This window comes from Trachypithecus francoisi, unplaced genomic scaffold (assembly GCF_009764315.1).
Source record: "Trachypithecus francoisi isolate TF-2019V2 unplaced genomic scaffold, Tfra_2.0 Lachesis_group1, whole genome shotgun sequence".
Lineage (NCBI taxonomy): Eukaryota > Metazoa > Chordata > Mammalia > Primates > Cercopithecidae > Trachypithecus > Trachypithecus francoisi.
The window spans coordinates 129820419-129964597 of record NW_022681454.1 but is presented as its reverse complement, the minus strand read 5'-3'; the positions used below and the strand labels follow the sequence as shown (position 1 = coordinate 129964597).

The window sequence follows — 144179 nt, the reverse complement described above, 5'->3', positions numbered from 1 at the left end:
TGTACTGAGTATCATTATATAAACACGTTCCTTTTAAATGTCCTAGGCATTCATGGTAACTATAGAACAGAAAGATTGTTTTAATTTGTTGCCCTACCTCAGTAACCTGATGTATTCACTGAGAGCAGTCTTCCATGCGGGGAAAATCAGTGGAAGTTTTTACTATACAAGTTCAAATTATAAGGAAAATGAGTCCCACGATGATTCTCCTCATGCTTCAGCCATGCATAGACCAGTCAGCTTCTGGGTGAGACTGGAACAGGACTTGTCATCTTCCTCAGAGTCACTTTGCAGGGATTGTCCAGGCTCGGTTTTGCCTCCCAGGTTTCATCAGCTGCAGGTTTCACACGGCTGTGGTGAATCCAGGCTGGGATTCCTTCTACCTTTATAGCCGTGGCGGTGGTCAGGATGACGGTCTGAGGTCCTTTCCACCATGGCCACAAAGGGGCTACGTTGCAGTCTTTGATCCACAAGTGATCACCTGGAGAGAAAGGGTGAATTGGGGAGAATAAGCTGATGGGACACTTCTCATTTACCCAAGTTGAGATTGTTTGTGTAATTTTTCATAAAGCCTGTAGCTGTCGCTGTAATTCAATTTCACCTAACTCTCGGGGAGTGCCTGGAAGCTCCCATAGTATAGGAGGAGGCCTACGATACAGTATTTCATAAGGGTAGTATCCTGTTTTCTTAGAAGGAGTGCATCTAATTTTAAACAATACCATAGGAAGAGCCTATATCCTCTTTAATCCAGTTTTCTGACATACTTTCCCTAAATTATTTTTGACAGTCTGATTCATTCACTCCACCTTTCCAGAACTCTGAGCTTGGTAGGCAGCATGTAGCTTCCAAGTGATTCCTAAGGCCTTTGCTGTCTTCTGTACCAAGTCAGCCACAAACGCCAGCCCGTTATCTGAGCCAATTCGTACGGGCAGTCCAAACCTAGGAATAAGATCTCGGAGAAGCACACAGGTCACCTCGTAGGCCTTTTCAGTTCATGTTGCATAAGCCTCCACCCACCCAGAGTAAGTACACACAAGAACTAGCAAATACTTGTTAACTCCACATTTCAGCATTTCTTTGAAACTCACCTGAAGATCCTCAAAAGGAGATGCTCCATAAGCTTGCATTCCGGGTGGAACAGAGGGGCCTTGCCTCGCATTGTACTGTCAGCAAGTAACGCACCGTTGTGCTACTGCTTTGGCAAGGGCTGGCAAGTGTGAGACATAGAAGTACCAGCCTAACAATTTTTCAAGTGACTCTTGACCTAGATGAGTGGTTTCATGCACGGCCAATATGACTGTGGCTCCTAGCAACTGCGGCACAGCTACCCTCCCATCTGGCAGTCTGATCCATTCTCCTTTTATTACTTGCCCCTCTTCTATGTGGAAGAAGTCTTTTTCTTCCTCAGAATAGGTAGGTACCAGGTCAGGTGTTTGAGGGAGTAAGGGGCTACTACCGATGCCTGGTAAGGGGTAGATGCTGCTTTTCGAGCTCCTGAATCAGCTCAAGAGTATCCTAAGGCCACTGAGGTGGAGGCTCACTGGTGTCCCCTGCAGTGCATGACTGCCACCCTCTAAGGTTTCCACACTGCCTCTAATAATTGTAGAATTTCTTGTTGATATTTTATGTCCTTTCCCCCAGAGTTTAACAGACCCCTTTCCTTATATAATGCTCCATGCACTTGGAGGGTTAGAAAGGCATACCGAGAGTCAGTGTAGATGTTTACAGTCTTACCTTCAATGAGTTCTAGAGCCTGAGTTAAAGCAATGAGCTCAGCCTTCTGGGCTGAAGTGCCCTGTGGCAACGGTTTGGCTTCAATGACAGAATCCAAAGTTACCACCGCATAGCCTGTACTTCTTTCTCCTTGTGGGTTGATGAAGCTGCTTCCTTCCATGTATAACTCCAAGTCTACTGATGCCCATGGCTGGTCCCGAAGGTCAGGTCTGCTCAATAGACTGAATCCAACACCTCTACACAGTTATGCTCGACCAGGCTTTCTGATACTGGGAGCAGGGTGGCGGGATTTAGGGTGTTACAGACTTCAATAGTTATTCGGGGATTTTCACCTAGCAAGCTTTAGTACTTGGTTAATCTAGCATTTGTTAGCCAATGATGTCCTTTGGTATTCATCAAAGTTACCACAGCATGGGGGGCCTTTATATTCAGGTTTTGCCCAAGGGTTCGTTTATCTGCTCCTTGTGCTAACAGGGCTGTTGCTGCCAGGGCCCTTTGACATGGTGGCTAGGCTTTGGAAACCCCATCTAGTTGTTCTGAGAGATAGGCCACTGACCTTGACCAGGGCCCCACACTCTGGGTTAAAACTCCAACTGCCATTTTTTCTCTTTCTGACACATGGAGTGTAAAGGGCTTTGTCAAATCTGGTTGTCCTTGGACTGGGGCCAACATAAGTTTTTTCTTTAACTTACAAAAGGCTTGCTGTTGTAGAGACCCCCATTCAAAAGTCTCCCGGTCTCCCCCCCTTTGTAATTCCGTACAAAGGTTTGTCTAGTACTGCAAAGTTTGGAATACATAATCTGCAAAACCCCACAGCCCCTAGGAATTCCCTTACTTACCTTCTGATTTTACGTTCCGGGAGGCTGCAGATGACCTGCTTTCTTTCTGACCCCAGGCTGTGCTCCCTTTTCCGAAGAGTGAATCCCAGGTAGCGTACCTGCTGTCTGCAGATCTGAGCTTTCTTCTTGGACACCTTATACCCAGAGTCCTCCAGGTGCCGAAGCAGGGCATCTGTCCCTTTTGAGCACCTGTCTGCCGTGGCGTGTCCTAGCAGAAGTTCATCCACGTACAGGAGCAAGACGCAGCCTACGTCTTTAGCAGGAAACTTTTGCAGGTCTCCAGCCAGGGCCTCTCCGAAGATAGTAGGGTAGTTCTTGAATGCTTGAGGAAGCCAAGTCCAAGGGTACTGAGTAGTGACACCTGACTCTGCATCTTCCCACTGAAAGGCAAACAGCTTCTGGCTCTCAGGAGCTATTCTGATGCTAAAGAAGACATCTTTTAAGTCCATACAGGTAAACCAGCTGTCCTCAGCTGGCAGCAGCCCTAACAATGTGTAAGGGTTAGGAACTGTTGGGTGCAGAGTCACTGTAGCTTGGTTGACCAAGTGCAAGTCCTGTACTAGTCGGTAGTCCTTGGTCCCTGGCTTAGGGGCAGGCAGGTGGGGGGTGTTCCATGGAGACTGGCAGGGAACTATAATCCCATAGGCTTTCAAGCATCTGAGATGAACCTGAATTCTTTTGAGAGCTTCTCTGGGAACCGGATACTGCTTTTGTCTAATTGGTTGAGCCTCAGGCTTAACTTCTATGAGTACGGAGGCTTTGTTGACCGTCAGTCCGGGAGGATTATCCTCTGTCCATACTTGGGGCCATTGCTTAGCTAGAGCTGGTTTTATCTTTTGACCTGGCTTGGTTAGAAAAAGTCTCCATTCTTCTTCCTGGGGGACCATAAGGGCCATGATAACTCCTGTTCCTGGTAACTTTAGCTGTAAAAAGTCCTGTTTTGTAAAGGAGATGGTGGCTCTCAGCTTGCTAAACAAGTCTCTTCCCAGCAAGGGCAAGGGACAGTCAGTCATGTACAAAAACTGGTGAACTATCTCATGTCCCCCCACTGAGCAGGTCTATGGTAGACAGAAAGCCTTCTTATTGGAAACTCCTGTTGCTCCGATTATATCAATGGTTTTCTTCAATAAGGGGGCGACCGAGGTGGTCACTACTGAATGTTCAGCACCAGTATCCACAAGAAATTTAATGTCCTTGCTCGCAATTGTAATCCTGACCGTGAGCTCCTTGGGGGCACTTAAGCCTGGTCCCCTTCAGTCCAATAGCCCTTCAGCTGGATTGAACAAAGCTCCCTCATCTTTATCTGAGGTCTTTTGTTCCAAACCACCTTGCTTTCCCTTCAGTTGGGGACACTTATTTTTCCAATGTCCTATTTCCTTACAATAGGCACATTGGTTATATTGCAAGCATGGACGATTAGACTGGGTATTCTTCCCTGAACCCCCCTTTCCCTCTCCTTTTGGGGGAATTTCCTTAATGGCAGCTGCCGGTAAGTCAGCGTTTCGCCTAGCCTGGCGTTTGCCTTCCTTACGGCTTTCTCTGTGGCTTGTTGCATCTCTATTCACAAACACTTGATTGGCTATTTTCAGGAACTGTGAGGTATTCATACCTGCAAACCCAACCTGTTTCTGGAACTTTTTCCTGATATCATCCGCGCTTTGACTAACTAAGGCCATGTTAATCATGCGCTGATTTTCAGGGCTATCTGGATCAAAAGGAGTGTACATACGGTAAGCCTCATACAGTCTTTTCATAGAATTGTGCTGGACTCTCCTCTTTTCCTTGAATGACTTCAGAGACCTTATTTACATTTGTAGCCTTTTGATCCCCTTTCTTTAGACCTTCTATTAATGCCTCATGGTACCATCTTAGCCTCTCCATGTCTGGTCCCTTGTTTAGGTCCCACTGGGGATCTGTTCCTGGCAGTTGAATTCTTATGTATTCTTTGGGGTTTTGGTAATTGACTGGGATGTGCTCCTCTAACCACTTAGTAGCTGCCTAGAGCACCCTTCGCTTTCATCTGTATTAAAGAGGTACATGAGCAGCTGGTGGCAATCAGCCCAACTAGGGTTATGAGTCTGTATAATAGTTTGGAGCAAGTCAATTAAAGCTTGAGACTTTTCAGTATAAGAAGGAGTATTATTTTTCCAATTGAGGAGGTCAGCAAAGGTGAAAGGTTGATACACAAAGGCACGCCTTTCCATCGTGCGTCCATCCTCATCTACCCTGGCATATCATTGCTCTCTCAGGGGAATTTGGATTCCAGTCTTGGGCTGTAAGCGAGCTGCCAAGGGAGGAGTTTCTCTCACGGTTTCACTTCCTCTCTTATCTACGCTAGGTGGTCTAGGAGTGTGGTCATCTGGTGGAGATGGAGGTGCTGTGGGCCCAGGGGTGGGGAGTCCTTCCTCCTGATAAGAAGGGGATACTGCTGGTACCAGTTCCTGCCATGATTCTTCTGGTGTTAGGTCGGACAGGACTTTTGGTGCTGACTTCCCTCAGCGGGTGGAGCGAGGACCTTCCTTAACTAACTGTCTCTTTGCTACTAGTACTGCTGCTGCCTGTCCTCTTAACCACTGTGGGGGTCCACAACTAGCTGTAACCAATAATCTACATATGGAAACCAATCTGGGTACCCTGACTTACAGGTTACCCTGTGCCATACCTTCGAGACAAGGGACCTGTCCAGGCTTCCTTCTAATGCTGGCCAGTCTATCTCACACAAAGTTCTAAGTTTTCCTGGTGTCATGGTGACTCCACAGTCTCCCTTAAATCCCTTTTTGAAATTTTTCAACATAGTTCCTAGTGAATTGGGCTTATTTTGTGCCTGACCCATGTTTCCTCCAGACAAAACACCACACTCACACCACATGCACACCACAAAACAAAGAATGAGTAAAAAGGGCACAACCACACTTTTAGAGTTTATGCCAAACCAGAATCATAACCAAAATCAGAGTATCAAGAAATCTAAGCGAGGTCAAAACCAAAACCAAAGTATCAAGCAATCCAAGTCAAGTCAAAAACAAAAACTAAAGTGCTGGTACAGGCACACCGTGGGTGATCAGGCCACGCTTCCACTCAAATAGAGCAGGCAAGTTCCCAACACACATCCTGTCAAGCAATTTAAACCAAGTCAAAACCAAAACCAAAACCAAAGTGCCGATAAAGACATGCTGTGGGTGATCAGGCCATGCTTCGACTCAAATGGAGTGGGCAAGTTCTCAAAACTAGTCTTACCAAGTGTCAGATGTTCAGACTCCAAGTATCAGTTCCTTCTCAGTATTCAGCCATTGCCTTGATCCTCCACAGAGACCTGCCACACACTGCTATGGCCAGGCATCCCACCAGGGCAAATGCCTATCCAGGAGCACTCTCGGGATCCATGTCACTAGGGCTGGGTGGAGTCCCCTGCAGGGATGTTCCACAGGGCAGACTTAAGCTTCCTAAGGAGCTGCCTCGATCATCCCTCAATCACCTCATTTCCTGTCAGGGAACCAAGAAATGTAGCAGGACGCGTGGCAGACAAAACTCCTCAGACACCGAGTTAAATAAGGAAGGGGTTTATTCAGCCGGGGGTATCAGCAAGACTCCTGTCTCAAGAGCCAAGTCCCCCTGAGTGAGCAATTCCTCTCCCTTTTGAGGGCTCACAACTCTAAGGGGATGCCTGTGAGGGGGTCGTGATTGATTGAGCAAGCAGCGGGTACATGACTGGCGGCTGCATGCACCGGTAATTAGATCAGAACAAAACAAGACAGGGATGTTCACAGTGCATTTCTATACAATGTCTGTAAACTATAGATAGCATCACCGATTAGGTCAGGGGTTGATCTTTAACTACCAGGCCCAGGGTGAGGCGCTGAGCTGTCTGCTTGTGGATTTCTTTTCTGCATGTTAGTTTTTACTTCTTTCTTTGGAGGCAGAAATTGGGCATAAGACGATATGAGGGGTGGTCTCCTCCCTTATTTCAATCTGAACTTTTTAAAAATAAAAACAATTGTGGAGAATTAAGGTGGATTTCCTACAAAAGAATGAAAATAGCAGCAGGAAGCCATAATGAAGTTAAATATTTTCAGAAAATTAGAAGAAAATAGGTGCCCATCAATAATTTTATGGCCAACTAAATTATTCAATAGAGTGAAAAAAATACTTTACAAAGAACCAACATGGAGAACACATATCCAAATTAGGTATTCCTAAAATAAAGTTTTCTAAAGCTGCAGGATTTTTTGAAATACATAAATACATATTTCAGATACCAAAAATACTGAATCACATATTCAGTATTTTTGGTATCTGAAATACACAAATAAATAGATACCAAAAATTTGAATCAGTATATTGTAGTAGTAGAAAGATATATGGGTATTTAAGACAATTGTCAGCATTTCAAAATGCAATCAGGGTTAAGAAGGGTTAGGATTAGGAAAATCCCAGATTTACATTCTAAGAATGAAGAAATAATAATATTTAAATCCAGGTTGTCAGCTCTAATATATATTTTTTATATTCCCAAGTGTTTATTTCTTCATCTCAATTAGATTGCAAATTTCTTAAAACAGAAGTCCTTTTTGTGTGAGACCAGGTTGGTCGGGGAGACCCTAACCCAGTGGCACTGGAGGAATGAAAGACACATACACAGAATTATAGAGGTGTGAAATGGGAAATCAGGGGTCTCACAGCTTTCAGAGCTGAGAGCCCCGAACAGAGATTTACCCACATATTTATTAACAGCAAACGAGTCATTAGCATTGTTTCTATAGCTATTAAATTAACTAAAAGTATCTATGGGAAATGAAGGAATGGGCCAAATTAACTGCAGCAGGAACGCACCCTTAAGACACAGTTCACTCATGCTAATTCTTTATGGTTGTAGAATGCCTTTAAGGTGTTGGTTTTCTGCCCTGGGTGGGCCATGTGTTCCTTGCCCTCATTCCCATAAACCCACTACCTTCCAGCTCAGGCGTTAGTGCCATTATGAACATGTTACAGTGCTGCAGAGATTTTATTTATGGCCAGCTTGGGGGCCAGTTTATGGCCAGACTTTGCGGGGTTTACTCCCAACGTTTTTACACTTGATCTTAGCCAAAAGGCCGAAAAGCGATACTCCCAACATTTTTGTTTTGGTCTTTTGTTCTTTTTAACTTCTTGAGCAGTAGCATAGTGGTTATTTCTCCTTAAAAGTGATTCTGATATTGAGATGTAATTGCCTGTTAGGTGGTGCATTTAATTTAGTTGTATTCTTTCTGGCCATTATATTATTTTACTTGAAAATTTAGAAATTCTCTAAACAAATATATAATTTAAAAATATTAATGCAAGAATAACGGTTTCATGTACTTGTTCAAAGTTTTCACTCCAGTGAAATAGGCTTGTTTGACCACTCAAAAATTGTAAATACAGAACATTTTATGGGTCAATTCACAACCTGTGACCTATACAGTGTTTCTCTTTTGTTAACAATCAAGTTTATTATGAGGTAGCCACCTCATAATGCAGTGATTGAAAGTTTGTACAACAGCGTGTTTAAATATTGGCTTTGCTAGATATCTTGATTCTGTCCCAGAATCACACTTTACCTGAATTTTCCCATTTATAAATATAAAAAATAATAGTAATGTGATAATATATGAATAAATTTATATAACTGAAAGTGTCTAGATTTTAGTAAGTAATCAATGAATGCTATCAATTAATATCATGGAAAATTCTTTGATAGAAAATCATCTATGTCTTTCAAGAATTCCTATATTTGAATTTGCTTTTAATTTTCTTTATTTTTATTTAAATTTTTTCAGATTTAATTTAAAGTTTACAGGTTAATTTACGTTTATGTTTCAAGAGACCTATTTTGCCATTTGAAGTTATAAATTAGATTATTCTGCTTCAAAAAATCAAAAAAATGTTAACATAAAAGACAAAATATTAATAACTAAGTAATTGTACTATTGGTTAATTTTGCAATTAAGTTCAGATTATTTCTTTGTAAAATTTGTATAGAATTAAATTCTCCCACTTTTGAAGTTTTTTTCAACATACTTCAAATAATGAAAAATGTATGCATGAAGTAAAGTTTTTAAAATGGCATTCTATAGTTTCCTTTTTAATCTAGATTTTTTGAACCTTTTTCAAACTAGGCTAACAAACTGACCTTAAGAAATAATGCAGAAAAAAGTTATTTTAGATGAAAGATAATGCCTCAAAACTTGCCCACTTCTGACCATTAAAAGATTTTGATCACTTCTCTACTCATGTTTGATGATGAAGGTGAAAAAACACTAATTAGACTTTTTTAAACTTGCTTAATCTTTTTCTTGTCTATATCTCAGGGAATGTGTTTGATCTGAAGAAGTGATTTAGAATAAATTTCAGTGAGTACAAGCGGAATTTTAAAAAGGTAATGAATTTAACATCTGATGAATTCGAAATTTTATGTAGTTTTGTATAATATCAATTTGGCAATCTCAAACAAAGAAATCTGTCAAGGTAATGTGTATATATTAAGTATCTTAGCAATTTCAGTGTCATTTATATACATATTTTATTAATACATAAAGTTATTGAGTTTAATAGTGAAAACTACATAAAATATTTAAAACATCTTAAGTGACAAATTATTTAAAAATATTTTCATTGTAGCATTTTCAGTTCTACAATGTTTAAATGAAAGTTATAAAAATTTACAAAACATTGCATAATTAAATAGGAAACTTCAATTTCTGTAAGCCTTATATTATATGTATTATAATACAAATTGCTTGTAGCTTCCACAGGTCAAATGGGAAATGTTTTACATAGTAAAATCTCAGATGAATTATTCCATATTGCTATAAGTTATAATGTAGTAGAAACTTTTTCAGATAGTACTCAAATTGTAAACATTTTGTTTGTTGTAAAAAGCCAGAGCATTCTATATACTCTTATCCTCCTAACTAGATAGAACACAAATTAGATAGAACAGACTGCTTAGATGCATAAAACAAAAGGTAAAATTCTTCTTAACATATGACAAAGAACAGCAACTGGCTTTTCCTATGTTAAAAAGTAAAGTTTAGAAAAAATACATTTTACAGAGTTTAACTGAGCAAAGAACAATTTGCCGATTAGGCAGCCTACAGAACCAAAATAGGTTCAGAGTAACTTCAAGGCTGCCACATGGTCAGGTAACATTTAAGACAGAAAAAGAAAAGTGAAAGTAAGGTACAGAAAACAGGAAAATTGGTTACAGCTCAGCATTTGCCTTATCTGAATACAGTTTCAGCAGTCAGCTGGCTGTGATTGGCAAACACTCAGCCACTATGGTTGGTTGAGATTCAGCTATTTCTTACAAAAGTAGGCTACAGTCTGTTTACACATCAGTTAGGCTACAGGTCACTATGTACCAATAAACCTTCAAACCAAACTTAAAATATGTAAAAAGGCAGCTTTAGAGCAAACTTAATTAATCATCTATCATGAAAAGAGGAGAAAAACATTGAGAAAAGAAAATAGATCAGAGCAGCGTGAGCTATATTTGGTATGTAAAATTTTTCAGGCCGAGAAAGACATGAGTACCTGACTTCGGCTGTCTAACCTCTACTCACAACTATGCCCAATGGCAATTGTTTAAAAGCATTTTTTTCCTTTTTTTTTTTTTTTTTTTTCCCCTCTCCAGTAGGAATGAGACTAGCTGCCTCATTCATTATCTTCATGTTCCTGGAATTTGTAATACACAACAATGTACAGCCAATGAATAGCTTATGTTATTTTAACATGAAATTTTGGTAAACAATTTAGAAACTGCCTCTTCTTTTTTCTTTTAAAAACCATTTGTAACTGTTGTTAATCAACATATATGTTCAGGTCACCATGAATCTGTGCTCTGGTGTTGCAGTCCTCAAACTTGGACCAAATACTATTTATATTTATTAATTCTGTCTCAGCTTCTTCCTTTATGTTGACGACATGAATTAATACAGATATTTATAAGAGTGGAGAGTGAGAATCTATAGATATACTTTGAAGGTCTATATAAAAGTATGAATTATAAACAAACAAAAATTAGAAATTAGCTACAACTCATCTATCAGAGGTGCCCAAGAGCATTGGTCACTGAATAATGAGAAAACCAGAGTAGAGCGATGAAGAGACACACAAAGAAGAATAATGGGCTTGATTTCTCCTGTTCTATTGCTACTTTTATAAAGGTGTGTAAAATTTGATACATCATATTTGTTTGGCTTATCTATGATTTTACTGATTTAGTCAATGGCAATCATTATAGCAAACCCAAGTAAGTTCTTATTTGCGTTGGATCATGTTCTAAAGTACTTCTTTTTGTATTCACAGCGAGGTCGATACTGTTGTGACTCAGAAAGGAAGACTGGCACTTCAACATGCTGAGAGGCCTTGGAAGCTTTCTTAGAATTCAGGTACCTCTAATTTTGTCTGGTGTCCCCCAACTCCCAAGTGCAGGGAGGGGTTTTCTTTTTGATTTTTACATCTTACCAACAAATCTCTCCAAAAGAAACACAATTGTTTCTCTTCTTCGTGAAATCTTATGATCTATGTCAGAAAAGAGGACTGGAACGCAAATGCATCTGGAGAGACTTTCTCACAAAATAATACTTGCCACTTGGACTCATTCAATAAAGAGAATAACTTATAAGTGAATTCTGTCCATTTATTCCCTTTAATAATTATTGGTTGCTCCTCGAGAGAACGCTCTCCTGTCCCCATACCCACACACATTATGAAAAAGACTTCTGTATTCCACTGGGGTACTGGGTAATTATTCTTCTGTGATTCCTTCATGCTATACACGTTAAAATAAAATGTTGTATACCTTTTCTCCTATTAATCTGCTTTTCTCTAGTTGATTTTCAATGGACCTTCAGAAGGTGATGGAGAAATTTTTCGTTGGCTCCTACAATATTATTATTAGCACTTTTTTTATATATGAGGAAATTGAGGCACAATATGATTAAGTGACTTGTTGAAGGTCACAGAAATAATTAATAATGCTATCTCTTTCAAAATAGATCCCAATCATAAACATTTTTTCATCAAAAAAAGAGCCCTAGTTTAAGGGTTAAGATTGTTAAAGGAAAATATCTTGGGTCCCTTCAAGCTGGGAACTGCTCAGGGCAAACCTGCCTCCATTCTATTCAGTCATCCCTCTGTTCACAGAGATAGATGCACAGCCATCTGTCTCTCACCTACCTGTGACCTGGAAGCCCCTGGTAGAGAGGGCATAGGTGGTTGGCAGGGGTGGGGGGGTAGGGAGGAGGTGGTGGGGGTTGGGGGGGACTTGCTTTAAGGTGTCTCCACCTTTCTGGATGGAACTAATGCACTTCTTGCATATATTGATTAATGTTTTGTGTCTCCCTAAAATGTGTAAAACCAAGCTGTGCCCCAACTACCTTGGGCACATGTCATCAGGATTCCTGAGGCTGTGTCATGGGTGCGCTCCCTCAACCTTGGCAAAATAAACTTTCTAAGTTAACTGAGACCTGTCTCAGATTTTCTGGGTTCACACTGTGGTAACTACGAGGGGGGGATTTTGAGTGGCGATACCCCTGACTTTCATGAATATCCTATCAAGGCTTGGTACCAGCATGAGCTAACTTTATGGCTCAAACCAATAGGACAGTTTGCTGTGGTCTGAGAGCAACCCCTCCAGAGAATCCATGACCTCCAAAAATTTGGTTGAGATCAAAAGTTTATTTTGCTGTACAACTCCTCTTTTTGAGGGAGTTTTACTTGCTTCCAACAGGAAGGCAGATTTTCCTGTTTCCATGTTGTTGGAAGACAGGAAACTCCTTTATGGAGTTTGAGCTTTCTTCCAACAGGGAAGATTAGGTTTTTTGTTTTTTGATTGTTTGTTTGTTTGTTTTTTCCTTCTAGGATGGTAGAGAGCAGTCTACAGCCTTAGACTCATCACCAGGTAAGAAACTGGTTTGGGATTCTGTCTTGCAGATTGCTTTTAAACGACTAAAGTTAGCATTTAACAACCAGCTGGTGTTAGTTTCGACTTACACTTAGAGCTCTCAGAAATCGTGTAATTTGTGTGTTCATTGTTAGTTTTGCTTAACTGTTTTCTTGTTTGTTTCTGTCTTGGTCAAATCCAAAGGGGAACCTTAAATTATGGGGAACAAGGCCTCTGAAGTGGGAGGAAAACAGCTAGCAAAAGAAAAAAAAAAAAAAACAGATTTTTATTTTTAACTGCTTAAGGGACTTTATTTACATAATAAGGGTACCTTTACGCTAGGCAGACCAAACTGAAAGAGCAATGGCTGTACTTCTGAAATAGAAGCATTTTGTCCTAGCTGAAATATGGTAAAAAGATTTTCAAAAAAAAATTTGTAAGGAGCTCAATGGTTAAAAACCAACTTAATTAAAAGGCTAACATCCAAGATATATGAGTGTATGTGTGCAAGTTTGTATTGGATAGGACTTCATGTTTGTGTTTGTTTTTCTCTCCTAATATCTTTTTCTTTTTTTGAGCAAATGTTTTATTTATCTTTTTTCTTTTTCTTAGTTGACTGAATTCTGTTTTCACCTGATTTTTTTTCTTTTTTTTTTTTTAATAGCTATTGCAACAGAGGCTACTCTGTTTTTTTAAGAAAGAGTGAGGCTGAGTATGGTGGCTCATGCCTGTCATCCCAACACTTTGGGACACCGAGGTAGGTGGATCATGAGGTCAGGAGTTCAAGACCAGCCTGGACAACATGGTGAAACCTCATCTCTACTGAAAATACAAAAATTCGCTAGGTATGGTGATGCATCCCTGTAATCTCAGCTACTCGGTAGGCTGAGGCAGGAGAATTGTTTGAACCAGGACCCAGGAGGCGAAGTTGCAGTGAGCTGAGGTTGTGCCACAGCACTCCAGCCTGGGCTATAGAACAAGACCCCATCACACACACAAAAATAAAGTGCAGTTCAATTTTGTGTATACTTTGGCTCAAAGAAAAATAAAAGCATCTCTCTCTAGCACCACCAGATTTTCTTCTCTCTGTACCTTATGATGCAAATTTTGCTATTTGATTTTCACCTCAGTTGTTTCCTTTAAAGTGCAAATGTAAGGCTATTTAGCTGACAACTGCCTAGGATTGTGAAAGAGGATATCAAGAATCTGAAAGTCTAAGAAAGAAAACAAAAAAGTACGGTGTGCGTTTCTTTATAAACCTATAAAATATACTTCTATGGTCATGCCTAATATACATTTACGTGTATTTATATGTTCTGTACAAAATGTTTCACTAATAAAAATATATACAAGAGATATAATTAATTGGCTTAAAGAAACATAAAAGCCCTTAAATCAGCTACTATATAAGAAATGACTAGTCAAATGGTTTTTCAAGTTTATGTAACTTAAGTAAAATCTTTAATAAATAAGCTAGCTTTAAAATTATTGGTAAAATAATATTAAAAGTGTCTTAAGGAATTATCAGCATACATTTGTGTTGCATTTATTAATCAAGCAAATTTTATACTCATCTCTGCCAAATACTAAAATGGGTCAAAATTCGGCATAAGAGAAATGAAACTATAAACCTAGCCCAAATCAGAATGATCTTTGTTTGTGTAATTTTTAACAAATTAGACATTTATATGAGTTTAATGAAAATAGCTGCATCTTGAATTTAGTAAGATTACCTTAACTTCTAATCCTGAGGCTTTAGGCAGTTTGGTCCAAGGCAATAATGAAGTTTGTTTTGGGAAAGGACTCTTTGTTTCAAAGCTAAACTCTAAGTTCCTCTCAAAGTTACTTTGGCCTATGCCCAGGAATGAACAAGGACAGTTTGAAGGTTAAGAGCAAGATGGAGTCGGTTAGGTCCAATCTTTGTTCACTGTCTCAGTTATAATTTTGCAATGGTAGTTTCATAGCTTTAAATCATGACTATCACAGTTTTCATAAATAATCTAGGTAAACAATTAAAATGAAATAATTAGCTAAGTATAATGGGATAAATACTTGTAGTCAAACTGATCTTAATTTAGAATATATGGCTATATTAAATTAAATGATAGATATTTCATTATTTGGGTATTTTCCAGTAAATAGATACTGTAGGGAAACATTCTTGCTAAAAAAGAAAAGAAAAAAAAAGTGTCCTTTTTAAAAAAGCAGTGAACAAGTTTTGTGTAATTCAAAGTTTATTTAAAGGTTATGTACAAAACAAGGTAAAAGGAACCAGGAGTAAAAAAAAAATATATATATATATATATGTAAAGAAACTTATAAAAATGAAGAGGGTTTTTTTTTTTTTAGGTAAAACGTTTAAAGATAAATAATTTCATTTAAGAAATAATCTTCTGTGGTAAATTTAGTCCTAAAATAAAATAACTGGTTGTTTAAAAAGGAGGGATGTTCAGAAAAACCAAAAAGTCTGAACATGGGATGAATAGTCGGTGTAAGTCACAATAAGAAGATTTATATATATATATATATATATATATTTTAAATTATGTAGTTAAATTGTCATATTATTATGAAGTTTTGATTTGCTTAAGGAAAACAAAAGTGAGATACATTTTTTTTTAATTAAGGCTATTACATCCATGTATCTTCCTGTATGTGCTTTTAAAGTCCTTATAACCCTGAGTTACAGCGCTTTAACTCCTAAATCTAAAAAGGACACCAAGTCCTGCTAAATCTTAAACACTGACAGCAATTAAAGCCTCATCTTCAGGCCCTGCAGAAGATGCCAATCAAAATAAACTGCATTCCTGAGACACAGGGCAAAATAATTAAAGCTATTCAATTCCTCAAGGCCCAGTGACTGTCATGGAAGAGGTGGACATGTAAGATTACAAGGGATGATTTTGAAAAATAAAATATATTCAGTTTATCTATAAATTAATCATTAGTGTCAAAGGCACACTGATGCAAAACCAGTATATGGCCCCCTGCATCAGATTAACAAGGTTTTCTTGAAGCATTAACCAGCTCCTTAATAAAGGTTATAAAAGGCTTATGGAAGTTGTATTTTATAATCAAGATTAAATTTTATAGATCACAAAATTTTGGAAAAGAAAAATAATTTGCTTCTTGCTGTTTTTATTAGGGCTTCTTGTCTAGAAAATTAAATCTCCTCTCTCAAAGAATAAAGGTCTTCATTTTTTTTTTTTTTTTAAATCCTCCAGTTATCACTTTGGTTAAATAAATGACTTTCCAATGACCTGTAATCCTATTTTGTCACACCAAGAGTCTTAAAGGTTTTATATTTGGTGAACTTCCCAAAATTAAAGTATAAATTATGTCTTTTTCTAACCTAATTAAACCTTTAAGACATTAGATTTCCTAAATTCCAAAAATCACATTTGTTGGCTTATTTGGTATAAAAATTTTACAGGAAGCATTTGTCAAATATGATATGGTGTTTGGTTTTCTTTAGGCTGTATATGTATGAATATGTTATTGGTATGTCTTCCAAAATTATGAGAAACCCCTGTAATTCTGGTATAACAGTGTACATTATCAGTAGTAATCATAATTGTTATGTTAAAATTATTGTGTGCCACAGAGGTAACAAATTTCCTTGTCAATTGTGTCTTTGAACTATGGCTGCCTTAAAACGCTTTTTTAATCCATGGATAGTTGTTGTCTTATTTTGGGCCTCTTTGGAAGGTGGTTTTATAATTGGCTATAAAACTCCAGTAGGCGCTCTGAAATGCAGGTTTCTGATAACTTTGGAGATAGTGACATCAGAATAGAGGAAAAACTTTCAGGACTCACGGAGAGCTAAAATGTTCATGAGTATCAAGCAGAATGGGAATTAACTTCATGGAGGGAACCAATCTTTTTGACTTTTGCTTAAAATGTTTTCTGATCTTTTGTTTTGTTTTTCAGAATCTTAAAACTTGTCTTTTGAGCTATTGACAGCTTTTAATAATTTAGTATACTTATGAATAAAATTTGGAGCATATTTGTTTCTTTCTACCTTTGGAATTTGGAAACTATTTGTGACTATTGTTAACTTATGGCAATACAGTTATTTGCATAGGTGTAATTAGAATATGTTTTCATTTGTAACAGGACACAATTGGAGAAATTATTTTACCAAGGCTTTGACTGGAATGGTGTGCTTTCCTTTAAGGAATAAACTTGACTTATGGAGTCAATAAAGCCCTTTTGAAAAACTGGCATCATATTTTATGTACACAGTCCATGTGCAGGGTTTCTGACCTGTGGTAAGTAAAGAATGTTACTTTCTGACAGGCACAGAAGCCCCCAGGTTCATCTTGGAACCTCAAGAGGAGAGGAAATTCACCCAGCTCATAGGTATTTGATGGCACAAAGTCATGGCTGGGCTTGGCTTTAAAAAGTCTTGTCTGAGATTCATTCTATGGAACAAAGTTCCATCAAGTCAATTTAAAGCTTATGTAAAAAATAATTATTATTGTGTGCTGTATACAAACAATTAGGCCAAGTATAGTAAGCAAACCAGTCCTACCATGATTTGTCTTTAGTAAAATGAGAAACTTGAGAGAGAAAAAAAAATATGTTTTAAATGATTGTATGCCTATTGTTAGATTCTAGTCTTGCCTAATGTTATTTTTCAGTGTTTTTATTTTCTACCATTTGGACCAAATTCTATTTTTTCTAGGCTACGACTTTTCAAAATAATGTTTTTAATTTTTTCCTTCTTTTTTTCCATTTTTCCTAATTTGAAGTCACTGAAAACTAAGGTGTACTTTCATGAAACCCTGCGAACTGAAGCCAGACAACTTACATTTCAGAAGAAAATAACAGTAACTCATTTACATACATAAACCACTTTCATACCTGCCTACTAATGTATGGACTTCAGAATAATTGGGACTATATTAATTTTTCCAGGATTGTTCATTTGTTGTTGTTTTTTCTCCCTTTCTCCCCTCTATTTTCTCTTCACAGGACATGAAACCTCACAATCTGCTAAAAATGAGCTTTTGGGACCTACTCATCTAGAAATAAACCATCCTGGCCATGAGAGATCAGATGAAACCTGAGGCCAGAGACTTATTTTTTTGTAAAATGCTTTCTACAACAGATTTAAAAAAGAAAAGGGGGAAAAGTGAAAGGAAAATATCTTGGGCCCCTTCAAGCTGGAAACCACTCACGGCAATTCTCCCTTGGATTCTATTCAACATGCTCTTGTCTATTCTATTCTATTCTATTCTATTCTACTCTATTCTATTCCCTCTGCTCACAGAGATAGATGTATATTCTGATTGGGTTTGCTTTAAGTTGTTTCTGCTTTTCTGGACAGAAATAATGGACTTCTTACATATATTGATTGATATTTCATGTCTCCCTAAAATGTACAAAACCAAACTGTGCCCCGATGACCTTGGGCACATATCATCAGGATTTCCTGAGGCTGCCATGGGTACATCCTCAACTTTGTCAAAATAAACTTGTAAATTAACTGAGACCTGTCTCCTATTTTCCGGGTTCACAAGATTACTTCCTAGCTCTTATAGTTGTGGCCTTCTTTTTCATTGTTTCCAGAATTATATATTGATGTTTAACAATACCTGATTGAGTTATTAATCTCTTGTGAATTTATTTTAGTTGTTCAGCTGTTCTTTTTTGTGGATTTTTTAAAGTTATTTAAAATATTCCAATTATACTAAAGATCTATCAGCAACTTTTTAATAGGAATGTCCAAAAGTTGGAGTTCTAGAGAAGTGGAGATAAGAAGGAATTTTGATCAATGTGCAAGTGTTACTTAAAAAAAAAATTAAGTTGAACAGAAACGTAAGCCACCTTAAGTGTTATACCAATTTATCAAAGACAGTACACTAGATACAGGCCTGATTTTGCACTTATATCTGCATGAGAAAAAAATGAAAATTTAAGTTGCTATAGTCTCATGAAAGCATCTTTTGAAACTTAACACTTGATAGTTGGTAAAAGAAAGAAATGTGATCTTTAGCAGGAAAAGAAAGGACTCATTAGCTATCAGTATTTTGTTTCACTTGATGTTACCATTTAAAATAAGTTAATAAGTCAGTATTCTAATTATAATATGACTGTCACAAAAATGAATTACTTTACCAAGGCAATCAAATTATTACGGAAATTGTACTGGATGTGAATAAAAGGCCTATGCTTAGAGTCTTGCCTTCCATTTTATAGTTCTATGGCCTTGGGCAAGATACTTTAAGCTCTCTGATCTTCAGTTTCTGCACTTTTAAAGTGAAGATACTAAAATAGCTTATATTTCATAAAGATAAACTAGGTAAAATTACCAAGGCTAAAACATATTGATATTTGTTAAGCCTAAATTCTTTGAAGAATCCTTTGACTAAATTAAAACTGAAAAGCTTAAAATAATTAGATTAATAAAGTCCAGCCATATAAAAGGTGAAAGCAGAACAGCCTGCTAGAATTACTATTTAATTAATATTACTGTTAAATTAATTTACATTCATATAACATATAATTTATAATTTATATTTACATGTATTAGAAATGTAATGTATTTATCAAGACAATTATATATACCATTAATTAATTATTATATGATAACTGATCTGATATTTAAATGGAAGTTAAGGGTGTGATAACAGTATCCACACTATTTTCATAGTGGTCATTTGCCCTCTATCTAAATGAGAAAAAATATTTTGATGAACATTTAAAAATATCTGAATATTTTTCTGAATTAAAAATATTTTTCAGGTTGGGCCAACTGTCTAAGTTATTCACTATCATCATTTACACAATGTAACAGAAGCCTTATCAAACCCAGATAGTTCCCTTTTTTACATTAACATGTACATTTATTGTCTGCCGCATCTGGATATGAAAAGTGAAGAGAAACTAAAATATTATTTCCATCTAACTAACAAGGCTCATGTAAAACTGGTAAAAAATGTAAGAATACCTTTTTGTTCCTTGTATAGTATTATCTACAGCAACCAATAAATTATAGTGCATATCTAATTAAACTCTAAATATGAACAAATCAAAGTATATATGTTTGTGATGAATTACTTTTGTTTTTATCACAATTTACCACTTTAATATTAAAATATAAGACTTATCCTTTATTTTTGTTTATGTGCAAGATGCTAAAAAATAATCAAGTTATGGATTTCAATACTTAACCTGTGTATCACCAGTCCTAAAGGGCCATAAGTATGTGGAATGTAGCAGCTGGGAACAGGTTGAAGGTGTCTATTTTTCAAATACTTTATGCTAAAAGATATTTGTTGTGGAGACTCATTGTAATGCTATCTGCAGGGTCTAGACCTAAGAAAACTCCTTCTAAGGAGGGTATATTTTATTATGAGTTTCTTTGTAACTTAATATGTAAATTCTCTTGATTATGACCCAATGGTATCATTTTATATTAAATTACATGTCAAAAGTGTCTGATTTGTAAATGTATTTAAATGTGTATATATTAACACAAATTGAAGCATAACATTGACTTTTAAATTATTTATTACAGAGTTCTTTAATGATCAAATATTCAGTATTTTATATTACACACAACATATGATATTCAATATTCTAGATGGACTAGGTTAAAAGTAAATATGAAATCTAATATTTCATTATTTGCCATTAAAATATTACTGGAACCATGTTTGTATTCTCAAGAGCAGTTCATATCAAGTGTTGGCAATTTATATTTTCTCTCTTTCCTGTTCCGTAATAATTTTAGTACTGCTTCCATAGTTGATTCAGTAGTCAACACGAGTTTATAAAAAAAATTTTTTTTTCACCAAATTAATTTAACTTTTGTTTTGGGTAGCATTTCCAGTTATAATTGGGAGGAATTTTTGGATGTAGTAGATATAGGTTTTTAGAAATAAAACACATACAGGCTAGCAATTTATCAAGATTCTTTAGATATTCTGGTATTACATAGAAAGTTTGATTCATTGCCTTGTGCTCATTCACTTATGTGGCCTTTTTTTTTCTTTTCTTTTCTTTTTTCTTTTTTTGAGATGAGTCTTGCTCTGTGGCCCAGGCTGGAATGCAGTGGTGCAATCTCGGCTCACTGCAACCTCCGCCTCCTGAGTTCCAAGGATTCTTCTGCCTCAGGTTCACGAGTAGCTGGGATTATAGGCACACGCCACCACACTTGGCTATTTTTTTACTTTTAGTAGAGACAGGGTTTCACCATGTTGGCCAAGCTGGTCTCGAACTTCTGACCTCGTGATCCACTCACCCCAGCCTCCCAAAGTGCTGGGATTACAGGCGTCAGCCACCTGCGCCCGGCCCAGCCTTTTCAACTACAATAATCTATGACCAGATCCTGTTTTCAAGGCTATTTGTTAGTTTTTTCTGTGCTATGAAAAGACCTTCAGTGGTTATGTTACTTGATCAATGGTATGACTTCAGTGTGGCTGATTAGCTTTGTGATTCCTGTTTTCCCTCTCATGTTCCAGTGTGTTTTGTTTTCTATTACTTAACAAACACTAATAATAGACACTGAATTTTGAACTTAACTCTCGAATTAAGCCAAAATAAACTGAACATATATAATACACACACACACACACCACACACACACACACACACACACATAGGTTGAAATCTTTGTTAAGAATACTATTGACCTCTTCTATCCTGTCTTGGCCTAGACCTTGGACATTAGGTATTCTAGGTATGTCTATGCAGACTCTCCCATGATGCTTACTTATCTCTATGCTCTATACAATGTTACTCTTCTGTCTAAATCTTATTAAATGTTTGCTGTCACATTCTCATATACACTTTATTTACTGTACTATTTTACCTTCAGTTCTCCTTATGACAGAGAAAGGCACTGTAACTTAAGTATATATTTTGGATTCATTGGTGTTTTTATTGTTAATTCCTAATACAATTATTAATTTCTATTAATTTTACCTCTAAAATTTCTTCCTATGCTCTTTTATTTTCTCAATGTCTGTGGCTACTATTCTGTTCTGACCACTGTAACACTTACAAACTGGTGAGACAACAAAATCCTTCAAACTGGTGTCCTTGGACCTAATAGCCCACACCAGCCACTCAATTCATCCTTTATCTATCCTTTACCCGGTAGCCAAAGTAATTATCAAGTAATTATCAAAGTAATTATCAGCAAGTCTGACCATATCATTCTCTTGTTTAAACCCTTAAATTGTTCTAAGTCAAAATTTCTTAACATGATTTACAAGTTTTTTGTGATCAAGATTCAGTGTAGCATTCTAAGTACATTTCTGAATTATTTTTATTACCATTAATAGGTGCTATGTTCATGATGTTCTAGCACATCTCATTAAGTTAGAGAATGGTATTTTCTTCTCTGGAAATATTTTCCCACCATGCTCACCTTTTTTTGCTTTATGTGCACTAGTTATTCATCAGTTTTCTTTTCCTGGGGTCTCCTTTTCTGACATCAAGTACACATAATTTGGACGCTTTCATGTATGAATGTATGCAATCTTAAAACCAAGTACTTACCCTATAAGAGAACATGGCTTGGTTTACAATTTCGTACTAACTTGTCTTCTTCTAGTAGAGCCCTAAAAACAGAGAGAACACACAATAAACATTTGTGGGAGGCAAGAAGGGACAGGAAAAAGGGAAAAAGAGTGGAAAGGAGAAAGGAAAAAAAAATGGCTAAAACAAGATGAAAAGTAAGAAAGTATTATTTTGATCAAAGAAGAAATATATTGCTTAGTTATTCACCTATGTTTCATTTGTAAAAATTAAATCATCTCTAATAACAATAATACTACCTTTACTATAATGAACATTATCATCTATCCTAATGTATCACACTAGGAATGATCACCAATGACAATTTTCCATATTGATAATCAGACAGGCCTTTACTTTTCTTTCCTTCTATTGTTAGTTCTTAAAATGATTATGTGTTAAACTAGACAGAATTCATTGGAAGGAGAAAAACATACTGCAGGTGACAAAATTACAATTATAATAGAAAACAGTCTGTTTGATATTTTTTTCTCAGTAACACTACAACTTTTAGCATTTTAAAAACTTTGCCATTTTGCATGCCATAATCAGGTATTTAATTGAACAGAACTGACAAAATGTTAAAACAGTTAATATGCTTGCTCATTTGTTCAATACTTTTTACTAATTTGATGAGATTCATATGTAAGTTAGTAATTTACTCTGCTGCATGATTCATTATAACAGAACACTATTTAATTTGAAACTCTCAGAAAGAAAGTGATGATACTCTATATAAGCAAGTAAAATTATCTTGCTAATATAAAATTTAGAAGTTAGACTAATAATATAAGAATGAAAGTATGGGAAAGCTACAGCTAGAAAATATTAAGATGGGGTATTACATAAAAGGAGAAATAAAGTTTTCAGCAAGATTATTATTTTAATTTGTTTTCAAATTGCAGGTTCTAGGTCAGATATTTAAGGTGAAAAATTCTTTATTCACATAATAAATATTGAATTATTTATTTATTTATTTTTTGAGATAATCTCATTCTGTCGCTAGGGCTGAAGTGCAGTGGCACAATCTCAGCTCACTGCAACTTCCCTCTCCTGGGTTCAATCGATTATCCTGCCTCAGCCTCCTAAGTAGCTGGGACTACAGGTACCCGCCTGTATGCCCAGTTAATTTTTTGTATTTTTAGTAGAGTTTCACCATTTTGGCCAGGCTGGTCTCAAACTCCTGACCTTGTGATTCGCCTGCCTCAGCCTCCCAAAGTGCTGGGATTACAGACATGAGCCACCACGCCCAGCCTGAATTTTTGTGAAGCTAAAAAATACTTGAGATCATTGCTCAGTAATTCTTTGTGACTAAAGGATAAATTTAATTTGAAAATAAAAACAGTAATATAAATCTCACAAAATAACATGCTAGTGAAACTGTTATTTGAACATCATAGGTCAGGTGCAGTGGCTTATGCCTATAATACCAGCACACTGAGAGTCCGAAACAGGTGGATTGCTTGAACCCAGGAGTTTAAGACCAGCCTAGGGAGCATACTAAGTCTTTGTCTCTACAAAAAAAAAAAAAAAAAATAGCTGAACGTGGTGGTTGGAACCTGTAGTTCTAGCTTTGCTGGAGGCTAAGGCAAATCCTTAAGCTAAGACAGATCCTTAAGCCCAGCGGTTGACATTGCAGTGAGCCATGATCACACCACTGCACCCCAGTCTGGGTGACAAAGTGAGACCCCGTCTCAAAAAAAGAAAAGAGAAAAAGAAAAATAATTATTATGAGTACTGTAGGAATATTGATATAAATTCCAGAAAATTGAGATGTAATTGTGAAAACGTATTCAATTACAAATTAGATAAACCTAACTAGAAAAATTCTTAGGCCAAAAAGGAAATTTCACTGAACCATCTCTCTTCCCTATCCCCATTCTCTTTCCCTCCATCCTTTCCTCTCTCCATCCATCACTCTGACCATCTTTCTTTCTCTTTCTCATTTCTCTGTCCCTCACCCATTTCATTTTTCCTTTCACTGCACTCCTTTGTCTGTCATTTCTGTATGATCCTTCTTTTATATGTAGACCGGATAAGTTTCTTTAAAACAACAATGGCCAGGACTACCAAAAGCTCTAGTTCCTCGTATCTTCACTATTAAAAAGGAAGCACAGGTCAGTAGCCTGGGAATGGGTGTTGATTTGCCCACTTTGAGTCAGATGTCTGTGTCTGGCCTAAGCATAGCTTAGATTAAGTTCTTATTTCCAAGACAGAGGGTTCTAAGTAGGTAAAATTTCCCATTTGAACCAAATGGTTGGGAGAATTTTCCAGATATGAGAGATGCTGGTTTTATCAGAAAAACTATATATGGCATTTCTTCAGGTTTTCAGAACTATATAAAAACTGAAAGAGCAAAGGAGAGACCTGAGGTAAAATGTATTTACTATTTAAGGGGCTATTTAAACATTAGGTAGTCAGACTTGAATTAGAGCAGTAATAGTGGACAATAGCAATCCATGGAATAACACAGATAAACCTATGACATTTTTCTGAAGCTTTCTTTTTTTTTTTTTTTTGAGATGGAGTCTCGCTGTGTCACCCAGGCTGGAGTGCAGTGGTACGATCTCAGCTGTAATCTCTGCCTCCCAGTTCAAGCCATTCTCCTGCCTCAGTCTCCTAAGTAACTGGGACTACAGGCGCATGCCACCACGCCTGGCTAATTTTTAGTATTTTTAGTAGACATGGGGTTTCACCGTGTTAGCCAGGATGGTCTTGATCTCCTGACCTTGTGATCTACCCACCTCGGCCTCCCAAAGTGTTGGGATTACAGGCATGAGCTACCATGCCTGGCCTCTGAAGCATATTTTCTTAAGTTGCATAACAATGTCAATGTATCAAGGAATAAACCAAGGTGTTTTTTTGTTTGTTTGTTTGTTTTATCTGTGAAGTGATCTAAAATTAACTAGAATTAGTCAATACATCCATTTAAAGCTTTTCATAAAAGCTACATCCTTCTCTCTCTACTTTCTGAGCTCTCTTTGCCTGACAGCAAACTATTATACTTTGGCAAATTTGTCTTCTGATATTCATCAAGAAGCCGCACACAATCAAACAGCAGAAGACCATGCCTATTCCTGTTCTAGGTAAGATGAAAGCAAATAAAAAGACTTGCAAATGGCATGAAGCCTCACAAATCCATTTCTGGTTTGGGATCCAGCCTAGAGTGGAGTAATGGATATTTTAGCTCCTGGTTTGCCTGCTTCCACCTCAAAAGTTTGTTTATTCTTCATGATTCATGATAATATCAATATTCTCCTAGTGCCTAAATTTTGTATCCACAGATTTATTCCCTTTTTCATTTCCATTCAATTAGCCAGTACTATCAGTACTTAAAACGTTTTGGGTTCTGTAAATTTCTAGATATTGCACTTACATTTTCTTATTTAATTTTTCTTTATCTTTACAATAGTTCTGTCAGTTATTTTTATTCTTATGTTTGAATAGAAAAAAAAGGAAGTAAAGTAGGGAACAAAGGTTAAAGAAATTACAAAGGGTCAAATAAGTAATAAATAGGTGTGGGTTTCAGTCACAGGTATGGCTGACACTATTACCCATGTTCTTTCCACGTCACCTACTGCAGCATTCAGTTTCTTAAATACATTGCTGGTGTCTGCTGCTCTGCTTTAATTCAATTTCTATTACCTAATCTTTAGCTACTCCATTAAGTATGTATTGTACCTCAGGTCTTTCCCTACTTCAGTACATTCATCAGATCCCAGCTTTAAATTTTTCTACTATTTTACCTCTTACATATTTTAATGTCTAATTCAAGTTTCTGAAGTATCCTCTAGTACCATAGAATACATATTTTAAAGAGAATATATATCCTAATTTATTTAAAAATGCCAACTTGTTTTGAATTTGTTGTTCTTGTTTGTTTGTTTTGAGACAGGGTCTCATTCTATCACCTAGGCTGGATGGAGTCCAGCAGTGTGATCTGCAACCTCCGCTTCGCTGGTTCCAGCAATTCTCCCATCTCAGCCTCCTGAGTAGCTAGGACTACAGGCATGCACCACCACACTTGGCTACATTTTTTTTCTATTTTTTGGTCGAGACAGAGTTTCACCTTGTTGCCCTGGCTAGTCTTGAACTCCTGAGCTTAAGCAATATGCTTATCTCAGCGTCCCAAGTCCTGGGATTACAGGCTTGAGACACTGTGCTTGGCCTTTTTTTTTTTTTTTCATATGCATGATAATTTGTCTTTTGTCCATCCTTATACTTTCCACTGGGGTTTTAGATTATTTCTTGGCAAAATTATGTGTGTTTGTTCAGAATTTGTAATTTCAACAGTAAGTAAATCATTAGAAACTAGAGTTATAGCACAATGAAAAAATAACACAAAGAAAAGTGCAGGCACTTTTTCTTAGCCACATGAAGCTGAGTTTGTAATTAATATTATTAGCACAAATTAAAACTTAATCTGATTTAACTATAAGTAATTTTATAATGGGATTAAAAATATTATCAATCATTTTAATTTCATAGTTAGATTTTTACTATATGCAAGCTTTCTTCAGTGATTTTTTTTAATTGCAAAGAATGAGATAAATTAATGTAATCATGGGAAGGAAAAGGTTATGATGGCAGAGGGAATGTTTGTACCAGATGCAAAGAGAAAGTAAAATAGAATGATTCCATTCCTAGAAGTAAAGGGAGAAAAATGGAGGTGATAGTTGAAGATAATTGACATAATCAAACAAATATGTTCTAGCTCTTATTCTCCATGACGAAATCTTAGCAATTCCAACATTACACAATTTGGATGGAAATTCTAGAGATTGTGCCCTGATCAACTACAGAATTCTGGGAGATGACGATGAAAGAGAAATTCTTAAATCAAGTCAGATGAACAAAAGCAAACTAAAAATGGCAGCATGACATAGCAGGCTGAAAGAGGATCAGAGGTGAAATAATCCTCAAATTTCCAACATGCTTCAAGGCTGAGTTGAGATCCACAGGACCTTCATGCAAGGGAAGAAATGACCTTGTCATAGAGGATAATGAATGGATAACCTGAGCCAGGCTTCAGGTGGAGTACCTGACTAAAACTGAGAAAGAGTCTATAAAGTCTATATAATTCAAACTGGGTTCAGCAGAAAGAAGCACTAGGCATTCACCCAACAAAATAATGGAAACTTTTATCAGTGGTCATTTGACAGGTATAAGTGCAAGCAATTTAGAAATTACTCAAGTCAACAGTCTTGCAATGAAGTTCAATTCAATCAAGGACCAAGAGAAAAATCTCTGTGTTATGTTATGGAGTCTCTGCCTCCATAACCAGGAGTCACAGGAACTTCTCCTCACACTCAAAGTCCTTTTTGAGACAGAAAGAGGGATAAGGAGGTGGCTATAAGGAGGCTGGTTAAAATGGAGGAAAGCTGTCTGAAACAATAACTGATCAAAATACCTTAACTAATGAGTTTAAGAGTCCCTTTGCTGTAATAACCAGGTGGGAGAGAGATTCCTGAGAGTAGATTTAGAGAAAGTAGGAAATGTGAAAAGTCATCCATTTCCTTTCAATATAAGTAAAGAGTAGTACATGTTTAATCCTGGTGCAGTTTAAATCATATTTGCAGATGGTAAGTATTTGAAACACTTTTTTTCAAAGCTTTTAATCCCTAATTAGAGGGGAAAATGTGGATGTTGGCAGGGAATAGTATATGTCTTCATCAATATCTATTTTCTTCTACTTCTTTAGAAATAAAATATAAGTGTTTTAGCTAATCACATAGTCATTCAAAATGAATACTACAATCCCCAGAAACCCTTTTACCACTAGAAGTGACAAAGTTCTGGACAGTTAAGCATGTACATTTTTAAGTGCCATCTGCTGTAAAAAAAATCTTTATAAAATGTCTTAATTTTTTTTTTTTAAGATTAGAAAATATCTTTAACTTGCAGTTACTAGGAAACACAGATATAATCAGTTACCACCTGGCTCTAATAGACTCTTTGGATTTTTCTAAGTAATTTTATTAATAATGTACTAGAGTAATCATAAAGGGCATAGTCAAAACCAATTTTATTAGAAATTTTAATTAAAAATAAACTTTTTTGTTTCACATAAACTTTGAAATACAAGTATCATAAAAGCTAAAAGGAGACTGTCATTCTTCTTTATACCAAAAAAGAGTGGCCTAAATTATTTTAGAAATATATTGTATGGTAAAGTCTACCATATCGTCAACTGGGTGAGAATATTTTGCATCTTTTCCTTTACTAAGAAATATGTATTTCACAAGTTGATTCTTGAGTTTAAGAAAATTAGCTAAGATATAATAATGATAGTCATTGTTTGACATTCTATATACTCAATAAATTTCACCATCATTGTTATATTCTAGAGCAGTGCTATGTAATACAATTACATGATCCATATATGTAATTTTAGAATTTCTAACAGCTATATTGAAAATGTTAAAGTAGGTAAAATTAATTTTAATCATATATTCTATTTAATCCAGTATATCAAAAATATATTAATGGTGGATGTTTCAACATGAAATCAGTATAAATCATGAGATAGCTTACAGTCTTTTTTTGTTTTGTTTTATACTGAGTTTTCAAAATACAGTGTGTAGTATACACTTATATTACATATTTCTGGTGCTCAATAACTAGATGTGGCTACTATTAGTGGCTACCATATTAGATAGTGTAGCTGTATTTATATGTCTCTTTGCATTTATTTTTTAATGATTGTAAAAAGTCTAACCTTACCAATATTTGTCTCTTTCTCATGATAGGTGGCAAATTTAAAAATTCTACTCAATGAAAGCTGAAGTCAGACTTTAAAGATAGACTTTCTTTATACCTTCTTGAAATAATTATCTAATGCTTGGAGCATTTCAATAAGAAATATGAAGAATTCAAATGTTATAGCATTTTTTGATAGCTCCGTGGTCTTTTGTATACTTTGAAATGTTTGATGAGTAGTGCAATAACTCTTAAGATGATAGCAAAAAGTGTAAAGACATTGCAAAATTAAGACATGAACCCATAAGGTATCTGAGATTTATAACATTTAGTGGACTCATACAAATACAGTTAAGATACAATGAGTCTTATTCTGTTACTTTAAAACAAAGGTACATTTTTTCTGTTTTCTTTGGAAGAACTCTAAGATAGTTTTAAAATATTAATTACTGTAAAAAGTTAGAAATCTTCAAAACTATACTCAAAAACCAAAATTAAGTACAACGCACTCTAACAGTATAATGAGAGTTTAAGGTATACGGTGCATGCCACTTGATATTGTATCTTTGTCTAGTCCTCTATTCAGCTGCCTGGAATGTGATATAAATACAGAAGATTTTACTGTCATCTCAGACCACAGAGCACAAAGTGCACACACTCAGGAATATTATAATATTATAATATTGAAATATTAGAATATTATTACTAGAATATTAGAACATTATTAGAATGTTATTAAATATTAGAATATGGATTATTAGAATGTTATTAATATTAGAATATTAGAATGTTGACCTGGAAAAACCTTTAACGGAAACAAAAGCTGCCTCCTGTCTTTTGAACATGGGAGATGTTATTTGGGGGTTGCTCTCCATGCAGCCCTCTTACAGAATTGTGTGCCAATGAGGATCATGCCCTTTTTTTTTGTTTGCTTGTTTGTTTTTTGAGATGAAATCTTGCTCTGTGGCCAGGTTGGAGTGCAATGGTGCAATCTCAGCTCACTGCAACCTCCATCTCCCAGGTTCAAGTGATTTTCCTGCCTCAGCTTCCCAAATAACTGGGATTACAGGTGCCCGCCACCATGTCCAGCTAATTTTTTTTTTTTTTTTTTTTTTTTTGTATTTTTAGCAGAGATGGAGTTTCACCATGTTGGCCAGGCTGGTCTTGACATCCTGACCTCAGGTGATCCACCTGCCTTGACCTCCCAAAATGCTGGGATTACAGGCATGAACCACTGTGCCCAGCCAAGATTATGCCCACTTTTTAACGTCATTTCCACCATTCCCACACACAGAGAGACTTTCATACAGAACAATCATAAAGTCAATACTAAGTAACACTGCCAAGAAAACCCCACACTAATGTATCTTATTTATTAAAAACATACTTTACCTATCTTTATTTTCTTCATTTTTCCTGTTTGTGCTTGTTTAATGAATGCCTGGACAATTCAAGTGTTACTCAAGGTTTCTTTCAGTTTTAAGACTACATTGATGTTAAAATGATGAGAACTAGTGAATTATAATTACCATGTAAAATGAAACTTACTGTAAAAATAATGGCAAATTGTTGAATAGGTGAAAACTCTGCCAGTAGGTTTATTACCATCTCCAAAATAGTACTAGCTCCTTAAATAGAACTATAGTTGTTACAATATGATTTTTATCCTTTGGGCTTTTTATTGCTTTCTTAAGTCTGGGCACTGTATTATATCCATATTTGTTTCATGACTGAATATGAATAAAACATGAGAAACTAAGTTATATGTTCAGATACTACAAAACTGGCTTGACCTCTCTGTAAATATCATCAAATCTAGCAGGAAAACACATTTTCTTTATTTCCAAACTAGAAGGTGGTTTCTTTAGAAGTAAATTACATGCATTTGATAATATGGGTATAGGAAACTACAAAGAAGAAAAAGAGTATGTAGGTCAGGGTAATGATCCTTTGCTTATCACAAGCTGACCAAAATCTATAAATGTTAAAATACTTTTTAGGTTATTTTCTCTGCACAAATTTCAAGTGTTTGAAAAATTGGCACAGAAATGCTATTTTTCACTATTATTTTCTAAACACAGCCCGATTTTCCTTTTGGTGTTAACACTTGTAAGAAAATATGTAAACATCAGGCTTATGACTGCAGGGGCTTAGAGGAAGATAATTAGAAATATTAAATCTAAAAAATAGAAAAGATTTTGTAGATGGAACAAAAACGTGAAATGAACTTTTTTAAAAAAAGAAAAAATAATCATAAGCAACATGTGCTTTTCTTCAACAAAACTTACTTTTTGGTCTTAGCAACTTTTAGAATGAAATGGGATTACAGGTGAAATTTACAAATGGGTTAAGATTTTCAAGTTTTCTTATTTTGACTATTTATATCTAATACCTGAACAATACTTGCAACTAGGATTGCTTTTACTTTAAAAACAAATCTACCTTTACAGCGACTCTACATGTAGTTTGAATTAATTTATTGGAAATTAAAAGCATGGCAACAAACACAGGGAAGACAATAACTGCATTCTGAGTTCTGTTCTGACCTTTATCTTTCAAAACAGTAACTCTCCAAAATTGCTAAAAGGTTAACTAATCTCTTAAAAGGTCACCTGTCTTTAAACTAGCTGCAGTATATAAATGCTTTTCTGCTATCCTGGAGCAATTCATCAATAACTCATTAAAATAACACTGTTTATTTCTTGAAGTTTTTACTTTCTTGAAAGGCTATTTCCTCTTGGTCAATATAACATTTAATGTTATGTCATAATTTACAGAAATATAGTTATATAAAACTATGTAGTGCTGTTCAGTTAATTAAAACTATTTTTGAGTATGTAGTCTATGCCAGTCATAGTTCCAGTTGCTAGAAAAGAAAGCTAAGCAATACAGAGTCATAGATCAGAAAAAATGTTTGTTGTAAAATGTGTTTATGTATAGTAAGTATGGTGTACGTCAGCATGTAATATTTAAGTCAATACAATGGCCAATAAACCCTTTGAAAGATGATGAATTTATTTCAATATTGTTGAAATTAATTCAAACATTTTCAAAACTTTTTTTCTAACTCATTTGAGAGCCAACGGCACTTTAAAAAAATACCCTAAAGGTTAAATATAAATTAATGCAAAAATCTGTCCTTGAATGTACAATTGGATTATTTTCATGTGATCAAATACCATTACAAGTTTAATGCGTTGAACAAGGTGACTATGATAGGTGATTATGGTAGGTAAAAGGGGGTGCCTATTTGCAGACAAGAACAGAATTCTAAAGTAATAACACAGAATTGCTTCTATATTCTGCAATTGGTTTGAGAGGATGTTTATTTTTGTTACTCTGAAGGAAATATTCGTTGTATAATCTTTGATTATTGTTTAAAACAAATCTCACTAAAGCCCACCAAAATGTCTTAATCATTATCCAATCATTAATTGAGGCCCAGTATTTCATTCTATTCAGAATAACAATGATATGCTTTATGAAGACAGGCCTTTCTGTGAAATAAATAACAATCTGTCCAACCATTTCGATGAACAATTGCAGTTTTTAATAAAAGTACTAACAATTTATCAATCCATTTTGCTTAAAAGAGTTCTCATTTTGGACATTTATTAAATTTACATAATTTTTAAAACTGGCTTTTTGACAGAAAAATCTGAGTTTTAGCAAGCATAAAAGAGTATGAAACAGAATATGCATCAATAAATACCAGAGTATTCATCATATGTAGAATCAAGAATTGTTTTATGAATCGTGTTTTAATTTTGTTTTTATGTATGTATATATATATATATATATATATATATATATATAAATGCAATGTAAATTGCATTTCTTGCAAGAGTTTCTTTCAAAAGACTTGAAAGACACTGAATTAGAACCTAAAGTGTGACAGCCTGGAAACATCAATACAATATAATGTCTGATTTTCACAAATACACATTAATTTCACATCTCTTATTTTTCTTCCTGAAAGCTTCAGCATTCATTGAATGGGGATATAAATATTCATGTCTATTTGAAGAAAGAACACAGAGTTTTATCGGAGTTACAGGAAAAAATAGAAAAGCAAATGGATATTATTTAAGGCCATCTACCTATATTGGCATTCAAAATATAAAAGCCCATTTATTATAACACACAACTTACATATATCCATGAGATAAACTTAAATAATACAGTTTACTTGGAAAAGAATTTGCAATTGTAGCTATGTTACCTTTCTAATAAATTTATTTTAAATAAAATTGTATATATCATAATATATGCCTTTAAAAATATTATATTAATTCAGTTTCTAATTCATTGAGGGAAATGGAGGTGACAGTTTTTGACACTAATGTTGTTATTGTTGCATTTTAACTATCCAAATGAAATCCTGTAAAGCTGACTGATTCCTTATTTTTGAATTGGCATACTTCCCTAGGGTTGAGTCTTAGTATACTCCTGTGTTTCTACTGAAAATTAAATAGATACTACTCTGTTCCTATCTTAGTATACATTTGTCAAGAAGTCAGATTTTATTCATTTATACTGACATCTACCATACACTCAATTGTTGTCCAAGAGAGTAAGTATGCACTTGTGCATATGAAGCATGTTACATGCATTAAAAGACTGTGTAAAACATATTCATATAGTTTTAAGGATTACAATAATATAAACATCTCTCTATCCATCTTAGAGATTAGAAAGTGCGTATTTTCAGAATTGTCCACCCTCACGAGCAACAAATGAAAGGTAATAACTTGTGTGAATGTTGGGTTCATTAGTCCCTTACTTTCTTTACAGGTATATGAGTCATTTATGATTCCTACATACCAGCCATCTCATTATGGACATTTTAAATTTTATATAAACAGAAACATTTGTGGATCTGAAGAAGGTAGCTTTTTGAAGTCTATAGCTGAGAACTCCAGCATGTACCCATGAAGACAATACCCAATATGGGGTAAGGAACCACTCCCCCAAATCAACGGAAACAATATCTGTGTATCACACTGGAGTGAGATAGCTTCTGTTCTCACTAGCTACCTGAATGCATAGCAATAGAAACTACCAAAAATGAAAAACACATGGAAAAAAAATGCATTTATACTAGTGAAGTATAGAATCTGTTCAAGTGACCTAATATGCATACAATAGTATTCTTCAGTGGATATGGAAAAGAATGTGGAAGAAAAAATGATTGAAGAAGCAACGGCCAAAGGTTTTCAAAATTTGATTAAAACTATGCAGCCACAGATCCAAGAAATTCAACACATTTCAAATATAAAAAACACAAAAATAGGCACATCAAAATCAAATTGGTTAAAAACAGCTGTAAAAAGCAAATCTTAAATCAGAGCAAAGAGTACATTATATTCAGAGAAAATGTAAAAGTAATGTCAGGCTTTTTTGGAGGAAGCAAGGCATCCTAAACCACAATGGAATTGCATATTTCAAAAACAAAAGGACAGAAAAGATATATTAAACATATAAAAGATAAAAAAATAGATCAGTAAAGATGAGAACTTCAAGAAATGTTAATAAAAGTTCTCCCAGTAGGACATAAATTATACTATAGTTCTGTCACATCTTGTGAGTGAGATGCTGTCATTGTTCGCCCATTGTTCTTTTTAAGGACATTGTATAGTGCAGAAGCTTGGAAGACTGAGTTGATGTTTCTGTCTAGAGTCAAGAGCAGGTTTTCTCATAGCCTTGGAAGATAAGGATAATGTCTCCCTGTAGAGCAAATGGCAAATGTATTTGCTGCCCAATATAACAGAAAGTGTGCCCTATGGAAGAAAGCAAAGTCATGCTTACTGCCTATTATAAAAGACTCAAATTCCCTATGGTAAGACTTCCTTTCCTGTAATGCAACCCAGGTATTTTCTTGCCCTCTTCATGTTGCCCTGTGGAAATGAGGGCTTCAGAAATTGATACAAAATGATGATACTCTTGCTACTGCTATTGCTTCTGGTAATGAACTCTTTTGTCTCTGACCCAATAACACAATAACTTCTGTCAATAACAATGAAACTCTGTCAGACTAATTGCTTAGCATGAAAATAAGGTAAAACTAAACTCTTCACTCTTCCTGATGCTTGAACATGTGCATTGATCATTTCTTATTTCCTTAATACAGATTGGAATGCACATACTTAACAGTTGGTCAAACACTCACACTGGTTTCTTTGCCTGTAGAGTAAGAGATACTATAATAAAAATGACCAATTGAAATTCCTTAAACTGAGCATCTTACACTTTGGCAATGATAGTATACTTCTGCCTTCCAAGTACATTTCATATAAGATTGCATCTCAACATGTTCACTTCCAACATGTGGACTCTGAGCTCTCCTCACAAGACTAGATTTCTGTAATAGACTCCTAAAACTGATGCTCCTGATTCCACTCTTATAATCAATAAAGAAACAATTCTGGTTAAAAAATAATAATAACCACTGTAGTCATTCTAAGTAGGAAATACTTTAATATAAGGCTTATATTTGATGGCAAATTATTAAAAAGGCTGAAGAAGCAAGTATTAGCTTGTGCTTCCGAGGCACACTCCCAGAATAATATACAGTCCTCAGAAATGTAACCGCTATCACTGCAGTCATGACTGTAGCTATGACTTTCAGGGTCTAGAATTATCACTGCCTACAGAAGACTCTGACACCAGCGAGCTGGTGAATAGGCACAGTTCTGACTTGAGGCTATGGTATCCGTTCAAGCGGTTGCCTATGATGATATTGTTTCTTGAAACTCAGGAGACCTCAGGTTTAGAATCTTTATCAAAAGATCTAAAACTTTGTCAGATATTGGTTAAAATCGAGGAGCCACAGGAGGTAGTGTTCCTTTGACTTCCTTCAATGTAAAGTGTCTAAATGATAGAACTTTATTTGCACCCGGAATCTTAATTGAAAAGGAGGCTGGAAAAATAGACTTAGCTTTCCAACGCTAGAAAAGAGAAGATGTAATAATGTTTTGAGGAAAGAAATTCAAATTTCTACTACAACATCTCTATAAGGTTTTTCCCATTCAGCTACTTTAGTGATATCATTTTGTTACATAAAACGTAAAGCCTTACCATTGTATATAGAATAAACCATAAAAATCTTACTATGGCTCAAAGTTTACTCCATAATCTAATTCCTTTTTTATCCCATCTCCTGCTTTTCCCCTTCTCTTCATTACACTTCATCCACACTGATCATCTTTCTTTTCTGCCAATACTAGGATTTTTCTCTTTAGACTTAGAGAAATTGTCCCCGGAAATCTTCACTAGACTTTTGTATGGTGAATGAATTATATAATGTTTTAGCTTCAGTGACAATCCCTATTAGAAGATTTCCTTTGACACTCCAATATTAAGCAATAACAAAAATTTCACATGTGGATTCATAACTTTTCTCACTTCTAGTACTTTTTCTTGCATAACATTTTTATTGTAATTTTAGTTATAATTGCTTTAATTTTTTATTAACAGCGCCTGTTAATGGTTAGGTTGAAGTCTTATTTATGTCTATTATATAAACATATCTTCATTATTTTGAAACTTGTTTTTCTCTTGAATTTTCTGGTCTATTTTCTATTTTTAAAAAATTAAATTAGAGGTATTTATTTATTCTTTTGTTTTTCATTTATTTTCATATTCTGTCTTTGGGGATATTTTATTTCTGTCTCACAGAGAGTACTGTTTAGAATTTCTAATCATTGTCTGCTTTTTTTCAGTACTGGTGATAACTCATTGTTTGAATTATTTTTACTTTTAGTTAAATGTGATTATTACTTTTCAACGGGCCTAGTCTTATTCTTTGTATTTTTCTTTTTATTCATTATCACAGATACATATATCCATCTGTTTGCAAAGCACAGAGCCTTACTGTTGTATGTAGAATAAATCCCAAAATTCTTTATGGCTTAAAGTTTACTCCACATCTAATTCCTTTCTTACCCTATCTCCTACTTTTTCCCTTCTCTTCATTACACTTCGTCCACACTGACCTTCTTTCTTTTCTCACAACAGATGGATACATCTATTTTGTTTTCATTCTTCATTCATTTCTAAATATTCTTTCTGGACATTTAATTGTGAAAATGACAAGTTCATATAAATTTTGAAACCTAGTTTCTAGTTCCTGTTCATCTGTACTATAGAAGAATACTTTTCAACCTCTTTTTGAACTGCAAACCCCTTCCAAATCAATATATAATCACATGAAAACTCTAAGGTATTATTTAAAAGAATCTTTAGTATAAAATGTATTTTAGTTAAACTTTTTATTAAAAAATGCATTATAAAGTTAGTTTTGATACAGTATTTAATAATATTGATAATATATGACTATGATTTTATATTTACTAGGAACAGATTCTTATTAATTTAATTTATTATAAATATATGGATTTATTGCTAAAACTCTTTATCTTTTAAATGGAGTGTTTAGCCCATTTACATTCAGGATTAGTTTTGATATGTGAGATTTTGACCCTGTCATCATGTTGTTAACTAGCTGTTCTAGAAACATGATTATGTAGCTTCTTCATAGTGCCTGGGGGCTATATGCGTAAATGTGTTTTTTGGGACAGTAGGTGTCATTCTTTTGATTTCATGTTTAGCACTCACCTAACAACCTCTTGTATGACTGCACTGCTTGAAACAAATTCCCTCAGTCTTCGCATATCTGAGAAGGATTTTATCTCTCCTTCACTTATGAAGCTTAGTTTAATGGCATATAAAATTCTTGGTTGGCATGCGTTTTCTTAAAGATGCTGAAAATAAGTCCTCCAACTCTTCTGGCTTGTAGAGTTTCTTCTGAGAGGTCTTCTGCTAACCTATTGAGTTCCTTCTGTAAGCAACTTGACCCATCTTTTTAGCTGCCTTTAATTTTTTTTTCTTTTTTGTTAACCTTGATGAATCTGATGAGTATGTGCCTTGGAGATTGTTGTCTTGTATAGTATCTTGCCAGGATTCTGTATATCTGTATATTCCTTAAATTTGAATGTCAACCTCTCTAGCAATATTAGGGAAATTTTTGTGGACAATATCCTTAAATATATTTTCCAAGTTGTTTATTCTCTCTCTTTCTCTCTCAGGAATGCCAATTAGTCATGGATTTTGTCTCTTTACATAATCCTATATTTCTCAGAGGTTTTGTTCATTTTTATTAATTATTTTTTCTTTAGTCTGACTGAGCTGATTTGCAGAACCAGTCTTTTAGCTCTGAGATTCTTTCCTCAGCTTGATCAATTCCAATGTTAATACTTCCAATTGTATTATGAAATTCTTGTAGTGAATTTTTCAGTTCTAGAAATTCAGTTGGGCTCTTTATTTAAATGGTTATTTCATCTTTTTGTTCTTGTATCATTTTACCAGGTTTCTTATGTTGGATCACAACTTCCTCCTAGACCTTGATGGGCTTCTTTGCCATACAGATTCTGAATTCTATGTCTGTCACTTCAGACATTTCAGACTGATTGAGAACTGTTGCTGGAGAGCTAGTGAACTTGTTTGAAAGTAGGAGACACTCTGGCTTTTTAAATTTCCAGAGTTGTTGCACTGATTCTTTCTCATCTGGGAGGGTTGGTGTTCTTGTAACTGTGGTATAACTTCAGTATAGCCAATTGTCTTCATTTCTAGATATTTTCACAGGGCCAGGGCTCTGGACAGGGTCTTTATGGTTGAATTCTTGCCTTTGATTTCACAGGGAGGTATATTAGAATAATACTTTTGGTGTTATAGTTTAGGCTACAATTCAGTAAATGGTGCAGTTGTGTTCTGCAGTGCAAGGGGCAGAAAAATGTCCCCTCTTACCTGGCCCACTCCTGGACTTTCAGGCAATGCCATCTTATCACTGGCCCTGCACCCACATTTATTTTGTTAGTGGTTCCAGGCTGTGGGGTTCCCTAGGCAGAGGCCATGGCAGGGACATAGACCCACACCATTTCCAGGACTGCCCTGGGGAGGAAGGAACATCCCACTCCCACTCCAGCCCACAAACCCACACATCTCACCTGGATTATTGCTGTGAGAGTGTGGGCTTCTTTCCTGCTCAAGTGCTGGCCATAGATCTCAGATTGGCCCTCCTAAGTTATATGTTTCAGTGCTGGGGGCCCAGAATCAGCTGGCAGCTCCATCCTTTGAACCCTCTGAGTCAGATTCTGAGTGTGACTTGGTATCTGAAGTGCTCCCAGGCTGCCAGGAACATAATCAGGTGGATCAAAGCACCCAGACTAGGCAGCAGAGGCTGCACTGTGCATATGGTCTTGTAAGGAGGTCATACAAGTGCCATGGGAGGGACTGCAAAACGGATTTGCCCTAGTCCCATGGGTAAGTCGGTGCCACATTCTCTTTGCCTGGCGGTCAGCTGGGACTAGAGATTATTAGAGGGAGATGGGGAGCCCTGGGTAATGGAAGTTTATGGCCACATTCCATCAGAGCTACACCATGCAGAAAGACCCCTGGTTCCACACCAGCTGAAACCCTGTCTCAGTCTACTCTCTGGGCAGATCCCTCTGTCAGCTCAAATGTCCATGGAAGACATGGGACCACCTTCAGCCAGGATTCCAGAGGTTTTCAGAGAAGGTGGGCAGTCCCACACTCCTTTTATTCACCCATTTCCCAGGAGCCATTTGGGGCCAGGAGCTAGCCCCTGCATTTGGATATCCCACATAGGGTTCCCAGCCTCCTCCTTCCTCAGCCTCAGTGTCTACATCACATCTCCATTCACTATTGGTGTCTTCTCTCCGAAGATCTGTTCAAATTAACGTTTGTTTACTCAAAACCTTTGTCTATCTCCATGGAAGTGACACTTCCGGGCCGTGTCTAGTCACCAAAAAAAAAAAAAAAAAAAAAAACCTAAACCCACTTTAAACATAATGACACACACTAGATTAACCAAAAATTCTGACAACACCAAGTGTTTGCAAAGATATGAAGTAATCCTCATACAGTGCTGGTGGAAAATTTTGTCAGTGTCTACTCAAGCTGGGTTTCTGTCATACAGTATATTATTGTCATAAGGAGAGCACAAGGGACTGCAATTCCAAATTGACTATCGATTGTCAGCATCTCTGTTAAGGAAAATTCAAAACCTGTCAAACTTGGAGCATTCGGGGCTGTGATACTTGGAGATATATTCCAATATTAAGAAATTTGGCCTTAACAAGAAGTATAAGGAAAGTAATACGGATCAAAGCCAAACCTACTACGTTCCACCAAGGTTAGACATTTTGTGTAAACTGCTTGTTCTACAAGGGGCATCACTTCAATTGCGAGCTATGTAAATGGCATACTCCAGACCTATGAAGTACACTCTCTGATGATTTTAAGTGACGGTCCTTTCCATGAGCAGATAACTAAATGAACTAAGGACTGGATATAAAGAATCATGCAAAAATTCATTTGTGTTCACCTAAAACTAACAGTTCAAAGAAAATAGAGAAGATGTCTGTAAGTATACCTTTGTAAAATATTTTCAGCAGACAATAACAATAACTAATAAGACCTTGACCATAAGTACTAGTCAATGTTATGAGTGAAAGATCAACTATTTTTGTGCACCCTGCTAGATTTAATTATTAAAATAATCATCTAAGCAATCATAATGCAAAATGAGAGATTTCTTTTCAAATAGATTATACATTCAAAATATATAATATGTAAAAGAAAATAAAATCGGAAGCAGCCAACTTGAAAGAACGTTGACATTTCTGTCTAACTTTATGTTAGGTAAAATAAAGCAATGAAGTATTTTGTTGGTATATAGCAATTATGAACAATTGGTGCTAATCACAGTAAATTGGATAGAAAGTGATAATAACTACAATATTAATAGATAAGTTTTCCCCCTGTAGTATGATATGTCAAAATGTTGACTGTACAATAGATTATATGAAAAAGAAGTGCATTTTCCCTCACAGTATTTGTGAAGCAGTCTGTGTTAACACATTTTCCCACTGAAGTATTTTGTAAATAAATAAAAGACTTTTCAAAATGAAATTATATTAAAGCCATGCTTCATTAGGAAATCTAGTATACACATGTAAATTAGCTTTGTAAAGTATTCCATTGGTTCTGAAACTAGATTCACTGCCTAGTGAAAATATAGATAATACAGAGAGCACATTTATTCTTAAAAGTTACCACCACATGCAATCTATCAAAACACTGTAGCAGTAATGTGTTATGTGACACCCATTAATGTCTCGTCATGTAGAAGCTTATTTTTGAAGAGCTTCTAATCTCTTTCATAATCCACCTATGGGGCACAGAAAACTTTACTCTTATACTAACCACTACTAGTTAAAATTCCCAAGCTTAACGAAAATGCCCATCATCAGTATAGTAAATTTTTGAAAAGAAAGGAACTGATTGTCAACTTTGTGGCCATATCTTAATAGGAGACAAAGTATGAAATAATTTTAACAACTGGAAATTTACCTATTAACTCTCAAGTCTGCGTTTTTTCTTACTCGTAGTATTAATTATTCTGGCACAAAAAATGCCATATGAAATACATTTGGAGAAAGTTATAAATCAAATATTGAATGAAGTAATAAAGAATTTATATCACTTTGCAAAAGAAAAGACATAGATAATGACCTATTATGAAAGACATTAAGCAGTCTTTTCTATAAGCCCTGAAAAAATCGAACTGAACATGGAATCATCTTCCATTATTTCATCCATATATTTCTTGGGTACTCAACTTCTATGAAGAGGAAAAAGTAAGAATTTCCCAAAGATGTAATGTTTGTAAATTGATTTATTTGTCTAATATTTATTTGAAGAAAAGTTATTAATTACCTTCTGTATTAATCAGAATACAGTTGGTGGCAAAGAATAGAACACCATCACAAATTAGTTAATGATAAAATGATAATTTATTTCACCTGAATTCTAAAATTCAAATAAATAATAACATCAGATTTCTTTCTCTTTCATTGGTTCAGTTTTGCTTACCTTCCATTTTTGTCTCATTCTCATTTCTTTCTCTGCAGATAGCCTGTGTCTACTTGCTTGGAAAGAAGGAATTCCAGCAGCTTCAAACTTAATATTCTTGTTAGGTAAAACCCAAAAAAGGGAAAGTAAATACTACCTACTTACAGTTCAGAAAATTCTGGGCGATGGGACACTTTGGACTATATGCCTATACTCCAGGTGTGGTTCAATGAGCAATAACCACAACAGGACCACAAGCACTGGTTACCTATTCAGCCAACACGTTCCTAGATTTACGTTGTACTCTCAACTGGTTGGCTAGCCTTCCTTGTTTACGTTGTATTTATACATTTGGAAATACAGTTTCCAAGTTTCATTTTTTTTTTTTTCTGCCAGAATAATTAATACTATGAGTAAGAAACAAATGCAGACTTGAGAGTTAATAGATAACTTTCCAGTTTAGGTGTTCCAAACACCTAAAACCATACCTTGTACATAGTAATGACTGGTCTAAAATTATATGATCTTATACATCAGTGGTTCTTAAAGTATATTCCAGAAACTCTCAGGCTTTTTAGACACCTTCACAGTGTCCACAATATCAAAACCATTTTCATAAAAATACAAAGTTCAAAAAGTTGATTGACATGGCTTCAGAGTTTGCATTGCAAGTAACTTTCAAAAACAACCTTTTAAGTTTTCGTATAGTATCAGGAAAAATACTTACAATTATCTAAGAAATGCATTAAAATACCCTTCCCTTTTTCAACTACGTGTCAACTATCTATTTTATATTCTTTAATCCTAAAATTACATAGCAAGAGATTAAAAACTGATGCATTTATAGGAATCCAGCTCTCTTATAATAGCTAGATATTAAAAAGATTTCCAAAGATATAAAACAAGGCCAGTCTTCTATTTTTTCGTTAATTAATTAATTTAGACAAGATCTCACTCTATCACCCAGGCTGTAGTCCAGTGGCACAATCACAGCTCACTACAGCCCCGCCTTCCTGGGCTCAAGCAATCTCCCACCTCAGCTTCCTGAGTGGCTGGGACTACACATATGTGCCACTTCGATTGGCTATTGTTTTTTTTTCCATTTTTGTAGAGATGAGGTCTCACTATATTGCTTTTGAACTCCTGGGCTCAAGCAGTTCTCTCACCTTAGCACCCAAAGTACTGGGATTACAGGTGTGAACCACTGCTCCTGGCCTCTATTTTTTGTTTTGAAAGATATGGTTGTTAGTTATAAAGGTATATTATTTATATTAATATGCCATGGTTTTAATTTTTTAAACTTTTCATAAGTTTCTACAGATATATTTATAATTTGAGTTGTTATTTTTAATACAGAAAATATCAGTACATAAAACCCATGTAAACAAAATGTCATTGGTGTCCTCGATAAACTTTTAGAGTGTTCCAGAGTTCATAACCAAAAAATTTGTGAACTACTGCTATATGCACATAAATATATAAATATATATAATATGGTAAACTAAATACAATTCTGTATGAGCAACTAAACTGATTTCACTAAGAGGCTAAATTGTTGTCAGCATGAGCTGGGCACTTTCTAACAAAGAGGCCTTCCAGATCAGAGCGTCAAGAGTACTAGAACAATATTGTATATTTTAAAGTACGTACATCAAGATTCTTCTGAGATTGAAAGTGAAATATTTTCCACAATTTAAAATTTCACTAGAGCATTTTCTTCTGTACATTTTCTTCCGTACACTTCTTCTGAGACTGAAAGTGAAATATTTTCCAAAATTTTAAATTTCACGAGAGCACTTTCTTCTGTACACTGAAGACAGAGCATGAATAAGACATTCAGAATGTCCGCTCTCATAGAGTTTATGTACTTTTGGCTGCATACAGAGACCACGCAAGTAAACAAAATAGACAAGATACTTCCAGATTCTTATTAGCGTTTTTAGAAAAGAATAAAAGAAATAAATAAGCTAGAAAGAGACTTGCAAAGAGTACACAAGAATTTAAGTGAGGTATAGGAATGTCTCCATGAGGTGAATTTTGAACTGAGATTTGAATGACAAAAAGAAACCACACGGCAATAGACATTTGGGAAAAAAAATTAAGACTTTGGTTTTGGACATAATATGTTTGAATGTCATATTACATCCAAGTAAAAATTTTGAGTAAGCATTTTTACAGAAAAGTCTGTAGTTATAGGGAAACATAGAAGGCCATATTATCTCTGCTATGAATCTGCAATCTAACAGAGCCCAACCAACTGAACACACTAAATGAATATTTGTTGAGTAAATAAATTAATGAAGCATCTACTTCCCTGACTGTTAATTTTTACTCCTCATGTAGTCTTCTATTTAATTTGTTCATTATTAATTATCTTCCAGTCTTGCTCCATATGAGGAATAATGACATAAACAGGAAATCTGAGCATTCCACTTACTGAAATCTTGTTAAATTGATTCTTAAATTGAAATGTTTCTTATAAATTAAGATAGCATTAATACTTACCTACCATATGAAAAATCACTGGAGTGACTAAGAAAATTTAAGTTTCTGCTACTATATCTGCCTATTATAAGTGTTTATATCTGCCTAAGATGAACATATGTATTCATGTATGTGTTCGTTCATTCGTTTATTCATTCATTTTTGATAAACACTTGTTGAGTCTTTACTCTGCTGCAGCAATTTCCTAAGTGTTAAAGATATGCACACTTAAGGACAATGTCTGTCTCTGCCTTATAGGCCAGAGCTGGAGACTGTCTGTGCCTTATAGACCAGGATGGTAACCAGTACTTTGGATTCAACAGAATGGCACTTACGAAAAGTTTAATGGAAATATGAAGTGGAATGTTCTATCAACTTCCTGGGGAAGTTAGTAAATATTTTGTAATATTTACATGAAACTTGGAACGGAGGGTGAGAAAGGCCAGTTCAAGCAAGGGCCAGTTCAAGCAAGGGCAACAGCATGTCATCTAATTGGCATATTATAAAAACATTGTGGTAATATTTTATTTATTTATTTATTTATTTATTTATTTTTGAGACAGAGTCTCACTCTGTCGCCCAGGCTGGAGTGCGGTGGCGCGATCTCGGCTCCCTGCAAGCTCCGCCTCCCGGGTTCACGCCATTCTCCTGCCTCAGCCTCCAGAGCAGCTGGGACTACAGGCGCCCGCCACCACACCCGGCTAATTTTTTGTATTTTTAATAGAGACGGGGTTTCACCGTGTTAGCCAGAATGGTCTCCATCTCCTGACCTCGTGATCTGCCCACCTTGACCTCCCGAAGTGAGCCACCGCGCCCGGTCGGTAATATTTTTAAAGAGAAACTGAAAAGGTTGGTGGAAGGGAAAAAGAAGAAAGCAGGAAAATGGGGACAGAGAACAGAATAAGAAGGTTATTTGAAAAAGTCAAGGGAACTCCCTAAACTGAGGCAGAGACAGCTGGGATGAAGAGTGGCTTCCAAGTTTCAGTCTTTGAACTTTGAGGACAGATAATGTCATTCATCTGGAGGTGCTGAGGGTAAAATGGAAGATTAGAATACCCAAATGGGAATATCAGATGGCCATATCTGGAGGGAGGTTGAAATTTAATCTTTAAAGCATTGTTATATAAGTGATAATTTAAGAAATGACCATGAATATACTCACTCAGCAAAAGTAAAGAGACGATTGGAGAGGTAGGACCTAGTAAGAACAAGTATAGATAAAGGAAAAAGAGCATATGTAAAAAACTGAGTAGACAAGAGATACACATATGGAAGAAAGGGGATGTAATGTCTTGAAAACCAAAAGAAGAGAGTACTTTGAGGAGAGATGAATTAATAGTGCCAGATGACACCACTGTGAGTTTTAAAGTACAGTATCTTAAATCAATTTTGATGTAGTGATGCAAGATGGAAAAGAAATAATAATGTCCTTCTATCATTTAGACCAATGTCTAGAATTTTGCTGGGAGATTATGTGCAGTTTTAATTCAAGAAAATGCTCTTTGGAGACAGTTTAAAAGATAATTAAAATGCTACAAGATTTGGCACAGCAACAGAGGTTTAAAGAAAGTACAGATCTTCTGCCTATGGAAAGGATAATTTAACGTAGTTCTTTGAGTTGTTCTCACTTATATGGAGAATTCTTAAATGGAGAGTGTTATCTGGAACAAATTTTTGGAAGTCAAGAAGTTGAGACCAGACTATTTCACCGGAAAATACACTATTCTAGTTTAGAAGAGTAGAACTAGTTTGTGATAAATAAAGAGAAATTTATGTGTGAATTTGTTTGGGATGGGAAGCTTTAGGAAGGAGACAAATAGCCACACATTATGGTACCTAAGGAAACGCTAATGTTTAATTCAAGAAAATAATGTCATATTGAAGTATTTTTGGAAGTTTTATTTTCAGAAAAAAATAAATATACATGATTGTGTTTGTAGACTACATGAATGTAGCATTTTATGGAGATTAAATAGCTTTTGCTTCAAGTTAATAAGTGAGTAATACTATTTCACTTTAATATTTCCTCTAAGTAGATGCAGCTTCATATTTCTAGAATAAGTATAGCAAGCACAGTAAAACCTTGCTTTTCATCTCCAGTGGCTTCTGAAGCTGGAAAATATCATAAGCATTAGAGTCATTATTTAATGTTTATTAGATACTCTGGGATCATATGAAGGTTGAAGCTATAATTTAGTAACAAAAGTAAGTATAAAACTGCTCTATTTTTGTTGCAATCCAAGAAAATAATGTAAATCTAAGTTATCCTTATAATTCTGGTTTATGATGTGTTTTTACTGATCTTAATAGTATGAAAATAGCAAAACATTGTCTGCTTAGCTATACATAAAACTAGACTTTAAATGGTAGAGTAGTATATTTAGAAATATATGAGTGATGTTTCATAACTAATGGTTTGTGATTTATTATTTTACTTCCTTCCATAAAAGTGGACTTTAAGAGAGTGACAGATACTTAAAAAAATTGAGGGTCTTCTTCCTGGCCAAATTTATGATGGACTTTATTATGCTTCCAAGAAGGAAAAGGATAGCTTCAAGAATGGTGATCTTAAGTATAAATTTAGCCATTATTGATTATGTTGTACTCTAGTTGAAGTTGCTAATCCTTCAGTTGATAGCAAATGAAAGAGTAGTCTGATTATTTCGCTCTGAATTTTATTTTATTTTATTTTATTTTTCTGAGACAGAGTCTCACTCTGTTGCCCAGGCTGGAGTGCAGTGGCCAGATCTCAGCTCACTGCAAGCTCTGCCTCCCAGGTTCATGCCATTCTCCTGCCTCAGCCTCCCGAGTAGCTGGGACTACAGGCGCCCGCTACCTCGCCCGGCTAGTTTTTTGTATTTTTTAGTAGAGACAGGGTTTCACTGTATTAGCCAGGATGGTCTCGATCTCCTGACCTCGTGATCCGCCCGTCTCAGCCTCCGAAAGTGCTGAGATTACAGGCTTGAGCCGCCGCGCCCGGCTTTCACTTTGAATTTTAAAAGGCACACAGTCAAGTTTAAACTTAGCTATCTAAAAATAAAATAATGGAAAAAGGTGTCAGCTAACTAAACAAAAATAGATATGTTTTCATTACTTGAAAAATAACGAAAATATATTTTAGTAAAGAAGAAATCAACACTCCATTTCCCAACATTATTTTGGAAACAGATCTTAGAATGACAATGTAAGGAGACCAGATGGAAAACACAGGAAATAAAAATTACATTTTTAAAATAATTTAGTATATGGTATAATAGAATCTGGAAACTAAACCTATGCTTTACAAATGTAATTAATTACACAAAATTTACCAACGATCTTTTTCATTTGGGCTTACCTAAAAAAATTAACATGTATATGTGTGTATATATACGTGTGTGTGTACATATATGCACTTATATAATGTCTACATATTCAAACTTGTATAATATAAAACATGTATACATTCATGTACAATGTATGCATTTCTTTGTGAGTGTGTATATGTGTGTATAAATATGCATATGTTTTAAACGTATCTTGGTCTCAATGAAGTGAAACAGAAAATTGGAAACCATTCAGTTGTTTTATAGATTGTGTAAAAAATAAATTACAAAACCTTTTTTGAATGTCGTAACACATAGTATGGAACTAAATCTAACCAACTGTGGCATATTATAAATTACTTTCACAAACACCTTGCTGTTGTGACCATAATAGAAATCATTGCTAATAGTTTCCTCATTGGAACTTGCACTTTGTGTTTAAAGAGAACTTCAAAGGAAATTGCAAAGAAAATAATAGTAACAATCATTTCTTTTCAGTTCAATATGAGAAAAATTACACACAATCTAAATTAATGTTAATGTATTATATATGTAATTTCACATTTTGGTTAAATAGTCTATTTATCCAAACTTCAGGGCCCAATTTTAAAAATCAGTGTCTGTAATTTTTAAAATCAAATACCATTGAACAAAGTTACTTGTAAATTTTTTACAGCTGTGCAACATCAAATATGATCAGAACTTCATGGTTAAAAATACATAGAAAATTTATTACATTATTTTGATCACTGAGATCAATATTTCAATGTAATTTTTTCATATGGCTTCTTTTGAAAAAAATAAAAGGATGGACTATGGAATTGAAGCAACTGACTCTAAACACTTCTATGGTTTCAAATAATATGATTAACCTTAGAGAAATCTACGCTGAAGAAAATGGCTATCTGTCATGAGATAGTTTTGATCTATTAATATATATTCTTGTGAATAGTTTAAACTATGTATAAGAAAGGAAATCACAGATCACTTTAATATACTTATATAGAGAGTTACAAGTAATTCATTCATTAAAAACTATTAAACTTACTACTACCCTAGACTATAAAATGTGCTTAGGATAAAGACATGCATAGAATATGGTTCTTCAACTTGAGAATTGGAGGATCTCATGCAGGGGTAGACCTTGTAATCTAGCTTCTATATCTCTGAATTGATCATCTGTACACCCATCTTTCTCACTTCTATCAGGCCGCGATAGCCTACCCTTATTCCTCAGATGCCACAAAGACTGTTACGGATATAGAGTTTCCCTCTGCCTAGATTGCTTGACATGAGTCCTTCTCAACGTCCAGATCTTTGACATCCAGTGCTGTTTTCCTATACTTCTCTGTATAATACTCAGTATGCCTCATCTTTGCTTAAAATGTAGTTTAGGAAACAGAGATCATATTTGTTTTAAGCCAAATATAACAGCAGTCTACAATTTTCTAAGCTCCTTTGCTGTTAGAGCACAAGTAGTTCTCAGTTGTGAGGATACAAATTAAGCAAAAATCTGCTGTGCACTTTTTTATGAAAGCTTTTGCTTTCCTAAAAACAGTCATAGATGTGACTATTCCTTACATCTTTCTGCTTTGATCAGAAGTAGGAAAAAAAGTTATTGCAGCGAGGTATGCAAAAAAGTGAAGGAAACTTCAATCACGTTCTTTAACCTTCTTTAAGTGTGATGGAAGAGGACTGACATATTAAAGAGACTTATGGGTTAAATCTATGCTTTATTGATGAATTATAAGAAAAAAGATAATGCCATGCAAATATTACAAAAGGAGAAACACTTTAGGCAGAACAATGAAATTGGTGTTATTCATACTGATTATGAGATTCCTATAAAACAGTAAGTTGCCATATATCATGACGATCACTAGGCAGTAGTTAATCCTAGATTGAAAGACTAAGAAATTGTCAGGTCTGAAGTACAAACATGTAGTTTTTTGTTGAGAATATGGGAGTAGATAGATTCCTTTCATACAGTGCATAGAGAGTAAAATGAAAAGACGGTCTAGAAGCAAACTTTGGAAAACCCAATATTGAATGGTCAAGGATGAAGAAAAAGAGAAAGAGAGAGAGATGGAGAAGTTATAGGTAAAGACCTAGGAAGATCAGAAAAAAAAAAAAAAATCTCACAATGCAATTAAAAGGACAGTTCCATATTTGATGATAAAATATTGTAAGTGTTAACAATATATCAAGTTAGAAGACAATGTCAGAATGCAGGCTGGATTTGGTATTTAAGATGTCTGCACTCAGAGCAATAGAAAAATGTATGTTACATATCAATTATTTTTTGACTGATAAGCATGTGTGTACATAACTATCTGCTTTTTACAAAATAACAGCAATTAAGAGTAAAGGTCCACATTAGTGCCTGACAGTGGACATCTCTCCACTCTGGTCAGTGAGATAGTAGAGCCAAATATAATTTAATTTCAGAAATCAGAAGATATTATACTTACAACTGGCAACTTAAATTGATAGCACTACTGAATATGACTACCTAGTGCAAACTAAAGAGTATGTAACTCGTCAATGTATGTAACTCCATCGGGAACAATCTACGCATTCTCAAGTTACAATTTCTAGTCATTTTAGGAATATAAAATGATGAAAAAAACTGCTAGTTAATATTATGCAGCTGGGAGCAGTAGCTCCCATCATTCCCTCAGTATGAGAAAAATATCTCTCTATTTATTGAGGGATGTTTCCAACTTAGATTTATACAGCAAACACTGAATTTGGACCTCCACATTATGTGGTACAGTGGTTTTTGTACAAGTGATTATTTGGCTCTGTATAAGTTATTTTGAATTCTCATGGCTACTTCCTCTTTATGCATCATATGCAGTTCATTCCTATTGCAAAATTCTCCAGCATTCTCTCAAGAAGGGCCTTTTTATTTTTGTATGCCTTTTCAACAATGGTGTTCTTTATAGTTTCTTTAACTTTTTGTTAAACTTTAAAATGCATATAGAAAAATGCACATACAGAAAATTGCACATATCTTAATAATAAAGCTTGCTGAATATTCACAAACTAAACACAACTGAATAATTAGCACTCAGGTCAAGAAATAGGATTACTCCAACACCCAGAATCCCTCCTCATTCGCCTTTGGATAGTCCCCATTGAAGGGTAGCCATTATCCTGAATTCTAATACCATATATTATTTAGCTTCTTTTTGTATCTTATATCAAGATAATTTATAATGTGTGCTACTTTGTGTTATATTTTATTAGCTCAACATTATATCTGTAAGAGTGCTCATATTATCCTGTATAATTATAGGTGATTTATTCTCATTGCTGTATAATGTTCCATTGTGTACTGATAATTATACTGTATCTATACATCTACTTTGGTCACTTGAATAGACTTTTGTCTGTTTTATGAGAGCTATCATTTTTGTTTTCTTTTAATATTTTTTTTTGTGAGTGTTTCCCACAAATAGAGATTCTAGAAATATTCTCAAAATGGGTTTCGGTGAACTTGTACAACACTTTCTTCAAATGGTTCCTTCTTAAAATGTGATGTTCAGCTTTGGTCAATACTGCCCGTTTTTCCATACTGAATAAGAGTTTTTGTTGCTTCACATCCTTCCCAAGATTTTGTAGTTGCTGTTTTTCCTTGTAGACATTATAGTGAATTTGTAGTGTATCTCACTGTGGTCTTAACTTGAATTTTCCTGATAACCAATGTAGTTTAGACCTTTTTATATGTTTGCTGATCTTGGTAACTTGGATTTTTTTTATTAAGTAAAAAATCTTGTTCAGATCTTTTGCTCATTGGGTTTATTTATTTTTTTCCTATACTATTACTTTGTAAGTGTTCTTTGCTTATTTTGAATACAATTTCTTTTTTTATTTTTGGGTACATATACTGTGAAGCAATTTCCCACTCTATGGGTTGCCTATTCATTCTGTATATGGTGTCTTTTGAGGAACAGAACTTCTAATTTTAAGGCATTCCAAATTACCATTTTCCTTTATCATGAGTTCCATTTAAGACATCATAAGTCCTCTAAAGTGATAAAGATACTACATAATTTTTTTTCTAAAATATTCACTTCATTGGTATTTTATTTTTGTGTATGGTGTGAAGTAGTAGTCAAGACATATACATAAATACATACACATACATACATGAATATATGCATATTTAAACAATGCATATTTAGCTAAACCTACTTACTTCAGTTTTATTTTTATAACATAAATGGAAAACAATTCTAAAGCTGCATATTATAGAACCCATTATTTTAAAGTGCCAACCTGAAACCTTTGAGGCTTTCTTACAGTTAACAAGCAAAATATTGCAGTAAGACAAGACCATGCTATCCTGACACCTACTATAGAGAGTTAACTATAATGGAACACAGAAAATCACACACTAACACTGAATTCCCTGTAATGGGAAGCCCACACAAAAAGCACTGAGCCATGGAGAAATGGAGAAATGAAGACACAGAGGCTGGAAGGCAAAGTAGAGAAATATAGAAAAGAGATCTACTGTCTGGGCACGGTGGCTCACGCCTGTAATCCCACCACTTTGGGAGGCTGAGGCGGGTGGATCCCAGCACTTTGAGAGGCCAAGTTCAGGAGTTTTAGAGTAGCCTGGCCAACATGGTGAAACCCTGTCTCTACTAAAAGTACAAATACTAGCCAGGCATGGTGCCACGCACCTGCAGTCCCAGCTACTCGGGAGGCTGAGGCAGAAACATCGCTTGAACTCGGGAGGCAGAGGTTGCAGTGAGCCGAGGTCCACAATTGCAGTCCAGCCTGGGTAACAAGCTAAACTCCGTCTCAAAAAAAAAAAAAAAAGAGAGAGAGATCTATTTGGTGAGAATTTTCATAAGAAATTAGGCCTACTATAAAATTCATGCCTTTTACTCTGTTTTCTCTACAACAATCTTTAGTAAATTTCCAACAAGACCCACTTAGTAAAGAATATTAATTTGAAAGAACACCAAGTTAGTAATCTAAAGATGGCAATTGTATTTCTTAAATCCTTGTGCATAATCGATTTCACTTTATAAAGTCGTGTAACATCAGTAGTCCTTGTAATATATACCCAGTAATGTTTCATGTGTTTGGGTATGAGTGGTCTGTTATGATGTCTGAAAATGTAGAAAACTGTGGTGGATACAGAATGACAAACAATATCAGGAGCAGATGTACATAGGAGATTTCAGCAGGCTTTCTTGTCCAGCACATCATTCATTAGATGGCCCAAGATATTTTTATAATGAATAATAAAAGATATAAAAGTTACATTGTTTAAAGTGTTTCTGAGTCAAATTACATTGACGGTTTAAGTTACTGCAATATACAGACACAAAGAAAGAGAAATACTTTCTCATAAAAAACATTTGTCTCTTAACACCCAAAGTTCAATACTAATGAATCATTAAGTTTATCAGAGATTTCTTTTAACATTTTAAGTGTAAAGATCAATTACTACTAATGTTTAACTTGCTTCGATGGGAAAATAAAAGCAACATTTTTTGCCTATATAATGAACTTTATTAGGCTACTCATATTTTGTTCTATTTTAGACTTTATTTCAAACTCGAAGAATAGGTTGTCTGCCTTGGAGCTCACAGCAGATCCTAAACCAGAAAATATGCTCAAGAAACATATATTCTGTAGTTTTACGAAATAATAAGTAATGAGCATATTATTCTTTACTACAGAGAGGATAAGTTCTTCTTTGGTGGCCGTATGCTTACATATATATTGTAAAAACAAAAAGATGTATTATTAATACAGAACTCAATAATTTGGAGAAATTCAATAATTCAATAATTTTTGTGTCTTACTTGATAAAACTTTTCTTACGACAATGTAATGGCATCTTCCTGATTATGGTAGTTTCTTGAGTATGGCAGTGGCAAAGCTGTCACCTGCTGATCATAGATATGACAGTAGTGCTCCTAGAAACTTAATCTTACAACACGGCTTTCCTAAAATCTCAACCAAAAATCTCCCCTATTTTAGCACTACCCAGGATTACATGAGCCATTTAATAGTCTTTAACAAATTCTTTCCTTCTTAAAATACCTACAGGGGACTTTTTTTCCCCCATTGTACTTTGATCAACAGTGTCTGTGGTAAGAATTACATGTAATGTATATTGTTTAACACCATGATTAGGATACAGTCAAGGTTCAACAAAGGTTAGTGAATATCATGATTATTGAGAAGTTCTCAAACTTGCATGAAGCATGAGCTATAGTTAACCAATTATAGATAAAACACATTACTAGAAAGTTTAAAAACAAAGTAAATTCCTGGGAATTTTGAAATATGACTGGCTATCTTCTACAATTCATCCTTGTTGTCAATTGCAACTTACTTTAGAGATGTTAACCTTCAGTGTGAAGTGTCTAACAGCATTCTGCCTCACTGATAATTCAGAAAATATTAAAAACTCATTTCTGATTGCCTGCTTTAAAACACAGTATGGAACATAAGATATACTTGATGATTGAATGAAGGAATACAGCTTCTCTTTGGTTGTACTCCAAGCTTATTTTTCTAAATTTTGAATTCGAGCCAGAAAGGATGCTATTCTGCTCCATCTGATATAAGGAGAAAATAAATTTTTCAGACCAGATGAAGGCAATTCGGTCCTCGATGGTTTGCATTTTAGTGTTCTTCACAATTATAGAAAATTTGTGCATAATGGAACATTAGAATATAAGTTTTTGTTTGCTTGTTTTAAGACAGTTTCACTTTGTAGCCCAGACTGGGGTATGATCTTGGCTCACTGCAACCTCTGTCTCTGGGGTTCAAGTGATTATCATGCCTCAGCCTCCCTAGAAGCAGGGGTTACAGTCTTGCAGTCGCACACCACCCCTTCTAGCTATTTTTTGCATTTTTTTTAGAGATGGGGTTTCACCATGTTGATTGTCCAGGCTGGTCTCAAACTCCTGACCTCAAGTAATCTTCCTGCCTTGTCTTCCCAAAGTGCTGGGATTATAGGCATGAGCCACCATGCCCAGCCAGAATTTAGGTTTTGAACACCAGAGCTGTCTTACTTATTGAATCTCAAGTCTTATTTCAGGACCTGTAGTAGTGGCTCACTTAAAAATCACTATTGTTGCCATCATTAATATCACAGCAACAGTTTATTGTCACTTTGTAATATGTTCATGTGACCATGCTTGAGAAAAGTCATTACAAACCCAAATTTACCTAGGGGCTCTGAGGCTTAGGGAGATTACCCACAGTTACAAAGACAGAAAGTGGCAAAGCCAAACATTGCACACAGATTTGTTTAAAACAATTGTTAATGAATGAATAACAGAAAGCACTTTTAGTATGAAATATTGTTTTCCCAAGGCATTCCAGAGATTATGCTGCTGTCTGCCTTTCCTATTATTTTTATCAGATGAGCACAACGGGAATTTACTGACCATTCTGTTTCTACAACTAAAGTTGTTATGCCTGTCCAAGTTTCTCCCCTAGCTTAAAGAAAAAAAAAAAAAACATAAGAATGTCCTGCTTGAAGCCAAATTTTTCTCTTTGACTGAGTCAAAAAGATATTTAGAAAAAAATATTTTATTAAGAAATAGAAAACTACCAAAGAAAAAAGATACATCTACATTGATTATGCAGATTCCATAGGAAAAAAATGACAAGTATTTTGATTTTTTAAATATTAAAGTATAACATAAAATAGTGAATATATTTTGGAAAATTGTTGTATAGCTATACAATTTTCTCTGCAGAATATGTCAGTTATTCCTAGAAGTCACATCACTTAATTAAAGACAATTAAGTCACATTAGGAAGATAGAATTAAAAAGAGTCGGAAAGCTATCCAGGTATCCCTTCTGCTCCAAAGTTAATTTGTCTCTGCTTTTACGAAATAATAAAAAAAATTACATTACTTCTCAAATTAATGCAAAACATCAATCTGAATTGAGTAGCTTTATTCACAAATCCTTTCAATTTATATTTATTTAAACTGTGCTAAGCACTGGGCATGGCACTAAGCTCCTGGGTAAAAAAAAATATTTATAGTTCCTGATTTTGAGAAGATTTCAAACAAAATCCCCCAAATAGAAGAATCTTAAATTCCTCAATAGTAATCATCAAAATAGTAATTTAGGTTAACATGGAAAAGAAATTTCAAAATGCTTTTCATTTTATTGTTCTAAAATATCTAGGGTTCATTTGGATGATAATATATAGATAAGACAGTAACTGATATATTCAATCAAAAGTTAACTATTCTTACACAAATTTAAAATTCCTTCGTGGTTGTTACATTAAATTCTTTATTTCATCAACATATTGCTTTAATATATAAGTATTATCACACCAACAAAATAAAGTGAAGTAGTACCCACCACAACACTTATGACAGGAGCATACATATTTATTACCTATTAATTATAATAGAGGTAATCTACACACACATAATTCAGTTTCATTTGTCTTCTGTAATCTCTATTTAAATCCAACCTTTACAAATAAATTCTCCTCTACCTGCTTTCACTCCAAAATCTCTTACCTCATAAGTACATCTTAGACAATTCTTACATATTATCTTTATCATTCCTAAACATTTTGTATATGGTTTGTTTGTTTTCTGAGATGGAATTTTGCTCTTGTTACCCAGACTGGAATGCAGTGGCATGATCTCAGCTCACTGCAACCTCCGCCTCCCGGGTTAAAGAGGTTCTCTTGGCTCAGCCTCCCAAGTAGCTGGGATTACAGGCATGTGCCACTACACCCAGCTAATTTTTGTATTATTAGCAGAGACGGGGTTTCAGCATGTTGGCCAGACTGGTCTTGAACTTCTGACCTCAGATGATCCTCCCGCCTCAGCCTCCCAAAGTGTTGACATTACAGGCATGACCTACCATGCCCAGTTTGCGTATGGTTCTTAGATGTCCCTAGATAATAAATTCCCTGAAGCCAAAAGTCATTATTTGATTCATTTTCAAATCACAATAGTTTTCATCAAATCTAGATAGGTCAAAGACAGCTCTGGAAAATTATCTTATGATGCATTAAGGAGTGAAGAGTTAATAGGGGTTCTTTGGGTAAAAAGTAGTTGAAAATGTTTTATACACAATGAAGTAGTTTATATTTTAACCAGTAAGGCAGTGTGATGTTCAAGTAATATTAGCAGCAAAAATCATTTAAAATGTTATTTGATATCTTAGATATGAAAGGAGAAACTTATAGTTAGAATGATAACCCAAATATCCAGATATCTTCTTGTCATAACCCCATGTCAAACACAAATGGCTTTACCTTCTAAGTTTAAGGATTTTTGTCTTAAGATCACGGTTTCATTTTCATGCAAATAATGCCTCAGTAAGGAGAGGACTTGACTCATTTGAGTTGGAAGAGAAGCTTACCAGCTCTTAAAACGTGGGCAGAAGTAAAAGCCAATTATAGTTAGCAATTGAATTATGCATGTGCTAGCTTTAGAGGGGACCTAAAATCTAAAGCAAAGAGGAAAAGTTCTAAGGAGATTCAAAGTGAGGTTTTAATTTTCAGATATACTGAGTTTGAGTTCAGATATATTGGCTTTTAAAAGAAGATTTGAAATGAAAGGGCATTTGAGTATTTGAGCTAGGATATCTTAAGACAAAGGGAGAGCTTACACATAACAATGAATTTAGATGCTGTGGAATGATATATAAGTTTGAATAGACTGGACATGTTTATTTACTGAGGGAAAATACATTGGAGGAGATAAAGAAAAGGAGTAGATGATTGATGGACGTCCAAGGAGGCAAGCAAGAAGAAATGGGATTCAAAGCACTAATGAATAGATGAATCTTGGAAATTAAAAATTAGTCTTCTCATTTGGATCCTTGAATGAACTCATGCAGAAGCCTTCCAGTTACCTGAGCCAATGTTGTCATTTTCTCTTAATCCAGTGTGAGTGGATGTTCTGTTACTTGTAACCTGACTGATACAAATAACCACCAAAAATGCTTCCCTTAAAATGTAAAGATGGGTGCAGATGACAGTAAGATTATGAGTGTCTTAGAGGATGTTACAGAATCTTTTCTGATGCCTAAATTATTTCTCTGAACTAGAAAGCAGGATTATTCACTGAATGGTGTGGGTGAGGCAGGTCTGAAAATAGTAATGGAAACATTGTAACAATGTAAAGGAAAGAAAGGAGAATAGAAGTATATATGATAATAAACAGTGAAATGTAGCTAACTATAGAGTTACTAAGAGAACATCTTTCAGATTATCAAATTTGCTTAAAACTCCATGTCTCTTGATTTTGGAATATACGCATACTAGAGCTATTCAAACTTGAAAAACTTGTTATATGACCTGCTATTACTGATAATTGCACACATCAAATATTAATCATGTAAATCATGTTAGAAAGCCTTTCTGTAATAAAATTTAAAAATCATAATTTTTTTCCAGTGCTTACATTAATTCCTTTCTCTCCTCTGAGGTGTTATTTCAATCTCATTTTTAATTAAGAATAAGTGATGAATATAATTTATTAGTGTCTTCAAGAGCTCCTTATTGGCCTTGATTACATGCAAAACAATTACTTACTAATAATCTGTTTTTAAACAAATAGTATTATTTTTCACATTATTTCTGAAGAGCAATAGATATACTTTTAGATAATTTGGTAAAATATCATTACATAACAACATGTATGTGTGTATATATATATATATATACAAAAATAGAAATATATGTGTGTATAAAATATGTGTGTATACACATACCCACACTCAGTATTACACAGTCATCTCTCAGTATTTGTGGGGGGTGGGTTCCAGGACCCCCATGGATACCAAAATCCAAGGATAATCCAGTCTCTTATATAAAAGGTGTGGTATTTGTGTATAACTTATGTACATAGTCTCATACTCTTTAAATCACCTCTGGATTACTTGTAATATCTAATACAATGTAAATGTTATATAAATTGGTGTCATGCTGTATTTTAAAATTTGTATTTTTATTGTTTTATTATTTTTATTATTTTGGCTTTTAAAAATATTTTTCATCACAGTTGATTGAATCTATAGATATGGAACCCATGGATACAGAAGGCTGACTGTACAGAATGTGACCATGTATTTCCTGGACCCAACTTTGTAAAAGAATGTTTATTTAGAATTCTCACTTTCTGATCAAGAGAGCTAAAATATGTTAAAAGTGTGAAATAAAAATAAATAATATGTTTCCATTCATTGTACTTCTATATAAATTACCTAAAAAAAGGAATGTTCTACAACAGTAAAATAAATAAAATGTGTTTTATCCATATATGGAGAAAGATAAGACATTAATTTTATTTTCCTCTGTATTATTCAAAACATATGAATAAACATTATTTTTACAGTCCCTGATATAAATAATTTCCTAGCCAAAAGTTAATTTATAAGATGATTTTTTCTGTTATTGATGTGTTCCTGGGTCACCTGGCTACCACGTAAAGACTATTCAGCAAGTAGATACAACTGTATATATTGATAATAGAAAATAATTTTACAAAAGTCGATAGAATTACAAATTGTTAGAACACTTAGCCGGGCGCGGTGGCTCAAGCCTGTAATCCCAGCACTTTGGGAGGCCGAGACGGGCGGATCACGAGGTCAGCAGATCGAGACCATCCTGGCTAACACGGTGAAACCCCATCTCTACTAAAAATACAAAAACTAGCCGGGCGAGGTGGCGGGCGCCTGTAGTCCCAGCTACTCAGGAGGCTGAGGCAGGAGAATGGCATAAACCCGGGAGGCGGAGCTTGCAGTGAGCTGAGATCTGGCCACTGCACTCCAGTCCGGGCGACAGAGTGAGACTCCGCCTCAAAAAAAAAAAAAAAAAAAAAAGAACACTTAGCTAAAGCTCCTCTTACACAGGTATTCAAGGCATAGTTAGGTAAACTTCAAAGACGTTTATAGTAAAGTGTACACAGTTGATATAAAATTTGTACTGCCCTTTATCTGATGTAGAGAAACAAAGGAACACGTAAAAATAAGCAATATTTTTCTGAAAAAATAACCAAACATGAATGTTATTAAAAAGAGGTTGTAAAGGTGTTTTAACATTCTTATAATTATGGTCTTTTTAGATTCTTTTCTAAAGTCAGATATTATTAAACTGATAAGCAATTTGTATTATCTTCATGTGCTTTTAACAATCTATCTCCTTCTGAATGGCGTAAACCCGGGAGGCGGAGCTTGCAGTGAGCCGAGATCCCGCCACAGCACTCCAGCCTGGGCGACAGAGCGAGACTCCGTCTCAAAAAAAAAAAAAAAAAAAAAAAAAAAAAATCTATCTCCTTCTCTCAAATATTATTCTCTTAAAAAGTCTTCAAATAGGAAAATCAAAAACACTGACATCATTAAGTCCCTGGTAGGAGATCTGACTACCTTTGACTTCTAAAATAAAAATCATTGTTAAGTATATAATAAGGACCAAGAAATAAGATTTTTAACACCTTATTGCAAGTTATAATTTACAGAGAGACATTTATAATCAATATGGTCTGACTGTGTGTCCCCACCCAAAACTCATCTTGAATTGTAATCCCCACATGTTGGGACAGGGAACTCATGGGAGGTGATTAGATCACACAGGTAGTGCCCTCATGTTGGTGAGTGAGTTCTCATGAGATCTGATGGTTTTATAAGGGGCTTTGCCCACTTTGCTCTGCACTTCTCTCTCCTACTGCCATGTGAAGAAGGACATATTTGCTTCCCCTTCCACCACGATTGTAAGTTTCCTGAGTCCTCCCAAGCCACGTGGAACTGTGAGTCAATTAAACCTCTTTCCTTTATAAATTACCCAGTCTCATTTATTTCTTCTTAGCAGCATAATACAATAATCCTCCAATAATCTCATGAGTATAGTTGTTGCTACTTCCATTAATGAACTAGTGAGTGATATAGCCAGGATCTGAACCCACATAGATACTGTCTAAAGCCATGTCACAATTTTAATTATTTCTCACCTGTCAGACATGTAATTATTTAACGCTAATGTCCAAAGGTTTTTGCTTTTTTTCTTAAGATGAATTCTCAACAGGACCATCTCTTGCTTCCTACAAATACACAAACACGATCCTAGAGCTTTGTTTGCAAATTTAATGAAAAGGAACTATGTAGAACCTTTAGTACCTTCTAATAATTCTTCTCACTTCTTCTATAATCTATCTAAACATATAGAACATACTACAACATTTATTGTAGCCATGATGCATGTAAATTTTATGTGCATTATCCATGGAACATGCTGATAATCCAGTGAGGAAAGTTAAATAATTAGTCACAAATCATAAAATAAAAAACTAAGGCACAGTTTGGTTAAGTGATTTTTCAAAAGTCACACGGATTTAAAGTATTAGAAGATGGATGGCAACCCAGGACATCTACTTCCATGTCCTGAGTTTGATGTGTACATAAAAGGTATCAGCTTTGTGTATTTCAATTTCAATTCTGCTATTAGTTTGCCAAAGGACCTTAAGTCACACTCCTCTGGCCCTAATTTTCCACTTCTGCAAAATACATGGAACAATAAATCAACCTTTCTCAAAGTATGTCCCTCGTAACTCTCATTTGTAGCTGCTAATTTTATAAAAAAAAATAGTTTCATGAACAGTGGTTAGGAATAATAGGCTAAAAAATGTTAGATAAGTTTTTTTTTTTTAATTGAAGGACTCTTACAAGACTTATTTATTTATTTATTTATTATTTATTTATTTATTTGAGATAGAGTCTCATTCTGTCTCCAGGCTGTAGCTAAGGAAATGTACATCTTTCAGGAATTGATACAGGATGCAGTATCCATTTGAAAATAAAAATTCCAATACTTCACTTCCACCCCAACCCTCAATCTAGTGGAACTGAAGGCTTAGGGAGCATACATTTGAGAATTTTAAACAAGATCTTTAGATCTCATTTTATTCCAATGTATTAGATTGTGCTTCATTGTATACTATTCTATTCATTACCAATAATGTTACCATCTATTCTAAACTCATTTCTCTCTCTCTTTCACTCAAACACACACACAGAAATACACATACACAGACACACACACAAACACTAACAGTATAATATGAGATATGCTGTCATAGTTTGGAGATGTAGGAAAAAGCATAAAATCTACAACTTAGGCCTTAAAGTCTTGATCATTTCCATTATTTGAACTATGAACTAACTTTGTTTTACACAGCCATTTGGTTTAAATATGGGAGGGATTAATGTATCTAAAATAATTTCTCTTTAAAATTCAATACATAAGATACCTATTTTAGACCTTTTTAATAAACATTAAGTGATGAATTGCTTCATTTTATTTTATCTTATTTCCCATACCACTTAAGGGAACTAACAGCAGGTGTCATTTGGCCAGAGGCCACTTCTCAGCTCCAATCCTCACTAGCCTTAAAATTAAGAAATAAAGTTTACATGACTTTCACATCTTTATCATTTTAAACAGATTAAAGATCGTACATTTCTCATGTAAGTGTAGTGATGACCAGCATAGCACTTGTCACAGAAGGAGCACTCAATAAGTATCAGCTTTCACTGAACTTTAGAATTATCTTAGTTTTTATTTTTAAATGAATCTTATATGCTTGTCATGGTTTGTGCCACAGTTTGGAGCTGTGTTTTCTTACAAAAAAATGTTTTTTATTACTTTTGGTGCATATCTTGGTATGGAGTTGTATAAAAACTCATGGTACAGATGCTCTTTACTTCATTTTATTCACTGGAATAAAATGAAGTCTAAATATCTTGTTTAAGAAGAGATGACTTGTCATGCCAGCTGATAAAATCTAAAAACCAATATTGCCCATCATCAATGACAGGAACAATTTTAATTAGTCATTAATAGTATTATAAGATTTTAACGGTTTATTTTGCTTTCTTATTTCTATCCAGAACTTCCCTGAACAGGGAATTCCACATGAATATATGCAGTGAGTATGTCCCCAGATCATAAAAGATTCTCCCTATAAAATGGAAATTATTTTGTCTAACATCATTCTGATTAAAATTTAATTCATGACCCTAGTTCAGATATTAGAAATAATTTGTGTCTCTGAGTTAACTAGCAAAACTTCACCAAGGTCACATGATTTTAAGTAGTAAAGTGAGAGTTCATTGTGTAATAATTTTAGAGTCATCATGCTAGCCATTATTTATTGTCTGTGTATTTCCTAAAGTATCAGTTAATTAAGTGGAACTAACCTAATGCATACATTAAGGCATGGGTTTGAAACCTTTTAATTTTTAAAAACATTATGTTAATTATTTCAGGAGGAAAACATTTTAGTGGATTGGATTTTTAAAAAATTTTAGTGTCAGAACTAATTAACAGTTATGTTTTCCTTAACTATTACTTGAGTTATCATCATTTCCTTCCAATACATACTTTACAGATTATAAGTGATAAAGTTTGCAAAGTGCAAAACATAGTAGAATTTCCTGGCTTAGAATGAATATCTAAGTATTGTATTCCTCACATACACAATTCCCTTTGAATCAGCATTAGTTTCAAAGTGTATGTTTTGTTCAAAAAATTTTTGCCCTCCTCTTATATTGATTTCAATTGTACCTACTTAATATCTGCACATTCTAGAAACACCAGAATTAAGGGGATTTTTGTCTTAAATTAAAAAAAATCTTTCTTTCTACTAACAAACACAGATAATGTGGATATTCAATTCCTTTGTTTGGATATAATTTCAGGAGAGGATATGCACTGTAAGTAGAAAAAAAATGGATTGCCTATGAATAACTGATGCAAGAGAACAATTCTAAGATATATTTTTACTTAATTCAAAATAGGTATGATAATTATCAGATATTAAAAGTTAACACTACGTACTCTTCCAATATAAAGTTGAGTTTCTTTATAATCTGTTTTTAAATAAGCATAGTATTGATTTCAAGTTGTGAACATATAAAAACCCATTTTTTTTTTTAAATCTTCCTGCTGTTAGTGAAACAGAATGTGGGTGCTTTAAATACTCTTGATGTGTCTGTCACTGGCTCAATAGTTTCCCCTCCTGTGCAGAAGAGGTCTTTGTCTGTCACTGGGATCACTATGGAGGTGAAGATTGCCATGTCGGTTTTCTATCTACTTCTTAAAATGTAAGCACCTCATCTAGGCTGCCATCTCTAGAATGTCAGATTGGGTAGATGATTCCATCACTAGATCGCACTGTATTTTGCCATTTGAAACCAGATGTCATTTCTGGGAAGAGAGTTAACGCTTTCATCACAGAGTATTTCTCTTGTTTTGCTTAACATCTACTCACCTTTTGGTTTTGAAGAAATACAAAATACTAGCTAATAAGGCTATCCCCAGGCAGAGTTTTCATGTTACCAGTGGCAGTCTCTGCACTTGTAAAGACCCTTCAATAATCTGTCAAAAACTGACATCACTGTGTGAAAGCTGTTCATTTCTATATCTCATTTTGGATTGCTGTATGTGCACTTTTATATCCTTCAGTTCGACATAACATTTGGCCTTTCATGTTCTCAGTTTAAGCTACAGGGAATTCAGAGCTATTTCAAAGCATAATTATACCAATCTGCATATAAAAGGCTATATGTCCTACAGAGGATTCTATGGAAAGCAAACTGTTTCAAAGAAGAAAATTAGAAGTAATTCCCACAACTAAAATTCACTAAAGTTAATACATTTTTCATCTGATGAGGACAGCTTTATTTTTTTTTAAGCCAATAGATCAATCCCAAAAATGGTGGGGATGATTTTTTGTGAGCAAGGTCAGGAAAAGAGGAGTCAGCAAGAACTGAAAATTGAAGAGGAAAGTAAAGCAACAGGATGTGTACATTATACAATATTGTTTTTGAAAACAGCCACATCACACCAGAAAAATCACTACTTCATATTACTATATCAGACAATAAGATTCTCACCTACATAATGTATTAACTATTTATTGTTGCATGGCAGTATACCCCAAAACATAGCAACATAAAACCACAAATATTTATTATCGCACAATCTGTGTGGTTCAAAAATTTTAGTGCAGCTTAGCTAGGTGCATCTGGCTAAGGACTCTCAGAAGGTTGCAAGCTGTCAGCAGGGCCTGTAGTCTCATCTGAATGTTCAACTTGGGAGTCTGTTTCCAAGCTCACTCATGTGGTAGTTGACAGCCCTTGATCTTGTGCCACATGGGTCTCTCCACGTAGTTGCCTCCACAACAGCTCTGCAAGGAATCCAAAAAATAGTAAGACAGTATATAAGAAGTTCTTCAAAATGGAAACAATAGCATTTTGATACCCTAATGTCACATGTGAAATCACTTCACTTTTATCATATTGATTTTTTAGAAGTGGCTTACTATATCCCATCTACATTCAGGGGAGAGGTATTACTCAAGGCTGTCAATGTTAGGATGTGAAAATCATTATGGGCCATCACAGAGGCTGTCAGTCCTACATAAAAACAGTCATGTTACATTGCTTTAGGTACTTTTTTATATTACAAAAAGCATTTCAGAATGCAAGTTCTGTCAATGTGGTTTTAAACTAAAAGTAATTCTACTACACAAACTCTGCATTCCTTTTCCCCAAATACATTTCTCTCCAAATATAATCTTGCTAGTTTTAGAAAGTTTCATAACTTGTAATTGATGAGTACAGTTACTTACATTTTGTAAGTAACAGTTTTTATCTTTTTTTAACATGAAAAATTGAAATTAAAAAAAAACACAACTCACAAATATAATTGTGTAAATTCGGGAGCTAACAAAGTACTTAGCACAGAAGTTACACAGCATATGGTTATCTTAGTCTTAAATAGTAAAATGTGTCTGTATGTGCCAACTCTTAATTATCAGCTCATTAACACTCAGGTGTCAATTGCTGGTGGCAAAGGCAATGCCCAAATGGCCTAGTTTCTGTCATGCACAGTGTAATTAAATTGACCTCAAGTACTGAAGCTTGCTAGTTGTCTGATACTATTTGGACACTAATTTCAGGCCACTATTCAAAATAGAGTAATATGGTAAATAAACTAATGCAATGAGAGAAAAGCTATATTAAGTTTTATATTGTAATATAATATAATAACCTTAAAGACAATTGAATAAATAAGCACTATTCTAATCTATAACAAATGTAACAATGCATATTACCCCTTTGGTTTTAACATTATTGTTTTAAAATTACTTTAGATTTCAAGATAATGACATTACAAAAAAAGTAAAAATAAGTTATTGTAATAGTGGCATAGGGAAAAATAAATTACATATTTTATTATTTTGTTTATTGATATGTAATGAAATAAATGAATTATTTATATTTAAAATTTTAATTATTAATTCCAAATTGTGATTCAATTTCAAACATATCAATGCTTTTCTATATAGCCTTAACAACAGCAAAAATAAAAAATACTAAAGAGAATCCCATATTCAAACTCTCAATAATGTAAGATCAAATTTCCACATGACATTCTGCGTTATGCTTATATAAGACTTTACTTACTATGTCCATAGTTTATTTTCAAGCTCCCAGTTACAGAGAGGGGAGAGGTCAATTATGCACTAAACTTCCTTCCTCCTAAAACTTTATGAACATGAAAAAAAGTTTAATGAAAAAGCTACAATGACAAATAAAAGACAAACAATTGAGGAAATAACTATGACAACATTCTGAATGTTTGTAAGTAGATAAAAAGGTATAATTGACATACTAACTGCAAAAATTTTAAAACCTTAGCTGGAATCTAAGAGTGTGAAGAAGAAACCTGGTTTATCCCACAGAAAATTCCAAAGGCTCAATAATTGATAGCACAAATTAGTTCTGAAGTAGGGGTAAAAATAAGCCTAATAAAAAGGACCGAAAATGTTATTAAGAAGCAGTTAGACCTCCAGATGTCCTCATCAACTGTGCACATGTAGGTGATCAACTATTCCCTCTGGTTAGAAGACAGGAGATTTATTATTCTCTAAGGAGGTTGAAACAGAGCGCTCCTATATTAGAAAATAGCAGGTACAGTTTAAAGTGCAATCGTCATACCAAGAAGTCTGGATCTTGGGTCTTTCAGATTTTTTTTCCTAGTTAATTTTTCAGAATTCAAGTACTCAGGCTTATACCTCCAGGCAGAAGACCTGAAAATATTTCTCTTGGTTATCCAACAAGACCAAGAAGAAAAATATGCCTAAGCATATTGACCAGGAGTTCTCCAATTAAATGTTAGCCAGATTACCCTACAGACAAACATACTCAACAAGTCCTTCACACAGGGACAGAATTTATCTTCAGCATTTTAGAGTACCTAAATTCTTAATTATGAGATGACAGCCAAGTATCATAAAACATTATGAAAAGTCTCTAACATAATTATAGGAGACCCTATTTGGAAAAAAATGAAATGTAAAATAAACTGTCATCAATATATTTGGATGAATAAAATAAAGTATTGCATACACAAAGAGTTAAAAGTACTTTAAGAGAGGAACATTCAGAAAACAAAAAGAACTCTTAGAATTCAAGTAACAATAATAATAGTAATAATAAAATAAAAAAGCTCAGTAGAGGTTTGGAATAGATACATGTTTAACAAAATACCCCAGAAAGTACATTTTTAAAATATAGAAAAGAAAAAGCAATGAAAATTGACAGAGCAGTAGAGGAGGTTCAGCATCCAAATAATGAAGGATACAAAAAAATAAAGAAAAATAAGGGAAGAAATGATGAGAGTAATAACTCGAGAAAATTTCCAAAAGTTGAAAGACTTGGGTTTGAAGATTGAAAGAGCTGACAAAGTGCCTGCAACATGGATGAAAATGGACCGTCAAGTTACACAATACCAGATTTCAGAACTTAATCACAAAGAGATTCTCTCACAAGTTTACAAAGGAGCTGGGGGATCCTGTGTTCATGAAAAGTTTATTTACAAAAATGGTCCACTTAGTTTAGAAGATGATATGGAAACCCTTTCAAAGAATCAAAGCTTAACAACAGAAAAATTTGGCATGAGTCAAGCCTGACCAAGACCTAAATTCTTCAAGTGTTCACATAGAGTTTTGGTCTTTTTCATACTAGATACTGCTCACCCTTAGTGTCTGAGGCCTAAAATTAAGGCCCATTGTTGTGTGTTGACATCACTAGGAAGGACTCAAAAAGTCTAACTTCAAGTTCCCTTCCCACTCTGCTCCAGAAAATGAGGTCTCTTAACCAAACCATCCTACTTATCAAGGAGACCAGGCACAGGCCCTCCTTATCCTGGGTTTCCTAGTAGTGGTTTCAGTTCCCTGCTAACACATGGAATTATTCAAATAAGCTAATCACATCATCCCCTTGGAACCAGGGTGCACTTCTTGAAACACAAAGCTTTTCTCCCACAGTCCCTGGTTGTTCCCTTTGTTTCTAAGTGCAAACTCCATATGGTCCTGTGCAGAATGTAGTGTCCTCCCCTCCCAGGATGTGAGAAGATGTGACTAATAAATTGTTGTAGATGCCATTTGTCCAGTGTCCAGTTGCAGATTCTCCATCCCAATAAACCCAGGGCAGGAATCCCTCCCTCACCAATAGAGTGAATAGGAGCCAAGTAAAATAACCTCTTAAAGGGTGACCTCCAACCATGACCAAGGACACCTGGTCTACTTTAATTCATTGCTTTTGGCTATGTGGTTTCATGATACTAGGAAGGCCACATGCGAACAAACCACTAATTGGTTCCAGTACCACTTTGTTCCTTCTCTTCCCTTTCTAGGAAGCTCTTGTTTTTCTCCAAAAGAACAATTCTTGTTAATTGACTGTACCTGGGCATGACTGACTGTTGGGTTTGGTCTGTTTTTGGCAAATGTCTCTGAGTCTTCTCCCCGTAAAAGTAGTGACAACACGGCCGGGCGCGGTGGCTCACGCCTGTAATCCCAGCAATTTGGGAGGCCGAGACGGGCGGATCACGAGGTCAGGAGATCGAGACCATCCTGGCTAACCCGGTGAAACCCCGTCTCTACTAAATAATACAAAAATCTAGCCGGGGGGAGGGGGGGTGGCGGGTGCCTGTAGTCCCAGCTACTCGGGAAGCTGAGGCAGGAGAATGGCATAAACCCGGGAGGCGGAGCTTGCAGTGAGCTGAGATCCGGCCACTGCACTCCAGCCCGGGCGACAGAGCGAGACTCCGTCTCAAAAAAAAAAAAAAAAAAAAAAAAAAGGTAGTGACAACACAGCACCTTAAAGGTAGGCTGGTGCTTGAGTCCTGCCTATCAAGGGTAATCTAGAGCTCTGGTTATAGCATCTAATCTAGTGACCTCCATTAGCTGCTTGGGACAGCCACGTGGATATTAACTGTGACTGTACACCCCCAGGAGGAACATGGGATGACACATTGTCAGGTTTGTAGAAAGGAAGGAGACTGATACCCTAGAAAGAATTAAGCACGGCTCCCAGGTTGCCTAACAAGAGCCGCCGTTCAGGCAAGGGTAGCCACCTTGCCCATTTCCTGTGTAACTGTTTCCCTCAATGCATCCCATGCATCCTCTTGACTCCCAGGGGTACAAAGGTGGACATCCATGGCAGCCCATGGTCAAGGCACTAATAGAAAAATAATGAGAGAGAGAGTTTAGGAGCATTTCTTACCAGCCCCTCTTAAAACAGTGGAGAGGTAATGCAGCTACTCTCCCAGTGAAAAACCCTATCCAAAATACCTAGGCTTTTCTTAGTGTTGCTGTTTACCAGCATGCAAAAGTATTTCACTGCCATGCCTGCCTCACAGTCAAAACGACCTTACTAGATGCGGACTCCAGCACTGAGGACAGACACTGACTGATATTCACTGGGGAATTAGATAGCTGTCTACAGGTGGACTGCTAGGCTCCCAACATTTTTACCCTCAACCACACAGAAAGTCTCCACCAAGAGTGATCAGGAAACAGACTGAAAGCTGTGACTATTAAACTTTACATGTTTAGAAATTCAAAATATTCTGAGGAAATTTGTACAGAGAGATTAAAAAAAAAAAAAAAAGAGAAAGGCTGCATGCCTATAGCAGACAATGGTTTTGAGAATGACCTCTGGGTCATGACCCCAGAACTCTTCCATTGTGCCAAAATGTTGTCTGTTTCTCTATTGCAACAAAGATCATGATTCTTAGCTTGACAGAGTAAAATATCCATGACACCCTTATGGCATAGCGTAGGTGTTATTTAAAACCCAACTTAAGTCTGGGGCTCTTAAACCCTATGATGCAACCATTTCCTTGGAAAGGGCCCCTAACCTTTATGATAATTATTTAAGGCTTGCTAAAGTAAAAAGTTTATAACTATGAGCAGAGTATAGAAGGGAAAAACTATTAGAAAAAGAAAGAAGGAATCTTGGATACAGAGAGAGAGAATAAAATTCAGATAAAGGTATATAATTTGACCACTTCTCATTGCTCCTGGAATCTCTATACCATGGCCATAAGCTGACAGTGGACTTCTCCTTGGCCCTACACCATACATCTTTAGCGCGGCAATTTTTGGTCACATACTGTGCTTTTCTGGAAATAGAGAACTCTCATAGACATTGGGCTTCTGATCCTCCATACCAAGCTGGCCATTATGCCCTGAGTCATGAAATTAACATTCCATAAGTTCTGCATAGCTACCTAGGACTTCCTTCAACAGACTGGCACCAAACTGGACCCTCTAATATAGCCTCCCTGCAAGAATGAGTGGCTTCACTTCTCCTCAGCCTCTTGTCTGATGCCTCAGTGCTAGAAGAGATCAACTCACTTGTGGAACTCTTAACAACCTGGGAACAACTGAGAGAACATGTTGATACACTTTATGGATCAACTACCACCATTATACATGATAGAGCTCAATGGAATTTTACTGCTTTTCATCCCTTTGTCAGGATGTCCCTGATAAACAACAGGATGAAAGGGTCAGCATAACTGGCCAAACATAAGGCAGTCAGTTTTGTACCAAAAGCCCCGGATGGAAAATGCCTTCTTCTGTACATTTTCATAATCTCTCAGTCTGTTGTCTAACAGTTGACCCCATGGAGGTAAAGATCTCTGAGAATCTCTTGCCCCACAGAGACACAATATAAAAATCAAGGCAACAAATATCACTATATGTACTAGGGCCACAATACAAGGCCTCATCAGAACACTTCTTATTCCTTTAAAGTTGTAAACATTATTGATAATGATTAAGGCATTTACTTTACTTCTTAAAATAGACAATGTTGGGCTCTTGAAGAAGGTACTCAGTGCAACTTCCATGTACCCTCAAGACACTGAACAGTCAGGTTAAGTAAGAGGCATAATGCTATCCTCAAAGAATTGCTATTTAAGCTACTAACTGGCAAATAGAACCCCTGCTATTGCCATAGGTATGGATTAGCTTAAATCCACATCCCTCTGTATTCTCTACAATAATGCCACACAAGTCCCTCACTTTTCTTTATTGGTCATATGCGGGACACCACTGAAGTTTACGTTTTTGAAGATTCCGTCATTCATAGCCCTCTTTACCCTGGTCAAGTGCATACTTCACATCCTAGGGAGTTTCTTCCACTGCATAGCAATCTATTTATGACAAAGATATAAACTGATGCCAAGGCTTCAATGAGCTAATGAGGGTCTAAAATTAAGGCCCAATATTACATGCTGTCTTGATATCTTGTATAACCGAGAGAGCCTCAAATGCCCTAAGCCTTCTTCACTCTGATCCCAAAGATAAGATTCCCCTAGCCAAAGAATTGTCTTTATTAGGCATCCCCAAGCACAATTCCTTTTTTTCTTTTTCTTTTCTTTTCTTTTTTTTTTTTTGAGATGGGGTTTCACTCTTGTTGCCCAGGCTGGAGTGTAATGGCATGATCTTGGCTCACTGCAACTTCCGCCTCCCAGGTTCAAGCCATTCTCCTGCCTCAGCCTCCAGAGTAGCTAGGATTACAGGCATTATCCACCATGTCCGGCTAGTTTTGTATTTTTAGTAGAGACTATGTTGGTCAGGCTGGTCTCAAACTTCCGACCTCAGGTGATCTGCCCGCCTCGGCCTCCCAAAACGCTAGGTTTACGAGCGTGAGCCACCGTGCCTGGCATAATTCCTTTTTATCCCTAAGTAGTGAGGTTTCAGTTCCAGGCCCAGACCCATAGAATTACTCAAACAATTCAATCACATCCTCTAGTGGGAGGTTGTTTGCTCCTTCCCTGAGTGCAACGCCAGCATGGCCTTTTTTGTTGTGCAGGGTCTTCCCCAAGGTTGTGAGAATATTTGACTAAAAACTTGCTGTCGTTGTCATCTGTCTGTCCACTGTTAGGTGTGTGTGTCTCCATTCCCATAACCCTATGGTGGGAATGCCTCCTTCAATGGGGTGAATAGTACATGACTAAACTATCCTTTGCATGCCTTCCTATTTTTCTTTCAATGCTTCACTAAATTAGTTGAAGTACGTTGAGCTAACCTGGGTGAAATTATTGGGTGAAATGATGATGATTTTGTAAAATCAGGTTAGTCAGATTTACTCTTGGTGATGCAGCAGTTTGTTCAATGTGATTTCTATGGGAGACATACTCATATTTGGCTCTAATTGTGCTTACTCACTACCAATATAACTTGTCATTAAGAGGAATAAAAATGCCTACATTTCATTTTAATATAAATCTATAAAAGAACAGTAAGAACTGTCTTTAGTTTCTTAGACCAAATTTAACAGTGCCTTTTATAAGAGAATCATCATTATGGATGAACATACTAAGAAGTGGAAATTTTAAAATATAAAGTGAGGTTCTAGATGATATAATTTATTTGCATATTTTCAAATATAACTGCTCCCAAGATTTCAATTTAAAATAAGACACAGAGAATGGAAACATAGATTGGCACAGGTGGAGAGTTCAGAGTCAAGAGAAAGGATTAGGGTAGGTTGTTAGGTTTATTGTTAGGTTCTTCCATGAGTTGACTTATATTTGTGTTATTTTCTTCATAGGTGGGATTCAGACCAAAATATTTTTAAGGCCCTGTTCTGCATTAAAATTCTATCATCCTATGGGATCTGCTTAAAAAATAGAAAATAAGATTAATTGCTAGTAGAGGTTAGAAGATAATTGATGAACACAGACTTAAAAACTTGAAGGTGTTAAGACTTCTTCAAAAATATTTGTTGAAAATATTAGTTGAAGTCAGATGCATAGGAAAGATTTTAAAATGCCTTTTACAATTGTTACATATTTTAATTGTTTTATTAACATTTTCTTTATCTTTATTACTTATTGTTATGGGTGTGTTACAAAACAAACAAACAAAAAGCCAGAAAGTTTGACTTAACCTGTGTTCTTTTTACATGGATCAAGCCTAATTGGGTACATATACTAGTCAAAGTTATGCATACAAAAAAACTTTAAAAATATTTATAATTTACGCATATTTATAAAATTACTTCTAAACATTATTAATGAGAAAGTTTTGACTTAGAGATTTAATTTAAATAGTATTAACAACCATCAGTTATTATACAGAGAATAAAGCAGAATGCAGCATGGATAGTACCATTTTAGAATCAAAATTAAAGGCCGGGCGGGGTGGCTCACGCCTGTAATCCCAACACTTTGGGAGGCTGACGCGGGTGGATCACGAGGTCAGGAGATTGAGACCATCCCGGATAACACGGTGAAACCCTCTCTCTACTAAAAACACAAAAAAATTAGCCAGGCGTGGTGGCGTCTGCCTGTAGTCCCAGCTGCTGGGGAGGCTGAGGCAGCAGAATAGCGTGAACCCGGGAGGTGGAGCTTGCAGTGAGCCAAGAACGCGCCACTGAACTCCAGCCTGGGTGACAGAGCAAGAGTCCGTCTCAAAACAAAAAATAAATAAATAAATAAAAAAGAAAAAATTAACAACAACTGTGGAATTGTTTAACTATAATGCACTTCAGGCCCCACATCGGCAGAAAGCATAGTAAAATTAAATAGTAAAATTAGAAAGCCTTTCTACAAATAAGATACCTTTCTGCACTTTTTTTTTTTCCTTTACATTAATTTGTTTAATGGCATTATGGTCCTCTCCATCATTTCTCCCTCGCCTTCATCAGCTGACCGACCATCAAGGTAGTGAGGAAGTACAGTCTATTTGTCCTCTGAAAGGCCTCTCAATTCTACCCTCTCCCCTCCATTTTCACCAGTCCATTCTAAGTCAATTGGGTTCATTTGTTCTTTACCTAGAGATTCACAGTAATCTCTTCTTACCCCAACGTCTCTTTTTCTCTTTTCCATTGTTGCAAGTTATCTTGCTATTTAATTTATTATTATTATTATTATTATTATTATTATTTAGACAGGGTTTCACTCTGTCACCCAGGCTGGAGTGCAGTGATACAGTCTCAGCTCACTGTAACTGCCACCTCTCCAGCTCAAGTGATCCTACCATTTCAGCCTTTCATGTAGCTGTGACTACAGGTGCGCGCCACTACTCCCAGCTAAATTTTTAAAAAATTGTTTTGCAGAGACAGGGTCTCTCCGTGTCACCCAGGCTGGTCTCCAATTCCTGAACTCAAACGATCCTTACACCTCGTCCTCCTAAAGCGCTGGGATTACAAGTATGAGCCACCAGCCAGACAAGTTATCTTGCTAAATCTAAATTAGGCAATTCTTAGTTATTTGTAGTATATACTTTTATCTTTTATTGTTATTATATCTAGGACTTGGATAGACGCTTCTATAGAGTGTTAAAAAATGCTTTCTCACACACACAAAAATACATCTTAAAGTAAAAAAATCACCTAATATATCCTTTTCACTCCAAATAACTGATTTGCAGTTGGAAGTTTGCTTCCCACCTCAGCAGCAACATCTATAACCAATAACCACAGTGTTGTAGCCTTATCATATAACTTGGTAAAAAGCTAGGCCAGTATTACATATTTTTGCATGATGTTAGTGGTATCACCAATGTTCCCCTATTCTGGTTTCTAAAGTTATAAGGACATCATCCTAGAATCAGGAATACACCTTTAAATGGAGTAATATTTGCAAACACTGTCATGTGAGGCCATACATGATTGTCAAAGAGGCAATGGAAGCAACACAAGCATCTATGGAGGCATTCAATGAGGTGGTTTGATATTACCACATTTTAAAATAAAATTTAATATACTTCTTAATGTTGCTTAAAGAGTACTATACCACTTCATTTCATTCTTTGTCAGGTTAAAACTAGAATTACTTATCATTTGTTTTCATTACGTTTTTCCTTATTTTAACTTATGTATGTTAAAATGTAACTCACACACATCTCTCATTCTCTCTGTCTTTAATTCAGTTTTGTTTGGTATATTCTGTTACAACCATGTTTTTTGTTTTTGTTTTTGTTTTTATTTTTGTTTTTTGTACTCTTCATAGCCCTGTCATAAATAAGGGTGGTTTTCATGTAATGTTAAAATAAATCATTGATTGCATGGTGTTGAAAGGCCCATGCCAGTTTGTTGATGATCAAATACTATTGCTTTCCAAACAGGCATTTTGATATTTTAAAGACTAACATTAGAGAGGAACGAAAGACAGATGTTTTACCTATAATATGATCCTTTATGTTCATGTAATTCTTTCATATGAGCCTGTTATACCTTTCCCAATTACACACACACACACACAAACACACACGTATATACGCACACAATTTTGAGAGAAATACTTTGCTAGAGAAGTTTGAAATTGGCTATTCACTCTATTATTAATTAAGAAACACAACTGAGAATAAGAGAATTCTCACATTTTTGAAGTAAGATTTAGAGTTGTGGGCTTACACAAGTCACCATGCCAACACTTCTTTTCTTCCTTTTTTTCATGATCAAGAGAAGAGTTATTCATAATGATAGGGAGAAAATGGAGATGGGGATTGTGTTTCAGATTAGGTGATTGCAATGTTATCTAAATGTTCCTATCTTTCAGACAGATTGGTTGAGGAGCTGCCCAATGATCATCAGATGTTTTCTACGAAAAATAAAGAAGCATACCAAAACAAAAATATCTTCACCTACACAATATTTTCAGTATGAATCAATTAATTCCCTTCACAATATGAATACTCCTTTAGAAATATCAGTTAAGTCACAGATTAATTTGAACTACCTGAACTGGGAAATTTTAAACCTAGTTTTCCTGACAAGGAGATAAAACTTTTGATTCAAAAGAAAAAAAAAAAGAAAATAAAGAGGAGATTTTAGTTATATTCTGAACACCCAAAGGACATCTCTAGGGAACAGAGCCTGTCAAGCTAAGTAATGACAATTTCAAGAAGTCTATTATTAGAGCAACTTTTAAAATTCAATTCTATTGAGCAGATACTGAACACTGCCCTAATTCATTTTTATGAAAATCATATGCAAACAAAATGATTCTGTCAAATATTCGGTATTTCCAACAAGCATTTATTTGTACGGAAATACATATTCAGAAAGGACACTGGGGTCAGATAAATATGTCCTAGTCCAAACATACACATGTATTTTTCAACAGTAGAGACAGGGGACTATTTGAGAGTTGTAAAATGAAGTGGAGGAAGAAAGTGAAGCTAGCCAGATGTGTTTTATTTTTTGTACTCCATACTACTGATAAATGGAGAGGCAAATATGAACTGAGCTGATGAGTGGATACCAAAGGCAAGTCTACTTTCATCTTGAGGTTTTGAAATTTGCACTGCTTAGACACAACTCTGTGGCAGGTTGAAATTTTGAGAAAAGAATTTCTTTTGTTTGTAGACTGTATTCTATACTTTTAGTAACCAAGATCAGTGGTTAAATGTTGAAAAAAAAAGTAATAACATATACTACTCTCATTGTGAAACTGCCATTGCAAAGTTATAACTGAGAAAATTATTGCAGTGAAAGAGATCCAAGCTAGCCAACCCCATCTTGCTTTTAACCTCCAAGCTGTCCTTGTTCACTCCTAGGCATAGGCCCAGCTAACTTTGGGAGGAACTTGGTTTATAGCTTAACTTTGAAACAAAGATGATAACAGCCCTTTCCCAAAACAAACCCCTTTCCTGTCTGGGGACTAGACTGCCTTTGTAGGACTAACAAATTAGCCACAAGATTAGAGATTATGGTTTAAGAGTCATGCAGCTGAAGGCTACAAGATTCTGACCTTTTCTAAATTTCTTCTGGGGATAACTTCACTATTGCAATACCTAAGGTCACTGCTTGAGATATTTTGGAGACTCTGCACTTAATCAATCAGTTGGCACCACCCAGATTGATAAACTGGTGCATCGGGTCTTGTGACCCCCAGCCAGCAACTAACAGTGCAACATGACAGCTTAACAGCTTCTATTTCCTATGATTTCATCTCTGAACCATCTAATCAGATCTGATTCACTGGTCCCCCTACCCACCGAATTATCCTTAAAAACTCTGATTCCCCAAATACTCTGGAAAACTGATTTGAATAATAAAAAAAACTCTGGTCTCCCTAACAGCAGGCTCTGCATGAATAACTTTCTCTATTGCAATTCCCCTGTCATGATAAATTGGCTGTGTCCAAGCAGTGGGCAAGGTGAACCTGTTGGGCAGTTACAAGTCTGTGTTAACATTGTGCTATGCATTTCAGATTTATCCACTCATCTAATCCTCACAGCTATTCTACAACTAAGTGTACTTATCCATATTTTACAAAGGGTAAAAGATTAAGATTCAGATGTGAGGTAACTTCAAAAATATCTTCCCTGTTTCCACAGCATTAAATAAGTTTAAATTTGAAATACAGATCATATGGTGCAGTGCTTTTCAAATATTTTGGGGAGTGATTCACAGTAAGAAATATATTTTACATTGTGACCTATTTTATACATATATCTGAAAAAAGTTTCACAAAGAACCATTTGCTTTTACATAAATGATGTATTTTGATGCTTTTCTAATCTATTTTTCTATTCTATTTACTTCTTTTTTTATGTTATAATCTCGGGCCACTGATAACTCTCAACCGTAAATTTTGATCACTTAATTCTTTGATTATTTAATATTTTCCTCCAATTTCCTTGGAAATTAGAATTTTCCTAAAGGCAAATAATACCATTCATTTGTACATTCTCTCACTGTCAGACCTCAGTATATGTCTGTCATCTAATACAATTTAATTTTACCACTGAAAATTCATAATCTTAAAGAGTCTGTGTTATATTTCCCAGAAAGAGTGAAAGTAAGGGAAAAAAGGTAGCGATATACAGGGGGAATCAAGACAACTTGTAATTATAGCTGTTAACATTTCATTGAGAACTATCATTCTTCTGTATTTTATTCAGTTCTCTTCCACTGAATTGGTTTATCAGATGTTCAAAGCAAGAGAAACACCTAGTCACACCCTCCCCCCGGCCAACTTGTTGCCTTATAAAATGAACCTTTGTTCAGATGTGTGCAATTTGAACTCAAGAAAATCAGTTACAGAGAACGAACACGAGATTAAGAAGCACATTTCTTCTTTTACCTTGTAGTTAATTCAGACCTAAATTTCTATAGGGTTAATTTGATTATTTTAATATTGTAAAAAGAATCTATCCTTTCATTCACATTTTCTACTTGGAAAATGATACCCATATGGATTTTTTCCTTACATTTCTGTCAACTTTAAATATGAAATACTGTGTTTCTAAAGTTTTAGATAAAATCCTTTTTTTTTATTGCTTGAAGGCACTCAAATCTTAAGTACAACCTCTATGTTAATCTTTGTGGACCCTTGGATTTACTACACATCAAAAAAAAGTTAAAAAGTAAATACACCATTAGGTGGAAAAATATATGCTTCTATGATTCATTTTGGGTATCATGAGAATCATATACAACTAAATGTCTACTTTCAAAACTATAAATATAATAAAATTCTTCAAAACCTAGCATATGCTGCTTCAAATGAGACTCAGTTTTGAACAGATGTTCCCTTAGACCTGTTATATTAAGACTAAAATTACTAAATCAGCATTAGATGTTTTTAAACTTAGAACCATATTTGCCACTGATTTTTATTCAAAGCTCCCACAGGCGTCAGTGGAAGATGCATGCATGGAAAAATGGCATAATATGTATCCTAGTTTTATTTATTTCATATGTATACAGCAGTATAAAATAATTTATTACATTTACACTCATTTTACTTATGTATTATTATAGCATTCACAGTAACAAACACTATAGTTAAGATTGAAACTCATCTTTAGTTATAATACCCTGTTTTCACTCACAGATAACTGTCTCAAAAATGTGTTTAGAGCTGAAATTCCCTGCTTACTTTCAGCTCTAGCATGTATGAATATGTTGGAAGTCTGAGTTATATCATTCAGAAATTTTTGAGTCTCATGTGAAATTTAGTATTTTTTGAATGATGAATGCAAGATTTTTATGCAACTCAAAAACATCTGGAGGGTAAAACTTCAAACTCAGCATGTGACAAATTTTCAAGAAATAAAAGCAATTTTCCTAATTTTACAAATACTTAAAAAATAACAGTGATTAGAAATACATGCATGCACACTAAAAGTATTAGAATTTTAGTCGTATTATTGCCTGCAATACTCTGGCGGCACCCATCTACCCGCATTCTTACAGAATGCTATAATCTAAAACCTATGCCAAGATTTGAAGAAAAAAATACTCTACTGAACAGTTTCACAAATTACTGTATAAGGATTTTGTCTGACTTCGCAGAGGGATGTTTCTTGAAGTACTAACAATATATAAAATAATTTTACTACTTCATGGTGTAAAAAATATGGAATTCCATTATTTTCTGTTTTTCCTTGTTAAAAAGGAACATAAAAGGATGTTAAGTGCAAAGCCTTTACCACTACAAAATTAGACTTGAAAAAGATAAAGAACCCAAGAAATTGTAATATGAAAAATATAAGATTTTCAGAAAAATCATCAAGTATACCAATATTTTAAGTATTTTTGAGTTCCTTGGGTATCAATAGCACACATAGAAAAATGAGGGGGAAAAATACATGCAATGACAAATAACAGTGCTATGATCAGTCAGTAACTTAAATACTTTTCTTGATCTTGCTGAACTTTTGCCACATTCTGCCTGAGTAATTGTTTTAAAGATTAACTGAGCTCCAGTAAATAATGTTTAGAAGGTAAAATGGTACAATTAATGTACAGTTGTTAAAGATTATGTTGAGAATTGTGAGAATCTTTTTCCTCCTCGTAATTGAAGAGGCAAGATAGCTTCTATAATACAGAGAATCTGATGGCAAATTACAACTCATAACAAATAAAACAATGAGAAATTAAAATATTCAAATATTCGACTATAGTTCTTAATTTGCAATGTTTGATAAAGGCATTGCATTTAATATCTTTATAAAATAAAATACACATATTTCCTTAATATTTGCCGAGAAAAGATGACACACATACTGACACTATTGTATCTGTGAAGTAATTCTGATGTGATATTTAGATTTGATTTAAGATGATTTCACCAAACTATGTTCACACATTAAAAATTAGAATTCTACATGTGGATGAAATATTTTCTAAAAATTGTCTTTTGACATACCTTTGAAACATTAAGACACTGTTTCCACAGGAAATTTTATTTTTGACTTTGACTGCTCTAAAACTAACCATGTTAACAAGGAGTAAATGACATGATTATTTTTTTCTGAAATAATTTATTGACAAAATACTATCTAATAAGATGGATATTATTTTTCTTTGATGTATATAAAATTATGTTAAGATTGGATATTAGAATGACCAGATTAAATAGAAAGCCTATTCTAAAATTCCTTGATATATTAATCTAGTAAATGCTTAATTAGAAACCTTCATTATTTGTTGGTTGCACTTTCCATTTTATAGTACCCCTCATGGGAAGAAAACATTTTAACCAACTTACTAAATCATATCCTTATTCTGCTGTAACTTTTAATTTACTTGGGATGCAACAGATAGTTGATTAATGACCTAATAATTTAGTATTTTATCTTTAAACAATACTATTTGTCCCCCAAATTAGGAAGAAGTTTCTGGTTTTGGTTTTGTAGATTGATGGTGTAATTTAAGAACTAAAATGTAAGTTAGTATAAGTAGTTACTAGGATATATGAAAATAACTAATACACAAATATATAATATAAAAAGTTGGTTCAAGGGAGATTATATACAATGATATAAAAGGTTAAATAATTAAAGAAAATGTCTTTGAAGTAAATGACTTAATATAATTACTATACATGAAGTGAGTATAATCTTATTTTCAATGCATGCAGTAAGGAAGATGGATGTGGATATTCATCCATGATTGCAAAATGATGCATGAAACATTTTAATTAAAGCAGAGTGACTCAACAAGAAAATCATTTTCTTGTTAAACAAAAGAATTGGAACAAACAGATTTTTTTCCTGTTAAATTATGTATAAACATTTCCTTACTAAAATAGTCTGTCATTCAAAATACTAATGTAGTAGTAATGCCAAAAATTTAAGAAAATGTTACTGCTGCACTTAGTGAATTTATGTGCTTTTTGTATTACATATGATCTGTTAACTTCATATATGTTTAAAGAGACTTCAAAAGGCTGGAACATTACATACATTATTTTGATATATGAACTGACTGGAATACGATACATTAATATCTAATTTGATAACAGTCAAATGAGTGATACCAATATATCACTCTGAATGTACATATCAGGACCTAAGTGTATGTGTGTGTGTGTGTGTGTGTGTGTGTGTGTGTGTATGCATTTTAATGTTAAATCTAAGGAAAAATTTCCACTTAAGTTACATAAAATGTGATGAAGAACATTTGTCAAGTGTTAAGTTTTAGGCTATTCTTTAATAACACAGTGCAGCTCAACCTGTCATTGAATATAATATCAGTTAAAAATTAAGGGAAATATTTCAAAACAGGTTTCTAATTTGAACTGGGCAAACAGTTTGATATAATGTTGAAGGTTTGATATAATATTTTGATATAGTGTTTTAAAGGGTGAGAGGAGCTGTGACAATTCTGTTTTTTGCTTGAAAGATTATCTTACGTTGTCTGATGTTTTTTCCTCTCTCCAATGTGTTCTAACCAGCATAAACAGTAGAAAAAATATATAAAAGAAGGGAAAGTGCTTCTTACTAAATTTAATAATATTGTTGACATAAAAGTAAAAGGCAAGCTTAACTTTTGAAGGCTGACTTATGAAGATTTTTTTCATTAATCAAACACTGACTACATTTAAGCTATAAAATTTTCATATGGAATACTGAAACAATAATGTAACATGTTTCTATCTCTAAATTTATCTTAAATTTAGAGATCTTTCATATTTTAGTTATTCTTTACCAGTTCAGATGTTTATATATCTCCATATATTCATATAGAGTTATAGATGTTATATTCATGTGTAATTAAGTCACAAAACTATGTAAAACTATGTAAAATAAAATTCTGTGTGAGTTATATGACTGATGACTTCTTAAAATAGTAATCTTCAGTTACATATTTTACACCACAAAACGTACAGACACCCAGTTTTTTTTTTTCTAACAACAAATACTGGTGAATTTATCGATTCTTTATAAAAGCTTTAAGTGATTCTAAATTCAAAGCCATAGAAATAGAATCAGACTCATGTAGATTGTTAGATAGTTTGATAGTATATAGTCAGTGCTCTGTCTGATAATATCAATAGCTACGTCTTTGGCATTGAAAATTCAGTACGAGTTTTTGACAAAATTTTGTAGCTTAGAGCATCATTTTCTTTTAAACAAGGAAAAACAGGGTTGAGTAAGATATGAAAATTGGGAGAAAACTATTAATGATTTTTTCTTAGTAAGTTTGTCATTGGGACCCTGAATTACCTTTTATTTTATTGTATTATGTGTACTGTATGCATCCATTTAAAAACCAACTGAGTTGTACCACATTTTAGGAAAATTATATAATATAATATATATATTTTATATTTATTTAGAAGCTTTGAAATAGTACAGTAAACACTTTGCAACACGGTGTATAAACTACAGAATGTCTTTGATATTTTGTGGGTCTTCAGAATACAACATTTTTTATAACCCACAGGTGAAAAGAACATAATCACAATTTCTCTTGTAAAGTTGGAATAGTTTGGGGGACACTTGATCACACAAAAATAATATAAAACAGTCAAGTTTAAAACAGTGATATTGCATTTATAATGCACAAATTTCCTTTATCTTTATGACTGGCTTCTCGAGGTGAATATAAACATCTAAAGGGCTCAGTGACATTTGGAGAGAGAAAGATAGATAGTGCTGTAAACAGGCACACACTGATCGGGGAGGCAAAATCAGTTGCCTCTAAAGTTTCTACAGTTCTGCACATTTCAACTCATTTCTCAGGCCTGCTGAGAGCAATTAGGTCCTATAATTGGCCATGATGACTCCGCCCGAAATCTAAATCAGTTACACATGACTAACTGGATGGCCAAGATAATGAAGTTGAAAAGTTGATGCTTTTGTTGGTCGACTTTGTGCAAATCATGCTGCTTCAGGTAAGTCCTGTAGAATTGACTAGCATATCCTTTTCCGTGCTGTGAAAAAGAAAGAAAAATACTCTAAGAAAAATAGGTTGATTTTTGGAGTTTAGAATTACATGTTATTGTAAAAGAAGGAAATACCATTAGAAACTAGTTGTACCCTCACACCAAACACATGTAGTGTCAAACTTTTTCACTGCTAGTAGTCATAGCCATTCTGTTGTTTGGTATTCTGAAAATGATAATTTTGATATTCTTATAAATTAGTTTTGCATGGGAAATGGATATTTTATATACCAAAGACTAAATTTGTCAAGATTAACTTCTTAAAGTTATCTAAATAAAACAATCCCTACACTTCACTATGCAAGAGTATAGAAAAAAAAAAAATGTGTGGCCCTTACATTTCTAGAAAATGTCTCTAGCAAAATCTATAAATAACTTGTTTTACATTTAATTTCATAAACTATAAATTATATATATTAAACCAATATTTATTATAGAAAACTGTACCAGAAAGTATTTATGTAGTTAAATAATTTAAAGATGACTCACATTTTCTAGATTTATTTAATCTCATTTATAAAATTTTAAAACCAAGTCTTTTTATGGTCCATAGATTTTTTTAAAGTATTCTTATTTATGAGGATCAGTTTTCTCAAAAAGGAATTAATAAAGGCAAAGGGGAGAAAAATATTATCAAATTTGTTCCAGTTGTATAAAATATATTAAATTACAGAGCAGAATGCCCAGATTTGATTGTCCAGATTTCATAATTTTAAGTATTTTATTTGTAATGATAAATAATATTTCTTCCCTTATCCATAAACTTTGTAATATTTGACCATAAGCACAATGAGAGCAGTTGTATCATATCAATCAGTACGTGGCACATAACAGACATATAACAAAAATGTGCTGAAAATAAAGCCAGTTGAATTTAGACAAAATTTTCACATATCTCATTAAAAGTTACTAAGCACATTAAGTAGCAAAACTGAATTATTTTAATCTCATAAATGGTGCTTTTTTTAAACAAAGATAAGAACACATTGATCTTCTCAACCTTATTCTCTGGTATTTCAACTCATTTCAAGTCTATCTAATTATCTATTTATCCTAATTTATTTTTCCTCAAAAGCTCAGTTTCTGACCATGAAACAGTTGTTTACTAGTTCACCATTTAGCAGGCACATCAATTAAAATCATAGAGTCGGCCGGATGTGGCGGCTCTCGCCTGTAATCCCAGCAATTTGGAAGGCCGAGGTGGGTGGGTCACCTGAGGTCAGGAGTTTGAAACCAGTCTGGCCAACATGGTGAATCTCTGTCTCTACTAAAAATACAAAATATTAGCCTGGCATGGTGGTGGGCGCCTATAATCCCAGCTACTGTGGAGGCTGAGGTAGGAGAATTGCTTGAACCCAGGAGGCAGAAGTTGCAGTGAGCCAAGATCGTGCCATTGCACTCCAGCCTGTGAGACAAGAGCGAAATTCCATCTCAAAAACAACAACAACAACAACAACAACAACAACAACAACAACAACAAAAACATAGCAGTCAGGCACCATCATCAACAGAAATGAAAATGAAAATAAATATCTACATGTATTATGTAGTATAATAACTATTATTGAAAGTAATCAGAGGGCCGGGCGCGGTGGCTCAAGCCTGTAATCCCAGCACTTTGGGAGGCCGAGACGGGCGGATCACGAGGTCAGGAGATCGAGACCATCCTGGCTAACACGGTGAAACCCCGTCTCTACTAAAAAAAAAAACACAAAAAACTAGCCGGGCGAGGTAGCGGGCGCCTGTAGTCCCAGCTACTTGGGAGGCTGAGGCAGGAGAATGGCGTGAACCCGGGAGGCGGAGCTTGCAGTGAGCTGAGATCCAGCCACTGCACTCCAGCCTGGGGGGCAGAGCGAGACTACATCTCAAAAAAAAAAAAAAGTAAGTAATCAGAACATATTTTATAATATTATATGATATCAAGAAGTATAAAATGAATTTGATACAATATTGTACCACACAGTAGCCAGGTCATAATATTCCAGAGAATATTCTACAAGTAAATGGAATTATTATTTTAATAGAATGAAATCCTATTTTTCTGTGTCCTTGAGTTCAAACTATTTCATGAGAAACTTATATGTGAAATAATTCAAATAAATGTGTTTACACCAATCAGAATTGAAAATTATTCAATAAATTAGAATAGTGAAACCATAGAAGTTCAAGTTTATAAAATGACTCAGAGCAAATCATTACGGTCACCAAATAATTTGTTGTCCAAACTGGACCCACTGGTGAGTGAAAAGAAACACTATCATTAGTTACAGAACATTTTGTGCTTTCTGGACAACCCAGGAAAATATTGTCACCTACAAATAATATTACTTCTTTCAAAATAAGCTGGGTTGGGGCCTTTATTTTTAATAGTAAAAATCAGAAAATGCTGATTTAGAGGAAACATTCTTTTCTTAGTTCAACAACAAAAGAAACTCAGGAGTGACCTATAGTCAACCTATAAACTAATTCATTATGTCAAAAAACTAATATACTGAAAAACTACATCTTAGTATAAATTCAGAAAGTAGTCAACCGAGCATATGTTTAGAGTAATAAAATATCATTTCTAGTTCTTATGGCTTAAAAGCCATTAACATAAATATTATATGTTCACTTGATTTAGTTAGGATACAAAAAGAAATTGTTTCTTTTTAATAAAAGGAAGTATTAAAATGGTTCACAGTTATAAGAACACAGAAGCTTAACACACGTTATACTCAATATCTTAAATATAAACATAAACTTAAAAGACATCTTTTAATTGCTGCTTAGAGTTACATGTTTTTTTTTTTTTTCTTTTAAAGTTCACCTATTCTACTTGTCTGAATAATCCACCTATTCTACTTGTCTGAATAATATAATCACCTTTTATTAAATTTGCTTCCTCCCACCTATGCGTTAATTCAGTAATGCAGATTTGGATAGGACGAATATAAGATCTGAACTTAGATCTGATCTAAGTTCTGAAGGTCAGAACTAATTAGATTGAAGAAGGAAGATTTCCTCCATGTCAGAAGTTAATCGTACATTTGTGAAGAGTTATCCCTCAGTATCTGTGAGGGCCTGGTTCCAGGTTGCCCCCCAAATCGGAGGATGCTCAAGTCCCTTATAAATGGCCTGTAGTGTATGCATATATCCTATCATGTCCTCTTAAATATGCAAAATTATCTTCAGGTTACTTACAACATGTAATATAATGCCTAACAGCAGGCACATCACTGTTCACATAAATTCAAGGTAGTACTCAGTGCATGGCAAATTAGTTTTGCTTTTTGAAACTTTGTAGGATTTTTTTTTCCAAATATTGTTTTATCCACAGTTGATTGAATCCACAGACAAGGAGTCTAAGGATGCAGAGGAGCCAAAATCCTGCCAACCTAGAAATAGTTTATACTATTACTAAAGTTTTAGTCACATCCGCTTTATTTCAAACCTTTTAAGGGTTGAATTTAAACATTGAATAACTATTATTCTTGGCTGGGCATGATGGCTCACGCCTGTAATTCCAACACTTTGGGAGGCCGAGGCGGGTGGATCACTTGAGCCCAGGAACTTGAGACCAGCCTGACCAACATGTCGAAAACCCGTCTCTACTAGAAATACAGAAGTTAGCAGGGTTTAGTGTCACAGGCCTATAACCCCAGCTACTCTGGAGGCTGAGGAACAAGAATTGCTTGAATCTGTGAAGTGGAGGTTGCAATGAGCTGAGATCCTGCCACTGCAGTCCAGCCTAGGAGACAGAGCAAGGCTCTGCCTCAAAAAACAAACAAAACCTATTATTCTTTTAGCGTTGCATGGGCTAATGTTGGACAAGTAGCAAGCAAATATTATCTGACCCTCCCCACAAAAAAAAAAAAAAAAAAATTAATTGATGACATTTTAGAGCCAGGACCAGGACAATTATTCCAGTGTTAAGTAACATGGAACATTTGCTGATGCATTTCAGGTTCAACAGAATGAGTCAAATACACAGAGAATCTTTATGCTTTCTAATGTATTCTATGTATGTTTTGGAATTATCAAAGCATACTCGGAGAATTTTTTTCTTTTTATTTCACAAAAGCATTCTTTTCTTGTGATGCATCAGCATGTAGGGAATTGGTCACTTGATGGGAAAGAAGGTTTTATTTTCAATTAAATGAAATCAGAAGTAATAGGAAAAGGACTGTGTTCCTTTTTAATTTTATTCATTCACTGCATTTATTCTTCATAGTGAATCATAAATGCTAGATTAAGACACTTATCTTAATATCTAAACTACAGGTGAAAACGTATCCTTAATGGAAAAGAGAATTTCAAATATCTACCTTCTCACAACTTAGCATAGATATAATTTTTAATAAAAATTCCATGGTATATATTTTTCCTTATATTGTGGAATCCTATTTTTGCCTTTTATAATTTGCAACTGATATTAAGCTATGAGAAAAAATTAAATACTTAAATTAATATTTTAAGGTATTAAATGACTAATGACTTAAGACAAATGACAGTCACATGTATGTTGCAAAAATAATTGTAAAATTGTCAGTACTGATATATTATTTATTGCATGTAGTTGCCTGGTAAAAATTATCTTACATAATACATTAAAATAAAAATTTTATAAATTGAATATTCCCATTGTCAAATTTGCAAAAGAGGAAAGAAAATACCCTTTACACTTTATGACTGTATAAACCTCAGACACTAAAGAACATACATTAAGTTTATGAAATAATCTATTTCTGCAATTTAAAGAAAGGACACCCTTCAAATATCTCTGATGCCCGAGACTCTCCACTGCAGTGAAAAATTTCCGGAGGCTGAGATCAGTAACCTATTCCAGAGCTTATTCAAGTGTTCAATAAGCCTCATCATCAGGACACTTCTTTACATATAAATGCATCTAGCGTACAAGAACTTGAACACATTCCCCCCGTGGAAGTCAGAAATGTCTGCTCTCTGCTCTATGTAAAAGCACACCACACACCTCAGAATAGTTTTAAAGTGAGCCTCCATTAGAAATTTGTACAGATAAACAATCCATTCTTTTAACTTTCCTCTGTCTTATTCTTGAGTCATGTTTAAGGGTTCCCTTTAAAATCTTTTTGAATTTTTTTTTTTCAGTTTAATCTTACATCCAGAAATAAGCACAGTAGTGTTAACTATTAAAAGAGGATAACTGCTTGATTTTTTATTTACCTTCCATTTGAACACTCATATTTGCTTTTATTTTTTAAAATATAGTTGTATATTGTTTGGATTTTAAATCATTATCTTTCTCTCCCCAGACATTATGAATAGATTACATTTTAAATTTAAATATATATGAATCTATGTAAATATATATTTACATAGATTTTTATACAATATATATTTATATATTATTTACATAGCTTTATATTATATATATTTTTAAAAATCTTGATTACTTCGGTTTATTTATTTATTTATTTTTGAGATAGAGTCTTACTCTGGTATGCAGTGGTGCAATCCTGGCTCACTGCAACCTCAGCTTCCCGGGTTCAGGCGATTCTTCTGTCTCAGACTACTAAGTAGCTGGGATTACGGGTGCCCACCACCACGCCAGGCTAATTTTTGTATTTTTAGTAGAGACGGGGTTTCACCGTGTTGCCCAGGCTGGTCTCAAACTTCTGATCTCAAATGATCTCCTCACCTGGGTCTCCCAAAGTCCTGGAATTACAGGCATGAGCTACTGTGCCTCACCAAACTATGCTCTTAATTTTAATTCATAAGGTTCATACTCTCTTACACTAAATGTGTTTTTTTTCCTTTCACTAGACAGAATGCTTTAATGCTTTTTTATTCTAATTTGACAGAAATAAGACATTGTAGAACATAGGTGGAAAACAGGAATTTGGAGATGGTAGTATTATAATATGTACTGTATGTAAACATGATTAATCTTTTAGAAAGTAAATCTCGTAAAATAAATGACTCAAACAATCCTTTAGACCATTAATGTGAGAAATACATAGTAAAGCCAGGTATTTATTTTTACTTTAGTTTATATGTATATTGAATACTTACAACATAGTTTGCAATGAATAGTTATTAAATTAAAATTTAAATCCAGGGATATTTAAAAATAAGAAAATAGGCAAACACAGTTTTGTGAAATAGAAATATACATCAATGGATGAATAAAATATATCATTTCAAATAGAAGAGAGAAGCATGTTGAGCACAATAATTGTATCATAGACATTCTCGTTCTAGCAACTCTGGCAGCCTTAAATAGTTGGCCATCTCTCCTAAAATTCTAATGCTACCATTGTGGGAGATACTATTTACCACTTCAAGCTATAAGTTAAAAATGGGTCCATCCTAATTTTCTCACCTAGCAGAGTGTGTGCAATGAATAAATTTATTTCGTAATCTGTGAGATACCTTCCAAATCAAGTAGAGCTGACATACTGTGAAAGGCCCTAAATTTACTACCAAGACAATTTCAGAAATTAGTATTGATCAGTGTTTATTTTTAAACCAAATTTCATTGCTATACAAAGGACTTAACAGCTTTAAAAATAGGAGCTTTTATTTGTCCAAAAATGTACTCCACAAATATAATGGTATACAATTACCCTCACATAGCTTTGTATGACAAAGTGAATCCACTGAAACATTACCGATATTTTTTTTCTAGATAGAAGATCAGCAGGCACTTAGAAATTTCTATATGTGTGTGTATGCATGCATATATGTGTATGTGTAAATCAAAACTACCTTCTCACAAGGCAATAGTATATTTACAACTGTTTCACCAGGAAATATCCACTCAGTGGATTACTGCAACTATGTCAACTACTCTCATATTATTAAGAGAATAGATGTAGTTATAGTAACTCAGTTTTGTTAGATTTAATAATACCTCTAATTAATTATATGGATGAAGAGTGCTTTTAACTATGACAAAAACTAGTGATAGTGTATTAACTCCTATAGTCAAAACGCTTTGAATATTATTATTTGAATTGACTTGAGGAAGATATCTAAAAACACAGAGTAATCATTTTTAACTTTTTCATTTAGAAACAAGAATTGTCAGTATTCTAAAGATCTATTTTTGAAACTCTAAAAACATTAAACTTTTATATTAAAATATTTGTTTAAAAAAGAAGCCAAGACAATGTACTAGCATAGAATTTTGTAAAATATTCTTGAACTTAGTTCAAGTTTCTCTAAAAATGTGAAAAATTATGTTCTAGAAGCGTAATAAATTTTCCCTCAGGAGAAAAATAACAGGATATGACCCTAACCTAGCCGCTTTGGGCACCATACCATTCGACAAACAGAACACCATCGCCCAATTAGTATCTCAAAGTAAAGTTTGGAGACTGAATTATTTTTCACATGTGCTGACCCTATACTGGTGTATATTGAGGAAATGTAAATATAACATATCTTTCTCTGCATGTTTATAATATCACTGACAATTTTTCTGGAATCCTTCATCACAGTCCAATAAAATATGGAAATTGGGATTTGTTCTAGAAATATTTGAAAATAGCATTGTTTACATTAGCAATGAAGTATCCTTAAAATTTATTTTGAAGACAATTCCCTCAGTTATATCTTACTTTAATAACAACAAAGGATACTTTCATTTAAGTTACTGTATCAGTATTGTGTGTATCTGAAGTTCCAACAAAATATCCATACTTAAAAAAATACACAGTTCTTTTTTTTGAGAAACGTAGAGCTGATAATATTTAGTGATATTTAGGCACTTACTTTTCAAGTGTTTTCCTTCAAAACAACATTACAAGAAGACTAAATTAGCACCTTTCCTGTGAGGTTGAAATTAGCACTGATTTTCAAAACAAAAAGCATTAAAATGCTGAATGGGATTGGTCATTCTTGTAATTACAGGAATGCTGTGCTTGTATAAGCCTATTTGCACCTATTGTATCACAATATTTACTCCAACTACTTGTGATGTGCACCATTTCATCTTTTATATGAAAACCAAGTATAAATTCCAACAATGTAAGATGAGAAAAAAATACAAGTAAATAATAAGACCTTCATTAAAAAATATATAGCTGTGTAGCTAATGTATTACCCATCAATAACCTACTTAAAAAAGGGTAAAGTTTCAAAATAATTTACCCACAACCAAACAGATTTAAGACACGTAAACAATTGGAAGCTCTGGGTTGGTAAATATTTCTAAACAGCCTATTCAAAGATACATTCAAAGAAGACACAACACATACAACTTAGAAACAGTGTGTAAATGTGTGGCTATTTGCATACTTGATGATCAGATTTCCCCTAACATAATTTGGTTACTTCTATGTCAAGGCAAATAGAAGGTTAAAAGCAGGAAGAGCAGACTAAGAAGTGAGTTAAAAAGGTTCACACACTGAAAACTGGCCACAGAGAAGAGATGCAGAAAAAACAACACTGCACTAAAGCACTAAGACTATACGTTCTGATAACCCCTTGAGTTGGGTTGCCAGAAAAAATACAGAGGGCCCAATAACATTTGAATTTCAGATAAACAATGAATGAATCATTTTTAGTAGGTGTATGTCCCATAGAATATTTGAGTGCCAAGTATATTTTATTTGTTAAGTCTGGCAATGCTGTCCTCAGGGCATCTACTTCATGATAGCACAGATGACACTACATACCACTAACGCCAAAAAAAAAATGTTGTATTGTGTTTTTAAATTATAATATAGGACTAGTTCATATAATAAGTTCTCTATATATTTGTGTCAAAATAATTTAAAATTAAGGCATGTATGTTCAGAAAGAGATAAAAAACCTAATTAAGTTATCTAGAATATAAATTTTTAATGATTAATTATCTAATTATCATATATTGTATAATCTTAACTGTTATTTAAATTATTTCTTTGTATTATGATTAAATTTTATCCCCATTTTTTGAGTGAAATTTTTGTTTTCGTGAGATGGATAGAGCATATTAAATAAATATTATTTCTTCTTGGCGCAATAGGTATAATTTTTAATTGCCTATCCTAGAATGAAAGCCTAGGCACATACTTTAGTTTTAGTTATACTTTAGAAACTCATTAAACCACCTCCTTTTCTTCCTTTCAATTTAACCTGTCATCAGATAATTAGAGATTTGAAAAACTGATAAGCAATGAATTAAACTCGGCTTTAAAAAAAACACAAGGCCGGGCGCGGTGGCTCAAGCCTGTAATCCCAGCACTTTGGAAGGCCGAGACGGGCGGATCACGAGGTCAGGAGATCGAGACCATCCTGGCTAACACGGTGAAACCCCGTCTCTACTAAAAAATACAAAAAACTAGCCAAGCGAGGTGGCGGGCGCCTGTAGTCCCAGGTACTCGGGAGGCTGAGGCAGGAGAATGGCATAAACCCGGGAGGCGGAGCTTGCAGTGAGCTGAGATCCGGCCACTGCACTCCAGCAGCCCGGGCGACAGAGCGAGACTCCGTCTCAAAAAAAAAAAAAAAAAAAAGAAAAACACAAAAACACACACAAAAATGCTTAATTATTGAAACAAGATAATATCATGCTTATTAAAGGCTAAAATTCATTTAATTACATTCTAGTTAGATGCCAAGATTTAGATCCTTAAATCATTATGTTACTTTTGGAAACTTTAAACTTGGTGTTCAATTAGAGATCATGTAAATTATTATAAACATTTAATTACATAGCAAAGTAAAAATGTTGCATTATATATTTACTATCTATGCAAAGTATTACAATAAATTTAAATAAAAGTTCAACTTTTAATTAATCAATCTTTGTTGGGGCCAGTAAAAAATTCTAGTCAAACAGTTTTGAAAATGTATACTTATATATATGCATTATTATTAAACTATCAGAAGTGTACAAAACTACCTATATATCTCATAATAATGTTCTCATAAAGAAAGTACAATTCTTCAACATGTTATTTAAAAAACAGCATCTGATGTACCCATTCATTACTACAATGCCATAAAACAGATATAACTTATGCAATAATGATGATAAGTAAGAATGTCATATACATACAAACTGTTACATAAAAACTTCAGAAACCTGAAGGAAAAGTCAGATGAATCGCCTCCAGCCATAGGTATCCAGTACTATCAACAACCTCCTGTTCATAAATATTATACATATCCACAATGGCTCACCCATTATGTTTATATTTAAGATAACTTTATATTTACTTACTGTTTATGTATATGTTTGCAAATGATACGTGGCAGACAATTGAAAAGGTAATAGCTTAGTGAAATTAGCCGGGAGTGATGGTGAAACATGAACTTAAAGGACTTGTGAAAGAGAAAGTGATATGTCAGAAGAGAGAATAAAAGGACTAGTATAGATAAGGCCAGAATAAAAACAGAAAATTAAGAAAATCTGAAAGAAGATAAAATAAGTGGAGATTATTTAGGACTGGAAATGGTTAAGATTTTTTGTTGCTTTAGTTTGCTTTTTTACATGTTATTCAGAGACTACTGTAATTTTATTATTTATCTAAGTCAGGGTAGAGTTCTACACCAAGTACCTTGAAGAAAAAAGAATTGCACCTCATTTCCATTCAGAATATTTCATTTATTGATTCATTGCTGTAGTCTATAAGCATTTCTGGGTGTCTACTTTATCCCAGACACAGTTATGGAACATGGAACCTTTACATGGAGCACATGATTCAGCTCTAAAAGAACTTACAGTCCAATGGACCAACAATTGTTTCACAAACTATTCTAAAGATAGCAATTGCTTATAAGAGTCTATAAGAAGTTACAGTTAGAGTGTCTGTATCTCAGTGTCTGAGAAGTCTTCTCATTAAAAGTAAAATAAATTGAATATTGATTGATGAGTAAGAGACGGTCATGTAGATGAGTGGACAGAAAAGCGGGTTTTCAGATAAGAGAGGATGCCAGAAGAACAGAATGTCTAAACACACAAGGGCTTGAGAAAAAGTATCCATGAAGAAACTGACCAATCATTAAATGATGTGAAACAGAAATGTAGGCAGAGCTTAAGTATAAAATCTTTAAAAACTAGAATAAGTATGGACGTTACTGCGGCTCCAACAGAAAGCCTCAAAGATGTGTTAAGAGAACATGAGTCAAATGTTTTGGAGAAATAGTCTAATTAGTTAATATTAGTAGCTGGATAGTAAAGGAGAGGAGTCCTCATTGCTTTTGGTAAGCTAGTCAGAAAGGACTGGATTTGAGGAATACAAAGTAAATGCCTGCTTTCTCAGAGAGCACAGTGGGAGAACTCAGGGTTAATACTTTCCATATCTGGAAGTAGTTTGCATTCCATTACTCTAAATCCTCAAAATGTAACAAAACACTGCACTCACAAAGACTGCCTGAATACTTTGTGGACAACTCAATTCTAAGGATCACTGTGAAAGGAAAAAAGTGATGAAATGAGATGCTCAAAGAAGGGATTCCATGCCACTGTCTCAAGCCTCGGGTATTTCCCACAGCAATAAAACCTAGGAACCTATAGAAGAATACAGGAATTTTTTTCCATAACATTTAATGAAGAAAAAATAAGGCATATAATGATCACAGACTAATACTGAATTCATTTTATAACTGTGAGACTGAAACATTTTAAAATAAATAATTGCTTCTAGATTTCTTCTTTCATAGAGAGACATTCATGTCTCTCTATGATGTCTCTTACCCTAGGAAGTAAACCCTAGGAAGATCTGGTCTGCAACTCACAGAATTAGTAAAGACACATGAATAATTTGAATTATAACATTTCAAATAACATACTTTAAGTGATTAAAAGTAACATACATTTGATTAAATCTCTCCTATGCAAAAATAACCCCTGCTACATTTCAATTTAACAATATTTTCAGTTATCATCTTTCCTCATATCTATTTTTTGCTTCTAAAATTTTTAATTAAAAAAAAAAAAAAGGCCAGGCAGGGTGGCTCATAACTGTAATCCCAGCACTTTGGGAGGCCAAGGCAGGCTGATCACCTGAGGTCGGGAGTTCGAGACCAGTCTGACCAACATGGAGAAGCCTCAGCTCTATTAAAAATACAAAATCAGCCAGTTGTGGTTGCACATGCCTGTAATCCCAGCTACTTGGTAGGCTGAGGCAGGAGAATCACTTGAACCCGGGAGGCAGAGGTTGCGGTGAGCGAAGAGCACCCCATTGCACTCTACCCTGGGCAACAAGAACGGAAAAAAAAAAAAAAAAGAAAGGACACTGGCTTTTTGTGCCATCTCAATGACTGTTAGCTACTATTACTATTGGTATTATTACTCAAAACGTGTCTTGGTCTATCCAAAGCAACTTTTAAATGTTAACCTTCACTATACCTCTGGATATATCTGATAGATTGGATAAATTAGAAGATTTACTTCTCCATATTTATTATTTGCTCTCTAATTCGGCATTTTGGTGCATGCACTTTCCTGCTGCTAGAATGCCCTTGGTCTCTATCCATTAAAAATCACACAGATAGTGCTTGAATAGTGGCCCCAAAGTGAGTTCTACACATTCTTCCTTGATTACACTGTAAGGAGTCTTTTCCAAAGATAACCAAAGATATTTTATTCTAATAAATTAAATATCATGTTCCTCCGTCGATGAGATGATAAACTTAACATAGACTCGTTGAAAACTAGTGCATTTTGATAAGAGGAAAATGCTTAATTGCAGGTGACTATAGTAATTATATTCACAAGCATATTAGATTAAAAAACAATTACATTTATTTAATATTTAATTTCTTCCACAGCTGGAAACAGCAATATTAAATGCAAAAGCTTTATCACTGTATAAAAAATGAGAAATTTTTTCTTTTCATATGAGAAATAAACATAAGTGAGAATGATTCTGAAATGAAATTGGGCACTAAAACTTAGTTGTTAGGTCTCTTGTTATTTGGGTAAAATAGTGATATATATGCAAAACTGATGTAGAAGTTGGAAGACAGAAACACATAGAATAAAAAAAATGAGAATTACACAGAGAGCCCAATGAATAAACTACAAGCTGAAACTAAAGTTTGGGTGGTTTCTTAGGTGTTTTTTCAAAGGGGTTTGTGACACTATTTGTTAGTTTTGTGTCACATTGAAAGACAAAGATACAAAAATATAAATAGAAAGCTGATTGAGAGAATGAGGTTTACCAGATAATAATATTTTGGTGAAGAACAAAGGAGGCAAAAGTATCTCTAGGCTTTTATGTATTCAAATACTGATCTGTGATATATATATATATATATATATATATATATATATATATATTTGGTATATGTTACAGAAAGACATGGTTTTCCATACTAACAGATGACTTTTATTTACTTTGAGCATTTTAGGGCATCTATGTCTTTTACACAGGGCTATCAGGACACAATAGGATAACAATATCTTGTATAAGGCTAGAATTTGCACCAATGTGCCAATGCAATTCTCTAAACATAGATGAGTCAAATTCTATATGGACATTGATTTTCATCATTTTAATTTCTTTTTGCCTGAGCAAATAGAAATCCTTTTTCTACAATTATCAAATATAATATGCTACTTCCTATACTGAAATAAAAATCTGTTGCTTGTATTCTTCAGATGATTTTCACTGTTGTACATAACCAAGTATCTTTACTCATTGTAAGTACACACGTTAAGTTAAATAATGAGAATATGAAATTGTAAAAGTTATAATCATGCTTTGTGATTAACACATGAAACAAATAAAGCTTAACCTTTGCTGAGCATTATGTATTTGGTTCTATAATATCTGTTCCATTGGTTTCTTGGATGGAACAGGAAAATAGGGAGACTATACTTTTAAAATATGTATTATGTGAAAGAATATATATACTGCAGATGTAAAATAGTGATATATTGTGAAAAGAATATTTGGAGTCTGATTTTCCTCTGGGAGTAAAAGAGAGCATAATTAGTTCTATTTAATCCCAGAATTGTAATTTTGTCCATACTCAGACTGATGTCATTGTTCCAATTTTAACTGAATATATGGTTGCCTTGAACACTTAATGAGTACTTCTTTTGGGCAGGCACTCACTGCTTTAAACATGTTAAATAATTTAATTTCCACAATGAGCTTTGGAGGAACTATGTCACAGATGCAGAAAAGGAATTATAGGAAGGTTAAAGAAATTAGAGAGGTCCCACACACAGTAGCTGGCTGGCTCAGTAGTTGAAACCTGGCTGACTGACCCCATAACTGGTGCTCTTCACCACATTACTTCTCTGATGTGAGAACATGTACAAGGTCACTCCTAATTCCATAGTATGCTATAAGTTCAAAGGAATTAAAAGCATACTTGGAAAGCAAAATAAAAAAATGATATCTTCTAAAATTAAAAGTTCCAAGCTATAAAAATGGTAAAATTTGTGATGCTTATGGAAAAACTGTTCTGAAATCAGTAAGAACAGGGTATGTTTCAAGTATGTATTTAATTAGTATACCACATCCAACCAGGTGAGCAGGTTGTACTTCAGGCACATTTTAAAGCTGAAAATGTTTCAGGAGTAATCCAATATGCCCAAAGTTGGTTTATTCATTGCTAAAAATCTCAAAGGAAGACTGCTGATTTGCATGAGGTTTAGGGAAGGGAAGGGGGATACAATAATTCAAAATACTTTTGCATTTTTTCATGTTTTTCATTTTTCAATGTTTCTAGGATGACCCAGAGCATATCACACTGAGAAAACCTGATTGGAATATTTTTATTTGTGCAGTAGGTACAGATCACTTAACATCAAGCGAGGATGCATTGGGCTATTGGTAGTCAATAGCAATTAAGTTGATCTAACTCCCTTTACATCATCAATCAGAGTTCTGATAGTATTTATTTTTATTTTTCCTGTGGAGATCTCTTAAGAGTATTTCAGTTTGTTTGACTATTATATTGGTATTTTAAATTAAGATATTAATCTTATTTCCATATATCAGCCTGTGATGAGTTCATGAAACATAAGCATTTTCCTATACTCCAGGCCACGAGAATATTTATATAATCTAGTTCCAGGCCAAACAAAACTGAAGACCACTGTGCTTGGAATACAGTTGTGCCCAACAATGAGTTTTCTTTTTTTTTTTTTTTTTTTTGAGACGGAGTCTCGCTCTGTCGCCCGGGCTGGAGTGCAGTGGCCGGATCTCAGCTCACTGCAAGCTCCGCCTCCCGGGTTTACGCCATTCTCCTGCCTCAGCCTCCCGAGTAGCTGGGACTACAGGCGCCCGCCACCTCGCCCGGCTAGTTTTTTGTATTTTTTTAGTAGAGACGGGGTTTCACCGTGTTAGCCAGGATGGTCTCGATCTCCTGACCTCGTGATCCGCCCGTCTCGGCCTCCCAAAGTGCTGGGATTACAGGCTTGAGCCACCGCGCCCGGCCAATGAGTTTTCTTGAATGTGGGTCACACTGTTCTTGTCAGTAGCTTGGGAAGATTTGCTTAAAGCAGCTGGCTAAAAAGTGTTTATTTACAGTTTTAAATTGTTATGGTGCTTCTTTACAATAAATAATACCACTAAAAATAATAGGGCCAATTGATATCCTTTTGAAATTAGAGAGGAAAATAAGTTAAAGGAGAAGAAACTTAAAACATTAGAAAAAAGAACACAGACTTAAAATTAACTTCAAAACAATACAATGTGCCTTTGTAACTACTTTAGATGTTTCCTTGAAAAAAAAAAAGGTAATCTTTCTCTATTTTGGATATATAAGCACACTTTTTATAAGCATTATGAAAACAATTTCTATAAAAATTACTACAAAGAGTGATTTACATTATCAAGGAATATGTTACTAGATTTCAATCTCAATTTTAACTGTGAGAGGCAAATATTAAATTATTCAATGTTAAGTATTTGCTAAAAATAATTCTAATATAAGCCTGAATGTTTAAGTTTTATAATAATTTCAATAGGTATTAATATTATGTTGTCATAACTTGAGAAATAATTATCTTCACACCACTCCATAAAATAATAGATTTCCTCAATCATTAGCTTAATTCAAGCTCTAAGAAGTTAGAATTCACTCCAATCCATCAAAAAAGACATTTCTGCATTGTCTAATACCAGTCATTTTGCCTATATAAAATTAAGTGTATTTATATAGTAATATAAAATATTTATAAAATGATTCTAAAATTATTTACTATAGCCTATTTCACATGACTTACTGTGATCCTTGACAGAAGAGAACTGTCACCTTGTAACAATGTACAAAAGTGATATCTGTATTTTGTCTTATTTCATTTACTCATGCCTATAAAATGGACACTCAGTAGGTAGTTACTTCTGTTATTACTACATTTAGTATTAATATTTAGCCAACATAAGTTTTCTATTTGATTATTTTCTCTTTCCTTTTATTTTTCTGAAGTGTATGACTAATTCATGCTTCCACATTACCAAGTTAGGCTATATTATAATTTAATTTCCAAACGTCAACTCCAGATAGAATAATTGTATATGGCATATAAGACCTGCTTGCTATATCTTCCAAAGTGATGAAGAAAGCATGTATTCCTTCTAGGTTTAAGGGTAGCAGGCAATTATGACTTTGAATGATTAATAAGGGGTGTTTCATTTTTATTTAATTGTCAGCCATTCTATACTAACTGCCACCATAGATTGCCTTAAACGTCAATAGAGGATGATGTGACACCAAAAGTGAAAATTCTCATTATAAGAGAAATAAGCCAATGTAGTAAAGAGAAGACTCCATATTAGACAAGGTTAAGATATTTTTCATCTAGAGTCACTGACTTTGTTGTACAATAATAGCTTAATGTGTAAACTATTATTACATACAATATGAAGTTTTAAGCCTGCGAGTTATGATGCATACTTTTTAATATACACAATCTATGGTATTTATTACATATGTACATATTTGACATTTTCATACTCAACATTTATACTCTATGCATCTCCTTAAATCTCTTTCTAAAACTACAATATCTTAATTTTTGTTCCTGGACATTTCATTCTCCATTGCAATTCAACATGTGAGATGAGAAAAAAAAAAAAAAAGACTTTAGGAAACTAAATTTTTTTCCTCTAAAAAATTCCAAAGAAAGAAAAATACAGTCATTCCCAGAGAAACAGGAAGGGAGGGAAATGAAACCAATGTTTTTTCAATTGTCTCTTCTTCATATTCAAGTAAATTGAACCTTTCCCCCCTTTGCCAGATGCAGACGAGGAAAGGCATTTTGTGGGAAAACACAATGCAGGGCTAGAACGTGATATTTCACCAAATCACAGATGGCATATGCATACGTATGTAGTTTACAAAGCTTTCTAGGTAAAATGTTTCCATATCCCTCAGGAGCAAGAACCAATGTCAAGGTTAGGATATTTCCTGTAATGTGTAATTTAAATCTCACAGGAGCTATATAGATCCATTTCCCCTTTTCTGCTCTCCATAAAGACAGATTAACTGATTACCATCTTATCTGTGTAGCATTTGTTTAAATACTTAACATTTATTATGTCATCTCTTTACTTTTCCTCTCAATTCACAATTCCTTGAGCCATTTAAACTCTCTTCAGATACGCCATTTACCAAAATGTTAATCTCTTTACTCTATTTAAAATTTACTTTAAGCATTCTAGTCCACAATTTGTCACAATCTTCTAATCTGTGTTCAAAGAAAAATGAAATACAAACATCTCAATTTTTCTACTCTTTTGCTATTAGATGGTATTCAAGTTAATATATTTAAATACTTGTTGCTATAAAAGCCATTAAGTTAACAAAGGATTACGTTTCAGTCAATAAGATATGAAGACAAGTATAAAGCAATTCTGATAGACTAGCCATAAAGAGAACTCAAAAGATAGAGAAATTCTATCCAAGGAGAACACTATGTCTTCCAAAATGATGAAGAAAGCATGTATCACTTCTAGGTTTAAGGGTAGGAGGCAATGTGACTTTGGATAATTAATACTAACTAAATTGTCTTCTTTGCTCACACACTGGTATATATTAGGCTCTGCAGATGTTTTTTCCCTATATTATCAAGGAAATCACGGCTATTAAATTTGAGTGGAACTCAAACATACTCCATTATTTCTCCAATTATATAAAGTTTAAACCCCAGAAAAACTAATTTTTAGTTAGAGACTAGGATAGTAGTAATGCTTTGGGTGGTAGTAACTCTAAGTGGGCAAAAGAATGGATTTCTTGACATACTATAGTAGTAATATTTTGGCTACGGATATATTATGTGACAATGTTTTGGTAACTATATAGGTGAACTCATTTTGATTTTTATACATTTTATACATTTATGATTTTTGTACTTTTCTGTATGCATATTATACCTTGATTAAAAATTTTTTAAATAAAAAAACTGCTACCTGTAAAGTTGATTTCAGTCATGAATCAAATCAATTGGAAATATAAGTAATATTAATACACGTGAGAAAATTATGGAAATTTAAATAATAAGTAGATAACCAATGATAGTAAAATAAACTTATTTTTAAGAAGAAATATTGCTCTTGTGATTATGTTAAAAACTTTATCTTTTACAAGCAAAGTGTAAACATTAGTGGATTAAATGGTAGAATCCTTCTGGATTTGCTTTGAAGCATCTGACTGAAGGAGCAGTTTTATCAGTGTTTGAATGAAACAAGTTTGGTCAAAGTTGATTCTTTAAGCTGAGTGATGGAAAACATGAAAGATTTAGTACACTATTCTCTCTACCATTGTATGCTTGAAATTATTCATCATTTTAAAAATATTTAAAAATATTGCTTCTGAGAACTCTTTAGATTCTGTATAATATTGTCCTTTGTTACCATTGTTTTTTTAAAAAAGATTGAGGTAAGTAAAGAATCAGGATAAAGCTATTTCATGACCTCTAATGTAATCATCTGATGTGCATTTCTAAAGAAAATAGACCTAAAATCTGTACTACCAGTGACTAACAGGACAGTTAATTCTGGAATCATAACTAGGCTTATTAATGGTGAAAATAATACACAAGAATTTTATCCTAATTTTTCAGGTCAGCCTCCAGTTTCCTATACATTTTGTAAGCATACAATGTCTGGCAACTGCCAAGCTGTAACATTAACTCTCATATCTATAGACTTATTCCTACCATTCGGATTAAATCTACCTGTGAAACATTTAAGCTTACATACACCATCAGGTGTATATCATCATGACAAATTTATTATATCTATTTTGTCTACTGTTGCCATTGTTGACTCAGAACTTTCTACTATGTTTTACACTTTAAGAAACAAACCCATATCTTTTATTAGAAGAGGAGAGCTCCTCTATCTTGACTATTTCTGTATCCAAGGTGATTCAGAATTTAATCCAGAAAATATATATTTAATGTTGATTTTAGTTAAGTGTTACTTCTATGTTTATGTCTTGTTAAAAGAAATTTAGTCGAAAAATTTGATGAAGACATTTTAAAATACCTTTTTATGGAATAAAGTGGCAATTTTCAGCCCAAATACAGTGACTGACATGTCAGGCTCATTTTAAGATGAGCCTTAAAACACTTGGTGATAAACTAAAGGTAATTTTCTAGTTTGTGTAAAATATATGATGAATATCAAAGACAGGTAATATTGGAATCTAGTGTAAGATTCAGGCCAATCTTAAGGTGGGGAAAACCTCCTACTGACTACAACATTTTAACTAGCAGTTAAAAATACTGCCTTTCTCATAATACGTAAACACTAGTACCAGAAACCTGTTTCATCTACAGTGTCATAGTTTGTTTTGCCATACTTAAGCACTGTAAACTTAACAATCAGTACCTTAAAAAAAAAATAGACTACCCGGGCGGGGTGGTTCGTGCCTGTAATCCCAGCACTTTGGGAGGCCCAGGCCAGGAGATAGAGACCATCTGGGCTAACAGGATGACACCCCGTCTCTACTAAAAATACAAAAAATTAGCCGGGTGTGATGGTGTGTGCCTGTAGTTCCCAGCTACTCAGGGGGCTGATGCAGGAAGATACCTTGAACCTGGGAGGTGGAGGTTGCGGTGAGCCGAGATCGCACCACTGCACTCCAGCCTGAGTGACAGAGCGAGACTTCATCTTAAAAAAAAAAAAAAAAAAAGGATATACTAAAATGCTAAAATGAATTGAATCTTGTATCTGTTTCTCAACAAGCACCATACTGTCATGTTAACAGCTTCTGATAATAAAGTAGCCATTAGTTAAATACATTGACTCCTATCTCCTATGTTGCACATAATCAAAGTTTGTTCCATAGATAGAATTAAAAATTAAACTGATTAAAAATGTAATGATTCTATATGGGATTTAAATGTATGTGAGTGTATCCATATGACTGAATCATGAAACCAGAACATATAAAATGTATTTATAATCCCTTGTTGAATGACTTGAAGTTATCTTTGATAATTCAAACTAACACTGTATTGTATATATATACAGACACTTTATCAAAGTTAATTTCAAATATTGTCTCTTCAATCCATACAGTCAAAAGAATTGTATCTCTAAGACAAAGGGTATGGGTAAGTGTCTTGCTATTACCATACATAATGTATATACATTATGCCATATAAAGTATGAATTATAGAATCATAAATAAAATCCTGATTTTTATCTGCAAAATTCCTAGCTTACAATTTGTTTTTAATCTATGTTTTTGGTATGTAATTACGTTTTGGGAGACAAGGTTTTTGAATTTCCTACACTCTCCTCACCTAAATTGAAGTAGGTCAAGGTAATTTACAGTGACTAGGAAGTGTTATTGAAACTCAATACAAACCTAAAATATTTTGTTATACTCCAGGAAACATTAAAATGACTCACATTATGCTGAGTTTAATCTTAATTCAGTAATGTTATTTAATCTTGAATAGTGAATCTCAGAGTTCGAAATAGTTTCCAATCTATATTATCTAAATGATACTATCTAATTTCTATTAAAAGGATTGAAGATGACGATGACTCACCCAAAAAATGTCTGGCACATTGAGTATTGAATAATGTTTAATGATATTTATAGGCAATTGAATTTGTAGATTCCAGACTTATTTACAATATCTTTATAGCTTAACATATTTAAATTTTGACTCATAAACCTTCAGTATGATGAGGCAGGAAAAAATTCCCAAGTGGGTATTTCTTTTCATTGAATAATTCTATTTATATTTTAATTGATAATCTTACTTTGTTAAGCTCATATGATAGACAAATGCTTACACAGTTTTACATCAATGTACAAAATAAGAAAGAGGATGAAAATGATCTGTAATATAAAGTGAGGTATATAAATAATATTAATATGGTAAATATTAATTATAAGAAGTCCTAAATATGCATGCTTTTCAATATGCTTTGAAAAGCAGTTGAAGAGTCATACTAAAGAGCTATAAAATATTGAATAAAAGTATAATTAACTTTTATCGATTATGTTTTCTCTATATGCCCTTAAATGACAATATTTTACTTAACCATTTATTTGTGAACTCAAAAACATAATTTTAAAATGCAAATAAATAAATCCTACATGGGAATTAAATTTTAAAAAGTGACTAAACTAGAGGAAAATATAAACATCTTAGCTTTATAAAAAGATGAAACATGAGAGCTAACATATTAAGTTACTAGTAAATAACAGAAAGATGGTATTGCAGATGGGGAAGAATGGGTAGTAATTAAAATTCTAAGAGTGTTAAGAAATATGAAACAATTTAACTCTGCCTTAGGATATGAAATAAGTTCTTAGAACAAATCAAAAGAAGTATAAAATCTCAAAGTCCTGAAATAGTCCATGATATTTTATACAAACACACTAGTTGGGTGCATTTCAATAGCTTGAATTAGTTTAAATTCTACTTCCCCATGTAAAAATCTGTAGGTGTAGCTAAAAAAGAATATAACTAATTTAAAATATTTTTTAAAAATTGGAAGAAAAGAATAAAGTTTGCTTGGAGGTATCAACAACTGCGTGTGTGCATAAATGAATGAATAAATAATGACAACATTAATGAAATTTTGCATACTTTAAAAATGCCCATTAATTCATTTTTCATCACATAATTATTTAGCATTTATAATATGCATAGCTGGATAATGAGTCAAAATATGCCAAGAGAGTAATTGTATTGGGAAGAAAAATTGTAGTAGAGCTGGAGCAGATTTTAGCAAAGTTAGTAAATGGTGAGAAAGCAGTTGCAAAACATAGTACTTATTATTGTGTAAGTTTTGAATACTTAGAATATAAAGTCTGGGGTGAACCACAGGTCAAATTATCAAAATAAAGTCAATTCAATCGGAAGTCATTAAAATGGCACTTTTAAATATTGCAGATAACTATAAAGATAACTATACTGATAAAAGAAACTATGAAATTGTTCTTTAACTGGGGGAACAGAAACTTCTTGCATGCTAACTAGTTCCAAATTACCCACAGGCACAAATTTTAAATGACCTGAAATAAGTCACAGAGAAGTACTGATGTCTAAGTAAAAAAAAATAAAATTGCTTACAGAAATGACCAGATATTTATATATAAAACAACTGCTGTGTTTCATATCTGCACCTCAGAAGGATTTTTATAGCTTTCACTTTAAATTGTACTAGCTGAGATAGACCACTATACAACAATTAAAGAAAAAGAAACAAAATATTACAATATCTCATGTATCTAGTGTTACAGAGAAGTTCCCATCAACTGCTGCATCAGTTAGTTAACTAGAGGAATGACACGAATTATGAATAGATGACCATTTTTCAGAGAAGTAGAATATAAAAAATTCACCAAATACAATAAAATAAATAATATTTTAAAATAGCATAAAATATAATAAAATTCAGATAGAGAAAATGAACAGGGTTATTATTATTTTTTTCTGATGCCAAGTTATCATTTGTTTCCTATTCCTGGAGTTGAAGTGAGTAAACTTTTTGATAATGACAGATTTATTCATAATTCCTGGATAAAGAGGTTTAATGATAAAATAGAATGACTAGTATATTTCTAAGACCATAAAACTGTCCCAAAGAAACTGAAAAAGTGAGAAAATTAGGTTGACCAATCTGTATGTATATAAAAAAGTAAAAGAACAACAAAAAAAGCCCACCCTCAGAGTACACATAGTAGCCCAACATGGAGGAAAACTAATCAGAAATTAACACATCAAGTGAAAAAGAAAAAAAATCCTGCAAGAGAGGTCCGCTCATTTAGCGGTGTATGGGCCTATATGAAAGCAAGGCCTTCTATAAAAATATTTATTTTTGGACTTTAACATTGGATAGTGACACCATATTTATGACATTAGAGGAAAATACAAATCCTAGAGAAAACACTATACAGAGGTACATAAGTATGAGGGTAATGTGTATCAATAAGAAAAATCATTTTATTTTGAATTCTGTGTATGCTCTTACTGCAATACTGAGTTCAACAAATTATGAAAACTCACAGAAGGCAGGCTGAGATAATGAAGGGATTGGAAGAAATGTTACTAAACAAAACATGTTCTACAATTTCAATCAACTAAAAACTTGAAGTGCACATAGACATAATATAGATACCTAAAATTTTCCCCCATTTAAAGTTTATCGATAAAAGGTCTAGATAAAGCTTTAGCAGTATTTTAAATTAACTGTTTTAGAAATTTATTTTTTCAATCATGATATGGGTGCGTCAAGTTGAAATTTCAAGAAGGTTAACAAGTTGGCAAAAATAAAATTAGGTCAGGAGACAACCAGAATGACTTTTAGTATACTTGGACTAGTCCAAATGTTGTATAATATGAAGGCAGGATGGGCCATGAAAATAAATGGTTCCCTTTAGACTCTAGAAAGCTCCATCGATTCAGAAATGTAGTCATTATGATGCAGTTTTTTTTTCATTTCATTCAGTCCAATTTATCCTTGTATGACACTTAAATATTTTCATGAGTATATTTTGATGTAATTGTATTGAGTATCTTATGATTGTCTTCAATTTTTAGGAATTAATTATGTTTATTGGCAAGAATCAACAAGTATCCAAATAACAAATACTTATGCCTTTATTACTGTATAGTTCAGGCTGATAGGAACTGAATTTCATGTTCATTTACTGACAAAAATCTTAAGAGATGGTGTTCAAAGTATAAAGCCAAAATCATAAGCAGGAATGACTATAAAAAATATTAAAGTGTTTTAACTAGTAAGGTTTTCTGAAATTATACTAATAATATAACTTTTGCCAATTATATTATTGACTTTATATTCATTTTATATTTTTATTTATGGAGATTATCCAGATGGTTTTAAACATAACTTATTGTGTCATTTTAAAGAATGAATTATTTTAAGTAAGATGTCTATGATTCTAAACAAATCCTTAAAATTTTCATGATAAAAATGCAATGTTATTTTAAAACTCCAGAAAATATTTTCTTTCATTTTAACATGATTATTTAAAGTGCTGCAGGTAATTATTAATTTTAATTAAAAATGAAAGTGGTATTTTAGTGTTTTTAATAACGCTGATGAAAATTAAAGGCCGGGCGCGGTGGCTCAAGCCTGTAATCCCAGCACTTTGGGAGGCCGAGACGGGCCTGGCTAACATGGTGAAACCCCGTCTCTACTAAAAAAAAAATACAAAATCTAGCCAGGCGAGGTGGCCGGCGCCTGTAGTCCCAGCTACTCGGGAGGCTGAGGCAGGAGAATGGCATAAACCCGGGAGGCGGAGCTTGCAGTGAGCCGAGATCCGGGCCACTGCACTCCAGCCTGGGGGACAGAGCGAGACTCCATCTCAAAAAAAAAAAGAAAAAGAAAAGAAAATTAAAGGTAAAGTAAAACTGAAATTTATTAACATTTTAAGGTAAATGTAAATATGGCATTTCTGAATATATGGCCATGTTCTACATGTTTAAATTTATTTACGCAGTCTTTGAGTGTATCCCTTTGCTCCACATCAACTTAGCAAACTATAACATCATAACAAAAATAAGAGAAAACAAGCTCAGAAAGTGCTCATGAATAACGTAGCAAGTATTGAAAGATGTGTTCAAAATTATTCCTGATTTTTAAAAGTCTCCTTTTATTAAATACATAATTTATGCTCTTCATGGGTCTTTTGTTAATACATTAAAATAAAAAGAAACATAACTGTAAGCATATTTTTAAGAACATGAAGTACATTATTTAATGTTTGCATCCACCTATTTTTGTGTAAAAGTTGTTTTCTTGCAGTTTTTAGTTTTAACTTTAGCAATCGGAGGTACAGAAATCAAAAGTTATTTGTATTGACAATGATCTCTTTTGTAATTTTAAGCATATCGTCATTTCCTTGTCATTACTGTAGAATTGACAGTGACAGTTTCATTAGGCTTTTCAGAGCTTTACACAAACATAACTAAATACACTGCTATTTTTCCTAACATTAAAATGTACATTATATTCATTATGAAACTGCATATTTAGCAAAAAAACCTATAACTTTAATAATTATTAAAATATTCTGATTAAAAGCAAGTAATTAGTGCCAATTTTTAGCTTTTTTTAAAATTATGTAAGGGACTTGCTTTTAGACTTAAAAGATGACACTATTTCTATTCTGAATGAAAAAGAACACAAGTATCAATAACTATCACCATATGAATTTGGGGGGCAAAATGGTCAGGAGTAGTCTTGTTTTAGAGTTTATATTATCAGACTAACCATAAATTTTTTATGATTATTAAGTCAGAGCCATGTGTAATTTTAAATATAATTGGATGACTCTAAGATGACATTAAATACTAAAAGTTAAATAAAAAAAAAGTCTAGACATGATTAAAGATGTATGAAGAACTAAGAAGAGTAGAAGTGAAAACAACAAAATAGCTATTCTTCTGCAAATTTTCCACCCCGGGTCACACGTCAATCCAAACCCTAAATTTTGAGCAGTGTGAACTGGCTAAAACAGATTAGGGAGGAAAAAAAAAAAAAACTACTAGTAAAAACTAATTCATTCCAACATATATATATATATATTATATATATATATATATATATATATATATGTGTGTGTGTTGAATATATATATGAATAATGTGCAAATAATTAAAAATTTCCTGATGAAATAATAGATGCATTCTTTTGATTTTTAGCAACACACATAAATGTCAATAAATTTCATAATCCCTGAATGAGATTTCTAAATGAAATACCAGATTCTTAAGAAATAGAAAAATTTGCATTAAATATATATGCAGCATTAATATTTTAATAATAAAAATTGCTTCCAATAGTCTTATTAATAAAAAAAATCTAGTCAGTAAAGAAAAGACATTTGTAGATGTTTAAAATTCCGGTCTATATGTAAGTGTAATTTCACCAAAAGCACTAAGAGCAAAAGAGGGCAAGTTGATTTTCCCACTATACTTGAAGTAGATTTACCTGCTATTATATGGTAAAAGCAAATATTGTATTTATTTAGAAATATAAATTTTTATTAATCTGAATCATATGCCCTTCACTTTTTGCCTTGAAATTATTAATAATGTATTTCTTTAATGTACATTCTTAGTTTAAGTGAAATATTAGTTAAATTCACTGTTTAAAATTTGGAAAAGTTTCACTTTTAATAATAAATATAATTTTGAATCCAGAATTCAATTTCAGAGGCAAAGACCACATCATGTTCCTCACTTATTAAAATTTGGTTTTAGGCACTTTATTTCACCATCATGTGTGGATTTGTGAGTTAAACTTAAGACATTAGCATCCAAATTACATCTCAGACATCTCAATATTTCCTGTCTTTAAGTATTCGTTCTGTCTTTGTATAACTTTAAAAAGTAAAGCAAAACAAATGATTTTTTGGTTCTGAAGTGCTAAAGTGGTATATCACGCTGGGGTATTTGTGGTTCTGAGTAATTTGAAAAGCTGAAAACAATCTTTCATAAAACACTCCCTGACTATTGTTGTCACAATGTATGCATCTAATAAAAGACCATTCCTTTAAGCATATAACACTTGTCTATTTGCATTATCTCTGTCCAGATTAGTAGCCACAACCTCAATGCATTCAATCTTTGCTTTTCACATTATACATCATAAGGGCTAAAATAAATATTCTTCTGTTTTTTTAATTTAGGATTATAAAAACACTTTTACTTTTCAATTTCTTCGATCATAAAAGAAATGATATATCTACAATCTGTCTCATCTTTTGTTTCTAGCTTATAAGTTCCACAGTTATTTTTGTAGTAGATGAAAGAAAACATTATGTAGGATGGATCTGCTATACAAGATAAGTCATCTTTTGATTGAGTTGTCATGAGTTTTTATCTTTATCAAACATTATTTATGTAGTTTGACCAAGATATTGAATTGTCAGTAATATTTATCCATTAATTAAAAGAAAAATATTTCTATTTCTCATTACCAAGATCCTCAAAGGAAATACGTTATGGAATTCCAAAGCATTTTTGTTCTTCACAATGATTATATAAAATAATAAATTTGGAGAATATAGTCCTATATTTTGAAAGAGCTGAGTGCAATTATTAATGTCTCAGTGTTAGAGGAATCTATTATTTTAAATAAAGAAAGAATATTGCTCTAAAGTGCTGCCAGCATCCTGTCACTTTTATCCTTGTTTCTTAAAAAAACCTGAACTCCATTTTTACCAAAAAGAATGGAATGTTGAACGTTATCTCCTCAAAGGGAACACTTTTACAGAGCCCTTTGTGTAATACTTACTCAAATATGGTGGTTTGTAAGGCGCTCGCGTATTAGACAGCAGTCCGTCCAGCTCCTTCCTCTCCAGAGTGCTGTGAAGGGCCTTCTCTTTGCCAAAGGTGGAGAAGGACCGCTCTGCCCCAGGCTGGGCTTCTGGAGTTTCAAACACCTCAGTGTCTGGAACAGAGTCCATGCCGGGTACATGCAGATTGCTGCGATAATCAGCAGCCTGGCGTCCATCAGAAGGGACAAAAGAAGGCATCCAGCACCGATCTGAGTGGCCCAGAGCTTTACATTCCTCAGTGCAATTGGAGAAGAGATCCATACCTGTTAGCAGAAAAAAGAAACTACAGATGTAGTATTCACCAACATGACCAGTTACTTAGCAGTGTAAGATTACAGGCAGCATAAAGGGTGACAAGTGAAGGTGTCTTAACAAATTTTTCCTGGCTTATCCTGACAGAAACCAAATATCATTTTGTCTCATTTTTGTTCATCACTTTAAAAAGAGAAAATGATCGGCAAATGTAAAAGATAAGACTCTTCTGGCAAAGAGGTCTCTGAAATAGATGTTTCTAAACTACTTAAGGTGTTGGGAAAAATATTGGCTCTAAATAATTTAAATAACTGGGAAATGGTGAGTAAAAGAAGTAGACATCTTTTAAAAAATCTCCCATGAAGTGTATAATAGGGAAAACAACAAGGTGTAAAAGCTTTAAAATCCATGATCCCTAACAATGATATCTGAATTTTTTCCTTAAAAACAAATAAACATAAGAAATATGCCAAGCACCAAAAATGATATTTAGATTATGAAATTTGAATATGAAGCAGAAAGTGAAATTCAACAGAAATGTGGCACACACAGAGGAAAATCAGTAAAAATCAAGAATAAAATACAATTTCATTAGCAGCCAAAAGCATATTTTCTGAGGTTTCTAGGAAATGACCTCTTAAAGTTATTCCTCAATGACACTGTGGTAGTCCATATTACTAAAAACCACTTATCATTTACCACCTTAGACAAATCCAGAACAAACGACTGTAATTAGTGAAACCAAGGTAACCAAATGCAGTGTAAATCAACTGCAGATACTATTGACAAATATCTTATTACTTGCTCTATATTGGAACACACTTGTCCTAGTCAACAAAGAGTTGTTTGCTTACTAATCCTATAATACCAAGATTTCAAAGGACAAGTTCAAATTTCATTGTCTTCCTTAGATTGACAAGATTACAAATATTATCTGATATATGATCAAGAAAGGTCATTCAGTTTCTTAAGCAAAGCATAAGAATTTTCAAGGAATACAGAATACTATTTAATATGAATGCTGATACATAGCACTACACAGAAAAACACATAAACAAAAATAGCATTTTAATGTTTTTCTAAACATAGTAACATATCTATCAAATATTTTAAAACAGGCCGAAACGATCTCAACCTATTCTCAAACTTTAAGTGGATAAGAAGCTCGCCGGCTCACTGGCATGGAGCTGGGTGTGGAATGACAGTGCCTAGTAGGCCACTTTTATTTTTTAAATAATATTAAAAAAAAGAAAAAATAATTAAAAAATTTTAAAACAGGATAAATTTGAAAAATAAAAGTATATTATTAGTCTGTAGAAAAGAAACTCGAGTCCATACACAGTCTGGAAAAACATTTTTTAAATCAAAAAAGTAATATTTATTTAATGAACATACTTGATTGTTACTTCTATTAATATCAAAAGTGATTTGAGCTCTTGAGCAAGTTTTGGATTTTTAATTCCTGATAGTATTCTCTTATATATTGATTTATGTGTGTTTGTGTATATGTTATCTGCATATCAAAAATAAAATAATTTTTCAAAATTATGAACACTCTAGTTTGTCTAAAAATAATTTTTCAAAATAATGAACACTCTAGATTAGTTTGTCTAATACTATCTAGATTATCTAATACTTAACTCTAGTATTTTGTAGTTAAGAACAGCTAATTACATAAATTTAAAAAAGTAACACAAAGCTTCTTATCATATATTAATCTCACTGTGTAATGACTTTTAAAAAATTTTATATTAAACTATGTAGAATGCTAAGTCTGACTTTGATTATAATATTTCACTGATAATTTTCCTGTATAAGTCTGGAAATAAATTACTGATCAGTGAACTGTTGAGGAACAGAAACGTGAGCTGAAGCTGGGATTAAGGAATCTGACTGAGAACAGCATGTAAAACATGTAAATGTTTCACTAGACACCACAGAAGCTCACTCCTTTATCCTGTTTTAGGAAGAAGATATGTGAAAAGAAAAAGAGAAAGGGAAATAGAATGTCCCTGATACACGTTTACATACTAACTAGGTAGAGGCTACAGAACCAGAGAGAAGATTTATATTTTGACATGATAAATGCTGCCTATTTGTTAATAGAATGATAGGGGAACATAGATTTTTTTGATAGTAGAAACCATCTTTAAGAGTAAAATTATTATGAGCAATTATTTATTTTTAAAATAAACAATATATACTCAATTTGAATAGCTGATATAATCACATTCCAATATAAATTTGAAATAATACCATTTTTCCCATGACGAATAAATACCATTTTAAATATGCTAGATAAGACAATATACAACCTTTCACATATTTTTTTGCACCTAGGCCCAACTACTCTTCTACTTGTGAATATGACAATTCTACACATAACTTTAATAATCTAGTATGTCAACATACATTAGGATACTGCTTGATTTTGGTAGAAATTACTTTTATGTAGTTTATACCCCAATGTGTCCATTTTCTTATCTGGCAAGTATGTTTTTCTTCTGCCTCTTTTGATTATTTGAGTTTGTTAAAATTTCCTCAGATTACATAGTAAAGTTCACACAAGTTGAGAATCGGTATTAAAAATAAACTATAGCATGTGCATGGCAAAAAAAAAAAAAAAAAAGTGAAGATATAGAAAAGTTTTTCGTTTAAAGAACAGTATCACTCTCCCAAGGTAATAAACATGTAAATAATGTTCTTAATAAGTCTATGAATTCATCCTTTTAAAGTGGAAGTCCTTTAGTAATAATATGCAGCTTCATACAACTAGAAGGAAAGGTAAGGTGGCTCAAATTGTACACAAATGTTTCACCAGTTTTATTGATAAGTGTACCTATTTCTCAGGAAGAAAAATCAGACATAGAAACAAACATTTAAAACATAACATTAATAGTAAATCAATAAACTTCAGATAAGTAACAGAAAAATTAATTGAAAATTGATTTTTTCATTTGCTGTGTAGTTATATAGTTTGAGAGCCGCATAAATTTATTCCGTTACAATTCCTCACCTTCGGAAGACATTGTATAACTAACATTTTATCTTTTATCATCTGTCATTAGTCCCATTAAATATAGTACTTTAATTACCAAATAACCAGAGGTATATTTAAGTTTTGTTGTGATCAATGACTTTATGATGCACAAGGATGCCAGATATTACAGTAGCTGCGATATATTAAAACACATAACTTTAATACTGCTCTTACAATTTTTTAATAGCTCAAATTGACACTTCAAAAGTTGGTAAGTTTAAATTAATTTTTCTTTTTCTCATTCAAATGCCCTTACTATGGAAACTGTGGGTTTTTACAACAGAAAATTACAGACCAAACCTCAATTAAATTAAAAAAAATAAATAGACTTTAGGGATACATGTACAATTTTGTTATATGAATTTATTATGTAGCGGTGTAGTCTGGATTTTTAGTGTAACCATCACCCGAATAATGTAAATTGTACTCATTAGATAATTTCACATCCCTCACCTGTCTTCAGTCTTCCCATCTTTCAGAGTCTCCAATACCTACCATTCCAAACCTCAGTTTTGAAATTTTGGTAATATCCAATAAATGTTTCAACATATACCTTTTACTTGTAATCTCTCTTTCTAGTTATTTATTGTTTCCATTTTTCAGAAATAATCTGTTCTGCAAGGGATGACAGCTGATGTGATAGACTGCCTGTTATGCAAATATATATGTAGACAAATTTTGAAGTACGTGGTTTTCAACTGGCAAGTAACTTGTCCTGTATACTCAGAGGCAGTGGATATTTCCATTGAGACCAAATTGTGATTTCAGAAATTTTAGAATTCAATTTGTGCTATTTTTTGGTGACTGTCATAATACAATATTGTATGAACATTTCTTTTTGTGCAACAAGCTTTCATTCAAAACATTTATTTTTTTCCCAAATATGATAAATTAATTTTAAAGAAGATAAAAATCTTCTCATGTTTTGAGAAGATTTCTAGTCTTTTAACTACTTAAGATACATTAATTGTAACCGTAAAAATTGCAGTATGTTTTAGGAAAACATGGTTTTGAAGCAGATAGTTATTAACACAACTCACTCATGAAAAAATCAAAATAAGTCCATAAAATTTTCTCCCTATGTATAATCTTTCAAAATGTATACATTTTTCACCATTTCCTCTCAATATTTTGTCTTCTATATTGCTTCCAGTTATAAATCTCTCCACATTTTCAAGTTGTAGCTCCAAGTTTCACCAGTGAATAAGGTTTTATAAATACTGATGTAAATTCATTTTATACATAAACCCAAAAGCAAATTGGACAATTATCTAAATTCTTAATGGAGTTTGGAAATAGGTATTTGTGTTTATAATAAACCAATAATTCTATTGCTGATACTGTAGTAATGCGATGGCTTAACACATTTCAATGATATATTTTATCTACTAATTTGAAATTACTGACCAATCAACTCATTTTATTTTTAAAATTCATAGTCAAATTTTGATCATGTATTGTATCTATATCTATAATTAGTTAGAAACTAAACATAGTTGGAAGATAAGTTCTCCTATAACTGAAAGAAAAAATTATTGAAGAGAAATTTGATAACTTTCAGAGAATGTCTAACAAGTAATTCAATCACTCATTAGGATTCTTTCTTCAACATATATATTTAAAGGCACAAGGTATTAAAATAAATCTATAATTAAGCGTAGCATTATTGACAGTGTAGGTATTTTATAACGGGAAAAGCAACCTGTCACTACTAACAGATCACTTTAAATATACCTCAAATATTACTAAAATGTTTAAGAATATACAATTTAAAATATTCTATCTGTACCCTAAAATAGAAAAAAAAATTATGTTTTAATCTAATGTCATAGTAAAGTTGAAAACATATTTCTTTAAAGTCCAGTTCTTTGGCTATTTAAGCTGTGATTAATCAGTTTTTCCTCTTGTGATGGTTTATGTCTGCATTTACCACTTCTCCTTGGACTACTGCCATATCTAACCAATACATCAATAGTGCACTGAAAAAAACGGAAAGCACCTTGACAAGGCTATAGAAAGAAAGTGCCACAGAGCAGTGGTCAAGGCGAAGAATTTCACACATGGAACCAGGTGCAGTGGAAAACTGAAAAAGCTTATGTGATTCTCTGTGCAGCTGTCTTCGTGTTTAAAGCCCTTCTATGAACAACATTGGTGATGGCAAATGGCTTAGAAAAAAGAAAAGCAAGAAGGAGTGGGTGTAAGATAGAACAAAAAAAAAGAAAACTATTCATAAAAGAATAAATAGAAGGCATATCTAAATAAATAATACAGAATAATGTTAATGAAGAAAAAGAAATAGTAGTAAAGAATAAGGAAGTTTAAACAGGTGAAGCACTGAGCTAAATAGCCTATACACTAGAGTGTGGAATGTGGTACAAACTGAAAGAGAGAATTCGGAGTCTTTATCTTTCCAATGTTAGCTTTGCTTGATAATCTAACTTTTCCCCACTAAAACCTAGTTAAGTGAGATTTGCTTATTATGGCATAATGGTTTTTTTTCCTATCCTGAACTTAGAAAGCTATGCTATGAGTAATATTACCTAATTTTGCAAAATAGTAAGATCATTAATATCTGGCTTTACAATGAAATACAACAGATTTATCTGAAATGGGCTTAAATTTTTGGAAATAGTCTAGCTGCTTGATGTGAGGCTTATAGTACATAACAGCGGTATGGATTGAAAAAAGTCTTTAAGTAAATGCATTTTAATTCTCTGCATTTGAGGTTTTATACTTAAAAAAGAAAACACTTCAAAATCATTCTTATAATAAAATTAGACATTAAATCTGATTGCAATTCAGCACACAAAGGTGCAATCACTTCTTAACATAAGTGCTTTATTACAATCCTAAAATAGCTATTATTGTGCCCAGTATGTTGTGGCTACCCTGTAACTACTAATGAGATACATAAACGCATTGCAAATTCTGTAATACTTTTACATGTTTAAGAACTTAAAGATAAGGAAAAAATTTTAACATTTTGATAAAAATAAAAACTGCCTGGCTAAAGTGTTTTCCACAACACATTTTAACATTTTCATATTCTTTTAAATGCTTTGACATCTCCAATAATTTGAAAGAAACATTACAGAAATGGTAACACTGGGTGACTGTAAAATAAAGTAGCTACTGGGAAGATGCACTGATAAGAATATGTTCTCATCTATCTTCCAAATTTGGCTCTTTTTGCAGATGTTTATTCATTACTCTTTCTTCAGTTAGGTTATTATGGGTCATTATGTCTGAGGGACTAAACTAATTGAAATGTTCATTGAGATTGAAGTGCTACAAGAAAAACAAAGCGGGGCGTGTGGGGTGGGAAAGGAGTAAAATGCATCCAAAGAAACATGCAACAGATACTCTTTTTAAAACATTAAACATTTTGTTTTAAAAGTTTTAAAAGGCTGACAGTTAAATTAGAAACTCTGAAAAAGAACAAGAATGAGCAATGTTAAATGTACAGTTTTTAAAGATAACAATAAATCATATGCCATATATAGGGCAAAAATGAAAGGGACTTTGTACTCACACATAAACTTCTGGCAAGATCTGGTTTGTTGTCAGGTTCCCAGACACTAAATAGATGCTCTGTTCACTTAGCGTGAAGGCCCGCAAGGGGCAGGGACCTCCGGGGATTCTTGGCAGTTCTCAAGTCTCATTAGGCCTGCATATTAATGACTCACAGCAATATAAAGAGACCCTTGAGCAGCCTTTTTTCCCTTCCTCCTGCCTGGGTTTCCCAAGGCTAAGGCAGCCACAGACACAGCACACATTAGCCAAGTGAGAGGCTTGCAGCAACCACTGCTGCCAGGCCACCATGGGGTGTACGCTGCCCTTTGACACACTGCCTCAGCACCATCCAGAGGTCCACCAAGTGTGTTAAGAAATGAGTGCTCTCGAGGACTAATAACACCTTAAAAATAAGAACCTATCACTCTATGGTTATATTATTAACTAAAATAAAGGTCCAGTCTCAACAGAGCTGAGTTGAACCCAGAGACAGTCTAAGATCAACATTTTCAGGAGTTCGAAAAGTTGACTAGCCTTTCTATTTCTTCATGTGTCATATAAACACAAAACTAGTTAGAAAAAGTAAAATATTCAACAAATACCCTTCAAAGATGAAAACCAAATAATTAGGAAAGATACCAGAAGTTTATTAAATCATTTTCATTTTAACACACATATTTTATTTCACGTAAGAGTTTCCTTTTAGTATCAGTGATAAGAGTTACCAGCATCTCATAAAACTTGACTTATAAAAAGAAAAGTAACATAAAATAAAATAAATATATATCACATTGAAACCATCAGTGACTACCAGTAAGCCCAAATACAAATATTCTCAGAGTTCACCTTTTGATATGTCATGGACCCTGTTGAAAATATGAAGAAACCAAGGACACTTCAGAAAATACACATTATCACATATTACCTAACATTCTGAAGCCTAAGACTCAAGATTAGAAACCCTGTTTTCAACCCATTAATGACTTTTAATCACCATTACTTTTCTCATTCAATACTTGGTGGTGTGTAAAATGCATTGCCCTGAAAACAAGAAATGTGGATTCTAGTGTTCAGTCATCCATTTATCGTCTTGTGACCTTGTGCAGCTCAATCAATTTTATCCATCTTCAGTTATCTCATCCATAAACAAGTTTAAGAACACCTTAATTGACTGAAGACTGGTAACTGGACCAGGTGAGAAAGCTACGTCTTTCTGTATGCAGTATGTCCATTAAAGAACATTACATAAGCAAGATGTATTTCATATTCTGAAACTCTCCACAATGAATTCCTAACGTTAACTCTCCAAAGGAACATTGCATTTTTACAATTCTCTTTAAGTCTGCAATTATCAAAGTAGAGTGACACTCTTTTTCTGTAGGGTTACCAGCATTAAACATATGGAAAATTGCCTAGGACATCATCCTTCCTGGGTTTATTTTTAAAAATAAAAACTATAAAAGTTAGTTAGCATTTAGATTGCCCTTTGATCACACTTACCAGCTGATTGGCCACGGTTGGTGGCATCATGATCACTATCTCCCTGTTCACTGTCTCCATGACCACTGTCCTTAGAGCTTACTATGTCGGCTTCCTGGAATGCAGAACTAGAAGTACAAAAATGTGAATATTAGAATCAAAAAGGTGAAGAAACACAGAAAACATTCTTCTGCCACCACATGGTCACAGATGGTGCTGCAGACCCACAGACCTCTTAGTTGGCTTTGTTTCTGCATAAAGCTAGTTTTTATAACCTAAGTGTAACTCTTTAAAATGATCGATTAACAGTCATTTTGAGCACTTAAACCATATAAAGTTTAGGCATTATTCTATAATTGGAGCTAAATACATGTTTATATCATTTTCATAAAATAGATATACATTTGGAACAGTAAGGAAGACTATCAGAAACTGTGTAGGAGTGTAAATTGACAAAATATTCAAATACATTTTAAATGTATATAAATGAAATATAATGTATAATTTTTAATGTTTTGTTTAGGAAACAATATAATCCGTATTTATGTCCTGCATTAATTGAAAATATTTTATACATTTTAATTTTAATTTAGAATAATATACCTACTTTCTACTTTTACTAGGTAGTAAATTGTCCATTACTGCTAGGGAAAAAAAGAGTTCATACCTGTTAACTCGGCGAGGTCTGTCAACTAGATAGCTGAGCTCTGCTCGCTGGTGTTTAGTCTAGAAAAAAAATAAATAAATAAATGAAGAGCATTTGAATGCTATGGGTTGAACTAGTAGTCTACTTTTGAGGTTAGGGACTATATCTGGCTTAAGTAATTGTATATATTTTTATGAATTTCCAAGCTCTCCTAAGACCTCATCCTAGTGATTTCTGTGTAAGGGCTGGGGAGATATGCAGAGACACTTGAAACCACATTTTAGTCACTTGTAAAGGTTAAAAAAATAAAATTGGCTAACTTTAAGTGTGTGTGTGTGTTTTAAAGAGAAAATACAAATGACTTCATGGCTAAAGCTCATATACTATTGTCTCTAACAGAGTCAACCTGTTTCTATTCTGCAGTCTTTTTTTTCAGTGGCTTAAAAAAAGTGTTTAGGTGCATACTGGTTGACACAAGAAAAACAGCACGCTCAATAAGCAAAAAGTTTGGATATTTTGTGGAATTATGTTGTTTATTTTCAAAATGTGCTTAAGATACAAATGAGCTGTACAAATATTCTTGAAAGTCAATTAATAATATCTAAGACTCAAATAAAATAACCTGCCAGGAAAGGAGTTCATAATCCTGCCCGCCCCGCCACACCCCCATTCTTTTCCACTCCAAAGGCTCTCTGCATTTGCCTCCCCACCTCTACCGCCCACACACCTTTCCGGTCCAAACTTTCTTTTACATAAACCAACTTTGTTCTCCCCCCAACCCCCACCCTCTAGCTCTGTCACTTCTCCATGCTTTTAAAAAGAAGTCAGAATTGACAAGCCAAATTCTTTTATGAAGAAAGCCAACAGCAGTGATTTATCCAAAACAATGGCAAGAAGGTGATTATTAGCTAAAAAGATATATTTAAGACAACAATTGTTTAAGCCTTTCGTTAGTTTACTCTTAACAGGGGTTTGTGCCAAAGCAGCTTCATTCAGATTCACACTGTGTCGGCGCTCGGCTTCAAGAGCGTCTGTAAATGCTGTCCAGAGCCGAACTGAAGGATTTTTTTGCAACCCGAGTTCAGAGGACAAGGATCTGATAACTTGTTCACTAAAACATGCATTCGAGGTTAGACAACTGTGTAAAGTTAAACAATCTATAGCTTACTTGTACACGCGACTGAATGCATAGTTAAACAAAGCAAAACAGAGCCAACTTTATTAACGCCTGGGACAGACGCAAAGAAAAAAGACCTTTGCCAGTGCTAGAAAGTAAGTCCCTCCTCCACATTTCCCTCTCCCTTCACGCAATTTCCCTTTATCCCCAGGTTACTGAGAAGGGAAAGGGCTGACAGGAATTAAGGTTTTAAAGGAAAGATGTAAGAGCAAAGGAGGGAGCTCCAAGGTGGCAAAGTACCAAGGGGACGGAATGAAAATAAATGTGAAAGAGTGGAACAACGCGAAAGTTAGGTTACACACCAAGGAGTGGGAGAAGGTGACCGCCCATCTCCGCTCCCACAACGATACACACATAAGGTAATATCCTAAAAATAGATACACAGTGCACCAGAGATACAAGGGCCGGGCTAGAGGAGGCTTTCTGATGGAGGAGATGAGAGATGGTGGTCCTTTCGCTTCAGCCTTACCTCGTTGGACAAAATGCTTCCGTTGGAGATGATATCAGGCTGCTGGTCGGTGTAACCGGTGACTATGGCCCCGCAGGGGTTGTGCTCAGTGTCCGTACTCCGCGAAGGGCTGCAGGGCTTAAGAAACATCAAGTCGGTCTTGGCGGACTCTGGGGTCAGGCAGACCTGGTAGCAGTAATTCTGGTTGTGGTGGTGGGAGCCAAAGCCCCCGGACTCCTCCACCGGCACCTGGGCCGGGTTACTGGGTACATTGGAGCTCTGCACCAGCATGATGTCCGACTTGCTGAGTTTCTTCTTGCGCGCCCGGGCTTGGCGGCCACAGCAGGTCGAACCTCCGCCACCGCAGCAGCAGCAGCAGAGGCAGCAATCGCTGGCCAGACAAGTGTAGATGTTGAGCTTCTTCTCTTTTTGGCAACGCACGGCCAGCACGATCATGGCCAGAAGGAAGATGAAGGACACCGAGCCCAATGCGATGATGAGGATGAGGGTGAGGTCTAGCGAGGTTTCCCCGCCGCCAGAGCGGCTGGGCCGCTGGTGCTCTCCTGACCCTCCGCCTCCGCTCCCGCCCCCGCCCTGGGGCTCCACGGCGCCATCCACCAGCTGAACCACCAGGGTGGCGGTAGAGGACAGGGGCGGCTGCCCATGGTCGCGCACCTCGATCACCAGCTCATAAGGCCGCTGGGGGTCGCGCTTGGCCGGGACTCGGCGCGCTGTGCGCAGCTCCCCGGTGCGCCAGTCCATACGAAAGAGGTTCATTTCGTTGCCACGCACGATGCTATAAGTGAGCCGGGCGTTCTCGCCATCGTCCGCGTCCACGGCGGCCACGCGGGTGAGCAGGTAACCCGGCTCCGCCGAGCGGGGCAGCACTTCACGCGCTGGAGTCCCGTTGCGCCCTGGTAGAGGCGCCACGATGGCAGGGGCGTTGTCATTTTGATCTACTATGAGGATGTTGACAGTGGCGTTACCCGCCAGCGCCTGGGGGCTGCCAGCATCCCGGGCTTCCACCTGAAAACTGAAGTCCTTGAGCTGCTCATAGTCGAAGGAGCGCAGGGCGTACAAGTAGCCGTTCTCAGAGTTGATAGACACGTAGGTGAAGACGCTCATGCCCTGGATCTGGCACTCGAGGATAGAGTAGGCAAGCTGGGCGTTGGCGCCCTCATCGCGGTCGGTGGCGCTCACCGCGTAGATGTAGGCGCCAGGCACGTTGTTCTCAGTCACATACACGTCGTAGACCGGCTGGCTGAAACGCGGCGCGTTGTCGTTCACATCCGACACTTGTACCTGGATGGACTTACTGGTGGAGAGCGCAGGCTCGCCCCGGTCCCGGGCCACTACAGTCAGGGTGTAGGAATCCCCCGCCTCTCGGTCCAGAGGAGCTTCGGTAACGATGGTGTAGTAATTCTTAAATGAAGACTTGAGGCGGAAAGGCACGTCTCCCAGTAGCTCGCACTGCACCTGCCCATTCTCCTCTGAGTCGCGGTCAGTCACGCTGAAAAGGGCCACCACAGTGCCGGGCGCCGCGCCCTCGCTCACCGCCTCCTTTACGGTGCTGAAGCTGATCTCTGGCGCGTTGTCGTTAGCATCCAGTACTCGCACTAGCACCTTGCAGTGCGCAGGCACGGCGTTGGGGCCCAGGTCCTTGGCTTGCACGTACACTTGGTACACTGGGCTCTCTTCATAGTCCAACTCGCCGCTTACCTCCAGTCGGCCAGTGCGCGGCGAGAGTCCGAAAAGCTCCCGCGCCCGGGGCGAAATGTGGCTGCTGAAGGAGTACACCACCTCACCGTTCTGACCCTCGTCCGGGTCGGTGGCGTTGAGCTGGATCACGAGAGTGCCTGGGGGCGAGTTCTCTGGTAGGGACACAGTGTAGACGGGTTGGTCGAAAGCGGGCACATTGTCATTGGAGTCCAGCACTCGGATGGTGAGTAGGGCCGTGCCGGTGCGCTGCTGCTGGGGGGGCAGGCCTGCTCCCCCGCCACCTCCCCCTCCTTCTCCTATTCCTCCCCCTCCTCCCCCGTCCACCGCGGTCAGCACGTAGCGGTGCACCGCTTGCTGCTCTCGGTCCAGTGGCTTCTCCAGCACCAGCTCAGCGAATCGGTTGCCATCCCCCTGGGTCTGCACGTCCAGGGAGAAGTAGCTGTTGGGGGTGATCTCGTAGTCGCGCAAGGAGTTGGTGCCCACGTCTGGGTCGAATGCGCTCTCCAAGGGGAAGCGAGTGCCTGGCGTGGCGCTTTCAGAGATTTCCACCGTCAGGTCCGGCTCTGGGAAAGAGGGGGGGTTGTCATTAATGTCCAGCACCTCGATCTCCACCTGGAACAGCTCCAGGGGGTTCTCCAGAAAGACCTCCAGGTGCAGGACACAGGAGGGGCTCTGTTTGCAGATTTGCTCGCGGTCTATTTTCTCGTTCACATACAGCACCCCGGTCTCCAGGTTGAGGTCTAAATAGGGGGTCCTTGAGTTTGGCACCGTCTGAAACCCGCGAGCCGAAAGTTTTGTAATGTCCAGACCCAGATCTTCAGCGATATTCCCCACGAAAGTGCCATGTTCCTGCTCCTCCTGTACCGTGTAGTGAAGCTGGGAAAAGACTCCTTCCACCATCCAGAGCAAGGCAAAGAATAATAGCACAATCATCTCCAAAAGGAAAGGAAGTAGCTTCCCGCAGCCAGTCAGCTACCCAATCACCTCCCCCACCACCACGAAAAAAAAAAAATCTGAAAAAATACAAATAAAAGTGCGCTACGTAGGGGCTCCTGTGGCTTTCTCTCTTTAAAAATCTTACTCCTTTTGCTTCATTTTAGAGCTTCCCGCAATCCAGCCTCATTTTTTTAATCTTAGCACAGGAAGGGTGACAGGCGTCCCCTTTCCTCATCTGTAATCTTTCCACTGACCAATTAATAAAATAACGATAATACAATAGTCAGCGTCCTTTATTCCTACAGTCTTGGCGCAACGCGGCGCTGGCAAATCCCAAAGAGGATATTTCGGTATTTCAAGACTGTCCTCGGTTTGTCTTCTTGCTGATGGGAGAAGAATGAGGAGGAGGAAAAAGAGGAGGAGGAGGAAGAAGAAGAAGAAGAGGAGGAAGAGGAGAAGGAAAAGGAGATGCTGTTGGCACCGTTAAACATGCCTCTTAATGTCAACGGCTGGCAAATGCAAAAGGGCTTAAAATCAGCGACAGAATTTTGTGCCGGAAAAGCACAGAACGGCTCTGCAGCTTAAAACTTTCGTTCTCTTCATTTCTCCGGATGGATGTTCTTCTTGACATTTTTTTCCTCTTTCGTCCTATTTGTATTTTTTGTCTTTCATCGTCTTGGTTCCCTCTGTCCTCATCTCCACCGTTACTTGCCTCTCTGTAAGTGTAATGAGCAATTTCTTTTCTGCTGTTTTCTTCCCAAGCCTCTTTCCCTCTAACCTCTTTTTCCTTCCAGTCCTTCCTTCCTCCTGCTTCAGCCTCTGAGCTTGTGGTCCGGACTGGCAGTTTCTGAGCTCCGAGCGCTCGGCTTCTCCGTTTTTGCGCAGCGCCCTCATTCTGCCAACCAATCGCCGAGGAGCACCACCCACCGGGCTACCGGTGACTGGCCAAACCGGCCGCCAAACAGACACGTCACGGGGCAGCCGGGCGGGGCGGGACAGAACTCTCGCCCGAGCGGCCGGGGTGAGTGTGAGTGTGAGAGCGAGAACAGCCCCGCAGGTCCCGAGGCGCTGGCTGGGGACACTGCCGCGGAAAGTTCCCAGTCCCCAGCCGCAGGTAATGGGAAGGGAATAGAGAGGTTCCCCTGTTTGCATCAGCAAATGCGAAAACATAATAGCAACAGCTGCGGCATCCTCTCCTAGGAGCGGGATTTCCAATGATGCTAACGTTCTTTTTCCTTTAAGGTATTTTCCCTAATACGGATCATGGAACTAAATCATCTAGAAGGGGAAAAAGTAGCGCAGGAGCCACTAATTGGCAAGGGTTACCTAATTAAGGGACTCTAGCAGAGATTGGCAGGGCATTTAAAAAGTGGGTGTTATATGACATGTGTCAATCTAAGGGTGAGGGGTCTGACGGGGCCGTGAGGAAAGGCGTGAAGCAAACGGAGTAGGGGGTGGAGGTGGCTCCTAAAAAGCGGAGGAATTCACGCTAAAGGATGTGGGATGACAGCGCTTATAGACGGGCAGACGCGTTCGACGTGCCTCTTTCTTCCGTAAATACATATTCACAAAATACTTATCAAGTTGATTAACTCAAGGACCTAGCTTCGAGCCATGAGTGCGTTTATCAGTGACTGAGGAGTTTGATTTGAGCCGCTTCCCACGAGCCCGCCATCCTACCGCCGGGCCCTTGGGCACCCGGCACACAGCCACGCCAAGCGCTGCAAAGCGCCTCTGATATCCCTGCGCCTTGTGCGGCCAAGTGCCACGCAGCGGCTGGGAACACCGACTATTTTCTAATTTTTTTGGCAATTGGAGATCGATTCCTTTACCCACCATGCTAGAATAGACCACTGATTTCTGCCGATCCTGGGGTCAGCCCGCGGGGTGAGGACAGTGGGGTGGCGGCGAAGTCGGGCGGGGTGGTGCGCAGGAACCGTGCACAGGAGGGGTCCGAGTGTGCACCGCTGCGGGTATCTGCGAACACGTTTGCACATGCACGGTACTGGCATCCATCCTCCCTGGCCCAGGGCTTAGCTCTGGGTAAGCCCCAGCGGAGCCTTCCTGAGTTCTGAAGGACGCGCTTGACCAGCTGTGAGTGCCCATTCCGGAGGCGCAGGGTCAACGCGGCACATCTACATAGCTAGTTCTTGTGAAGTTAAAACACAGCGCGAACTCTTTAATGCTGGAGAGTGGATAGCATGCCAGTTCTCTAAGGAAAGATATGTAAATATATATTTTTAATTAACGGGCTACTAGCAAGGAATTGATTGTTTATTCACGACAGAAGCCCCTATTCAACCTCCTTCCTTTGCAAAGAGATAGGAAGGTCCTTTGCTGCTTTCTGGTAATGAATAACCCAAGACTACGATCACCACAACCTGCGGGAAAGGTAGAGTCTTTTACCCGACCCGGAGATACGTTGCCATTCCCTCCTGGCAGGGGAATTAAGGAGGGCAAGTGTCCATGGGCGTGATTGTAGCTGAGACGTGCTTCTGAGAGTCCCGCGAATGCACGTCTACAGCCCCGATTTCCGCGCCACCCCCCCTCCCCGCAACGCCGGGTCCCCCCGGCCCCCGCACTTCGCTCTTTCATGAAGATGGGTCCTGCCTTTGAGCGCTTAGGAAAGGATGCCAGCAAAAATGGCTAATCCTTTTCCAGCTGCAGTAAATTGAAGACTGACCAAAGCCAAGCGAAAACCGCTGCAGTTAAAATGATTTTAGCATCATGTCTGCGGCTGAGAATGGAGCAGCAGTGTATAAAGAGACCTGTGGATCAATGAAAAGGAGATTATAGTGTATCTGAATATTAATACGGTATTGCATCTGTACTTCCCACCCCTCCCCCCTTTCTTTTTCTTCAGATCTGCAGAGTTGAAATGAAATGTTTTGAGCTCTTCGAGCTGACTCGTCAGAATACTGGAGCCTTTTAAAAAATGACGGTAATTTTCTAATGTGTTCATTTGTACGTATGGAAACACTTGTGTGTGTGTGCGCGCGAGTGCGCGCGTGTTTGCATGTGAGAGACATGCAGCTGAATGACAATGCAGATCCAGAAATTGGGGAAGAGGGTTTCTGCCCCCGAAATGTAGGTGAACTTTGAGCTGACTTGGGGCGTATGCTGAAAACCAGAGAGCTTCCAGAGGTGGAGATGAGATGGCCAGATTTGCCTGTAAATAATCACTATATCCACTGTAACACTTGAGCTGCTTTTTTTTTTTTTTTTTTTTTTTTTTTTGGTAGCAGCTGTGTTTGAATGGAACGCTCTCCGCAAACGTGGGTTACAGGCGTCTCCTAGCGGCGAAATCAGCATAGGGCAGACCAGAGAATTTTGCTTTGGAGAGCTCGCCTTTCGGAGGCTCTACGAGATTTCTTGGATCATAGGTGTCTGTGTCTGCACCAGCGTCGCTGAGCCCAGGTCCCCTAGAGATCTCGCCTCTCCGACTTCTAGTCTCTGTGGCGCCAGCCAGGGACCGGCGGGGTGACGGTGGGGTCTTCTTCCCAGCAGAACAGAACAGAGCCTGGTCCTCCGCCTCCCGCTAGATAGCTCCAGCAAAGGGCAATTCCAAGAGCGTTTTGTTTGGAGCCAAGATCAGATATTGGCATTAATAGTCTTCTGTGCCCCTTTACCCTAGAACCTTTAAAACAACCACACTCCGTCACCCACAAAACAAAACAGCACTCTACATTTGCCTTTTAAAATGTCTCTAAAATTTAACAGGCTTACTTTTTCCCTTGCTGTGTCAATCAAACAGATCCTGCCTTTCGTTTTTCTTTTTCATTCTTACTCCTGTGGACCCCAGAATTTAGTGAAATGATGTTTGATACGGCAGCCTCAGTAACGAGGTTGACTACATCTTTGAACTGTAGAGCATCATGTATATTCTGTGTTCTTCAATTCCCCGTTACTGGAGCGGAAAAGGAGAAGGAAATCTATTGTATGTAATCCCTTCTTCACCCTCCCCCTTCCACCCCCTAGGAACGCAAACTGTTTGAGCAAGGACAAACAGCACCCTAAGAAACAGAGGAAAAGCAATTTTATTATTTGGAGGGAGGTTATCAAAATCAGTTTTTATAAAAGTCCTGGTTTATATATTAGAGTGATAGTGCATATTTTTTATTTCATTGGGCTTTAAGTGTAGCAGAAACAGGGGGGCGCTAAGGATCCCACAAGTGTGTTTTACAAACTTTGAAACTGAATTAAGGGATTGCTTTCTTCTCTGTCCTTTGCTGCAGAGGGTGGGGCAGAAACAAGTTTGTTAACCAGCCTTTGGATAAATGAGTGTTTGCAGTGATTTAACATGACTTGAAAGCAATTTGTTTCTAAATCCTCTTATTATTGCTATGTGCCCAGAGCTTTGAGGAAGTGTTTTTTTTTTTTTTTTTTTTTTTTAGAATTGGAAGAAAAAGTTACTTTATCAATAACCAGGCTGCACCAGGATTGACCAAGATGTTTGTTCCTGGCGCTTGTCATTCTCAGCAAGCACAACAGAGAGAGCAAATATAAAAGGCTCAAAGTGCATTGCATCTTTTATGGGTAAGCATGAAATAGGTTTATTTGTGGTAGTGTAGTTCAACTTAAGAGGTGGGAAGACAAGGCTTTGGAAGCAATGCCACAAACATTGTGTTAGTTTTTGTTCATCTGTAGTAAAAGGTGAATGCTCACTAGAATTTCTGGGAAAGATTTATAGCATATGCAATTTTAAGTATTCAGGTAACTCTTTAGTTACTGTGTTTTAATCCTTCAAGCCCATCAGAGAACAAACCAATCCTTGTTCTTGGGATTGAAAATACTGGATATCCCATCAAGCACCACTATCTTGATATTTAAAGTAGAAATATGCTTCTCCATTTTGTTTAACCTAGTTAATATTGGGGTGGCTTCACATTTCAGTGCCTTTTCAGTTATCAAGCAGGGCCAACATTTTGTTAAACTCTAAACAGTGAATTAAAAGCACTGAATGAGCTGAAGCAACCCTCTAATGCAAAATGACAAATTGCACTTAAGCGATACATGAACAAAAAATGATTTATGGATTTTTACAATGGTCTGAGCAAATGAAAGCAACATGAATTATACATCCTAATGCTCACAATATCATTTTCTAATAATACTGTTTCAGTTCAGATGCTATACTCTGCTCCTTTCTGTAACAGAAATTAATCAATAAGAGATCCAGGAATGTTTTTAAATTGGGCACTGGTTTATGATATTGATTCCAAAGTGTGTGTGTGTATGTATACATATGCATATATATATGTGCGTGCACACATTTTATTTTGGTTTTGGGGAGGTGGGTTGATGACGAATAGTGAACATGCATTCTTGTCAGATTTTTCACATAATGTGTCTTTTGGTAGTAAATAGTCCTTTGAAAACTTTTGTTTTTTCCATATCATCTTTAAGAATGTGAATAAATAGATCTCATTCAAAATGACAGTCTTCATTGCCACATGAATTCTTCTTCTAAAAATTAAAATGCATTACCTCATCTTCCTCTTTTCTTCCATTACTTTGGATATTAAAACATCTTATTTTTCCAAAATGTCTCCTAACCTTTTCATAAAATGTTTTATCCTCACTTTTTCAGATCATTGTTTTATTCTTTAGAGTATTAGAAACATACCTGGGCTAGTGAAAAGTTCATGGCACCTTAGTTTTGTAGCCTTAGTAGACAAAATATACCCTATGGGTTGTCTTAAATTACAGAAAAAAAAATCAATCAAATAAAATTTTATGTGCTGTTTGTGTTTTGAGTCTGAAAAATACAAAAATCTAGTTTCCTTTGTGTTATGATGATTGACTACTCCTAGCATTTTTATTTAACCATTTGTGGTTTGTATAAGTGGATAATTTTTGGTAGGTATGTAGATTTTAAGTGAAGGTGGTATCTGTACTGTGTTGCATCCTCAACCACAGGAAACTGTTAATCACCCAGAGGCCTCTGAAGTCACATTATTAGGCTTAATCTTAATTATCCAGGTTTATGAAAAGAAAAAAGAGAGAGAGAGAGAGAAAAAAAATGAATCCCCATTTCTGCTTTTGACAGCATTAAGAACTACTTTTACTGAAAGATTACTGAAATCAATGATGTGATTACGATTGTAAATAAGAACTAAAAGACATCATATTTAAAAAGCCAGCTGCTTTGCTTAACAAGGAGATGTGTAGGTTTTACTGACATGGCCCAGAGACAGAAAATGAAGCTTCAAATATAGAGGTCGATATAGAACAATTTCAAAAATTAATTGCAAGATCTGATCAAGTTCATATGAGTAAGAGAGAACTTGTCTTGAAAGAGTTCTTTTTTTTCCTTACCCAATGGTTTTACCTTTTATTTGATAGAGATACAAAACCTGCCTAGTTATAGTGTTTGCCTGGGAAGTGTAAACTATTTTCTTAAAAAGAAACCCTTTGATTTTTAAAATACAAAATAAGATTATTCTGTATAATAAGAATAAGAACCCAAATTTTGATTAGGGTTGCAAGTCATAGAGCTATATTCTTATTCTTATAGTAAGAATAAGAACCCAAATCGTGATTAGGGTTGCAAGTCATAGAGCTATATTCTGAAGAGTTTTAAAACATTGGGGACAGACATTATCAAAATAATATAAAACACAGTTTGAGAATTACATTAATAATTAGAATTACATTAGAATTAAAATAGTAAATCAGAACAAACAGTAAAACAGATACCTCAATTTAAAAAAAAAAAGTATTTCTCTCAGTCTCACTGCCTGCTTAGTATAACTCTTTGTATAAGAAACATGATTTCCGTGATATTTTATTTAAATGGGCTTGGCAAATGCTGTACTTTATTGCTCTATTTTATTGCAATTTCATCTATTCATTTTAGGTGAAAGTTACTAATGGTTTTTAAGCAGCTTAATATTTACCTAGAATTGTTACATAAGCTATATTTGGTATTCTCCATCTATATAGGTTTTATTATCCCAACATTAGAATTAAGGCTAATAAGGATATTCAGAGTTTTAAGTAACTCACTGCATTATTACAGAATTCAAATCTAGGTCTTTTGTTGCCCATATACAGGCTCATTTTATTACCCCGGCGACTTTCTTCAGTCTGTCTGAATTGAATTTACTTAGGAGGTAAAACAATCAAAAAACTCAAATTAACTTAGAAATGGAGTTAATCCAGATTTTGGACTGACAGATATGCTGATTTTAGTCTTAGTCAAATTGGCTAGTACATTACTGAGTTGAGTGTTGGAAGAATTCATAAATATGTTTGAGGGTTTTCTTCTTTAAGAATTTTTATCAGTGAAACAAAGCTCAAATACATTTTCTCACAGAGAGTGACATTATAAGCAGTCATCTTTTCCTCATGTAGAAGTGCCCAATGTGGAAATCATAGATTTTAAGGAAGGGACAAGAAAATTGATGAAACAAGTTCAAAATAAAGGTACCTGTGCCTCATGATTCCCAAAGAGCACTGATCAATGATCCCAGAAGTATGCCATGTTCTCTTAATTCATCAGAGATTGAAAGCAAAGGAAAATCAAGAAATGTACCTAGTTTACACAGTGCAAATATTGGTGTTTATTTTGTAAACATTTCTGAAGCAGTCTTTAAAAGGGGAAATGTGTTTTTGTTAAATGAATTTCAAGTATCACTTCATGCTAATTTCTTCTTCAATGTTGCTTAAAAATGGTTTTACTCGGGCCCGGTGGCTCACGCCTGTAATCCCAGCACTTTGGGAGGCCGAGGCGGGCAAATCACGAGGTCAGGAGATCGAGACCATCCTGGCTAACACAGTGAAACCCCGTCTCTACTAAAAATACAAAAAATTAGCTGGGTGAGGTGGTAGGCCCTGTAGTCCCAGCTACTCGGGAGACTGAGACAGGAGAATGGCATAACGCGGGAGGCGGAGCTTGCAGTGAGCTGAGATCGGGCCACTGCACTCCAGCCTGGAGTAAGACTCCATCTCAAAAAAAAAAAAAAAAAAAAAAAAAAAAGTTTTAATTATAAAGTTTTGAAAATTAAAAAATTAAATTTATTCATGCCAGGAGAAAACTGGACAAGAACTTAAAAATACCTTTAAATTTTGAAAGACATAATCAACGAAGATGATTGTGGCATCGTATTTACTACTATAAGTAAAATTTTTATTAATATTTTGGTATAAGAACTGACAGAAAAAAAAGATCAGGTTTATTTTAGAAGTGTACTCAGTAATTCAGAGTATATGTAATGGGCTCTATAGGGTAGGTTATACATATTTTTTACTCATTTCTGAAGGTACCCAACTGTGACAGGAGATGATATGGTAAATTTATGAAGAACATAACCTTGATAATTAAACCAAATTGGTTCATATTCTTGCTTCTCTAAATATTTGAAGTTGGACAAATTACTCTGAAGCTCTATTAAGTGTGTCAAACATTTGAAACATTTATTAAACTACGATGATATATTGACCTTGTTATTTTGAGGTTTCAATTGAAATGATATAGGTAAAATTCTTATTCTATAGTGGATTCTCAGTAAATATTAACAATTTGTATGGTAAGGTGTTTTGGATGAGGTAGTCTATAAATAGATATTTGTTGAGAATAATTGGCATTAATTTTCTTGAGGATTTTATTTCCTTTGTCAAATATATATTATTTACTAAACAGATACCAAAACATTTAGTGTTCCTATTTTGAGGGAAATTGCAATATAATTTTGAAGACTAGATGCAAATGATAAATGAAGAAGACAACTAACTAAATTTTAGTTCAGCTTCAAAAACATAAAAGTCAATTATGAGCTTTTCCCATAATCATATATCACAATTATTTGCTTTCTTTCAGATAAAGTTATATTTTCGGTAAGTTAAAATTTATATGATAAAACTGGCAGGCAGATAGATTATAAAAATCATTTTCATAAGCAGATAGCTCGTTTATTTTTAAGTTTTTTTATTTAAATATTTGTCAACATTTTATTATTAAAGGTTTCTAATTTGATAGAGTCATTTAATTTTTTTCCAATTCTTTAGCATAGCATCTTAATACCTTCTCCTTTATTCATGCCAATGAGTACTAAAATTCTCAAAATTAAAAACAAATTAGTGAAAAATAAGCCTCCTAAAATAGAATGAATTCATTAGAATACCCAATTCTGAGCCTTAAGCCTCAATTGTATTTGAACTTTATTTTCTGCATTTTCCTTGCCATTGTCTGCCTATGATTGCTTTTATTAACATTCTTTTTAGTAATTACTACAATTTGAGAGGCAAAGACTCAAAAATATTCATTGGAGTCTAGCCATATGAATAGTGAGAGAATGGAAAATAAATGTAAATTATGATATATGTTTCTCAAGAATTTCATAGTCCTTGATTTTGTAATCAATTTGATAGAGAATATATATATATATATATATATATATATAAAACTTCACTAAGAGTATTAAAAATATTAAAACATATAATGACTATGAGTGCTAAAGGCATGGAGAAAAAAGAAAACACTTGAATAAAATAAATTAAAGATTTCTAGAGAAGGACAGCTTTTGTTATGATTTTAAAGGCAACAGTGGTGCAGATTGGTAGAAATAAATATCCGAAGAGGGTTAGATGGACTTGATCAGTAAAGAAATGAAGGCAGGGATAGCAAAAACACTTTTCTAGAAAGGTCATAGAAACAATTATGGGCCAGTATCCTGAATTTGGACCCAGTTGCTTAAATGCATAATTTCAGCAGTCCTCAATTTTGTTTCATTTGATTTATGTTTTCTCCATCTCCACTAGAAGCTTGGCCAATTTCATGTCAATGGAAATGCATGAAATCTTTATTCAGCTTTCACACCTGAGCAATGCTTTTGGTATATCTTGGGCTAATAGCCAATGTTCAGTCTTAGAATTATGATAAAAACCTAATATTATTGCTTGTTCCTTAGCATATATATTTGAGAACCTTGGCGGCTGCTGCTAATTTAATGGTAAAGTGCTGATTACTGATTTTCTGAAAGCTTTTTTTTTAAAACCATAGCTAGTCAGACTACCTAACAAAGTACCCAATTTAACAATAATATATTTACATTTTGCTGGATAACACAAGTGGCAAAAGTATTGTTTAAGCCCAAGGAACCTGACAAGCATTCAGTTGGTCACAGTTTTTGATGGATTTGTTGGCTGCATAACTAACTAGTACTTAATGAAGATGTGCTGACTGGATGAATGAATGCTTGACTTTTTACCTTTCTGTTTTAAATTTTAAAATATATTTCTAAGATATTATACCTTAGTTTCGCAAGCTATGTTTTTAATAATCTGTGTTTGTAACAAGTATTTTAAAATTAGTTATTTTTAAGAAACTTTACCTAAAATGAAAAGTTAACTTACCTAATTACAGGTGTGTTACAATACTTGATGTCTCCCAATTAATACAGTGCATTTCTCCAAACTGCCACTACTCAAAAGTGGTATCTCTTCTTATAATTTTCTTTTGTTTTCAGATTTTCTTCTATTTCATAATACTGTGTTGTATATATAAATATGTATAGAGTAAGCACAATGGTCAATATTCTGAATCGTTTTGTTCGTTTTATAAGGTCATGATGTCATACTAAGAAGAAACCCCGAGATGAGAATGTTAGATGTTAAGAGTGAGTATGACTGATACAGAAAAACATTTGCTGCCCTACATAGAATCAGGAGGTATTTTAATTTTGAAGCATGTTGCAGGGTTAAGTTAAAAAGAAAGGTTGATTAACCTGTTATATTTAAAATGATGTCTTGAATTTCAAGTCAGAGGGGACACTGTTTAGCTTCTAGTTTCTCTGTTCTTCAACCTTCTGAAATGGAGATACTTAAGTTCAAATATGGTATATTGGTCACCATAGTATATTTTCTTTTTTCTTCTATTGGGTTGATGGCTAACCCCCGTCTTCTTTATTCCATAACTGACACACTCATATTGTTTGTGGTTTAGATATTATGGAGTTTGTAAATACTTAACTCTGTATTTTGGCTATCTTATAAGGCATAGGTCGGTTGTCCACAGTGCAAGAGTTTAAGTGGAAATATACACACATGCACACCTGTGTGCACGCACATACACATGAGGAAAAAATGGCATTGCAGTTAAAACTTTGTTTTGTCATAAAAAATAGAAACAGATCTGTGAAACAGAAGTGATCACAAAATCAGATGATGCTACACACAGAGTATACTTGGATTACAATGGAGAACTTGCACGACCGTTGTGAAAAAAGAAGGTTTAGTTTTTTCATTTTATACAATATACAAATACGAATTCCAGATGGATTTAAGCATTCATTAAAAATATAAAACCACGGGATAACTAAATTTGTAGCGTACTGAATATTTCTATCACTCAGATATGTTTTTTAAAACCGGGCTTAACATTGTACTTTTTGTGTCTACTCCCCAAGGCAAACAAAAACAAAAACCAACCAACAACAACAACAACAACAAAAAAAACAAAACAAAATGAAACAGAAGTTTCTGAAGGACAGCAGAAATGGGAAGTTTTTTCCATGATGCAAGACACTAAATGGAAAGTAACCTTCTCCTGAAAGCTACACCTAGATGGCCCTAGTCATGTGAAACCAGTGATGATAGCAACAGATGAAGATTCTGGACGGGGAAACTAAGGCTTGAACAGTTTGGATATGTCTGTTATTAAAATGTAAGCATCTTTTGACATTGGAGTAGCAAGAGGGGGTAAGTAGGATTGTTAGCCTTTTAAAATATTCCTTATTAAGAGAATTTTTTTAAAACCCAATTTTTGGTGCTAAAATCCGAGACACTCTGGAAGGTGGCTTATTTCAGTTGGAAAGATAGTAAGCTGGTTTTCAGAGCCCAAGTAGACAGTATATTTTGGAATCTTGAAGTCTGTTATTTCTAACATGCACAGATAGCATTGACAAGTTATCTTCTGATTGAAAATCTAAGTTACTGATGTTTTTGATGGTTATTTATTTCTTATTGCAATTCACATTGTAATTTTTCTAAAGGTTTTTTATGTCTTAATTTATTTGTTTTAGTATATTGGTTCTTATCTGATTAATTATATTTTTTCCTAGAATTAAAATAAAATTATATTTATCTCAGAAAGGCAAATAATGAGTAAATATTTAACCTAGAACACATGATATGGTTATTTTAAAAGTCTATTGATCTTTATCATTATTCTTTTTAACAATATATCAGAATTAGGCTATGTTGAGATGGGAAAATTCATTTATAATTTTAAAACAATTACTTCTCTAAGTAAATATGTTTCTCTTTTTTCTTTTTAAAATTCATAGTTTGGGGTTAGCTGGCATTCTCATAAGTTACATAATATTTTAATGTTTAAAATAAGGGTATGCTTGGGGGCATGAGATCTGATTCTTAGGTTGGGGACTGTAACAATAACTCCTATTTATGTCTCTGTTTTAAAATCAGATCTATTGTATACAAAGAAGAATTTTACATGTAATAGCAGAAATGTAATAAATCTTAAAGTTTTAATTTTAAAACTTAATTAAAAAGATAAATGCCATGATACTTAAGGACCTCTATTTAATATGCTGCTTCTGTCTTAAATTGTTGATGTTCACACTGTCCTTGCAGAATTTTATTGCATTCAGGAACGTTTGTGAATTTTCTTTTATCTAAGAAGAATGTGTTATATTTCAGTGAATTATAGGTGGCAGTATACACAACTAAATTCCATGTGTTACTGCAGGTAGATAAGAGGTTTTTCAATTGTTTAAGAATTTTATATTTAAGCTTTTTGTCATTCTAGCCTGGTTTCTTAATGACCTCCCATTTTTGGTCTTAATATAAGAACATCAAATAAACTTCCTTTGATAAGAGAATGCTGATGAGAAGTATTTTGAATCTCAAGTTTATTCTGAATGTTAGTTAAATGCATTTAAAAAAATTGCTAAATAAAGATACATTAGAGAGAGTATAATACTCATTGACCACTTGATTTAATATTAAAATGAGAATTTAAAACTAAATGAACTCTTAGAATTACATATCAAGCCAATGACAGAGAATTTTTTATTCTGTCTCTTTCACTTTCTGTTTTAAAAGTTACAAGCAAATATGCTTTGACTGCTAAGTTGTGAAATGCAATACTTTTCTGATTTATTATCCTGAAGTATGATACCTATCTATGAGAAAGTTAAGTACAAAATTGCTGTTCTTTATGCCTGATATACACCCTGAAAGTATTATATTCACGAGAATGATGAGAAAATTATATATGGTATGAAGAAAGAGAATAAACCTTAAATTGATGATCGATAGCTATACTGTGGCATCTCATGGAGAATAAAAATGTTGAGCATTAGAGCAGTCTATTAACTTCATTCCTTTGAGAAACTTTTACAAAGTGTATCTCAAGGTTTTAATGACAATTATTCAGAGACATATGGGGTGGTGGAAGTGAAAGTCAGAGAGGTAAACAGGTCAAACTCTGGTGCCCTGCATACTTTTCCTGTTGTTTTGTTTTACATACTGAACCTTGTGAAATGTGACACCCCTTTTCCTTTGAAACTGAAATTATTTTATCTAATCAAAATTTCTCATGCGTAGAGGAGGAGATTGAGAATGAGATATTCTCAGTGTAAGGCTGACATTACAGAATATAACCTCTGATAAGTAAACATTACTTCGTTTTTATTTATGTTTACTTTTCTTTTTCTTCTTTTTTGAGGCAGAGTCTTACTCACTGCAGACTCAAATTCCCAAGGCTCAAGCAATCCTCCCCCGTCAGCCTCCCAAGTGGGTGGCACTACAGGTGCACACCACCATGCCCAGCGAATTTTAATGTTATCATTATTTTGGCTGGGCACAGTGGCTTACACCTGTAATCCCAGCACTTTGGGAGGCCGAGGTGGGTGGATCACGAGGTCAGTAGTTCAAGACCAGCCTGGCCAACATGGTGAAACCCCACCTCTACTAAAAACTACAAAAATTAGCTGGGCATGGTGGCACACACATGTGGTCCTAGCTATTCAGGAGGCTGAGTCAGAAGAATCACTTGAACCCGGGAGGTGGAGGTTGCAGTGAGCTGCGATCACGTGACTGCACTCCAGCCTGGGTGACAGGGCGAGACTCCTTCTCGAAGAAACAAACAAAAAACAAAACAAACAGCAACAAATATATGTGTGTATATATATATATATATATAATATATATATATATATGTAGTCATTATTTTTAGTAGAGATGAGATCTCACTATGTTGCCCAGGCTAGTCTCGAACTCCTGAGCTGAAGAGATCTTCCCACTTCAGCCTCCCAAAGTGCTGGGATTACAGCCATGAGCCACGACAGGTGGCCTATTTATGTTTTCTTGAGCGTGGGATTTTTTTTTTTTTTCTTTGAGACAGAGTCTCAGTCTGTCACCCAGGTTGGAGTGCCGTGGCATGATCTTGGCTCACAGCAACCTCTGCCTCCCGGGTTCAAGCAATTCTCCTGCCTCAGCCTCCGGAGTAGCTGGGATTGTAGGCGCCTGATATGGCACCTGGCTATTTTTTGTATTTTTAGTAGAGACGGGGTTTCACCATGTTGGCCAGGCTGGTCTTGAACTCCTGACCTCATGATCCACCTGCCTCGGCCTCCCAAAGTTCTGGGATTACAGGCATGAGCCATCGCGCCCTGCTTGAGTGTGGGATTTTTATTTATTTTATTTGTTTGTTCTTTCCCTCACCATAGTTTATTTATTAATTTTAATATACTCAATTACTTTATAATTATTGACTCATAATCAACTTATAATTTTCCGGTAGGTATTATTGTTTGCATTTGCTCACATTCATAATGGCCAATTGTTTTGCACCATTTAACACAAGCAGATGTATCAACATCATTGAAATAAGCAGATTTAAATAAATCCAGATTGAAACTACTTCTTCATAATATTTCCATGTTCTTTTTCAAGGTCCTTAAAGATAGAGTCTCAAAACTTTTATGTTTCTTAAGTACTTTTCAATGAATTTTTATTGCTTTTTGATAAGATATAGTTCTTCAGCATTTGAAAGTCTGAACACTCTAGCATTTGGAGTTAAAAATAGGGATACATCTATAGAAACCCAAGGAGATTTTAGTTAAATGTATTGAACTAAGTTCATTTTAAAATGTGAAGCCATGAAAATCTGCTAAAATAGGAGACCGATCAAAGAGTCTCTTTTGGGATGGAGACATGCAATGGGCCCCAGGTTTTATCTTCACTTTCTGAATAATTTGCTCACCTTGATAGCTCTTGAGTCAGATAGTGTGTCGAGAAAGAGCAACTTTTCACCTGAAACTAATACTAGACCTAAAACTACCACATTCCCATAAGATATGTCTCCCCAAAAAGTATTTTAAATGTATTAGTTGAGATTTCAATACTTAAACTGTTGCCTAGGTTAAATTAAAATAATAAAATAAACATCTTCGAGATGTGGATGTTGCGATATAAGTACAACTGACTTATTTTGCATGTTTAACTAGGGCCTAGGAAAAATCATTTATACAGGTTGTGCCTACATGGACCTATATGATAATCTAGATATTAGATCCTTTACTTTTATGGACTCACATTTATATAATATAAAACCTTCCAGAAATTAATAACTTGTAATGTCCCATGTAATTTCACTTTGAAATGAAAAATGGCAAGAAATTTTGATTATTTGCTTAATTCATTTATTTATTCAACATATATAGAGCACCTGTAATATGCCAAGATGCTTGAACACATTGGTGAACAATGTTCTTGCCTTCATATGTGTATGTGTAAAGACAAACAATATCAATTAAGTATATTAAATAAATAAATCATCTTGACTACTAGGACATTAAAAGTGCCATAGAGAACAGAAAAAGCATAACAAATTAAAAGAATCTCTTAATTTTAAATTAAACACTTGTTTCCTATGAAATTTGTGGTGGTTATAAAATACAGATATGAGGTTGAATGGGATAATAAGTGAATATGGTTGTTATGCCATGAGAAGAGAAAACAAAAAACAAAAATTTGGTTGTTCTTTTTTAAGGCTTCTTTCAGGAGTTGCTTTAAAGCTGATTTCTCATTAGCCACCTAATTGAATGTTTTCCCACTCAGCAATTTGCCCCACACACTAAATCGGTGGCAGAAGCACTGAAATAACTTCGTCATTCTAATGGCAAGAAGGCTTTTAAAAAGATTTTGAATAAGTTTCCATTTTTTGATAGTTAACTTTTTTGCAGAAATATGAGTTAGTATTTTAAGTGTCAGTGGAGGTAAATCATTGGTTCAGGATGTTGCATACCCAGCAGGAACCCTTGGAGGAATTTCTTGTTTACCTTAATAAAACTGTTATCATTTATGGGGAGTAGCTAACAGTAAAATATACACAAGGAAATAAAAAGCAAAGACAAATCTAATTACTATTATTTGAACAAGTAAATTTCATATAGAAACTGATGACAGTGAACTGTGTCAAACTTGACTACTGTGACCGTGTGCCTCCATTGATTGGTCATTACAAAAATCTGATTTGTAGTCAAGCAGTAATGAAAACGCTTAAAGATGCTGAAAGTCAATATAATGGGCACTTTTGGAATGTACCACGTGTTCAGTATGCTTCCAATATACATTTTATAAGATTTCTTCCAGTTCATTCGGTTATATTATTAGATAAGCACTAATCATAGAAAATGTTATTTCCTCTGCATACAAAATCTGTAGTGAAAAATGCTCACTTCTTGTAGTTCTCTGGAAGATTTTGTCTTGCTAAAGTTTCATAGTTTTATTCTACCATTGTGTCTATCACCCAAGGTTACTTATTTATTTGCTCACTGTCTTCACATAATTACTTATTTTAGAAAAGCATGAAATCCTTACTTATAGGTTGAAACTTCATGGTAGGTGCTTACAAGTACTTTTCTGGAGAAAAATATTCTCATAGGAAAAGTGGTAAGATGATAGGGTCAGTGTGAGTACCCAATTTTTGAACCATCGCTTAGTTATGTGTGGGTCATAGATGTATGTGGACTAGAAAAGGAGGGATGGATCCCAGGATAAAGGTGGGAATATCACTAGACGTAATAATATTAGAGAAACAGAAACCTCGGTAAATTCAGCCAAGTTCTACATATGTGATGTTCATAATGATGACAGTCAAGAAGAAAATGTTAAATGTTGTCACCCATATGCCTTTTAATAAGGCAGAGATATTTTTAATTAATTTTGGAAAGATTTCTATGAAACGGTCCATATTTATATAAAGTAAATAACAAACTACATTAATGAAAATAATAATTTCAGTAGTGTCTGAAGTCCTTGACTAGTTATTTTAAAAATGCTTTGATAAAGAAAATTATTTTGTATGTATTATCTATTTTTGGATTCTGATGGATACATTACATCATTACAGATTGTATTCAATCTATTTTTAAAAAACTGTTCCATATATATTTAACTTACTGATTTGCCATGCCTCATTAACTGCAAACCTGTTTCTCAATGAATTTTCTATTATTTATAGGCTTACAGTGCAATGAATTAATATATTTACAATTATATATTAAAAACTTTCCCAATCACATTTAAATCAGTCTTCCTTCTGTATACAATGAGCTCTATTTTATCAGAAGTTATATGGAATTATACAAATTTACCTGTAAATGTGTTTCTAACTTAATTTCATCACATAAAGTTGAAACTATATGTCTTAGTGTCTTTAGAAAGATTGTTAAATTTATATAATATCTTTCTGGGAGAAATGAGAGTAATTAAGAGGCACAATATTACCTATTTAATTAGCCTATTTGTATCCTCAGAAGAATCCTTAGTTGTGAAAGGTATGAGGGAGCTTGCCCTTAGTTAATTGAATCAGAGGATTTTAAAAGTCATTTACATTTCTCCCTACTCATTTGGTTTCGTTTTGTTCACTCTAAAATGGCTCACCAAAAGATTCCAGACCATAAACTTTTGTCTAAGTAATATTTTGTTGAAGCCTGTGTAAATCTATGGTCAAATCTAGGGTCAGTATCAACCCTATTTTGTTCCCAGAAAGCACTGAGTATATTTTTACAATAAAGAAGTATTCAAATAAAAAAAATTATCATGTAGATCTTTAAGAGTAAGGGATTCAATGTATTGACACCCATTGAACAATTCAAAATGCAATTTGAGAGCTACTTCATCTTTCTTTCCTATGGATATTGCTAAACCACAGGCACAAAGAGCTTAGTTCACATATGGATCCTCCCTTCCCCAGATAATTATATTTACTAAGATAAACTTTACTATTTTACTTGAATATTTCTTTGAAAGGTAAGTCCCAGTTTAGAAATCAGTGAATGAAAGGCATCATGCTTTTAATTACTTTTAAAATGAATTCAATCTATCTCCTTTGAAAACTCTAAATTAGATTAAACTTTTGAGGGAGAAACAAAAGCAGAGGGGAGTTGCCAGTGAAGTGTTTTGAAGCCAAACGTAAGTTACCAATCCTTTTATGGAATAAAGGAAACTAAGAAAAACAGCAGCTGCTATTTCAGCTCAATAACTCCAGTACCTCCTAATGAAATCATTTTAAGACTGCTGAGTAGAAATAGTTTAAAGGTCTATTGTAAAAGAAACAAGAATTTTATTCATTAATTAGACTCATCACAGACTGCTTTGAATTTGCAAAACTGAATAACCTTTTATTCCATGGTTATAGTTAAATCCTTAAGCTCATTTGATTTCCTATGTCCCATTTGATTTCACTTTAAGTTTTCACCTTTACAAATGCATTATAGGCCAATCCCGTAATATTTTCATTGCCCTCTCACTTTAGTAAAAAGGCAATAGAGTAACTCTTCATAAAATTAACACACGATTGTGGGCATATAAATTGCAGAAATGAAGTCTGCTGATAATGCACAAGTAATAGAATGGAGAACATTTTTGTGTATGTGTTTTCTCAACTTCAGATAGCTAATGGAGACTTTTTTTTTTTAATTTTAATTGACATTTTTATGCTGTAGAATATTACACTTGTGCAGAGATTACTTTTGGTTTTGTTACTTTTCAGTTAAGATTTATTCAAATGCAGAATTCATGGCAGTATTTGAGATTCTGCCGTTTAACAGGTATGAGACATTAATTCATACTTCATTAATTTAGAATTTCTGAAAATTTGGGTCTAGTATGATTTTTTTTTTGACAGTGAAAAAGAGGGTATGCTAAAAAAAGTATACATACTAAGTATGTAAAGTATACATATATGCTTATGTATATACTAAGGAAAAGTGTACATACTTAGAAATCAGCAGGTTTCAAAATTTTAAGAATAGTTGAAAATGTTCAAAGCATTATTTTTCAATAACTATGTCATGGTTACAACTTACTAATTATATCATTTATCTTCGTAAGAAATATTTGGTTGTTCTAGAGCTTAACATACTTCCTATTATTACAGTTTCTTAAAAATACTTAAATTTTTTTTTTCAATGCAATCCATTTGAATTTAATCAAACAGTACAGTGAACAAAACAGAGATCTATTGCTCCAGCCTCCCTATCAATATACACAGTCCCCAGGGGCAATACTGTGAATCTTTCAGCTGTTTCTTCTGGTATTTGTGCCTGGCTCAAGCAGTACTAATTTCTGTTTCTTGATTTTCTGCTTTAGAATGTATGTTTCTATTAATGTCTCAGAGTGAGATTTCTTTTAACTGTCTGCACATACATATAAAAACATGCTTCCTCTCTCTCCATTATCCTAAAAGAGCTTTATTATATTTTTTGGTTAAAATATTATTTAGTGTTTACATTATTATGAGCATATAAATTTGCTTTTATCTGAGCTTAGTATTATACTTTGAATACAGTTAGTTTCTTGAGCAACTGTTTTTATTGGAGGTAATATCTTGTTTTATCATGTGTTTAATTTGCATACACTTACCACTCCAACACTCCAGAAACACTATAAATCCTGTCAGTACAAACACATCACGTAATCTCCTGGGTTCTTTTTTTTTTTCAATTTTTTAATGACAACTTCTGAAACGGCTGCTCTTTGGGTCAGCTACATAGCTGCTAACCCCAGACTTCCTATCACCATCATCCTAGACATTCCTTTTGCCTTTGTCATGTGTTCAGTCTTTCGCTTATCCTCTTTCTGTTATTTCTTAATTTTAGGCAAACATTTCCTCCAGAAACTTATGAGAAAGGAATCATGGGCATTGCATTTTTGAGATTCTGCAATTATCAGAAACATTATTGAACATGGTATTTGACTGAAGATGGAATTCTAGTTTAGAAATTAGTATTTTTCCAAATGATGAAGTTGTTTCTTCTAACTTCCAGTGTTTCTCTTGAAAATGTTAT

At 34.7% G+C, this 144179-nt stretch overlaps 1 protein-coding gene across 2 annotated transcripts; it reads right to left on the bottom strand.

Moving 5' to 3' along the window:
- Nucleotides 1-64112: 64112 nt before the first annotated feature.
- PCDH10 (protocadherin 10) lies at nt 64113-124705 on the bottom strand. Of its 2 annotated transcripts, none has more exons than XM_033215270.1 (5): nt 121225-124705; nt 119600-119658; nt 118954-119060; nt 110606-110911; nt 64113-64644 (listed from the first exon to the last, which is right to left on the bottom strand). In XM_033215270.1, exons 1-5 carry the CDS (start codon nt 123853-123855, stop codon nt 64574-64576), a joined length of 3174 nt encoding a protein of 1057 aa, XP_033071161.1. In that variant the 5' UTR covers nt 123856-124705; the 3' UTR covers nt 64113-64573. The 2 variants fall into 2 exon arrangements, with proteins under 2 accessions (XP_033071161.1, XP_033071163.1); XM_033215272.1 differs by lacking the exon at nt 64113-64644 and adding an exon at nt 81493-82937.
- Nucleotides 124706-144179: the final 19474 nt, after the last annotated feature.

Excerpts from the sequence above, each read along its gene's own strand:
- PCDH10 (XM_033215270.1), bottom strand. The coding sequence starts at position 123,855 with ATGATTGTGCTATTATTCTTTGCCTTGCTCTGGATGGTGGAAGGAGTC. Across the intron at positions 119,659-121,224 it reads GAAGCATTTTGTCCAACGAG|ACTAAACACCAGCGAGCAGA; the intron begins GTAAGGCTGAAG and ends TTTTTTTTCTAG. Across the intron at positions 110,912-118,953 it reads CAACCGTGGCCAATCAGCTG|GTATGGATCTCTTCTCCAAT; the intron begins GTAAGTGTGATC and ends TTCTGCTAACAG.